Consider the following 131,923-nt stretch of genomic DNA (forward strand, 5'->3'; position numbering starts at 1 on the left):
TTGTACTACATTATAATTTTATGGTGATAACAATTAGAAAATCAGTCAACTTCACAACGTACTTTCTCTTTGTGTCGTCAGCATAATTATCTTTATATGTCTCACACTGTGTCTACCCTTGCTCCTTTCAGACACTAATAACTTTCTAATACTTTTCCTGACACATCTATATTTCATTAAATTTGCTAGACAGTGTTTCGATTCTGTTAAATCTAACACATGATTAACCTCAATGTCATTCGTTTCTGGTGACACCATAACCCTACAGGTGTATTGTTATTTTTGTTTCTTAAATACTATAGTATACGTGAGCATCTTCGCAAACGATCTAATGGTGTATCTTTCGTTACTCTACTTCAACCCCATTAAACACATGCATCATTCCATTGTTCTTTCAACTTTTTATTCAACTTTACAAGAGCATTTTCGTATTTCAAATACATGTATCGTCTTTTTGCTACTTAACATATGAAAAGGTTTCAGTTTTAGGACATGGCCAGGATTTGGAGTTGGCGTTGCGCGCAATTAATCGGTTTGAATTTCTCAGCAGTGTTGTTGCCGCTGAAGTTTCCAAGGCGTTATCCCGCTGTGTCCTTCATTTGTTTGTTCTGTCTCTATTGTCTCTTTATTTACTTCGTCAGTGCATTCTTGTTTATTATCGGTTACTGATACATATAAACACCGCCGTTGGATTTAGGATGGTCTGCATCTTTTACATATCCATACATACTCCCCTGTGGGGTTTAGGGAAGGCTGTATTGTCAGATAACTTATTTCTATTACATATAGTTTATGTAAATATAAAATTAACACGTTTATGTGTATTAAATGTGGCTATTCTTTACACAATAGCCACCGTTATTGGGAAAAAATAGAAAAAAGTGGAAATTTCACAGGTCGCTCAACACGACAAAAACGAAAATGTTGCAGGCTCGGTTTGATTGAGCCTGTTCATGGACGGAAGTGGAAATGCATGCTACCGTCCACGCCCTCTAGCCCCGGGTTGAGCAGAACTCAACATTTACACATGCTAAAAGTACAAAAAGAAATTTAGAGACATCCCCAGATAAAATAATGGGTTTGCCCCAAACGAGAAAACAATGGGCAGAACTAAGCAAACTGGAATTTAGGAAGGGGATCTGAGGTTATGGAGTTTTGAGTAATTTGATTTGCAAGGGCGCGCGACATAGTGTGACGTAAATGTAGCATTCTTTCAAATCGTGATTTAAAGGAGGAAACACATAAAAATATTGAACAGAAATTCAACTGCTAATATTTTCAAAGTGCGTGGAAATATCGACAGGTATGAAGTTATTTGATAATTTGCAACACATTAGACCAAACTTTAAAGCGATATTTGCTGGATGGCTTATTATTGTCTAGATTTAGATGGATTTATTTGGAACCTCTGTTGAGCCGTGTCGGGCGCTGGAAAAAAAATACAGCAAAAATTTAGAGCATGAATTTGAGTTTCATAAATTCCTGCTAGATATCTAGCTCCATTTCATATGTCTTTTTATGTCGGCAGATAGGCTGAAACTATAAATCTGGAAGAAGAAAAAGAATCTGGGTGGGCGCCGTATGTGGCCCCATCCTCCGTCCCCTGTCCGTATAGCCAAGCGATGACATTACTATGCATTATATTTAAGAAACACACTGTATATACGTGTGGCTAAAATCAGTATTTAGAAATGCACTATCACTACTAAAAACTGGAAGTTTTTTTAACAACTGATCTGTTGCTACATGAAATATGTATGCCATTATGAATGATAAAGAAACGCTTGAACATTTTTACTAGAGTGCCCAGCACTGGCAGACAGAAGAGACCAGATAATCAGTGACTTTGACTATGAACTCTCAAATTTAAGTTATCCACAGGTAGTTAATTTTTCCTCAGTGGAAAAACTGAAGCTGATCTTAGATCCTACCCACATTCTGTCGTGGAATAACAAGAAAACAACATGTGTTAAGTCGCTTGTAGATCTTGAATTCCTTAGTTCTCTTGCATTCTGATAGATATAAACAGCTTCACAAAGTAAGGCCTGGGTGTCTAACGAGTAATATATTTGTTCAGAGAGTTTGTTTATAGATTTGATTAGTCATTGCTACATAAATAGTGTACATATATTCCGATTCAATTCTACTGTGGAGTGGATTATAAACTGGCGCAGAATCAGCAGTTCTCAAGTTCTGGAGGGAAGGATTTACAGAATACAGATAGCTAAGCTAAGCTAAGCTACAGTACGACGGTGAAAATCAGTTGTACTCTCGCGCTGCGTCATCGCACAGTCGACCTTTACCATCATAATGTCATCTTCGTACTTCGTACTGTCGCGCTTCACCATCGCACCTTCACCTTTTAACGTCATCATGTCAAGCAAACGCAAACAATTCACTAACTCAGCATGGCGGCAGACGATGGTAAGTGTTTTTGATTTTGATTTATTTATCAATAAGCTTGTTTATTAAGTGTTAAATATGTAACTCTTCACCATAGAAGAGTCAAGCTTCACTATTCTGCATTTGTGTTATCGTCATCGTACCTCACTCTTTGCATTCAAATTCGACATCATTGCAAATCTAAGTCGTCTTAATGTTCCGTTTCGATTAAGGTTATCTTACTCGATGTGCTCCTAATATTGTTCTAGTTAAAGAAACACAAAAGCTTTCTTTCATCTATTTGGTTTTAATCGACTTTTTATACAATATTGATATCTTTGTTGTTATTTGTACTTGTATATATTGTGACTGTCACAGGCTGAGAAAAATGTGCAGCCAGGCCGGGAAGCGAACCCGGGGCTTCAGAATACCTTTCCGATACTCTACCGACGGAGCTACCCGGCCGCATACAAACTTTCTCCCATTTTTTTTTATTTTTCAAGTTCTATACCGTGACATATTTCCACACCAGTTTGAAATTCGTCCTCGAATTTCAGCGGGTACTTTGTATATAAGCAATTACAGGCGTCGAAGACCAACCAGTGTAATGCCGTCACGGTAACATGTTGAGCGCCACATATCACAAGGTGAAAAAAATGTGCAGCCAGACCGGGGCTCAAACCCGGAGCCTCAGAATGCCGTTCCGATGCTCTACCGACTGAGCTACCCGGCCGCCTACACACTTTCCCCGTTTTAATATTCAAGTTCTATATCGTGACATGATTGTACTTGATCTTCTAAACGAAGATCTGAGAATGGCCCATTCTCGTTCATCTGTCTGCATATTTGGATTTCAGATATTGCTTTTTTATTCTCGCAAATCTATTTTTATTTGAACCAAACAGACGACTCATTTCAACAAGCATTTGGCTGAACCATCAGAATGGAGTCGATGAGGTATTATAGTGATCCGTTTCCTATCTTGTCACCGGGATAAGCACCGTTCAGTAGGCATGCACAGGGAGACAGGTCTAAATTTTTAAAATATCTACACTTCTGTGATATTAATCTATTAATTTCAATTCGATATATACCTAAATAAACAGGTGATAGACAAAAGAGCTCTGGTGAAGTAACAAGAAAAATGTCATAGCCATAAAAGCACTCATGATAGACATTAGTACCCCCTTGATACTTATAGTAATTATAACCCTACTGATAGTCTTTAGGCATTACCAAGGTGGTGGCAGTAAAACCCTAATGATTGCCAGGTATAAGAAAACGGTGACAGCACTAAGAACCCCGGTAATAGGGATTAGAACCCCGTTGATAGCACTAAGAACCCCGATGATAGGCATTAGAATCAACCACGGTGATAGCAGTAAGAACCTGTGTGATAGCAGTAAGAACCCTTGTGATAAGCAACAGAAGCCCTGTGAAAGCAATAAAAAATCCGTTGACAGCAGTAAGAACCCCGGTGATAGGCATTAGAACCCCATTGACAGCAGTAAGAATCCTGGTGATAGACACTAGAAGCCTAGTGAAAGCAATATGAACCCCGGTGATAGCAGGAGGAACCCCGGTAATAGCAGTAAGAACACCAGTGATAGGCATTAGAACCCGGGTGATATTCATTGGTCTCCCGGTAATTGACATTACAACCCCTGTAATAGCAGAAAGAACCCGCCTTGACAGAAATTAGAAGTAAGAACCGCGGCGATAGGCATTAAAACTCCAGTGATAGCAGTTTGAACCCATGTGATAGGCATAAGAAACCCGGTGATAGTCATTACACACCCAGTGATAGATATTACAACCGATGTAATAGCGAAAGAATCCCCTTTGATAGATATTCGAACCATGGTGGTAGTATAAAGAGCTTTTAAGAAGCCCGATAGATATTTCAAACCCGATGACAAGCAACAAAACCCCGTAGATAGCAGTAGGAACCACGGTGATAGGCATTAGAACTTCGGTGATAGCAAAAAGGACCTCGGTGATAGGCATTAGAACCCCGGTGATAGCAAAAAGGACCTCGGTGATAGGCATTAGAACGCCGGTGATAGCAAAAAGGACCCCGGTGATAGGCATTAGAACCCCGGTGATAGCAAAAAGGACCCCGGTGATAGGCATTAGAACCCCGGTGATAGCAAAAAGGACCCGGTGATAGGCATTAGAACCCCGGTGATAGCAAAAAGGACCTCGGTGATAGGCATTAGAACCCCGGTGATAGCAAAAAGGACCCCGGTGATAGGCATTAGAACCCCGGTGATAGCAAAAAGGACCCCGGTGATAGGCATTAGAACCCCGGTGATAGCAAAAAGGACCCCGGTGATTGGCATTAGAACCCCGGTGATAGCAAAATGGACCCCGGTGATAGGCATAGAACCCCGGTGATAGCAAAAAGGACCTCGGTGATAGGCATTAGAACCCCGGTGATAGCAAAAAGGACCCCGCTGATAGGCATTAGAACCCTGGTGATAGACATTAGATCCCTGGCGATAGACATTAGAACCCCGCTGATTGATATTTAATTCCCGTTGATAGGCATTACAACCGCGGTGATAGCAGTAAGAATCGAAGTGATATGCTTACAACCCCGGTGATAGGCACAACATTGGTGATAGATATAAGAGCCTAGCTGGTCCCGATTTTACAAAGATACTTAAGTTTGTTAATTGACTTAAGTACGTTAATTTGCTTAAGAAAAGTAAAAACGTAAGCAAATTAACATACTTAAGTCAATTAGCAAACTTAAGTATTTTCATGAAATTTGGGCCTAGTGATAGTAGTAAGAAACCCTGGTGATAGGCATTATAACCCCAGTGATAGTTGAAGGAACCCTGGTGATAGACATTAGACAGACCATACATATTTTTTTTAAATATCACTAGGGTTGTAACCGGGGTTCTAATGTCCATAATTACCGGTGTTCTTGCTGCTATCACCGGGGTTCTTACTGCTATTATCAGAGGTTTTTCAACTACCACCGAGGTTCTAACGACTATTAACGGGGTTCTTATGTTTATGTGACTGCTGCTACATACGACCCCAACGTAATTCATATTTATGTTAATTATCTCAAAGAAATAGAGTTTTACCTTTAAGAAAACTTAATTTTATCATTAGTCCCCTACTGGTTGAAAACCAGTATCGGGGACTATAGGAACGCGCTTTTCCGTCATTCCGTCCGTCTGTCCGTCCGTCCGTCCGTCCGTCCGCAATTTCGTGTCCGGTCCATAACTCTGTCATCCATGAAGGGATTTTAATATTACTTGGCACAAATGTTCCCTATGATGAGACGACGTGTCATGCGCAAAACAATGACCCCTAGCTCAAAGGTCAAGGTCACAATTCGAGGTCAAAGGGATTTAATATTACTTGGCACGAATGTACCTCATAATAAGACGATGTGTCAAGCACAACTTTCAGACCCGTAGCTCAAAGGTCATGGTCACACTTAGCAGTCAGATGTTAACATGGCATGAACAGTAACTCTCACCTTTATCTGTATTATTATGTGGATTCTCGCCTTTGTGCTTTTTATGCTTTTGCTTTTTGTTTGTGTATGTATAGTGTTTTGTTTTGAATTCCATGAAAATGTATGATAAAATGCTAGGAAAGTCTCCCCGCGCATGCGAACTGAACGGTGACTAGATACAGAAACTCATTAATATGATACCTCTTAAACATGATGTGGTTGTTATAAGAATTATAAACATGAAAAACCCAGGCTAAATATAGATTTTTTAAACTTCTGCTTTCACTTTCAAAATGTTTAAAGCAAGGCTCTGATTGGCCAGCGGAGGAGTCGTCAGAACGAGTCTATTAACGGCACAGCGTAGCGTTAACTGGAGATGTACTTTAGTCGGATTGGTGTTTCCGTTACTGTTATTTATGACAAATGTACTTGTATATATTGTGACTATAATAATGTGTTACCGTTACTGTTATTTATGACAAATGAATATATTGTGACTATAATAATGCGTTACCATTACTGTTATTTATGACAAATGTACTTGTTTATTTTGTGTCTTTAATGTGTGTTCTTTTCCCGTTCTCTTATACATTTATGTTATTTATCATGTAAATGCTCTTCAGGGATGGAGGAAATAAAGATAATAATAATAATAATAAATTCTTTTTATCCATCTTTTTATAGGGGCCTCCGCCGCCGAGTAGTTATAGTTGCTTAGTGACTTAGAAACACTTGCCCCTCATCCATATGGGTTCGAGCCTCACTCGGGGCGTTGAATTCTTCATATGAGGAAGCCATCCAACTGGCTTATGGAAGGTCAGTGGTTCTACCCAGGTTCCCGCTCGTGATGAAATAATGCACGGAGGGGCACCTGAGGTCTTCCTCCACCATCAAAAAACCACCTAAAAAGTTCATAGTTTTGCATTTACTGCAAGCGAACGGCCAGACCCGATGATGGTCCTTTCTTTAACACGACTTCCCTATTTTTGCGATGAAGATACATGAATGTATTTTGTTATCATTCTTGTTTTAATATAAATTTATATACTAAAACTAAACAAAGTAAATTACGTTTCATTACTTGATTCTCCGTCTGAAATTGACTCGTTCGTGACACTGGTCATTGTGGATCGAAAGACAATACCACTTCGTAAGCCTCTTTCTATCATATTTTGCTGTTTTTGCATAGCCTGCAATTGTGTATATCCAAATAGAACTGATCATGAGCGAGAGAAACACAACTTTGATACCCCGTGCATATATATGTTGGGAAAATCTTTCACACTGCGTTCATATCTATAGTTGCTGTACAATATTAAATTAGCTTAAAGACTCCCTTTCAATATGAGACATTTCCTACAGAAGTAAAATATCCTTTTATATGTCTCTTATGAATTAATCTATTTCTTTAAGAGGAAATAATCAGACATAATGGCGCAGATATCTGATTTCATTAAAATCTGCTTTCACCGATGGCAACAATGTTTACGACCATTTGCGCATATTAGCGCATATTATTTTGCATATACTCATATGCAAAATGATAAAATTTTGGAACGCAAAAAATCTGCCATATACGTCTCAACTAATTCCATACATCTTATAATGAGAGACATGACTTTAATGCTTTTACGGAGCTTTGGGTAATGCTGGTACAAAATAATCAGTAGTTATATCTAACAAGCTTCCGAAAGATATAAAACATATGATTATATTAGATCAGACTTGGCTAGACATCGAAAGATGTAATAATAGGACTCTTAATTTGCCAGAATGTATAACGGAAGAAAAATATATTTTTAGCAGATGAATATCCTTTTAAACGCTGTCTATATATTTATGTAATAGAAAGAGAATTGAAACTCGAGGGTAAACGAGGGGGCATAGCCCCCGAGTATAAATCGTTTATCCGAGAGTTTTAATGTTCTTTCTGTTTTGTATCATAGCCATCCATATATGGTAGTTCAGTAGGCGTTCCGCATTGCCATATACAGCAGTTCAGTGAGTACATAAAATCCTTGCTTTACAAATGTGTAAAGCTCAGGTAAAATAAACCAATGCGAGCGCAGAAAATTGATAAAATACACGTCGCTGTCTGCTGTTAGAGACACGCCCATACACGCTGGCATACTTTCCTATCCAACAGTGCGGTAACTAGCGTGCGGGTATTTAATACCTGCACACTTTTAGCTATCACACCCTACGCTCAGTGTATACGATTTACCTGCACCAAATTTGTAAAGAAAAAACACCGAGCTATGATACAATTTTATTTATTGGATGCTTTCAGTGAAATACTAGAATATATCAATGAAATATCACAGTTATTATCACTGTTTCAAAGCAATGAAAATATCAATTTTATTTTTCACTGGTACGGAACTACACTCAAAAGAATATGAATTATGAATAATCGGAAATTCTTTGCAAAATGTATTTAAATAAAATACAGATAAACCTACACGAATATAAAGAGCGACGCTCCATCGTAATAAGATGTCAATCTAGAAACTTCATAGAACTATTTAGATAAACGTAATTTGGTTACTCTAGATACTTTTTATTTGCAAAAAAAATACCATTGCCAAAGGATTAGAGTTGAATATGCATTGAAACGGTCAATGTAATATCATCTATGTATTGAACAACAAGCACACGATTTATTGCTCAGTAGTACAGAAAAAAGCACAAATTTTCGAAAAATCGAACATGGCCTTCAGTAATTACTTTATGTTTTTACTGCCAACGAAATTCACAACCTGCGTTGAATATAAATTTTGATAAATGTCGCTCGTTGATTTGCTAAAAGTGAAAAACTGTCAATAAATTTTCACCTCTTGTGAATAACGAAACGTTTGATTCGCTACACTACTAGCATATTGAATGCTTGTTGTAAAAGGAATGTTTATTGTTCATGCATTGGTTCTACTTTTGTCCTAAGTAGTTGTTTTATTGTCAAGGGCAAAAAGTCAGCAGGAATAAAACAGTCCAAATAAAACAAAAGCCTCTAGCTGGATAAATGTATGTCTAAATGATTGACATTACAAACATGCATAGACAAAAGGACGCTGCAAAGAAATAAAAGATCGCACTAGGGTACATCACTGGAAAAGTCAGAGGTAAAATCACCACTAGAGTTTCTACCGGTTAGTGGTGAGCTCTAAACCCCGCTCTAAATCCCGACCGTGTTACGAAGTTACGATTACAACCAATGTGTATGGTTCAAAAACAGGGTTTCATTTCGAGCACACTGATTTTTCCATTTTGGATTTTAAAAGCTGTCCAACATTCTTAAAAGCCAGTATGAGTATTAATTTCCACTCTCACTCTCTCTCCCTCCCCCCCCCCCCCCCCCCCTCTCTCTCTCTCTCTCTCTCTCTCCCTCTCTCTACAATAGTTACATAGTATATCAAAAAAGAAAAAGTGGAAAACCACAGGTCGCCGAACATAAAAATGTTTCAGGCTCGGTTTGATTGAGCCTGTTCATGGCTACCGTCCACGGCCTATAGCCCTGGGTTGAGCAGAACCTAACATTAATATAACATTAACACATGTTATAAGTACCAGAATATGATTTAGAGCCGTTAACGGTATCTGATGTTAGAGCTACATCGTCAGCAACAAGAAAACATGTTTTACTGACAAAAAACAGGAAACAAAACAGAAAAAGCTATGGTTGTACTTCTGTTACAATGCCGCCGACATGACCGACCGATCCATCTCTAACCTCCGATGCACAACCCTGCTGTAGAAATAAATACTAATGTATTCTTTAAACAAGAAGCGCTATATACTTGTTAATAGAATCAGCCTGTGTTTTAATGTATATGCGTACGTTATTAAATATTTTTTCATTTTGTGCGTCAGTCAAATTATCCGTACCCAGTTCGGGTGTACTTAATAGACGAAACTTTGAAATAGTTGTAGTCTTGCATTCATTTCCGAGTGAGGGATCGGGGTCTGGGATCCTTCCACACACACACACACACACACTGGTATAGCGTTACGGTGTGAGGGGTCTGCGATCCTTACACTCACACAAACTGGTAAAGCGTTACGGTGTGAGGGCTCTCTGATCCTCACACACAAATCTACCCTCGTTTTATTTCCTTTTTTTATTGTAACAAAAATATAGTACAAGCATTTTATCATCAAAATATAATAAACAAGTTTTATATCCAGGAAATATACACTATAATTTCGATTCTGAAGCATAGAGATATTTAAATGTCTGTTTGATGCGCTAAGAAGCATTATAGCTTTAAAGGAATTGCAAGTTTATAATTACACGTGTAATTACCGTTTCTTTGAAGCTTTTTCACTAGACTTCCTCATACACTGGAGCTAGATGCTAATTAAGTTGAATAAAAAACATGTAATAACTTCGTTACGTCGACATCTTTTTTACTTCTTTATAACGAGCCGTGATAAGACAGACATACGTTGAGACATGCTCTTCTTATGAATTTACTAAAATATCAGCTTTTTGACTCCTAAAAAGCGTTTAGAAACCTCTAATTGCCACAAGTAATATGAGAGACAAGATTGCTAAGGTACCATGTACTGAATATGGCATGCAATTATTTACGTAATAACGCCCGTACCAAATGCTGTAATGTTAGCGTAATGATATTTACTCCACATTTTCGAAATCTTTCGCCGTAGAGTTAAGGGATATGTACAGATTGTTATATCAGAAAGAATATGACACGTACATGTAAAAAAAAACAACAATGATTTCATTTGTGGCGAGCCTACTGTGCGATGCATGTCTCTGTTGTGTTAAATGTGCTACTGTGTTACCGATTACAAAATGCTTTAAGGTATCCGATCCATAAATAGCGCATATCACTTCGGCAGATATCGGACGATGTCGGTATTTTCCGGAATTTTCATTCAGGAACTTAGTTTTATTTTATTTTTTACATTTTTGAATATCATTTAATAAAACCATTAATAAAAAGACAAATACATAAAGAATTTTTACCAATAGTTTTCTATTATCAAAAAATTACGGAGTTCTCGTCTACTCTCTTACAACGAGATCCAATGGCGGCGCCCATGAAAAAACATTGCGAATGCCGATTTAAAAAAATAAACAATGATAAACGTTTCACATTAGAATTAACAGTCTATCGAGTGATCATATGGTACGATGGGCGCCAAAAAATTATCATCTATTGTGCTAACAAGACCTGTCGGCTCTGAATATGCTGTGAATAGCCCAAAACATCCGGGTTGACGTCATTTCGACATGTACAATGATCAGATGATATAGAAAAAGTAGGCATCGAAAACAACGATTGTCCACAAAACGCTTGATTTAGGTAGGTGTTTTAATATGAACTTAGGTACTACCTAGAAGGCAGAGCTACCTTGAAAAATCACCAGTGCCCCTTGAAAATCAAAGGAGTGCTGCTGGAATTATCTGGAATTATGGATCCGTTTTAGGAAGTTTATGTTCTTTAAGATCTATTAAAAATTTTATGAATTAATGATAATTCATGATTTCTGAATGAATGTCTTAGAATGCGTTAAGATTAAATCTTGACATGCGAAAACTCTACAAATATGCTATATACGAACTAAAGAAAGTTACGGTTCTTTTTAGAAGGAAGAATGTGTCCAACTTTAAGGCCAAAATACTGTAGACCTCTGGTATGGGAGAATGAAAATCATTTATATGTAGGCCTACAAAGCTTGTTTAAAAACCAAAAGACTAGCCATCTTTAAAAGTTATGGATGAGAATTTTACCCAGAGAAAATCACTTTTTTGCCGGAATTCTCGAAAACTCCTGTTTTATTTACTGAACTGCTAAGTTAACAGTCTATGACATTTTTATGGTTAATCTTTTAGCACTACTGGTATAGAATAGGAATGGTAATAGGATCCTTTTTTGATGTTTATTGATAATTCATAGCAAATAGTTTTTTTCCTAGTAATAAACTCTGGTCAGTGATTTTTATGATTGTGGATGAAATATATGTGAACGGGGAGAAGAGCATTTTGTGCTTTTCACAGTTCAATGCATGTAAATTTTGATCCAAAAACCTTTTTTTTTTTTTTTTTTTAAGTTTTATCTACTGACTACTGTACAGACAGTACTACATTGGAACCTGACATCACTAACAAAACACTTGTTGAATTTCACATGAATTACTTTATTTTTTACAATACTTTCAAAACCCATAATAAATAAAAAAAGAAAAAAAAACTGAAATAAAAAAGAAATTAAAAAAGCGCTTCTGGTGAGGTTCGAACTCCCGACCTTTGGACTTCAACGCAACCTCGCTAACCACTGCACCTATGTGGAAGTATGACGTCATTAACATAAATATAAGTATATATAATGACTTTCAGTTATGGCAGCGTGACGAAAATCGTTTTGCATCGAAAATATTGTATTTTACCTTTCTTTCTTCGTAGAAAATGTATTTAGCACTAAATTCTTATTATCAGGCGCTCATTTACATTTTTATTCAACGTTCAAAGCAGTAAGCGAAACGCTTTTGTCAACCATAAACAGCAAGCGTCTATTGACGTCTTACTGATTAATTACTATGAGCATTGCGTACTGGAAGAAATCCGAACAACACCGATTCAAAAAACTTACCACGAATTTTCAACTCGATAGTAATTCTATACACAGTTTTATTCATTTTCTTTTTTCACACGTCTAACCGTAATGCGACGCTGTCGGCGCCGCTTCGCGGCGCCGGTAGCTCTGCTATTATTGGCTTGTAAAAAGTCAATGGAAGAAATTTTTATGAGATTATTTATAAATTCATAAACATTTCTACAGGTATATAATCGAAGTGCATGTCAAATGATACAGTACCACAAAACAGGCAATGTTCCCAAAGGCAGTTGCTAGGGGTCCGGTAACCGGACTTCTAGACCTGGAATCTAGAGGTCCGGTAATCAATATGAATGCTGAGAATGGTATTTACAAAGAGGATTTCAGAAGTTTGCTCTCGTCGCCAATGTTGTATTTTGGTGAGAAAATCATCTACCCAGTGTAGGACTCGAACCTACGACCCCCTGCTTGCAAGTCAGGTGCTCTACCAACTGAGCTAACCGGGCTCCTGATTAACCAGAAGCCTCGAATCACTACACTCCTCCTCACTTTTTAATTTTTGAAGGCTTAAACCAAAGAGCTATAAAATAAATAGATTGGCAGCTTGAAAGGCATATAGAGCAAATCTCGCCAACCTCCCGTGACAAAAAAACGAGATCTCGTTACCGGAAGTGGCGCTTTCTCCACGCGCCATTTTGTATGCGAAAGCAATTATTCATCGGTAAAATAATTATCACCGTATGACCACGCTTCTTTCGATGGCAAAAAAAAAAAACCTGTACTTCGTGTCTTAAGACCATTTCTCATTAAACTAATTTTGTTTTAGAAGCTAACATGTATTTTAAATGTAGTTTTAAAGGTACAAATTGTAACTGCATGCTCGCCGATGTTTGTTTTTAGTAAGGTAACGCCGAATCACGCTCTGACACGAGCTCACGCGAGATTACAGCCAGTTGCCATTCTGTGTATTTTATACTTCTTTGCTTAAACCTTATCGTGAAACCATAGAGCGAGGCATCAACTGTTCAGCTTCCAACAGAGTATAGCTTCTGCAAATACCGCATGCTCTATATAACTGGCCACGTAGCCTTCCTTTACAGTGGAATTGCAGAGCGGGACATCAACTGTTCAGTTTCCAACAGAGTATAGCCCCTGCAAACCGCATGCTCTATATAACTGGCCACGTAGCCCGCACTTTCCAGTCCCATCCTCGTTGCCAATGTTGTATTTTGGTGAGAAGCTCATCTACCTAGTGTAGGACTCGAACCTACGACCCCCTGCTTGCAAGTCAGGTGCTCTACCAACTGAGCTAACCGGGCTCCTGGTTTACCAGAAGCCTCGAATCACTACACTTACTTGTCATTCTAAATGCTTTGTAAGTGACAGGAAACAGAAGTATTTATAATTCTTTAGTCCTTGAAAAAATGGATCGCAAGTTCGATAAATTATAAATAGGAATTTGTACCCTGTACATAATTGAAGGCATTTATCAGATTAATATATTCTCCTTATAAACAGTTCTCAGTATTCATACTAATTGGGACAAATTGGGGGAAAACATGCTTTTTTGCTTTGGAACTGCTTCCTTTTAACGCAGGTAGATTTATACAGGAAACAGCCCTGACACTGATAATACAGCATTAAATAGTACATGTATATTGAATACTGGACCTTTAGACTCCAGGTCTTGAGGTCCGTTTACCGGATCCCTAGCCACTTCCTTTCCCCAAAGGCCAAACCAAAAATTTCAGATGCACTGCAGCACGAAGTCGTAAGCATATTATTTTGATGAAAAAAGATCTTAAAATAGGATTTGATAAAATATATGAATTGTGTTGAATATAGTACAGGCCTTTTTTTATGCTGATTTTAGGGCCGGAATTCGGCCCCATTCCCCAATCTAAAAAGTATACTTTTTTCCCCACCTTGGCCAAAAATTCCCCATGCAAAAAAAATGAAATTAGTTTTGATTTTCAGTCCTGATTTTAACAACTTTTCAGCAAATATATTACTCCAAACAATGATTTCGCGACGTAAATTTCCCCTCCAAAAGGGACCTGGTACCCTTCCCCAAATTTACAAAAAAAGGGCTGTAGTAATTGATAATTCTTCAAATTTGAATGTAATTTAAACTACTAGCTGGGACTGTTACAAGTACTGTTTATGTATTGATATTGAAAATTAATACAAGCTACATGTTATATGTACAAAGCTGTTACTGCATTGGTTATAGCCCTTTGGCATCTGTGCGCCATTTGTAAGCATCCATGTTAAATAAATAAGTTGTATTTGCGAAAAGAGTTATTTTAGACCTCAAAAGGTTTGTTATTGGTTTAATTTGATAGATTGAGGTACATTTTATCTATGCTATGATATGTCTGCGTTTATATTATAGTGTTTCCTGCAGGCCTTTTTAACATGGCGCAGCGACATGCCCTGTTTGAAGTGCCGCCAAGGTGCCCTTCAAGCTGCCCGTTTGCGCCATGTGCCCTTTTATTTTATCAGGCTTTTGTATTTATCTTGAAAAGTGCCCTTTCAAAACCAGTCTGGATAGCCAATGTCCGCGGGACATGTTCCGTGTATTGTACCGTCAATTAGCGGCTTTGATCAACAGGTCGGCACGTGGGTGCATCAACCGTGAATGACCCTGATTAAGAACTGATAGGATTATGCAATCAATTACTGTTTTATGACACTTTAATTTGGAACAGTAGATGAAAATTTGTTGGTTTTAGAATGTCGACTGTGAAGCTACATGTAGTCTTTTTTACGGAAGACATGATTGAAAACGGTCAATTAAACAATAATTATTTTAAAAGGTTGTAATCATTTAAAATGTAGATTGATTGTCGTACATTTTCGATGCGCTCATTAGGCCTTTAAAAATAAAATATTGAATGTTTGCCCTTTGCCCGATCGCCGACCAACCCATGAAAATTGACCAGACTCAAATATTTTATATCGATTTTATCTACAAGATTTATTTTATTCCTTTACGGATATTATTTATAAAAATAATAAGATGAACGTTTAAGCTTTAGAATGATAACAAATTCATTAAAATTGACCGATGTCTTGATTTATAATTACGAAGTCGTACTTTCCAAAGCACATTCATAACGCGCCGATGCAGAAGTCGCCGCCATCTTGAAATTTTGAAAACGTACATCGGTATGAAAATAACCGATAACTTAGCGATTAAGTTATAAAAACTGATCGAGATTTAAATGAATAACTAAAAATGCAAGGCCCTAGTTTTGTTTTCGTTAATAATTTGTCAAAATGATTTTATAATGCCGAAATTTAAGTTGAAAGTGCACGACCGCATGCGTCAAGCAAGCCGAAATTTTGACTTATTACTAGCAATGAACCATAGGTTTTCACATTTATATTATTGAATACTGTATGATTAGATGGAAAATAATTCATAGTCAGTCGTTGTATGTATCGCAGAAACTTCCGAGCAACGAGGGAGTGATAAAAATAGTGGCAGACGATCTAATCTAGCAAATTTCACAGCATGTACTTTTTACGTCACATTTTACTTTCGTTTTCGCATGCTCAAAACACTAGAAAAATATAACTTTCCATGTCGATTTGTCGTCTAAATCTTACTGACAACGAAGAACAATGGGTTTAATCAGCGATATAGGTACACAGTCATTGATTACATGTAGATTTGACGAACTGCCTATGCTCTTAACGTAAATAAATGGTGAAATGATATGACGATATGTGATGATTGACAAAATAAAGTTGCGCATTGATAGTTGTTCAATAAAACTTGTCGCTTATTAATTATCACCTGATATCTGTCTCTGAAAATGCAAGCCAACACTTCATTAGGATAACAGAATTAGAATGTTTGAAAGTATGAATCATCAGTGTCATCTTTGAATAAAAGAAAGAAAAGCTCTTTCACAACATGGTAGGCATTACCTAAAGAATAACACAAAATATCTGTCCCATATCTGAGATATGAAAGATTCTCAAATGCAATGTGAAAATAGTATGTAAAATGGCGCCTGTAAAATGACGCCGGCAAGACTTAGTGTTCTTGGACGAATGCCCTTTCAATGCCAAACCGCGCGTTAAAAGTGCCCTTTTTGAAGGGAAGCACCATGCCCCTTTAAGAGTCTGCAGGAAACACTATATTAATGTTTGTTATGTTTTGAAAAAGATTGAATGCTTCTGTAATATGTTTTCGCTACTCAATGAAAATTTATGATGTCAATAAATTTATAATAATTTATATCTGAACAAGTTTTCTTGAACCGAGGATTTGTTAAGTTCGTTTCAGTTTTGACACAGAAGTGTGAATTACATACAGTCTTAGTATATTCTCTAGTATAACATGTATAACATTTGCATTGACTTTCATATTTTTTGTGCTACTGTTACAACCTTGATGATTCTTATTAGGCTATTATTAAAAATCATTTGTTTGTGGTAACATGACCTACCTGTGAAAATCGCTGTTACCCAACTTTTTTTCCTGGACATTCGGATGAAATGTTTTTCCCTATATGATTATATACAAAAAAAAATCCCTACCAACCGACTCGCACAAAAAACTTTGGATTGTGTTACGCGAGTCTGATGTTTTCTTTAGTGCTGGTAAACTCTTGTCTTACACCCTGGATGTAAGATGACAGTTGTCCTGTCATATCTCATATGTATAACGAACTATGTCTAGATATAATGTACATATTTTAAAAACATTCCTAATTTTTTTTGCAGCAATGGTCTGTGTTGATGTTATTTTCTCTGAAAGCAAACTGTCTGTAATCTGCAGCCATTCAGCTACTGTTCCAGAAACTTGAAGGCGTAAAAAGGTAGCTTTTATTTCTCATTTTGCCTTTATTAGGTTCATACAGAAGAGAGAAATTTGCTAAGTTTAAAATTAACTTTAGATAAATTGTGAAGAGCCGGAGTTGTGACTTTAATTCATAGTGATTTATATTTGAGCCGCGCCATGAGAAAACCAACATAGTGGGTTTGCGACCAGCATGGATCCAGACCAGCCTGCCTGTTTGCTTTCAAAGCCTATTGCAAATAGAGAAACTGTTAGCGAACAGCACGGATCCTGACCAGACTGCGCGGATGCGCAGGCTGGTCTAGATCCATGCTGGTCGCAAACCCACACCATGTTCATTGTCGGTTTTCTCATAGCGCGGCTCATTTTGTTATTTGTGGTGTGATATGCCAAAGACATATATGACTTCAGTCTTCATTTTATGATCATGTATATGAGGAAGTTTTCTTTCACATAAAATGTGCTGTTATCATTTTGCACATGTCCAGCTGATATATACATTTAAGTCATATACCTTCAAGCTGTGTATTGTTGAAAATGTGATTAAAACTTCTGTCTCACCCAACAGTTTAGTGTATTGTTGTTAAAAAAACATGTTTAGACTTGGCGTGATCCTACATTGCATGTCATACATCTTGATGAGGTCACTTTTATTTATGTACACCCCATTGTCATTGGTCAATGAGGTATATAGTGTCAACACTGTTTGAACTGTCTGCCCATCAGTCCCACATTCTGGTGTACATTCTGATGTACCATTTTCATCCAATTAAAATGAATCATGTATACTTCATCAACATGAAATGAACATTAGCATATTATCAGAACAGATAATTATTTTTTTAATTATTCCCCATTTGACTTGACAATATTACATAGATCTGTACAACAGCTTCCATATTCAAATGAAAATTGGTATAATATATCATGAAGCAAACATAATCATAGTGTCAGATTATTATTTTTCGAGTTATGCCCCTTTTTATTATATCACATCTGTACATTGTGTCCTCTGCTTCTACTAGTACTACATATTCATGTAATTCAAATGAAACTTGGAATACATCATCAGTATGAAGTGGACATGTGCTTATTGTCTGACCCTATTTTTAGTTAAGTCCCTTTTTGGGACTTAACATTATTACAGCTATATCAGTTCATAACTTTCAGTTTTCATTAAATTCAGAGTTATGCCCTTTTGAACTTTTTTAATTCATTTTATAAGCACTCTGAAGGGGCATAAGTCATACAATATGACATCATTCCTGCTTTTAGTATTTAAAATTAACTCAATTTTATAATATTCCTACTTGATCTTAATGTTGATAATTTTTCTCATTTCAGTGAGCTGCCATTACCACAGTACCTCAGATATGTAGGAACCATGACATTCGGGCATTTCTGTTCTGTTGAAATAATACTTGAGCTGGAACCATGACATGAAAGAAGACCTTAGGAAATATATGCAAGTGGAGATTGAGACATTAAATTTGAAAAATGAAAAGACTTATGAAGCAAATAGCAAGTTCTGAATGCTTCAAACTAACTGTTAGTAGACTTTGGATGACTTACTGCAAACGTAGTGCAAAAAAGACTCAGATACAAATGTATCATAACAATGCTTACATGCCAAACTTCCAGGGCATCTATACAGGAGAATTCAGTTGAAAGTCCAGGAGATTTCAGAATTTACATTGTACCTAGTTTAATAGTATAATTAAAAAGATAGTTCTGAATTCTTTTTGGTAAATCTGATTCATTTTTAAATCTACAAGGTATTGTCATCATTTTTTGATCTTTGTCAGCTTTGGTCTTGGTTAACATTTTTGCTTATGTTCCTCTTTTCTTGGAAACTATAAGAAATATAGCTTTGAAACTTAGTTCACCTGTTTATCATCATTAGATAGCCAAGAGTCATAATTCCCACTTCTGTCACTTTTTGGCAGAATTATGACCCCTTGTGTACCTAGAAAATTGGAATTTCTTGGTTAAATATTTGGTTAAATTAAATGTTTCATACTTTAAGAGCTATAGCTTGAAACTTTAAATGCTTGTTTATCATCATTAGTTGACTAAATAGGTCATGAACCATAACTATTGCTTGTATTCTGTCAGAATATGGGCTTTTTAAATTTGTATTTCTTGGTCAATTTTTTGTTTAGCTCGACTGTTTGAAGAATAGATAGAGCTATCCTACTCATCACGGCGTCAGCGTCGGCGTCACACCTTGGTTGATTTTTTCGTACCATTTCACATATTGACAAAACTTTTTGAGGTAATGCTTTAAAACTTTCAACACTTGTGTACCATCACCGTGTCAAGTTCTAGGCAAGAATACTTAACTCCATCAAGGATTTTGGCTGAATTATGGTCCCTTTTAACTTACAAATCTGGGTTAAGTTTTCATACCAGTTCATATATTGTGCAGACTGTTTGATATGTGGCTTTGGAACGTTTATACCACTTGTTTATTTTATCTGTAGGCCTGGCAAGAGTACATAACTCTGTCAAGTATTTTGGCTGATTTATGGTCTTTTTGGACTTGAAAATTGGTTCAGTTTTTGTACAAGTCCATGTTTTGTCAAAACTTATGACATGTGGCTTTGAAACTTTGAACACTTGCTTATTATCATAATTTCCATCTGTAGGCAAGAGAACATAACTCTGTCAACTATTTTGGCTGAATTATGGCCTTTTTTGGACTTGGAAATGGTGAAGTTTTCGTACAAGTCAACGTTGTGTCAAAATTGTTTGACATGTGGCTTTGAAACTTTGAGCACTTGCTTATCATCATGATCTCCATTTGCAGACAAGAGTACATAACTCTGTCAACTATTCTGCCAGAATTATGACCCTTTTTGGACTTGAAAATCAGTTAAATTTTTCATACCAGTCTACATTTTGCCTAACCTGTTTGTGAAATGGCTTTGAAACTTTTACCACTTGTTTACCATCATAATATATGTATGTAGGCAAGACTACATATGGTAACTAGGACAAGGACTTTAGCTCAGTTATGGCCTTTTTGTGAGAAAGAAATTTGTTAAGTTTCGCATGCGATTCCATATTTTGTCTAAACTGTTTGATATATGGCTTTGAAACATTGAACAGTCTTGCTTACCATCATGATCACATATTGCCATATATTGCAAGACTTATCCAAATCCACAAAAACAGGTACATTGTTTGTCTAATTTATTTTTCATCTTTTGTCTGCAAATCTCTGGTAATATTTTGACCCCATACTTCCATCAATTCTTCGAATAGTCAAGTGCGCTGTCAACAGACAGCTCTTGTTTGTGAATACTATAAGATCTATTTGCTTTAAAACTTTGTACATTTCTTTACTATCAGTAAGTGAGTAAGAAGGTCAAGAACCATTTATAACACTTTCTATTGCATATTGTTAAACGTCAATCAATTACAGGCAAGGGTAGACACCCGCAGGCGTTTCTGTGGTTCATACCAATTTTGACATATTTTAATGAATGTCTGGGGTAATTTTGACTAAAAGAAGTTGCTTAAGTGTTATGATAGCATGGTTTTTGATAACTTTAGATTCTGACATTTGAAAGCAGTATGGGTAAAAAAAGAACATGTCAGTAATGTAAATGCTATAATCTAAGGTCATTTCATTTGTAACATTTATTGTAAACTACACTACTTTCAAGTCATAATTTGTAATGAATCACAAAATTTTGAAGTAACAAATTTATATTCAATTCCTTTTGATTTTGCATTATTTTTGCTGGTGGGTGGGGTAAGTCTATTTATATAGTGGTTTTTTTCTCTAAAATACAGAATTGTATGTTGTTTTTCTAATGGCTTTTACTTGCAAATATTTTATACTATCATATTTATAATCTTGAAACATGTAACTGATGGAACATACTGTTTTCAACTTAACAATATGTTATGTTGTTTTATGTACCAGCAAATATTTAGTTATTCGTGAAGCGAAGTTGACAGCTAAAGTTATTGCATTTTATATTTAAAAAAGGTATATTAATACTATGTATTGCATCAAACATCTGATAAGATGTTGTTTTGTCTGTTGAAGTAAGCAGTTGTATTACTTAAATGTTTAAATAGAAAAACAGCCAAAAATATGCAACATATTAGATTAATTTTGGTGCTAACTTCAGCTTTATTAGACATTTTTGATATTGGTTACCTTGATATAGTCTGTCTCGTAAAATTTTAAAATGCATGGTGACCTATACTTTTTAATATTTATTTCATTTATATATACAGCTATCTTAATTTTTGAAAAGTTTCAGGAAAGTAAAGAATGTAGAAAGGTCTGTAACTCTTCTTCAAATAATCTGGATTCATAATGGTTTCAGTGATTTATGTATAGATTTTACGAGACAAGATTTAGATTTTTGTCATTTATCTGCAGATAACTTCGATTGAAATTCAAATGTTTGTATTATTTTTCAATAATATAGTGTTTTGTAGGTCATATAACTATTTGGAATGGAAATCACTTGTAATATTAGCAAAATAAAATTTTGAAATATAAACTTTGGCTATTTTTAATTTATTTATGTCACATTTTCATGTAAAGGAAAGAATTGTAAGAGTTATCTCCCCAGTTGAGTTATGCTCCTTAATATTTGCATTTTTCAAACTGCCAAATGGTAAACTTTCATAAAACAGCCAAAAAGGATAACGTTACCAGGCATATAATTTAAGCCATTTATGGATCGGATACCTTAATTGCTTAAGTCAAACTGCTTTTGTATCTTTCTGTGGCATGTGTTTTTGAAAAAAGCATATAGATCTATGCCAGTAAGTTTTTATCAAAGGCTTTCAGTTGATCTTTTTGACTCTTTTGACTTTAAATATTTAAGTCAACAATTTTAATCACAAAAAGTTCTCTACTTTCCGGTTAATGTTACGAAAGTTTCTACCGTCGTTTATATGACTGAAAAAATGTTGAAAAAGACGTTAACCCGAACACACACACACACGCACACACACGCGCGCGCACACACACACACGAAAGTTTCTAAGCAAACGATTAAAAATCAAAACGACTGCCACTTTGATTCTGACGTATTTGTTTTCCTTAATGGAAGTTACTTATTGAAATCTGTAAAAACGAAAGGTTGTAATTTGTAAGCCTGTACGTACACGTAGGATTTCATTATTTGTTTCAGTAAGGTTAAATATACAGTGTTCATGCATTTTATTCGTACATAAATTAAACAATTAGATTAAAATGAGGCAAATTGATAGACCAGTTTTATCTGACATAATTTAACAGATGATTTTCATCTTAAATGTACGTACTATTTTCAAATGAAGTTTCGATGTGTTGAGTTTTGATATCTCTGACACCTGTAGTATACAATACACGTACACATATGAAATCTCAACCTTCCTATGGTCATTTGAATAAAACAAGAATCTAGTTGTTCTCGATCAACCTGATGCATTTCTCAAGACGAACTCCGTAAGACTGTTTGTACTGTACATTGTAAGATCTTTTAGACGTAAAAATTGGAAAGAAAATTGAGAAAATAAATTTTCTTGGCAATAATGGAGTCATTTTGATGCAATATAATAAGTTGACACTGTTTATTGTACTTGCATGAGATCGTATAGAATTTTATTTTCAATTTCAATTTAAATACGTGTCAAAATTCATAACTTTTGAATGTTAAAAGAATTTATGTCTACATTTTAAAACACTTGAAAAATTCTTCTTATTATTTTTATGTGAACCAATACCTTTCTAAGAAAACAATTTACTCATTTCAAAATCTCAGACATTATAATGTCTCCTCAGCCTTCTGAGTAAATCGCTGAGAACTATTTAAATCCTCCAACACAAATATAGTTGTGCGTGCCTTTACGTTAAAAACTTCACTGATCATGTAAGTGGTAGTCAAGATATGATTTTAAGACTTTTTCTGAAAGACAGTTGATGTATATTCTATTTTAAGAAATATGTCAAACACCAATTTTCCAAAACTTCAAAGACGGTGTATTTGACATGATACATGATCTCATCTGTTCTAATTTTAAGCATACATGAATATTAACATAACGCTAGTGGTTTCATTCTTAAAAAGGAAATACTTGTATTCAGGATAATCCGTAAAAAGATTTTTATTCAATAAAAAGGCATACTGACCGAATAAAATTTACAAAACAAAGAAACCTATTGTGTTCAACTTGTCAAACTGAATTGTGCACTGCTTTTTTCAAATAAAGTTTGTCCGTGTTTCCCGTAGTCGAAGTCAGATAAATCAACTCTTTGATTCATCCCTGCAAATATTTTCTAGTTTCACTCAATATCTATTTCGCTTAGACGTTAATATCTATTTCGCTTAGACGTTAATATCTATTTCGCTTGACGTGAATGGCCCAGTTGTTCAAAACTTTCGTTAAATATTTTTCGATGATATTTTTGTTAAATAGCTGAAGGATCGTTATTTATTTTGTTAAAATATGCTGTTAAACTGTTCGGTTGTTAAATTAGCGAAGCTACATTGAATATTTCGTTAATTGTTTTCGTTAAAAAAAAACTGTTGTTGGTGAAATGTTAGTACAATAATTCTGTTAAACTATGCAGTTTAACAATAAATTTATCGCAAATTTTAATTTACATAAGGAGGTACTTTAAAATGTTTGTTAAGACTTAACGAAGAAATTTAAGGTGGCTACCATGTCAAGGTATTTCCCAGTTATTTTCAAAACTTGTGTATTTCACAACATTTATTTGAAACACAGGCCTGAAACTTTTTTTGAGAAATTTTATCAAAAGTTCTGTTTATTTCAAGTCATTTCATTTTAGTTTTGAAGGACTGACAACATCACACTCTTCAGGGTCAAGCATGCTATGTACACTACAGTATAGTATGTAAAATAAAACTGATATAAGACAGGATTACAGGGAGAAATTTTACTATAGTATTTATAAAACAATAACAAATATTTCATCGTTATACTTCCTGACCTTCTCGCTGAATATGGTTGAAATGCCAAATAGTTTACTGGAAAAGCCAGTAATGCAGAATAAGAGAAAAGCAGGGGATACCCTTTCTCATTACTTCAGAAATACATGTTGATCTCCACTTCCTTTGTATTTATTTGCAATAGTAAATATAACCTCTAAAAATAACAACACATTTTGAAGTTGCTTACAACAATGAAAATATGACAAAGGAAAATCGATAGGCAAATACACAGTGCCTAACAATCAACTGTCCTAATTTATTCATAGAAATCTCTATAAAGTTCAAGTGTATACTTTTCTTTATTTACTAAATTATTTCATTTTTTTCTGCTTACAACATATCAAAATAAAAGTTTTTGAAGTGAATGAGGCCCTGACACGAGTAACGCAAATACTTGATCCTGTGCAATGGCCCACCATCTAAAATGTTCTTTACTCTGCATGAAACTAACCCAGATGTGGACTGTGTACCTTATTTCTCTTGCATAAACTGTTCATACTAATGAAAAGCATATATTTAAGTATGAAACATGCTGTTTTTATAAAGGGAGGTAATAAAAATGTTACTTATTGCAGTTAAATACCAACATTTAGAAGTATTAAAATATTTATAGTGCCAATAAGTTTGGTTTAATAAATATTTTGAACATTTACCTATAGTTTGTATTTAAATCTATATTAAAAACTCTTTGAGTTGCCAATATAGATACAATATATGAACAAAATTGGACGGGTAAACCTTTACAAGAGGTCTATACTCTACCCGTAATTACTATGCCTCATTGTGTCTGAATGGGCGGATGGACCGTTATTAAACTTAAACACTGACTGACTACACCTTTACAACACTGAGATATGATTAACATTTATGATACTGATGCAAAACAAATAAATCTATAACTATTGTTAGTAGCATAATTATGATCAACTACAAGATGAGTTTGACCAAAAGCTTATTTTATCATCTGATACAACCCCTCAAGTTAAATACTGAGTGTCAAGCAAGGGAGTTACCAGTACTTTTCCCACATCTTCGGTATAACACAACAAAGAGCCAAATTCAGACACACAAACTAAGGTGTTCCATTAGGGCCAGCGCTTACTCCCTGTGAGCACGAAGCGAGAAGGCACGACGGAACGATAGCGAAGCGTGACGTGACAGTACATTGGCAAAGCGCAACCGTAGGATGATGATAATAAAACAGTATGCTTGCGAAGCGCAACAGTATGATGGCAAAGTCCAACAGTACGATGATAATCGTACTGTCACACTTCATCATCAGTGCCATGCTTCGCCACCGCACTGTCGCGCTTCACCACTGTAGTGTCACCATCGTACTGTCGCGCTTCGCCATTGCATTGTCGTGCTTCACCATCTTATTGTTGCGCTTTGCCATCGTACTGTCACACTTCACCATCTTTTCCCTGTTTACATAAGGACCAACTCTGTATTGTATATTATTGTCAATTCTGTCCACTGATCAAATAATTGGAATGCTTTTAGTCACGGGTACTATTGCCAGACCTGATGTTATTTATTATTATAATAAATGAATATCACCCGGCAGCTTTTATTCAAACGAATATGACACCTGGGTGTTGTTCAAATGAAAATCCCTCAGCAGAGTGTCACTCAAATGAATATCATCAGTGGCATGATGATATTAAAAAATATCATACCTTGATATTGTTTGAAATGTACTATTCAAAAATAGTCTCCGTCAATATGGCTATACATTGTTTACTTGAGGGACAATAAAAATGAATATCACCCGAGTGAGCTTTATTTATGAAAAAAATATCATTGTATTCAAAATTAACCTCTCTAAGGATAAATAAATAATAATGTAATTTACATGTAATTAATTGTTTTGTGAGAAAATGTTATATTTCAATAAAATCTGAAAAGTAGATCCCTCGGAAGCACCGAGAACAAGGCTAACAGTGAAAATTGCAGACTCGGTTTGATTGAGTCTCAAGCCATGAAATGTTAAAAGTATATATTGTCAGCTTAAAATAATAAAAATACACTTTTGTTTAAATTTTGCTTAAAAAGCTTTTGGGTAAATTTATACAAAAGTGTTTTTATGTCTATAATACCGTTTGTTTCCGCTTACCCAAAATACCCTGTCTTTTTACCGACTGCAAAGTTTTAACTAAAGAAACATATTAGAAGAAAATATAGATCTGTGTTAAACAAGATTATTAATAATTAATCCAAAGCACATCCCTCCGTCTGATGTCATGCAGACTAAGTGAATTCTTTTGGGCATGCCTGACAGGAAGGCAACAGTACGATGGTGAAGGTGCGATGGCGAATCGCAACAGTACGATTGTGAAGGACGAGAGTACGACGGTGAAGCGCGATAGTACGATGGAGGAGCGCAACAGTACGATGGTGAAGCGCGACAGTGCGATGGCGAAATGCAACACTACGATGGTGAAGCGCGACAGACTGTCACCATTGTACTGTCGCACTTCGCCATCATAATGTCGCGCTTCGCCATCATACTGTCACACTTAACAATCGTACTGTCACGCTTCACCATCATACTGTCGTGCTTCGCCATTGTACCATTTGACCTTCGCGCTCACGGGGAGCAGGCGCTGACCCTAACAGAATACCTTACATAACCATTGAGCCATTGAGGCAGTATATCTCCTGTAACTGTTTATCTATTATTCTTTATTTTGGTGCCTATTTGGAAGTATTAAGTTGTTGTTTAAAGCAGGTGACTGCTTCAGACAAGTTGAAAAAAGTAGACTAGCCACTAGACTGATAATAAAGAATTTGTCACAAACTTTCAGATATTTGTGAATTTCTTTTGTTTTCCTTAATAGTGATTAAATTAGTGCCAGTCTATTTGACAGAATCTGATATTGTCTCAGAAAAGTGATGGAAATATTGGACCTAGGATAATATAGAAAGGCTATATTCACAACTTTAAAAACAAAAATTAAAAGAAAAATATCATAGTCTAGGAGCTAGTCAGTGTTAGATGTTGCAGGAATTTTTGAGAGAGGACCATGTGCATGACCTTAAGATGTTAATAAAATAGTTACTGTATTATTTATTAACTCAAATGCTGCCTCCAGAAATACTGCAAAAGCATTGATAACTATGGTTATTATTACATATTACATTTTAAACACCAACCCCTCACAACTGCAAATCAAAGCTTGTGTTTTTTAAGTCATGATGTAAAATTAAAATTGTTGTTATATGTCTGCTTAAAGATATATATAAAATAGTACTTCTTAATTAATGTCTGCCATGTGAATTAAATTACGGTATCACACCTAATATCATTCTAACAAATGGTTACTTTTTTCAGTCTAAACGTCTGATGATTTAGATTTACCCAGACATCTCTGTTACAGCTATAAGCTTAACTTGGAAATGAATCTAGGTTGCTATAAATATACATGCATAATCTAACATACAGAATTTAAGTAGTTTACAAACTTTGTGCAGTCCAGGGCCTTTTACATATAAATCATTGTTATTTGATAAATCATAACAAGAGGGCCAAGAAACATACCATAACAGCGTAAACATGTTTGACCTAGTGATTTCATGGAAACAAATATTCTGACCAATTTTCATTAAGATTGGACCAAAAATATGATATCTTAAGTGTAAACAAGTATTTTCTTCTGTGTGAGCTAGTGACCTAGTTTTTGAGCCAAGATGACCTATATTCGAACTTGACCTAGATTTGATCAAGGCAATCATTCTGACCAAATTTCATGAACTTCAATTGAAAAATACAGCCTCTATCACATACAAAACATTTTCTTTGATTTGTCATAGCGACCTAGCTTTTGACCCCAGATAACCCATATTCAAATTTGACCTTAATTTCATCAAGGCTATCATTCTGACCAAATTTCATGAAAATCCATTGAAAAATACAGTCTCTATGGCACACACAAGGTTTTTCTTTGATGTGACCTAGTGACCTAGTTTTAAGTGTAGTATGGAACAAACTTTATTTATAATTTATTTTTTTGCATTAATGTTTAGCCTCAATTTATCATGATCAAACCCCTGGTAACACTTAGGGGGTCAAGTCTCATGTAAGATCTAAAGTGTTCATGCAGGACAAATTTGATATGAATATAATTCTAAGCATTCTTATTTTTATTCAGCATAAAACTCTGTCTGAAAATGAGATAGAGTGTCACATGTAAATCCTAGGCACCTATCTCAACGGTCAGTGCTACATTTTCAGGTCATGCACATTTTATCAGTTGTATCATAGAGCTATAAAAATAAATTTATACTTCTTTGATTGTATCTAATGACATTTATTAAGTAATTCTGGTTTAAATTGCTTGTATATTTTTCTAAAATGAGTGATTATCAAAGATGATAATTAATATTCAAACAGGAACTAATATGTGCAGAGTTAGAAATAAAAAATAAGAGCCAAATTTCTATGTACAAATTGTACAGTGTACGTTTTATTTTTTTACATCTTTTTGTGATTATGGCATCTGTTTAAACTTGATTTTTAAAGCTGTATATTTCTACTGATTTCAATAAAAATCCTTGCTTCACAGTGACCAGTGACTTTTTAAAACATTTTTTATCATTTCAACAATCTGAACCATTTCATGATCAACAAAAGGGAGATAATTATATATTTAGGTACTTAAATTGCTGCTTTACATTTTAAAAGCAAATCTGTGTCATTGTTGAAATAATTGTTTTTATATTCCTAAATAATATTTGAGAAGTACAAGTGGTCAGTGATAACAGCATCCACACGACACAAATCAAATTGACTGTCTTAAAGAAAATAACAAAAATGAATGAGGATGTATTGCAAAAAACTAGAAAATATTGGGTTATGAAATGGATATGGAGAATAACAAAACTGAAGGTAGCGAAAACGTGTGACAAAAACATGAAACTTGAAAGATTACTGGCACTTTACATGGTGTTGACTTGTTGTTTTGTATTTTGAACTAGAACAACAATCAACTAAATGTGCTGTTGTCAGTAAAATCTACAAAAGCATGTGACATTGCTGGTTAAAAGAAAGAGGGACTGCATACAAATTATATGCAAGTAAAACCGGAATATGAACAACATTATGAAAAGCTTCACAAAAAAGGTAACACAATTTTTGGTATTGAAGCATTTTTTCAATGCTATTAGAGGAAGTGTAAAAGGTGGTGTATTATGGGATATGATGTCCTTGTTAAATTTTTAACGATTCGTTAAAATTTTTAACGCTTCGTTAAATGATTTAACGCTTCGTTAGCTAACGAAAACTTTAACGGCACTTTCAACAACTGAAAATTTAACAATTCGTTAGCTAACGTAATAATCAAAATATAACGACCGTTAACTTAACGATTCGTTAAATTTAACGAACGTTTTGAACAACTGGGCCAGTATCTATTTCGCTTAGACGTTAATATCTATTTCGCTTAGACGTTTTATATCTATTTCGCTTGACGTTAATATCTATTTCGCTTAGACGAACCAATTCAAGATATATCATATTTCTAATTCAATGTTCCTGTTAAACGTTCGTGTATAATTTTGAAGACTGTTTTTCAAAGGACGAAATTTCGTTCCATTTTTGTACTAATTACGTCAGATCATGTGTGCATACTCGTGGAAAAGGCCACCCTTGATATTATTGCTCTACTGTATGGACTTGTTAGAGCTGAAACTGTCGTAAATTGTGTTTACACTTTTCTTGTTTCTTTCACTTTCTTCCTTTCTGCTTTTTTAAATGGTCTAGTGACTGTTATCTTTTATTAACAATCTCTTTCCCAACACACTCGCCTACGAAAGTTGACCACTGGAACATAGGGCCCGAACGCGGCATCACAATGCGCGACTGCAAAAGGTCAGTACAGAATTCTTTTATTAAACGTCTTGGATTTAACAATAAGCCACATAAGGTAAGTACATTTACAGCTCAATACTTAACTGAAAACAAAATATAAACGTTCCTTTCAGGTATGACTATTTGAAAGGAATTTTAGAAAACTCTACAATATCCTGTAGTATAGCGGTAACGTCATTGGAATAAAATGCTTTTGCTTTAATCCATTAGCTGACAGCATCCATCACTACTGACAAGGAAGTAATCTAGAACTCTGCCATGGTCACAATTTATAGATAAAAAAATCCCTGTATCGTGGACGGAATAAGGAATGAGTCTTTATTTTCGAAGAACTACCGTTATATACTTTCCACTGTCATATTGAATTTAAGTGTGTGTGTGTGTGTGTGTGTGTGTGTGTGTAGGGGGTGGGGGATGTCTACAGTTATCATTTGGTTAAGGCTGACCATACCGTTGTTCCTAAACTGTATAATTGCCATATAAATTTGGTCGATCTAAAAGAATGAATACGACTCTGAAGTGACAAGTCAAGCATTTGACGATTCTGGTTCAATAACGTCAAAAATGTCATATGGACTGGCATAGATATAAATTGTTTGAATGTGAAGTTATGTGTAAATCATCATACTTGTAGTAAATTCGGGATGGGAAGAGCTGTTACTTTTTGCAGGGTGATGAAGTGTTTTCTCACAGAAGCACACTAGAGTAACAGTGGAATATTGTGTTACCAAGGTGCGTGCTTTTTTACTCTCGGTATTTTGATTTAAAGATGATATAAATCCCGCATGATAACTCAAACGATAACATGTTTGATAATTATGGGGGTTTTTTCATTAAAATGTTTCAATACAGAAAATATTTCTGTTTTTGTATAACATTACAGTATGCACTTAACTTGTATCATTGACAAACTTTTTGAGTTCCACGATGCATGAGAACCATAACAATCAAACAATAATATAAACATGCTGTCGCGGGAGCACTAGGTGATTGCATAATGAAGAATGGTTAGATCCATCGCATCGCAATCTCGTTGTCTCCTTTCAAACGTAAACCTGCGTGTTAAAGATATAAACCGTCTGTTATTATCAAGGACAGGGTATTTGATGGATGACCTTCGACTTATTCTTTCATATTGTTTGAAATATTTCTAATTACAAATATTATTTTGCAATTGTTTATTTGATGACAGGTATGACTTGGGTATATTTGCGTCACAATGTCAAGACGACAAATAAGCGCACCGATACCACTGTATTTGTCGTATTGGCGCGGTTATTTGTCGTTCGGCGAGTTTGCGTGCTGGTGCATTTCAAACGTGCCAACATGCCAGAACGAAATGGCGTAAATCAAGCACCATATTGTAATCCATATTGCTCGTAAATTATATCATAAAATTAACCAGTTTTGTTGAAAATTCTTATTTAGAAATATTAATATGTCTACATTTTCTCGACTCATCTTGCACCTTAATTTGTTTACATGCTGCCCTAATAAACTAAACTAAAGTTAAAATGGAACTGATGACGACGCCTTAATTTCCTAGCAAGAGTTTTGATAAAATGGGAAAAAAACTGTTCATTTTCTTTCCACTACTGTAGAACAGTTTGGCCTTTTTAACTTTAAAGAGGAAATTCAGCAAAACAGGAATAATAATTTATAATTCTAGGATCACTATTGAAATACTTGTCAATCGCATAAAAGATATTGATAAAATTCATTTGCTTGGGTAAGTCTTACGGCAAATAAAGTTGCACTTCTCATGTCGCGCAGTTTTTCCGCCACAGATCCTGTGCTTATTTCTCTGTTCGAATCTGAAATGGTAAACAAATAAATATACATCCTATTCTGTATAATTGTATCACATGTCCAAACGAGAGAACCACTCTGCGGAGCAACATATGCCCACAACAATGTGCCTTACTGCTTATCTAGTTTAGGTGTAAAAAGTCTATGCATTCTGAAGTAACAGGAAATATCTCATCACCTCTGACAATTCTTCTGGAAAGTTTGAGGTTCGTACAAAATATTTAAAGGAAGCGGCGTTTGTACTAACAGTCACTGTAACTCTGACGTTTGCACATATGACCTAAAAACTAGCGAGGTCATCTACCGCACATAAGCAAAATACCTTCCAAGTTAGAGTATCATAGGTTTTGGGGCTTATAAGATATTGAGCGGAAAATGTTTATGTACTATCAGTTACCGTGGCTTTGACCTTTATCACACTTTTTTCCATATGCATAAGGATCATGCGCTATCCCTGGGTCATATGTCAGCTAATCTTTGTGAGTATAGGTTAAGGTATTCTCAAGATATTAAGCAGAAACAGTTTTTTTACCGAAAATCACTTTGATCTTAACGTTTAAACATCTTTCTTTTAAATCAGTGAGTGATCATCCACTGCCCATGAGCAATATGTTAATCTAGTTAAAAGGATCAAAACGTTTATAAGTTTTTGAGTAGAAACGTAAGTACATTCCTTCACACGTAGTGTATCTGGTTTTGATGTGTATGGGATTGCTATAAACCAGAAGATACTATGTGACATTTTTAGAGCTACCTTATTGTAACGGTCAAGCCTCGGTGACAATACGCCCTATTATTTGATAAACGGTCATTAAATATCATTCACTTTACTGTGAGGGAATGATATTTAATGACCGTTTATCAAATAATAGGGTCATTCCCTTTACTGTGAGGGGGCCTCCGTGGCCGAGTGGTTAAGGTCGCTGACTTCAAGTCACTTGCCTCTCATCGATGTGAGTTCGAGCCTTACTCGGGGCGTTGAATATTCTTCATGTGAGGAAGCCATCCAGCTGGCTTACGGAAGGTCGGTGGTTCTACCCAGGTACCCGCTCGTGATGAAATAATGCACGGAGGGGCACCTGGGGTCTTCCTCCACCATCAAAGCTGGAAAGTCGTCATATGACCTATAATTGTGTCGGTGCGACGTTAAACCCAACCAAAAAAAAAATTACTGTGAGATGTGGCAGGCACAGGGAAAAATCAAAGGGTGTTGTCAGATAACTTGTCAATTGTAATTTTATGACACTACTTTCAGTTTTACGAGTTGATTGTTTATCATTAAAAATTAATGGTAGATTGAACAGGGTTAATCTTCCTCCTTGCGTGGAATTTTGGTATTTTATTTCTTTGGTGTACAGTTACATTTTGTATATCATATATTAAAAGCTAAATTTGTGTGCTTGTCCAAAATATTGTACAATACGGAGAAATAGAGGTGTCCAAAATAGACCAATAATCAAATATAAGATCCCAGCAAGCTAATGACAATGGCTATGACAATGGCGCATCTACTTCCCAACCACTGTATTTCAAAACATAAATACGGATTCCAGAATCTAGAATACTCAAACATCTTTTCATGTTTTTGCAAACGTGTCTGATATAAAAGAACTTTGTACAAAATGTCAGGGTTGTTAAATATGTAAGTAGTAAGAGTAAACAGAAAAGCTAAAACATTTGTATTTCAAAAGTTTATGTAATATAGAACATCAGTCTGACTAAAGTACATCTCCAATTACGCTACGCTTAGGATATGAAGACGTGCTATTGATAGCCTCGTTCTGACTACCTTTCCGCTAGCCAATCAAAGCCTTGCTGTCAACATTTTTTAAGTGAAAGTAGAAGTTTAAAAAATCTATATTTAGCCTGGGTTTTCCATATTTACAATTCTTTGACGACCACTTCGCGACTACGCCCTCGTGTTTTGAGACGGTACGAACTTGGTCACGTAAGGTATCAGACAGCCGGTTAGCTCAGTCGGTAGAGCACTCGCCCTGTAAGCGAGAGGTCTCGGATTCGAGCCCCGGACTGACTGCACGTTTTTCTCACCCTTTGACATTCAACGCTATTTTGATGGTTCAGCCAAATGCTTCTTGAAACGAGTTGTCTGACTGGTTCAAATAAAAATAGCAATTTCGGAAATCCAAATATACAGAAAGATTAATATGAGTGGGTCATCCTCAGATCTTCGTTTAGAAGATGATGTACTTTAGTCAGATTGTATAGAACATGTACATACATTTTTGTAATTCAAATGCAACTTCTGGAAACAAAACCGATGATACAAACTTAAACTTTTAAATTATTTTGTCATTTCTTTAATGTAATCAGTATATAATAATTAAGATATCATTTCTGTGTTGTTTCAACAATGTTTTCACATTTGACATTTTCGCATTGCCGACGTATCGCTCCTTGAAAATGGTATTAGTGTGAAATGCAATTCATAATGTTACAAGCTTATATCACTGAGGACACAATTGACATTGTGAATTGCAGACACTATTCCTATAAATAACGCTAAATGTTGTTGTCGTTTCTACTTTTGTGTATTCTGTTTCGGCGTCAAAAACACATTACCAATAATGTTTGAAATATTGCATCAAATGGAATACAGTTATTCGTTACAAACGTGATATTTCACTTGAATTAATATTGAACTGAGTAGACAAGACATACAACCGATTTAATTGACTTTTCTTCGTACTCACAATGCAATGCTCTAAAAGGCTATAAAAGTGCATTTAATTCTAGAATGTTATAATAAGTAAAGTGGTTTTGACTATTTTAGCGTCATTGACAGACATACATACATACATACATACATACAAGAATTTATCATACAACTACCATGCAAAGTGCCTGATATCACTTGCCCGATATTATTTTTGATATCAGGTCAAGGTCAATGACCTGATATCAAAATGAAGCTCCCACATATTGACGGACTAGTTTTTACATCAGCTTCCTTTCAGATTGAATTTTATTAGTCCAGTTTTTGCTTTGCATGGCTTTTTTCTAGACAGATTATTTAATCTCAACTAGGTATTTGAACCTCGACCTAATAACACTGATACCAAGAGACAGTAGCCTGTTATTCTCTATTTAAGAAATATGAAATAAAATACAAAGGAATTGAAGTTGTTATAGAAGTTCGGTTTTGAAAATATGTTGAAACAGCAGATCTCAACCAATTCTTACATACTGTCGTCTACGATTAGATAAAGGAAAATATAAGATTTGGGTGTCTGATGACTACTTTAGTTAATGTTTTTCATTTCCATTTACCTTCATTGTCTTCCAACAGTTTGAGCCATGCACTGGATATTAATGGGCTCATAAATCAGAAACTCAGACGCCAACCGTAAATATTACACCTGTTTAAAGGATACAATTTCGAATATAAAGAACAAATGACAAAACACGTTAGAAACAAGTACTGATACGACTATTTGTATTACAATGAATCTCTTTTTCCAACGAGGATACTTATAGTGAGCTGTATGATATCGAGCAGAAATAGGTGCTCCACCCCAACAACGCTTATTGATTAAAACAACAATTTTCAGATGATACATTCTTAATGCCTTGCCGATAAATTTCCAAATGACCGTCGTGTTCTATGAAATACATGAATTATCTAGTAATTCTCGACTAATTATCTACTTTTTTACTAAATAAAATTTACAAAGTAACACGCTTATTAAACAAAAGCAACAAGATACGCAAAAGAAACTTGCGGATATGTACTGGATACTCTTATAGATTGTATTATTGCATACAAAATCTAGTAATGTCATCGCAAAATTATATTTATGCTATACATCTGAAAAAAAAATGAACTAATACCGTTTTTTTGTGGAAATTGTTTCACAAAATATTACCATACATCTAACAATAATTTAACTTACCAAATATGACAGAACAACGACGTTTCATTTTAATCTTTATGCTCATAAAAATGAAATTCGTTCATGTGTTTTAAAATGTACCGGCTCCTATTTCTTTTGAAAATAATAAATACATATGCGGATGTACATAGTATGGCCACAAAGTTTTTAGAAAAAGGCGAGTATCGTCATAGTGTTACTCTATACACTTTATGGTTGTAATTTCATTATTTATATTTCAAAGAATTTCGTCCAGCCTACAAGTTGACACTATAGTAAAATCACATAATACACCATTAAATAATGTTGATGTTGGGATATCTTGGAGTTTATTCACTGTGCATATATAATCCCGTGTGTAAACATACATAAACATTCATACATTAATTACAATTCTCTGAACTAGGCACGTGACTATCGTCCGAGTGTCACTACGCCAAATGATATTGCTATAACTATCACGTGCAGTATGACACTAGATGGTGATGTTCTCGAAGCAATGTTACAGTAGTCTTCACTGCACAAACAAAATAAGAATGTTGTATTATGTAGTTCATGCTGAACTTCCTGACAACTGTCACTCTCGTCCTCTAGTCCTAAAGATCCTAACGGATAACACGCTCTAATAATACCAATATAATCTCCTGAAGAGAACAAAACATACTAGATGTTAGACACATACATTAATTAGCTAAAACCAGACATTCCAAGCACAGTATTAAAATAAGATATGTCATATACATAGATTTATTATGATAAAACAAACTTAATTACAGAGAATGAATCTTATACAAAAATATATGCCAAATAGGTAATTTTAATGCATTTCCACACTTTGGATTGCTAACATTATAAACAAGTTCATTTATTTGACAAAAAAAGTTTTGTAAGGGGAGACGCCGTAGAAAGATTTTACTTATTTTTCTTTTGATCCATAATAACCAGTGGATCGCACTTGGGAGGTTGACTATCAACTTACTTTTCCTAATTTAAGCTTTAATGAAACAAACAGGAGCGCATGAAAATATATAACTAAATGCATATATAAAACAGCAGAAATGGATATCTATATTACAATAAAAGCCGCCTGCGGTTTAGTCCATATACAATCGACCACTTGATCAAACAAGAAAAATTGGAAAACCACAGATCGCTCAACACAACATAAATAGAAACGTTGCAAAATCAGTTTGACTGAGCCTGTTCGTGGAGAGTAGTGGAAATGCAAGCTAACGTGCACGCCCCGTAGTCTCGGATTGAGCAGTACAGAGACAAATGCTGATTTATTCATAAGGCGGTGTGCATGAAACCTTTCATGTTACACAGAGTGCATGGCGTGTGGTTTCAAAATAGTTCAAAAACTTAAAACCAAACGAAAATACATTTGGCAGAACTGAAAAACTGGAATTTAAGAGGGGATATCTGAAGTTATGGAGCATATCACAGAAACTGCCAAAAGACTAAGGATGAGTACACAGTACCCAAATTATTTAAGCGAGAGTAGCAGAAACACCGAAGTTCAAGATAAAAATATCAACAGTAAACTGACCCAACATAAATGTCGCGCTGAACGAGAAGAGATCTACTGTCACACTTTGTCGAATAAATGTGTTTGCATGGAAATGTAAAATGTTTCTATATGAATAAAAGAGAGCTACTTCTTCTTCCAGTCTTCCGCTGACGAATGAGCGTCATAATGCTTGGGGGGCCTCCGTGGCCGAGTGGTTAAGGTCGCTGACTTCAAATCACTTGCCCCTCATCGATGTGGGTTCGAGCCTCACTCGGGGCGTTGAATTCTTCATGTGAGGAAGCCATCCAGCTGGCTTACGGAAGGTCGGTGGTTCTACCCGGGTGCCCGCTCGTGATGAAATAATGCACGGAGGGGCACCTGGGGTCTTCCTCCACCATTAAAAAAGCTGGAAAGTCGCCATATGACCTATCATGTGCCGGTGCGACGTTAAATCCAACCAACCAACCAACCATCATAATGCTTGGCTCCAACTTTATATCATCTAACTTATTAAATGAATATTGAATATTTTGTCAAGAAAATATACATACAAATAATATTCTTCGAGCATCTTACTAATTGCACTACAATGAATATGCACACTGTACATTGTTGTGTTCAATTGTATGCATTTACCTGTAAAGATATTCATACTGGTTTTCATCAACATGAAAAAGAGCAAACCTTCAGGGTGTTGCCTTTGGAGGTCAATTTTGTCTTGAGATCCCGGGCTATTTTCTGGCGGAAACTGATCTATGGGATGCCACACTTGTATTAAGATCCCGGATTATTTACTTTAGGTGTGTTGCCTTTGAAAGTCACAATTGTATTGGAATCCTTGGCAATAATTTGACGGATGGGACTTTTGGGATACTGAACATTGGTATGTTGCCTTTTAAGGCCACACTTTTATTGAAATCGCAGACAATTTTCGGGTGGATAGATTTGCCGATGAATATTGATGCTTTACGGTGTTGCCTTTAAAGGCCACACTTATATTGAGATCCCGGTCAATTTTCTGCTGGAACTAACTGACTTTTGGCATGATAACTTTGAAGGCTATTCCTACATTGAGATCTTAAAAATTTCACCCTGACTCTGACCATTTCCGATGTTGCCTTTGTAAGGCTCATTTGTATTGAGATCACGAGCAGTTTTCTGGTGAACAGTGACCTCTTCGATGTTGTCTGTAAAGACAAAACCTGTGTTGGGATCCCGGACAATTTTCTGGAGGATAGTGACCTTTTGGAACTTTTCCTCTGAATGGCACCTTTGCGTTGGGACCCCGATCTATATTCTGTCGGAAATTGACCTTTGCATGGAGCTTTAAAGGCCATATCTGTATTGAGATCCGACAATTTGTTTGGCTGATAGTGACCTTTACGATGTTGCCTTTGAAAGTCACACTTATATTGAGATCTTGGATAATTTTCCGGCGGAAACTGACCTTTTATGACGTTGCTTTGGAAGGCCATTTTTGAGCTTCAAGATGTTACCTTTGAATACCACTTCTGTTTTGCGATCCCGGTCAATTGTCTGCCGGAAACTGTTCTTTGGCATGATAACTTTGAAGACCATAACTGCATTGAGATTCTGGACAATATTCTAGAGGATACTGACCTTTTGGGTGTTGACTGTGAAGACCAACCTTGTACTGAGATAACGGACGATTTTCGGGTGGATACTGACCTTCTTAAATGCCATCTTTGTATTGAGATCTCGGTCTATATTCTGGCGGAAACTGACCTTTGCCTTACGTCTTTTAAGGCCATACCTGTATTGAGATCCTGGACAATTTTCTGGCGGAAACTGACCTACAATTTTCTGGCGGAAACTGACCTTTTACGATGTTACCTTTGGAGGTCACACTTGTATTGAGATCACAGGCAATTTTCTGGCGGATAGTGCCCTTTAGGACGTTGACTGTGAAGGCCACACTTGTATTAAGATCCCGGAAAATTCTCTGGCAAATACTGACCTTTCGGATGTTCCCCGTGGAGAATACACACGTAATGAGATCCCAGACAATTGTCTGACAGATACTGACCTTTCGGATGCTGCCTTTGAAGGCCACACTTGTACTGAGATCCCGGGCAGTCTTCTGGCGGATACTGGTATGATTTAAAGTTGACACCACACGCCGGATTCATGAAATTGTCACACTGAAAACACTTTAGACACTCGCCTGAAAGTAAAATATACATCCAAATATAACATAGGATGCTTTGTGCTTTTTCATATTTTAGGTTTGACGTACAGAAGAATTAAATGTATGCTAAAATCAAGGACTAAGAACGTATAATTAATGTGTATATGTTATGCAAACAAGTGAATGAAGTATTGCCATGCAATACAAAGTCCCCTACTGGAAGGCACCTAATTTTCTCTACTGCAGTATAACATAATGAACTGATTTCTGTCAATAATGTATAAACAATATTGTACTATATACAATATGTTATAAACAAAACACTTGAATTAAAATTTGTATATATAAAATCCTATAGTTGTTTTCATATTTTTTTGGCCGATTATCAAAAAGGTATCATATAAGTTATTTATAGTAAAAAAAAATTCTATACAAGTCCACACAAAACTCTTTACCAGGTAGAGATAGGTCAAAATACACCTACAAATTGGATGTAACATGCATCAACGGTTGTACCACAGAAAACTGGTCTCGATTTTTTCCCTACGGCCTGTAATAAGTAAGTTACAATATAAGCTATTTTTAGTAAAACAAAGGGACATAATTCTAAAAAAACAATAGTGCCTCATCGTGGTGAACATTAGTGCGAAGTTAAATTCAAAATCCCTCCATGCATAGAGAAGAAATGCTCCGGACAAAGTCATTCTTGAATTTGGCATTTGACCTCTAAGTGTGATTTTGACCTTAGACCTAGGGACCTAGTTCTTGCGCACAGCAATCCGTCTCATGGTAGTGAACATTTATGCCAAGTTACATCAAAATCCCTCTATGCATGAAGAAGAAGTGTTCCAGACAAAGTCATTCTTGTATCTGACCTTTGGCGTCTATGTGTGACCTTGACCTTCCACCTAGGGATCAGGTTCTTGCGCGCGTGATGCTCCGTCTCATGGTGGTGAACATTTGTGCCAGGTAATATTCAAATCCTGTTTTGCATGACAAAATTATACACCGGGAAGGAAAAATGTCCCATTGACCTTTGATCTCCAAGTGTGACCTTGATCTTTAAGCTAGGGTTCTGGGTTTTGCGCATGACACGTCGTCTTATCAGGGGGAACACTTATGCAAAGTAATATTAAAATCCCTTGATGGATGACAGAGTTCTGGACCAGACAGGAAAAAAAACATATTGACCTTTGACCTACAACTGTGACCTTGACCTTTGAACTTCGGATCCGGGTTTTGCGCATGACACGTCGTCTCATCATGGGAAATATTTGTGCCAAGTAATATTAAAATACCTTCATGGATGGCAGAGTTATGGACCGGACACGAAACAGACCCTGTTCATGCCATGTTAACATTTGACTGCCAAGTGTGACCTTGACCTTTGAGCTAGGGGTCTGCAAGACACATCGCCTTATTATGAGGTATATTTGTGCCAAGTAATATTAAAATCCCTTCATGGATGGCAGAGTTATGGACCGGACAGGAAAAAAGCCCTGTTGACCTTTGACCTCAAATAAGCTAGGTGTCCGGGTTTTGCGCACGACATGTCGTCTCATCATGGGGATCATTTGTGCCAAGTACTATTAAAATCCCTTCATGGATGACAGAGTTATGGACCGAACACGAAATTGCGGACGGACGGAAGGACGGACGGACGGAATGACGGACGGACGGAAAAGCGCATTCCTATAGTCCACGAAACTGGTTTTCAACCAGTAGGGGACTAATTACATAAACATGTAAAGACAAAGTAAACAATAACTAGGACAAATCAAAACATAAAGGAACACAATTGAGTACCGCATTAGAACGGTCAGCATTACTAAACAGTAAAACATCTGAATACTGGACCTTCCAAAAACAGAAAAACGGACAATTTTCTCGGTCCGGAAAAACCGGAACTTCTGAATCCCGAACACCGGACGATATTTTCGAAAGAACCTGACTCATATCGATACAATTTTATTTCCAAAACCCGCATGACACGAACAAGTGATATTTGTTTGAATGCAAATTTGTGCCTTTCGGGAAATTTCATCTACGAGTCTATAGTTTACCAATTATTTTGACACGCATTAGAATCATAATCTGTCTATCAAACTTATGATCTTTCATTAAGAAATGATTACAGAATTCAATTTGGTTTATATCAAACATATTCATGCATGCGGTATCATTAAAATTTGCATTTAGTTAAGAAATTAATTAGTAGCGTGAAAATTTAACTCGGTTAATGGTTTGATTTTGTAGTTGGCTGGATGCAGGTAAGAAAATATGTAAACCCTTAAAAATAACTACCGTTTACGACGACTCCATCATTTTTTATTATTAAATGACTGATAGGCCGTCGAAACGTCGTAAAACTAAACAGTCCGCCGGACGAAACTGAACACTATTTGCGAACCTGAACTTGCTCCAATTTAGGAAAAAAAACCCGGCTTTTATTATGCAGTTGGACTTATCCAGATCATATATTATACACTATGTGCAGCAACGAGTTACCACATGTAACTGTATATAGCTAAATAGTTTTACTCTATCCGCTGCAAGTAAATATACACAGCGATCTGACCTGGTGGACGAGTGAAAGCCCCCTGAACAGAAATAGAGAAAGACATCCATTAGATACAGGCCTGTCTGGTCTGGTTATTTAACGTGCCCGTTGTGTAGTACCGATACACACGAAGCCATTATACTTGGGAAGAACCAGTACTGGCCTCTCATAGGGAAATACTCGAGAGCAATTCGGAAATTTCCAGTTCTTGGACCAAGATTCGAACCCCGAACTTCTTGACCGACAGTCATGCTTGTTACCACCAAACCACCGGGCCACCACTATGAATGCGAAACTAAGCTATATACATTATAAAAGAGGCTCATAGAAAAAAAAACATATGGGCTAAAATTGATTATGGTACAGCTACAATACCCATTACCCAAAGTAATATAGACAAAACCCCCGAGTCGTAAATGTATGCGCGTCAGTTTTCAGCACTTTCTTACGATTTGAAAATACCTGGGATTTAGCACAAGATGTCAGCACTTCATCTACGAAATAAAAAATTCCATTCGGAAAAAACACAAATCCCACAGTGGTCTGTAACGGAGGCAAGGGTATATGGATATTTATGAAACTTCGTCAAATCGTTCAATATGTCATTTTTGATGTTGTCAGTATATGCCTTGGATGTCGGATATTTCCGTATTTGAGAGCTGCAGACCTAGACATTTCAGAAATATTTTCAAAATGAATCTCGTGTAACAAATGTTGGTTCTACGGAAGCGTGAAAGAGCCGTCAGATGCTAATACGTTTTAGTATGCTACGGCTACGGAAAGGATATCTTAATATTTATGGAGTGGGAAAGAAACTATTTCAGCTTTTAAAAGGGAAACTCGTTTTATCCTGGCTGTATATTTAATGTTATTACTGGAATATGCATCTTAGCACTTATCAGAATTTGAGTTTTTTTTTTATAAATGTTATGAAATCAGTAACTTTACAATGAACGACATTTCTGTAAGAATTTTCAGAAATGTCATAATGTACTGACTGAAAGCTTCAATAGGATTCCGTTGCAAATGCATCATTCACTGTCATTATATTTGACACGAATTTCTAAAGTAAAATTAGGTTTTATTACATTTGATTTATAAAATGCCAAACACTTGAATAGCTCTTTAAAAATTCCATCTACAATATAAATTGGCAATAAAGTAAACACAAAGTCGCGTGAATATTTTCGAAAATATAAAAAGGCGTGCTGTATGCAATAAGATTAATTATGAAAAATGCGTTATTGTTTTGTTTACCGTCAATTAACTGAACATTTACAGCTTGCTATAACTTTGGTTGAAACTGTGTCAATATGTTCTATAAAGGTTTCCAGTACACAAAGTTAAAGTGCACGGTACGAAAAATTGACAAATATAACTTTAACAGCAGACCTTCTATAGTTATGAAATACACAATTTAGATAATAAGCTGAAATATTTCAGCCTATCAATTTGAGATAAGGTTCAAATATTCTACATGGAAATCAATGGTTGTAGCGAAACACGCTTATGAGAAAGGAGTCAAGTTCGGAATAGACTGTTTTATTACAGAAGAGATTGGTTATTATATGAGCTATTTCTGAGTCACTGACGTCAAACATTATAAAATTATGCATTTCATTTAAATGTAATCTGAAACGATCTTTACATTATCTTGGTCTGCCAAAAAGCACAATACCGATCTTAACTCGATTTCACTTGGAAAAATAAGTAAGTCATGTTACTACTGTTATCTAAAAACTAAGTGTTGCTGTTGTTGTTGTTGTTGTTGTTGTTGTAAACTTTCAAAATAATTACAAAGATTTTCGGACTTTAGTATAGAATTATTATTATGATTATCATTATACCAGATTTATATAGCGCCCTTTACATGACAAACACGTTCAAAGGCGCTTTAAATGTAGCAAACGCAGCCACATAGGGCGCGAAATTTATCCTCTACTAGTACAGACACAGAGAAATCTGACCAGAGGGACAGAACGAGACAAAGCCCCCAGAACTGATAGAGAGAAACCTTTTATAGATACAGACCTGTCCGGCTAACTTAGCCTTTAGCCTAGCTCTTTGCAAATAGACAGTCTGGTTTTTTAACATGCCTGGTGTATAGCACCAATACACGCGAAGCCGTTTTTCCTGGGAAAAAAACAATGCTGGCCTCTTAGTTAGATGGGAGACACTCAAGAGCATCTCAGACATTTGCAGGCTAACAGATACGAGATTGATGTTTGATCACCTGTTAACGTATAAAGGAAATGAAATTTAGTGATGAAACGTCATCATATCAGAGTTTTACATTATATCACAAATGAACAAAGACTATGAATGCTGAATTTTCGACACCAAAATATGTGCCTTTTTCTATTTTTAACAAAAATGCGACTATGCAGAAGAGTTTGACAATATGTTTCAATTTGGAAATAACAGACATTTTCCGTTTTACAGCTTTGAAAGCATTCGTGTGTCATTTCAATATGATAAATTTTACGGCAAGTTGATTTTTCAGTAATACTTTGACTGAAATTGTACAATAACGTGAACAGATCAACTGACATAACAATAAACATTATCCAAACCAATCACAGACTTTGTCATGTCTAAATGATTTGGAAAAATCTAATGAAACTTCAATTTCTCAACAGCTAGAAAAATAATATACTCCCAACTGATCCTAGCACTGTAAGTACTTGCATTCAGTTCTATTAAATATACGCGCACAAAATAATTTCCAAAACACACACTATGGGACAATAAAGCACGACCAAGAGCAATTAAATGGAATACTTGAATAAAAGCCATTACTACGTTATTTATCACCCGTACTTCTTCAATTGATTTCTTTTCAAACACAACTTAGCCCGTTACACAAAGGTAGATAGAATCACCCTGTACAGCAACAGTTATTAAAATAAAATAACATATAAATACTTTGCTACATTGTGTTAAAATGATATTTTTCTATATTTGCAGTAAAGAGATCATAGGAAAACGTATTCTTTAATTTATTTTTTCCTGACAATCAGAAAATACTTTGATTAGAAGCCAACGTAGTTTAATGGACCTTTGCTGCATTTTATATATAAATGTGATAAAAACTTTTTCGGTAGTGAAGCGAAAGAAACCTAATAAAAACATTAAATGTGCTTCATAACACATTCATACAGTAGCAGCGTACATATCGGCTAATGCTCTTTTTTTTTGTATTTTATAAATGCCTTTGCTGGTTAAAATTCTTATGCCCCAAGTAGTAACATATAAAGAATCACATAGTCCGTCTGTCCTTGGTTCGTCCGTCCGTCCGTCCGAGACTTCGTGTTCGAACCATGCAAATAACTCAAGGCATAAACGTTCATCGCGACATTATAATGTTCTTCCTTAGGTGTAAGGTCATTGTCGCACTTGGACTTCAAAAGTTTATAGGATCCCTTATAACTCTTGAAATCTATTAAGGATTTCAAAATGACATAAATACTTAACATTACACGACAACTTGCAAGGCAAGATTAGTTATGCCTACATCCTTGGACAAGGTCACATATAGGGTATATTCCTTTCTCGGTCTTCTATCTAAGGAATATGAAATGTTGTCACAAAAACAAAATGCCACTTCTTGCATGTTATGCCCGTATTACTAGCTTTAAGATCATGTGAAACTTGTTTATGCCTTTCAATCTGACAAAAACGCTTCTTACACAACAAATGACAACAGCATCAACAGACCTCAACATAGAAATAACCATATCATGCCCCCCTCCACCCCCCGCCCATATATGTTAGTCAAAGGTCTAAATTATACAGGCTGCTATGCAGCTTCAGGGAGAAGGTCACTTCTTCCCTAGTCCTTTCAACTATAACATATAAAACTAGAGTTATCACTGAAGATGATGAATGTACCCCCGCACACACTGACACAGTAGGCGCACACAAGATTGCATGATTATGTGGACTGTATGTATATAGTAACCAAAAAGAAAGAATACCCATAACTCTGCAGAATATTTTTTCCGAAAGAACCTAACATGCACCATGCACAAGTAAGGTTGGTACTGATCACTTGTGTGAAGTTTCATTCAATTGTGTGCAATGGTTCGGGAGATTAGGCACGCACAAGATTGCATATGCAGACTTTATGTATATAGCATAGCAACAAAAAATCAAGTCCCATAACTCTGCAATATATTTATCTAAAAGAACGTAACATACACCATGCACATATAGGGTTGGTACTGATCACTTGTGTGAAGTTTAATTAAATTGTGTGCAATGGTTCGGGAGACTAGGTGCGCACAAGATTGCATATGCTGACTATATGTATATAGTATAGTAACAAAAAAGCAAAGTCCCGTAACTCTGCAAATTTGTTTTCTATGAAAGAACCAAATATGCACCATGCACAACTACTGTTGTTGATGATAACTTTTGTGAAGTTTCATTAAATTGTGTCAAGGGGATGAGGAGAGTTGGTGCGCACAAAATTGTGTCTACGGATGGACAGACAAACGGACAGACAGACAACCTAAAACCAGTATACACTCCACCCCCCTTACAACTTCGTTGTGCGTGGGGTACAAATATTGTGGTCTTGTCCAACGGCACGACGTAGATGAACTTGTAGTTATAGTGTAGGATTAATTCGGTGCTTTAACATGCAAACAGGTCAAAGATAAAACTTCGGTGACACAGATCCGAGGGTTGAATATGCAAATGATATACTAAGTGCACTAGAGCGAAATAATACACCACAAAATTATGCCAAATATCATGACACAGAAGTTTCAATGATATTGTCCTGACAAAAAAAGTATTACATAGACGCGAAAATGTACATTTTTACGTTTGAAATTTGATCATGACCTGACTCAATTTAACAGGAAGGTAAAAGGCATGAAAAGCCTTGATTAAGTGGTTAAAATCGCATACTTCCAAACGAAACAATGGGGTGAAAATATGGGAAACGTTATATCAAACTGATTTTAATTATGATGATTGGATACGAACAAAAGCCTATAATGCTTCAACTTTAGCCATGACATTATATTTAAGTACGTCCTGCGTAGGGGCCTCTGGACCGAGTGGTTGAGGTCGCTGATTTTGAACCACTTGCCCTTGTTGGTTCGAGCCTCGTTTTGGGCGTTTGGCGAATTTACTTGGTCTATGTAATAGAAAGAGCATTGAAACTCGAGGGTAAACGATTTGTACGAGGGGGCGTAGCCCCCGAGTATAAATCGTTTACCCAAGAGTTTTAATGTTCTTTCTGTTTTGTATCATAGCCATCCATATATGGTAGTTGCAGGCGTTCCACATTGCCATATACAGCAGTTCAGTGAGTACTTAAAATCCTTGCTTTACAAATGTGTAAAGCCCAGGTAAAATAAACCAATGCGAGAGCAGAAAATCAATAAGATACACTTCGCTGTGTACTGTTCCAGACATGCTGGCATACTTTCCTACCCAGCAGTGCGGTAACTAGCGTGCGGGTATTAAATACCTGCACACTTTTAGTTACCGCACACTGTACTCGGTGTATACGATTTACCTGCACCAAATTTGTTAAGAAAAAACACCGAGCTATGATACAATGTAGGTAAAGAGAGAAGACAGTTTGATGAGCAGTGAGGCAGGGTAAGGTATCATGCAATGTGTCTACGTCACGATATTCCAGTGAGGCAGGGTAAGGTGTCATGCAATGTGTCTACGTCACGATATTCCAGTGAGGCAGGGTAAGGTCTCGTGCAATGTGTCTACGTCACGATATTCCAGTGAGGCAGTGCTATAAGTAGACACCGTCGTCTTATGACAGAAAAATTTTTGAAAAAGACACTATATCCGAACACTCACACGCGCACACACACTATGGTTTTTCTAGTGAATTTTGCCATAATACAACTATTAAAGGTTTGTGGACACTAGTCTACATGTATGTTTACCTTTTAGCTAATGTGCTTGTATCACGTGCATGTTTAGTCACATTAAATATTATTCCGAAGGTGTTTAGAGATTTACTTTAATTGGCACTGTTTCGAGATTATCAAACTAGAATGTAAACTTATTACGCAAACATGACCCTGCTACAGGCTCTACTGATAATACTATCAATTCCTTCGACTACCCACGCTAGGTAAAAAAGTTTTGCCTTTAAATGTCTAAAGTTCTCTTTGCAAATATTGATGTAATGCAATAAAATAATACAAACTTCTATCGTCGTAAGTCTTGTGATTCAAGACAAATTGTAGAAATTATGGTCATACAAAATAATGCCTAAAAACAGAAGAACAATAAAAACAAATAAATGCTCTAAAACGCCATTATTTACTGAAACTCCACTTCTATTTTATGAATCATTTTGTCCATAGCTTTTCAATAGTGCTCTATCTGCATAAATAAGACGTGATATGTCTGCTGCGCTTAAAAGAAAGACATTTTAGAAAGGACAAAAGTCCAGTCGACCACGTTCCAAACCAGTATGCAAATATACATAGGCAACCTAAAATATGACAAAATATAGAGAAACAGAGTGGTGTACAGCGCTAAAATGTTTCAAAGGAACATACAGAAAAGGCTTAAAGAAAAAGATCTGAACTATCCTGGAATTTGATAAGCAATAAGTTTAACTTACTGTTATAGTTATGACCATAAACGTTATCTAACTCCTTTAATGTAAAACTATTTGCAGCAGCATGGGACCAGTGATTATAAATTATCTATGTTTGTTCTAAAATGGTAATGATCATACACTTGTTTGAGCAAGCAGTCAATCAGTAGTTTTAAATTGTTACCTTGATAAAACAGTTTAAATAATTAATATTCCAATACTAAACCTAACTTTGTAAAAAAACGTTCTGTACAAGCGTTTCATCACTAAGAAAAAAATAAAATAATCTGTAAAATGAAATACAATATTTGACAACCTTCCCTGCCATTTTGCCATAGTTGGATTGTCTCATTGTTTTCAATAAAAACACTGAATATCAAAAAAAAATTCTTCTTTAAAGATAAAAAGATTTCAAACTCCGACAGAAACATTGATTTCCTACGTCTCATTATATTCAACAATTAATTACAACAGCTGAGGCGAATAACTGCCTGATTTAGGAGTTCTTTGAAGAATTGTTGACTAGAATTTAATGGACGCCATGCAGATATCTATTTTCTTGATCTTTTACGGTCGTGTGTAACATGCAGTAAATGTAAGTCCGCACGCTAATGAAAACAGTTATAGAATTTCAGGTTAGAATTTTGTATTCATTTTTTTTAGAATTGTTCGTAACAAGCAAACAGCAAGAGACTTTTTGAAAATATGAAGCGAGGTTTTACATCAACCTGCATTCTCGACACGAAACACGCCAAGTAATATAGGTCTTGAAAACAAACGAGAAAAGTTTGCTTGACCATTTGATTGGTAAACATTTTGATTCTGAACTCGTCTCTTTGCTCAGCTTTAGTGGCAATGGACAATCTGTTGTTTTCCGAATACAATGGCTAAATGTAAGACATTTATTTCTTTTTGGTTACAGATGATCAATAATTTGAAGAGAACTGTGTTTCATACTAAAATTCAAGATGAATGGCAATATTGTATTTGTAAATAGACGATGGAGTAGACTTTTACAAGAGATATTCACATTTCATATACATATGTACTTGAGAACACTTAAACTAAACTTGTCTTGCTGGTAATTCTTCATTCATTTGCAAGATATGTTGTCTGATGAACAGTTTCGTTTCATCGTTTTGAACTTTTTTGATCAAGTATGGTAAAAAATATGTGTATAATAGATTTCGGCTCAAGCTGGTACTAAATGTGCGTGCATGCGTGCGTGTGTTTAATACTCCATGACCCGTCGTTAACAGACGCAGTCAGAGTCCTCTATCGTCTTGTCTTGTTCCTTTGTTTTTGTTGTAACATGTATCATTTTATTTTAGTATTTATGAGTGTGTCGGGTTTCTTTTTGAAAAGCATTATCAAAGAGGGAACATCATTTAATCATTACATCAATGTAGTAAATTACGATATGATAGCGTTATTTCAAAGTGTAATGCAATTTTAGTACCGATGCAAATTTATCTTTTCCTTTTTATGACGACATCTTAAAGTGTTTTCCAATTGAACTGGAAATTTATGACAGCAGATTTACAATCTGAAGAGCTTTCGCCTCATTAAGAGCATTATACGTGTAATTATGGTCAATTTAACCGAATTAAATATTTTACCTGTCGTATTTCATTTCATTTTCGTTAATACCATAAATGTCTCGCAGATAATGAATGTCTCGCAGATTATGAGTATTGTGAATGTCTCGCAGATAATGAATGTCTGTTATTTTGATGCATATTTTAAACTTTAGAAGTAAAAGACAGGTGCATGATACTTGCAATTAAAGACAAAACAGAGATTTTTGATCCGTAACTATAATGGCAATTTGGAGAACATTAATTTTGTGTATACATAAAAATCTTAACACGTATCAAAGTCTGTCTTCTGTTCTGTTTTGTAGAGCCATAACAATATGTCAGGAATTCACCTAGTTCATCTATTTGTCGTGTGACAATGGAACATAGTTCTGGTTTAAAACAACTTTAAGAGCTTTGTTTTAAACCGTAGGAAATTCGACAGTTATAACCAAGCCCTTCACGACCTAATTTGATTATCTATCAAAGCCAGGATCAGATTTAAATTGCTTCCTTTCATGTACAGCTGCTATATTGGAAATGCACCAGTAAGTCTATCTTAGCTTTCGTCTCAATATTGTTCGAACAGAACAGGCATGAGGTCTTCGGATTCTACAGATGACTGATATTTGGTTCTATTTAATAAAAGACAGAAGGTTTAGTCCCGTATATCCGAGACTTTGGAATGATATACCTTTGAGTACAGGGCAATCTAAATCCGAACAATCACCTGAAAGCATTTTATTCTAGAAATTTGTATTCATTGTTTTAGGAAACAACAATTAGCTATGGCGGTTTACGAAGCCATGTCAGTTCTGTTCTGTCCGTTAATTCTAATTTAGATTAATCTACTCTGCTTACGTAATACGGATATCGGTATTTTGTGATTATCAAGATGTATCCTGATAATATTTCATGTATTAAAACTTAGAACTATTAGATTAGAACACAAAATGATTTTATACCGGCCAATCACAGTGACCAAGGTTCTGTAATTACTGATCAGGACGACATGCATACCCTGTAAACGGATAATCGTTCCTGAGCCACTCTAGTTTCAAGGTCAAGGTCACAGAGATTATTTTTGCGCATTTGAACACATGTTTTCACACCAAAACAACTGTTTCCATTTCATGATACAGTGTATCATACATACATTCAAGACCAAATAGTTAACTTCAGGTGTCATTATTGAGTTTTGGTTGTAAGTATGGTTGTCTATTAGACTGAAAGTTTATGTATTTTGTTTGGTATATTTTAAACATTTCAAGATTGGTGTGGCACAAAGCATAGCCCATGTTGCCATTGTTCTCTATGGATGAACATCTTTAAAGCAAATATAAGAATAGTAAGACAGTTACCGAAACCTTGAAACAGCATGATTATCCACGTCAAGGTCCACCTTGCCATCTTCTGAATTCTTCAGTCATATCTTTGTTCTTTTACATAAAATGTAACCGATTCCTGCAATTGGGAAATAAATAGAATGTAACAATATATATGAACTGTTCCATGATAAAACCTGTATGTGACCTAAACTCAAGTTAAGATAGTAATATATATATGAAGAACAATGCTTTAACTTACAAATTTGAAAATTGAAGTAAAGAGTAACAACACTTTAAAGGAAATGATGGAACGCATGACATCAAAAGTATCATGAAAGTGGTATGACATCGTCGTGGATGGTGTGTCTATTGCATACCATGCACGCGACAAATTGTTTATACTTTAGGACATAAGAGCGTAACAGAAACTGAAGATGAAAAATCTCAAGTGCCTGAGGCAGGATTCGAACCCGGGTCGCACGGGTGGAAGGCCAATGCTCATTTATGATGATGTGTATGCCATTTTGGCATAGAAAGTGCCATTTTAGGCACTAGATAAAGTCCATATCCTATACGAGAATATAATTTTATGATGAAAAATTCCAAGTGTATGTCGCACGGGTGGAAGGTCAATGCTCTAACCATTGTGCCGAAGAGTCGACTTCTTGACGCAGTTGCCAGAGATTGGTTTTAAACTTACAAGCTATGAGTAAGTGACCGTAACAATATTACTATATTGTTATCATATGACTGAATGTTATTGAAAAATAACGAAATCGTGTATGTTTGGTCTTCTCACTAGCCTTTAATTACAAGTCTCAGAATTTTCATTGTACAGGGGATGTTTTTGAATTTCGGTTGTCGTTATAACACAAATAAAAATTATTTGTAAAAGATGATAGAATTTGCTTTGTCTTGGATAACTAAATTACAATAAGCTTCTATCTACCGTCTGCATAAACGCAACAGTTTGTCCTGTAATTTAAGCTATTATAATGCAAACGTTACGTCCTCATACTAGTTCTCTCATGGACTGTTACAGATTTCATATAAAACAACTATGAGTAAATCTTTCTCTGAAACGTACCTTTCTCAACTGAAAGAGTATTTTTAAGTTTTTTATACTTTCAGTTGAACCTATTTAAAGCCCCGATTTTTCAGTTTCATAGAATTAACTCAGTTTATGTCCAAAATCTGCTTCATCATTAAATCCACAAATAACACACTATGTACTTTTATATTAAATGAATGCTGCACACTTTATACTGTCCCCTATAATGGGCAATTTCGTCACGAAACAGTCATACATATATCACACTCACTTTATATACAAAATGACAACAATTAAGATATTTTCCAACGATAAAAACTGGAGAGCACGCGACAGAAAATTAAACCAATCAGTGACATCTACTAAAAGATCAATGGCTGTAAACTGCTGGCACTGTCATTCAAATCTGTCTCATTTACATATCAATAAGGCATGATTTTAAGTGCGAATCGGAGATATATTACAGTTTTAAAAAAAAAAATCCAGATAGTTTAGTATATTTAATATCTTGTTCTCCTCTTATTATTCTATACCATGTATCATTGATGACTATGTTAGAATAGATTATTTATATATAATATTGCTCATGTATTTGTATAAGTGTACAAACTGAGTGTTATCAATAAAATCTTGAAATCTTGAGAAGTTTCATTACACTCTATACATTGTGAAAAAAAATTCTCTTCGCAAAAATGTCATCAAAACTGTGAATTTTCGATATACTCCTTTTATGAAAACTCGCATGAGCTCTAATTTGTTTCAAGTCTGTATAGTAAAATATAAAGCATACGTACATGTCTTTTCATTTTATGTATTTTCTTAATATACTCTGAAATTGTGAAAATTTACTGTTTAAAAAATCTACATTGTAGATAAATCAATTGATCCAAACACATAACAAACCGATATTGCTTCTTTTCATGTATTGCATAAGATATTGCTTAATGCATTTAAAGTGTAAAGAACTCATTTTCCTGAACATTGACATTTCTCTTAATGATTAATAGGTTTTACACAAGCTTTGATTCAGACCACAAAAGACGGTGCATTCCGCTAATTTACCATAATATTTTCTACTTTATTCTTCCCTAAATGCCAATTTCAGTTAGAGTTCATGTCAACTTGGGATAATATATCAGATTGTAATGTTAAGAAGCATTCTAGCAGAGCCCGATTTATTTTCCTATGAAACAAGTAAAACTGAAACGGTGAGTTATTTAAGAAAAGTTAAAACCGGTCAAAATAGCTACTCTAACATAAACATATTCGCGCTACAATAGTAAAATGTAAAGAAATCTGGAAACTTCATAGAATTATTTGACAATTTTCAAGACAGAAATCGTGACGCAACATGTGACGTTTAAATGTAAAATATGTATAATTTGGTTAAAACCATTGGAAATCATAAATTCTAACATGGCTCGATTTGTCTGTCAGTTAAACAATGAAGAAGTTCAAGCTGGCACTTATGAATATTCCGTATGTTTCCGTAAATTAATTTTCGGAGTCCGAACCTAAGTAACGATATAACTATTGAAAATCCAATAAAAACATCATGTCGTATGTGCAGATATAGCTGTGCGGACAAAGCGTTCAGTTACCAATCTCAGGGTTGTGGATTCGAGTTCTCTGTCTGATCATATATATCTTTTTTATTTCTTCTGTAAACTTAACACATATTTATCATGATTTATTGTTCATTCATTGAAAGAAATTCTCTACTATTCAACATACTTCTACGTACATGTCAGTAAACCGTTCTAAAAATGGCGACCAAAATCTCCATGACAGGCAAGTGTCCGCTCATTCAAAGAACAATTCAAGGAAATGGCGTCAATACACCAAAATATGATAGGAATCGTAAAATAAAGTAAGAACAAAAGTAATATCGACACAATTACATTAGGCCACACCAAATTGAAAAGTTGTTCATCGGATTTTTTTCTGAAAAAAATTGAGGCGGCGAGCGAAAAAATAATTTAAATATTTGTTTTTGTTTTTGAGAATATCAGGAGCGAGCGAAGAGCGAAGAAATATATTTGTCTTCTTTTGGCGCTCGATTAACTAATAAAAACCTTAAAATATAATGTACAGCCCTTTTACATTAGAAATAATTCACCAGGGATTGAGAAAACATGGGTACATTTTGGTTTGAGTACATTTTGACAGGCAGAAGCACAACAAAGCGAACTCGTGGAAAAAGGTAATAATATTGGAATACACTATATTGTAATCAAATAATGTATGCGTTTGAAAATGCTGTTAGAAAATATGTAATATACAACAATGCATAACCTTAAACCATAATCATAAAATAGATATGTGACTTGAATATTTACTGCTATGAAAATGTAGCATTTTTAGCTCTACTTGTCCGAATCCGATTTTCGAAGTTTTTGATAAAGTCAAGTATCTCTGTTACCATCAAAGCCTTTTACTTGAAACTTAAAATAGTTATTTACTATCAAAGTCTACACCAGGAGAAACAGTGTCTATAACTTTGATTTGAATTTCGACAGAATTATGCCGCTTTTTAACTTAGAATTTTTTGGTTGAAGTTTTATATAACATCCAATATCTCTATCACTTTCAAAGCTATTGACTATTATGCCCCTTTTACTGGCAAAGCTCTAATTCAGAATCAAGCACTGAGAAAAGTCGAACATGCTGTCTTACGGACAGCTCTTGTTCTAACTTTAAACCTTCTTTACGGATTAAATTTGTTGAAACAAAGTCTCAATTAAGGTCTGAAATGGAGATTAACTTAAATTTACATTATTCTACTCGAGGATTGAAAAATTTGAAGATCTAAATTGGTCTGAACACAACTCATAATGTAAATTCCTTACCCCACCCACTTTCGTATGAAATGCTGATCATTTTGACGGCAAAAAACAGAAAACAGAAAAGTGATATGCATCAATATGTATTTACCCTTACCAAAATAATGTAGATTGATGTAATCAAATAAATTAGTGTGTGTTTTCATCCAATTTTCAATGAAATAGGTCCAATTTTTGTAGCAACTCAATTTGGTAAACATTGGAAGAAAATTGCGTAACTGTATAAGGGGAAATAACTTTAATGCAACTAAATATAAGTGTCCTGATATATTATAGACGAAATGTATTTATTGTGATTAAAGTCCATTTTAGAACATTCTGGAACTGGAATTATAAGCATTTGTACACTGTTACGTCCGTAAAAAGTAGCGCACCAAAAAATTTTGCCTTGAATTTTTTCAATGGGGCGAGCGCAAGCCAAAAACAAACAAACATTTTTTTTTGTGTTTCTGAAAATATACGAGCGGCAAATCCGATGAACAACTTTTTAATTTGGTGTGGCCTTATATTGAAATTTTAAAAAGATGGTCTGAACTGTATTCGAACCCATGGTAACTTGCGTAGAAATCGGAGTGCCAGATCAGTACTTGCGGACAATACCTGTACACTACCGTGATCAATACACTGACTGACTGAGTGATAATATTCTAATAATTTCTGCATGTGACAGGTCATTTTCTCCTACTTGTGATATAATAATTTCTTTCTACTTTCCCTTTTTGTCTCACAATTTACTCGAAAATGTATATATAAAAAGTGTCTGTCTTATTAGTTTCTTGGAAATCTCTGGTCCAGACAAGAAATCAAACTTCTACTGCGATTCCTTTTGTTGTCTACCATGTTTATGGAGAATCCGATATCTTTCTTGACCATCTGTCACATAAATTGGGCCCAAAATTGGATAAAGCATAAATCAAGTACGTTTCCACTTGATTTTTTATTAAGATGATAGAATTCTTAATATGACAGTAAATATAAATGAATATCCTGTACAAATCCTGCAAAATAAATACCTCTACTCTTTCCTACATACAGAACTGCAGAAATCAAAAATTAACTGTGTTTGATTACGTTTTTTCGCTGGGTGATATTGATATGAAATGACATTAGAGGAAAGTTTCACAGCTATTTTTAAATAAATGTTATTATTAAACTTTGTTCAGGAATATGAGCATTGATGTAGTTAAACGGGTCAATGCGGACTCTAAATCTATCTTAAGTCAACGTTTTTCTCAGTCGACCCATTGATCCTGGACTTATTTTCAGACACTATCGTGAAAACAAAAAAAAACCGCGAGATTCTACTAAAAATCGTCGTGTTATTTTACCACCGAAGTTTGTGAAAAAAAGTGCGCGAAACAAAAAGTTGAATCTCGCATATTTTTTTTTTAATTTTCGAATAGAAATTTCGTAGTATGACCATTTTTTTTTTAAATGCGAAAATGTAACGAGCAAATCTCCAGTTGCTTTTCTCTTTTTTTTTTGCTAGTACATCTGGGGCGAGAACGCAATGTCTTAACAGGATTCCGTATTGTTGTTACTTTACAAACACGTATTCACAGAAAGCAGATGGTTACGTTAAATGTCGTGTGAATAAATCAGGCGCTAACATTTTCAGATATTTGTACATATCAAATCAAAGCATGAAGAGAAGTAATTGATATTTCTCAACATGTTTGTTCTTATAACACGCCTAAGAAAATAACCCTGTCACATGCAGACAGATTTATACTTCGTACCTACATAATTGTTTGATGAAAGATTTCGAGACGATATCCGAACTGCATTGGTTCTATGTAACGTTTTGTTGATTCATTAAATTATTTTGACATCGTTGCATTGTATAACCTTTATTATCACATGATTGACGTCGTGGGAGTGCAATAAAGCCATTACATAAATTTGATAATACAGTAAATACACTAGTGTAATAAAGATTTGACGTTGACGTCATTTAATTATAGGAGACGTTGGTTGAGTTTACTTGGTATATAATAGGTAAAGAAAGAAGGAATTTTGATGTTTCAGCAGAAAAAGCCTACATGTGATAAAAAGAATATTGCATTTGTGTCTTTCCACTTTGAATTTATTAAACTCGTCAAATAAAAATGACTGAGCCTCGCATTTTATTATTTTATTCAACTCGTTTAATAAATTCAATATGAAAAGACACTCATCTAATACCCTCTGTTTATATTATGCTTGTCTCTGTTAAAACACTCTTACGCTAGAATGACGTCACGTTAACGTGCGGTGACGTCAAAGTTTTGTTGCGACCAAGAAAGAACGCTTCTGTATTTTATCTACTGTTTTAGATTAAGGGCATATTAGAATCGAAATAATTTATAGCAAAACCGTGTTTTAACACTATTTATACACTCGGTCGGTAATAGGCTACGTCGTACAAATAATTTATTACGCCCGACGTATGACCGCCCACCGTGCGTAAATAGTGTTAAAACACTCTTTTGCTATAGATTATTACTTAATTATTGAATGCTCTTCACACATAATGTCGGGACTTGTAAAGATTAAGTATTTAGAAACCCATACATATGCTGATTCTGACCCAGTCCCAATCCGTGACTCTAGATACCTCCCCTGACTGTCAGTCCACAGAGTCAATAGAAACGGCGTAGTTGAGGAACATTTGTCTGTCAGACATGATAACTAGCACAATGATGTTTAATGGCGAATAAAATTTTTTTCTAAATAACAAATGTTTTCATGTGCTTGCTTTTTACGCAAATGTCATGGGCACTTCGCAGTTCCCGAAGAAAGTCTCCCAAATGACGATGATTTTCGTTAAGCACGATTTTAGCTACTTTATTCCTCATTAAGGAACGGATAGCTCAGTGGTTTGCACACTGGCATTCCAATCCTGAGGTCGGGGGTTCGATCCCCGGCAGCTACTCGGCAATTTTCAGAAACGCTTTTCAGTGTTTCCCACCCAACTAGAGGTGTACTGCGTCGGGAACCCAGCAATCCTTGGTGTTCAGTGCTGATACATGGCCCTTAAAACGGCTGTCTATTCAAACGAGCTAGGCTAAGTTAGCCGGACAAGCCTGTATCTGATTTCTGATCTCTCTGTCATGGGTGCTTTGTCTCACTCTGTCCCTCTGTTCAGATCTCTCTGTGTCTGTACTAGTAGAGGATGAATTATGCGCCCTGTGTGGCTGCATTTGAACTATGTAAAGCGCCTTTGAACGTGAAATTGATCATGAAAAGGGCGCTATATAAATCTGGTATAATAATAATAATAATAATAATGATTAAAATGCTAGTAAGAATTAGAATTTTATTACATGTGGGATTTATATATTCGTCTTTTCTTAATTTCTAGAGACAATCGCGGTATCATTACAGACATATTACAGACATACGCTGTAAAGACAATGTAACTGTAACTGTAACTGGCATGAAGTTATACAGCTTATACCATAAATAAATGATTTAACAATTCAGCTTACGAGCTAAACAACTAACTAAACAAATACGAGCAAAAATTCTTCATAGTTTTAAATTAATGAAATATTATAGCTGTTGTTACTTGTTTAAGTTTATTCTTTATGGAAATGCATGATTTCTTGAATAAATCGCGGGTCCATAGTTTGTCATATTGGCCAGTCTATACTTCAACACTAACTGTTGCCAGGCTAAACTTAATAAATTATTTCTGATGTTATGTAATGAAACACTTACTAAATGGTAGCTAACATGACAATAGTCAGAACTATCGCCCTTGTTTTGAAATCGTTTGTTAGATGAGACATACATTTTGTTATTAATTCACTTTAAAATCATGGCTTGTTGAAAAGAGCGCCAGGGTTAGAAATCGACACAGATATATAAAGGATAATTTTCTACCATTCAGAGAACGAATTGTAAGAGGCAATTGTATGTCTGCAGGCTGATCTATAAAAATAACTTCATTTTCAAAGTAACACTATTTTCAAAAGACAGAGTCTGTACTTCATTACAAAGGATCTATTAATTAGAAACTATTCCATTCAGAAAATACAATTGACGTAAACATACGGGCAAATCTTCGTTTGTATTCATCAAGAATTTCTGTCTGAAAGTAATAATAGCAAGTATTCAAAATACCGTTACTCTATTCAAAACAAATCTATACATATTGTCTCTACCCATAGAATGAACATTCATGTAGAGAATGACAAAGAAAATTGAAAATTTAGCAATGTAAAAACAGGAATGTAGGAAATGCAGAAACTCCGGCCGCCAAACATGAACTAAAATGAAAATGTAGACAGTTTAGACAATGCATGTCAGTCCACGTCTTCCGGCCCCGTGTGAAGCAGAATTCAACATTTGCACATTTTACAAGTATAGACAGACGCAGTTTCCCGTTGCATGCGATTGTTGCTCTTTACAGACCTCCTTAAGACTTCTTCTGGCGTTTATCCAACGCCATGCTTGATAGTATAAACGTGTATAAATGCAGTAACTATACAATTTTATTCAGCCATGGTTTATTACACCAGCATAATATTTAGTTTAAATGTACATGTACCATTTATACATTCTGTAGATAAACATTTATTTTGAAAGTAATTGCAGCTGTTGAGACCACCTGGATTTTTACTTTATACAACCCGTAAAACTTATGAAATTAGTATTCATGAGTTTCAATGCATAAAATATTCAGAAAAGAAAACAAAACTTTAGAAAGATTTTATTTTCCTTCCTCACAAAATTCCTTATTTGGAGCAATCACCACACCTACAACGATAACATGAATTCAAATTTTAAACATATAAGCGGTTTCACGAAAAATATATGAAACTCTTTAGTTATGTTTCATTCTTTGCTAAACAGTTTGTTATCACTTTAGAAAAATGCACATACATATATATGACGCATTATTTAACCTGAAAACATCTAGTACAATGTACATCTCCTTGACAGACTGATTCAATTTAAGAGAAGTTATGAAAATACCATAGAATGTTATAGGTTATAGCAATATAATCTATTTCACCTGCCAATAAACTCGTACAGATGCGTCATGACTGCAGGAGCTGTAGGGTATAGCGGATTTTAGGGTATAGAGGATAGTTTGATAAATCTTGTATTTAGACCTGAATTATTGTATAAATTTTCATATCATTCTATTACTGGCATGCAGACAGACATTCTGACATATATTTTAAGTGTTTGCTTGTGTTATTTTTCATATGTCATCAAATGAAAATCGAGGCTATCCTCTACTGACTGAATAAGTGTGTATGTAAAAAACTTCAGTGAATGCAAACTATTTGATAGAAATTTAAAAAGCTGCAACATTATTATTCTGATTTACAGTAAAAGCATCTTGGGAAGTTTGTTTAGATGTGGATAATAATGGAAAAAATGACCAAAGCTATCCTGTACATGCACCCTAAATCAGCGCATATGTAAACAATGGCATGGAGAGAAAAAACACATGAATTTCTATTAAAAGCTGAATGTTTTGAAAAGAACAGCTGTTTTCTGTCCGATATACAGAAAAAACTTTTAAATTTTATTTCTTTAAATTGGAATGCAGGAAAAATTAGTTAGCTATCCGCTATACCCTAAAGCACTGAAGTAATGATTTGAATAATATTTTTGTTTTGTATTGTTTTACATGTTTTGCAATTTCAAAACGCACGGCAGTTGTGAGAAACAAATCATTTTGATTATCATGCTACATGAATACGTAATTTGTTACTTCTGTCCATACATTATTAGAGCAAACATTTTTAGATATACCTATATAACTACATGAAGAACCTTTTTGCAATTTACGAATATGTACAAAAATATTGAAACGCCACATTTAATTCTCTTTTTTTTTTAAATTAAGCTAGCATTATACAATTTTACTTTAAGTTTTTATGCTGAAATGATGGCATTTTACGGATGACATAGAGTATAATTGTTTAATTTGAGTGAATTTGGAATATATCTCACTGAGAAGTGAGAAAATTTAAAATATTTTCATGAGCGCGTAGCGCGAGTGAAAATATGAAAATTTTCTCACTTTGAGGTGAGATATAATCTATATTCAAGAAAAACAAACAGATTTTCTTTTTCTTTTATGCTTAATTACGTTGAGATATGCATTTTGCAACAAAATTTAATCTCAGCGCGGGAAACAGACGCGCGTAAACGAACATGACGCCAGACGTGTTGTGACGTTAGAAAGACGCACACGACATAAAGTTCCATTTTATTTTATTTCTTGTTGCATAACGTTATGAAATTCTCATTAAGTAAAATAATTTGAATCGAGAAATATACTATAAAGAACAAAAAGCGACTACAATTTTCATCCTGTTCTTAGCAAATAATTTTAGATTTATACACAATGTACAAGTAGATCGGCATTTAGAGTGAGTGATATGCAGTGAGTGATATTGATTTTATCTGACTGATAAAACACAGTACTTCATCAGTTAGCATAAAAAAATAAGAAATAATATATCTCCTTTAGCTGAATAAATCATTGTTTGGAGTTCAGATGCGAAGGAATTATATCAGAGGCGCAGTGAACGACAAACATGTTTTCAGCAATCACTAATGATATATTATTCGATAACATACCAAGACTTCATAAATATTTGCCGTTTTCAATCGTCTTTCCACGCGCTATCCGTTGACGCTATGACGTAATAATTGTGATGTCAGAACAGTGAACTGTTGTATAATAATTCACTGTTTTCAGCCTTCTTTGTTTAATAGGAAAATGAATCGGATCTTGTTAGAATATTTGAATTTATCGCACTGTATTCCGACAGTATAAAAGCAATTAATTTTAGAAAAATGAGTAGAAGTAATTAGCCTAACGTTGTTAAATCTAACAAAAATTATATGCGTAAATGGTACATATTCTCTGTAGGAAAAAAACTGTTGAGCATTGCACGAAGCTACATGAAGATTGAAAGAAAAATAAATGCACTCACCTCTGATTTTAATGAATCAAATTTGTTGCAGTGTCTCAGTGCTATTCTAAACGAACTGTCAGTTTTCTGCTTTATATTGTTGTTGTTGTTTTGTTGTTGTTGTTGTTGTTTTTTCAAACTTTGTCAGCTGGAATTGTTTTTCAGTAGATTCTATTAAAATATTCTTTTTGAAGTACTGTGTATTATATATTTGTCACGATTTCAATCAACGATATCAAAAGTCATTAAGTTGTTTTCTCGTGAAATCTATTGATATCTACTACTATTAATTATATTCCAAATAATCCATATTTTTCCGTTGTGAAAAGACGTTTTATAAGTATTAGAAAAACAACAACATATCTGTAATGTCGTCTTGATAAAATGTTTATGTTTCCTTTGATAAAACAATTGTATTAGATACCTCTGTAATCTGTATGAAATCTCTTGTAAATAGATGTTCACCATATCAGTGTACTCTACGTTCAAGCAGGCATCACTCTATTGAGGATAAACACAACAGAAACTTGTTGGAGACGTATTTCAATAAATAAGACAAAGTCCACGATATATGGAAATATATTAAAACTATTATCTTCACATATTGTAGTCACGTACGAAAATAAGTGGTTGTTTGCATTGTGAAAGGTTAAATAACAACATAAGAAGACAAGTTATATAAAAAAAGCTAGCTCTGATATTTCAATACCACATCCAATGTACAGGCAATATTGGCTACAAGCGAGTCAACTGGATGTTTTGCAGGAAGCAATAGCGACGCTGTTTGCCATAGTAATTGGTGTCGCATATCTAACCATTCTATCAGTGAATCGATACAAACCATCACAATATAAATCACCCCAAAATGCTCTTCTAGATTATGTTTTTCCTCCTTCTGGAACAAAAGATGTAGTGATATTCAAAATTACATTTTTTACATCGAGACAAGCAATCTGCAGACTGGTCTGTAACATTTATTTACACTAAGTTTTTTACTTCAAGTTTTAAAACAGTGCTTATCCTTGAAGTAATTCATAATGTATTATTTAGAATTCTTTTTATGACTTCGATAGAATTAGAAAGCGCTCCTAATGCCGTGCTGGTCATCGCATTCTGATATGGGAAAAACACGTTTTCATTAAAACATGGCACGTCAACATATAATTCGGGGCCATAAAGGCGCTGACAAAGATTGCTCCGGACTTTTTAAATGCCGTGTAGAAAAATTCATTCGGGCTACGCCCACGTGAAGTTATTCCGCAGATATATTAATGCTTTGTTGTATCTAAATATTAAAATCGTGTTATACTTAAGAAATAATTTATAGCAAAACAGTGATTTAACACTATTTATGCACGATGGGTGGTTATACGTCGGGCGTAATAACTTCACGAGGGCGCATTATTTGTATGACGTATTACCGCCCGAGTGTGTAAATAGTGTTAAACACGGTTTTGCTATGAATTATTTCTATCTAATATGCCCTTAATCTAAAAAGTAGATAAAATATAGTAGCGTTCTTTCTTGCACATCGGACTGGCGTTTCCGGTGATTTTACCCATGCCGGCAAAACCCATCTGGCACCCTCCATGCCATATGACTCTCGTGCTGTTAATGACAACTAGTGGTTCATGTACTGATAATATATTGTTTATGTAAAATACGAAAAAAGCAGGTAACGTGATAGTTTTTCTCCGTTCCTTATAGTATATTTCTCGATTCAAAATACATTAGTTTACCGTAAGAACATAACGTTACGCTACAAACGATAAAACTAAAGTGGAACTTTGTTATTGTGCGTAACGCAAAACATCATGACGTCACTTCTGCTTACGGACGTTAATTTCCCGCGCTTTGTGTTCATTCTCTACTATAAGAAAGAGTGCTATAAAGAAAGTATTTCTACCTGTTATTTGTAAAATACGGTATGCAAGAAAAATAATGTGCCAGAATAAAATGCTAGCATGTATACGATATGCAAGAAAAATATCAGTCATGTGTTTACGAATCGGATGGAAATATCCGTCCCTTGGCCACCTGCGCATGGGCGGTAGTTCTGCAAGCCTCATTACCGCCCAATCCGATTCGTAAACACATGGCAGATATTATTATTCTTGGTCGCAACAAAAACATTGACGTCACCGCACGTTAACGTGACGTCATTCTAGCGTAAGAGTGTTTTAACAGAGAAAAGCATATTAGAATATGTATTATCGTAATTATGACGTCAACTGATTTATCGCTTATGCCCGATAAAAACTTCATCTTAAAGAAATGAACATAATATAAAATGGCATTTTTACACCATAATGTATTATAAACAATGGCAATTAAAATCAATAAGAAGAGTCTTTCGAAGCATAGTATGTGACCAAACAAAGAAATAGCACACTCGGTTTGATTGAATCTGTTCATGAAAGGTAATGAAATGTTTAAAACCTCTCACTCCGCAGCATCCCCCCACCCACCCCGCCACCCTAAGCACGGTTTAGAGGGAATTCTGTTAAATAGGTATTGAATGAACTTCATGACCTCCAAGAAAATATTACAACACTGAATGAAAGTATGCGCCACCACACGGCACTTAAACATTGATGTTGTGATAGTTAATAAAATCTATAGGAAGATCCTTTTGAAGCATAGAATGCTAAGCCAAAACAATCTTATTTAATATACATGCGACATAATGTTTACAAACTAGATATCGCTTAGAAAATAGTTCGTAATGTGTCTTAATGACAAATCCAGAAAACACGTGAAATAATAAAGATTTTACCAATCGTATCGACAAATCTGTCAACAAATATGTCAATGACAGAAACATGCATACTTGATATGCTATACTAATTTGGAGAGTTTCACTGAAAGGAAATGATACAGTCTTTAAATAACATCTGAAAATGGAAGCATAAGGCATACGTTCACGAAGTGTTACAAATAAACATTTTAATAAAAACATCTTATCGGTAGATGCAGTTTTAAATCTTTCTTTCAAATGTATCTAAGATGTAAGCATAAGTATTATTTATTTCCTGCCTTTCTCCAGTATATCAGTATATATCTATCAGATTCGTTAAAGAATGTAAATTATCGAAAAAAGTCCCAAAAGCTGAAATTGTCAAAGAAATGAAACTAGCGTGCATGGATGTCACCAAAAGTTTAAAATTTCCATAAAAACACAGACCTACAATGATAGGTTCAGCAATAAAGACCACAGTACTGAACGAGCAAGTAATATACCAGAGCCAACACCGCATACACAACAAGAGCCAACATCACACACACAACCAGAGCCACACACCATATACAACCAGAGCAAACATCACATACAAAACCAGAGCCACACACCATACACAACCAGAGCCAACACCACATACACAACCAGAGCCACACACCATATACAACCAGAGCAAACATCACATACACAACCAGAGCTAACACCACATACATAACAAGAGCCAACATCACATACACAACCAGAGCCACACACCATACACAACCAGAGCAAACATCACATACACAACCAGAGCCACACACCATATACAACCAGAGAAAACATCACATACACAACCAGAGCCACACACAATACAAAACCAGAGCCAACACCACACACACAACCAGAGCGACACACCATACACAAACAGAGCCAACACCACATACACAACCAGAGCCACACGCAATACAAAACCAGAGCCAACACCACATACACAACCAGAGCCACACACAATACAAAACCGGAGCCAACACCACATACACAACCAGAGCCACACACCATATACAAAACCAGAGCCACACACCATATACAACCAGAGCCACACACCACATACACAACCAGAGCCACACACCATATACACAACAAGAGTCACACACCACATATACAACCAGGGCCAACAGTTCATACACAACCAGAGCCACACACCATATACACAACTAGAGCCGCACACCATATGCACAACCAGAGCCACACACTATATGCACAACCACAGCCACACACTATATACACAACCAGAGCCACACACCATATACACAACCAGAGCCACACACCATATACACAACCAGACGCCACACACCACCACACTATATACAACAAACCAAGAGCCACACACCATATACACAACCAGGGCCACACACTACATACACAACCAGAGCCACACACCATATACACAATCAAAGCTAACACCACATACCAACCAAAGCCAACACTACATAAACAACCAGAGCCATACACCACATACTCGACCAGAGCCACACACCATATACACAATCAGATCCACCACCACACACCAACCAGGGCCAATTCCACATAAACAACCAGAGCCACACACCATATACAAAACCAGAGCCACACACCATATACAACCAGAGCCACACACCACATACACAACCAGAACCACACACCCTATATACAACCAGAGTCACACACCACATATTCAACCAGGGCCAACAGTTCATACACAACCAGAGCCGCCACACACCATATACACAACATAAGCCACACACTATATACACAACCAGAGCCACACACCATATGCACAACCAGAGCCACACACTATATACACAACCAGAGCCACACACCATATGCACAACCAGAGCAACACACTATATACACAACCAGAGCCACACACTATATACACAACCAGAGCCACACACCATATACACAACGACAGCCACACACTATATACACAACCAGAGCCACACACCATATACACAACCAGAGCCACACACCATATACACAACCAGAGCCACACACCATAACCACAACCAGAGCCACACACCATATACACAACCAGAGCCACACACCATATACACAACCAGAGCCACACACTACATACACAACTAGAGCCACACACCATATACACAATCAGAGCTAACACCACATACCAACCAAAGCCAACACTACATAAAGAACCAGAGCCATACACCACATACTCGACCAGATCCACACACCATATACACAAACAGATCCATCACCACACACTAACCAGGGCCAATTCCACATAAACAACCAGAGCCATACAACACATACTCGACCAGAGCCAAACACCATATACACAACCAGAGCCACACACTACATACACAACCAGAGCCACCACAACATACACAACCAGGGCCACACACCACATGCTTAGCCAGAGCCGTACACCACATACTCGACCAGTGTCACACACCATAAACATAACAAGAGCCACACACCACATACACAACCAGAGCCACACACAATATACACAACCAGAGCCACACACCATATGCACGACGACAGCCACACACCATAAACACAACAAGAGCCACACACCACATACACAACCAGAGCCACACACTATATACACAACCAGAGCCACACACTATATACACAACCAGAGCCACATACCATATACACAACCAAAGCCACACACTACATACACAACCAGAGCCACACATCATATACACAACCAGAGCTAACACCACATACCAACCAAAGCCAACACTACATAAACAACCAGAGCCATACACCACATACTCGACCAGAGCCACACACCATATACACAATCAGATTCACCACCACACACCAACCAGGGCCAATTCCACATAAACAACAAGAGCCATACACCACATACTCGACCAGAGCCAAACACCATATACACAACCAGAGCCACACACTACACATACACAACCAGAGCCACTACCACATACACAACCAGGGCCACACACCACATACTTAGCCAGAGCCGTACACCACATACTCGACCAGTGCCACACACCATAAATATAACAAGAGCCACACACCACATACACAATCAGAGCCACACACCATACACATAACCAGAGCCACACACCATATGCACGACGACAGCCACGCACCATAAACACAACAACCACACACCACATACACGACCAGAGCCACACACCACATATACTACCAGAGCCACGCACCACATATACGACCAGAGCCACACACCATATACACAACAAGAGCCAAACACCACATTCACGACGACAGCCACACACCACAAACACAACAAGAGTCACACACCACATACACGACCAGAGCCATACACCACATACACGACCAGAGCCACTCACCATATACACAACCAGAGCCACACACCATATGCACGACAAGAGTCACACGCCACATACACAACCAGAACCACACACCACATACACGACCAGAGCCAAACACCACATACACGACCTGAGCCACACACCATATACACAACAAGAGCCACACATTATATACACGACCAGAGCCACACACCATAAACACAACAAGAGCCACACATCATATACACAAACAGAGCTACACACTATATACACGACCAGAGCCACACACAATATACACAACAAGATATTCTGTCCGAAGTTGATAATACTTTCAATATTTTGTTCTTCATTTGATGTATGTAATGTATATTCATGTTAATACTGTACTATACTATGTATAAGTCGGAAATATTTATCTGTTCTGTTCTATTCTGCTAAATCCTATCATAGAAATGAGGTAAAATTTGAATGACCAGTGTCAAAACTCATTTTATTATACCAGGAAAGGAAGGCAGATAAAAAACCTTTCACAAAACAATATAGAGGTGCATCCATAGACTTAAATACATCAAGCTGAATCCGTAGGCCCTATCGTGGTTTTCACTTTCTGACAGATGCAGCAGACACAGTACTTATACTGCTAAAACAGAATATAGATTGACATCACGAATAATCACCAAACATTCCATATACCTTTACTCACTTACTCATTTACAAGCTTCACTCACTGGATTTAAAGAAAAAGAAAACTTAATTTGCCGCTGATGCATATCACAATCACCTTAACAAGATACTCTGTATACGTGAAGACATAATGTTATTATTTCTTATGAAGTTGATATTCTCATTGTTGAAATGTGTATTCCATTCTCTTCCCGGTTTTATGCCCATTTTTTACAGCCTCGTGATAATTGATCCATATTGACACAAATATCAGAAATAAAATATATATTTTTAAGAATGAGAATAAAGTATTGTTGCATTCTACACTAAGCCAATACGTTCTAAGGGAGACAACAGTTTCCTAAATTTCAAATTTGGTTCACAGAGTGGAGCACAGATTGCGACGTGCGTATATAGTAACTAAATTAAAACACAACCTATTCATTTAGTTGTAAGACACAAAATCTGTATCATTTCAGCCTCGAATAGCTATTGTACAAGTCACTATTGTACAGGTCGCTTTTGTACAGGTCACTATTGTACAGGTCGCTATTGTACAGGTCACTATTGTACAGGTCACTATTCAGGGGAAAATTACAGCAGTTGCATGCAAGAGTGTTTTAAAACTATTTATTCCACAAACAGAATAACAAAACAAAAAATATGTACATATATGTATTATTATAGGTCTCTAAACACAAAACGATCCTCTCTTTTCTCTCTACATAAAGGGCGAGTTCACATGGGAAAACTGAGAGTCATGTTAAATATCAAAGCGCTGAAAGCACTGGACAACAGCGAAGCCAGGATTTTATTTGCAAGTGTGTGCATTATAGGCCTGTAGATAAAACATAATCTAGCACTCAGTTCATAGAGGTGAAGTTGCATTTATTTTGATTCAGTCTTTGTAACAATTTGGATACATTTGTCATAACAATAATATTACTTGAATTGTTCACATTTCGTACAAATATTACGGATTCCAAAGCAAAGCATTACCTTGCACTGTATGTTACCAGCAGAGCATGACTGTAAACTTGACCTGCTTTGTTTGCTTACTAACACTAACTAGATGAAATTCAAGTAGAATTACATGACACAGCTCTGCTGTGCCAAGACAGCAGATGAAATACTAGTATACTGTTATAAATGTTGAAATGTTCAAACAGTATAAAAAATTAAATGTGCAAAGTAGTAAAATTTGTTTGTACTATTATGATGTGAGGGGCTTTGAAACGTTTTTTCAATTGTGAAGTTAAGTACCTGGACAAGATCCGAAACCGAAAATGTTATGACAATATGATCAAAAGGTAACTGTTAAAGTCTGAAAGATCGAATGCTCGAATGATATTTAGTACTTGTGCTGCTGTCAACTCAACTGAACGTCATTTAGTTTCTAGGACTTTGACCTTGTTGTACAATAAGTGCCGTACAACATTTGTATTCCGATTTGTAATTTGACTACCTATGAACGAAACCGGGCCAATGTCCAGATGGAAAAATAGCACGGCCTTATTATTCAGTTATAAATTTGACCAATTGACTAATAGTTGAGAATTGGTCAAATTTATAACTGAACGATGTATCATGTAGGTAAAGCAAGTCATCACTGTTTAAGGGAGGAAGTGTCACACGAAGGATGGAGTCCTCCTGATAACCTGTCATTTTTTCTGCTGTTAACTGTTACGGAGTTCCAGTTTCTGGAAAACGTTACAGAGTTCTTTTGATATTTGTATGACAAAACAAGGAATCGGTCGACAAAATGGTAAATATTTATCTTTAAAAAGAGAGAATGGGGTGTGAAACTAAAGTTTGATGATTAAGGTTGTCTAATGTTTTGTGCTATGCGTCAGAAAAAAAAACTCTTTAGTCTAATAATCAGCGAAAGCGTTTGCTTATTCATACATATTGATCTACTCATTCACGTTCTTCATCCTCACCACACGCAATAGCCTAATTTTAAATGTTACGGAGTTCAGGTGATAACTCTGAAGATGTCACAGAGTTCTTATGATAACCTTTGTCTGGCAGTAGCAGCAGTGAACTGCTCATTCTGCTGCTACTGCTGTACTGCCAACTTCACGCCGATATATAATTGGGAAGTTGTTTTTCAAATTACTTACCGGTAAAACATCAAATATAAACAAGAAAACTAAATGCGCATGAGACTTGATTTGCGAGTTTCAAGATAAAAACGGATTGATAACATTTCAATGATCTACAGACGGGAAGCGTAGGTTTTACGGCCTACATTTTTACATACAGTATGAATTTGACATTGTCAAATAGCATAGGCCTTAATAATTTTGGACATTGAAAATCTTGTCTAATTTAGTTGTGATAATGTAAGTGAATACAGTACTGGATAACGTTTCAAACTCGTTAGCTGCTCCAGAGAGCTTTTGTAGGACAATTGAAATGAACACAATCATACCCACCATTATTATAACTCCTGGTACAAGTGTTCAAAAATGTTCGGCTTACATTAGTTTCCAAAATACTTTAGTTTTGTATGACACAACCAGGCATTGAATTCCATTGCTTAAAGCCTGGCCACATACACGTCTAAATATTTAGCTCAAAAATGATTTCCAAGCCAAATAGGCAGTTTGCGACAAAAATTGTACAATGTTGAAAATACGGAAAACGCAGCCCTACATGAAATTCTAAGAGATCGCTTACATTGTAAGGAATTAGAACAATTTAAAAGAAATACTAAAAAATCAATAAGAGGCCCTTTCATAGATACACATAAACAGTGGATTCAAATGTGAGTGTTACCTTGATTTGACCGAGTTCACTTCCTGTTGAGCAGGCTGTTACATGACTGCATCACTCGCCGTTTGGTTTCTGGATCCTGTCACCTTCTATAGTTAAATACATCTTATAACCAGTTTTAAAATGTGACCAAGACGTCATTTTCACAGCTGACTATAACTCTTACTGAACGTTATAATTTACGTATTACGTCACTTGTGACGTCAACTCCGCTGCACGTACGTATTTATACTGGAGTAAACAAAGAAATGGAAGAAAGCTTTGACAAAGTTTTACTTGAAGATACCTCATGCTTACATACGGATGAGACAGGTAAAATATTTGACGATGTGAAGATTAATTACCTTTACCTCGATATAAGCCGAAACGAGCTGCACTCACTGGCGTTTTTAAAATCATGCAAAACTTAATTTGCCGCTAATGCATATCAAAATCATCTAAACAAGATACTCTGTATACGTGAATACAAAATGGTATTATAATTTCAGTTAATTTCCTTATGTTATTCTGCGTCTCAGGTTATTATTTCTTATGAAGTTGATTCCCGTTGTCGAAATACGTATTCCATTTTCTTTCTTTTATGTCCATTTTTTACGTCTTCGTTATAACTGACCCATATTGAATACACATATTTGAGAATGAAAATAATCACAAGATGAAGAGTGTACATTTGTGTTCTGTAGCCAATACGTTCCAAGGGAGACAACAGTATTTTGTTAAGAGAGTGGTGCACAGATTGCAACGTCCGTATATAGCAACGAAATTAAAACGCAACCTATTCTTTTAGTTATAAGGTACAAAATCTGGATCATTTCAGACACGAATAGCTATTGCATAGGCCACTGTTTGTTTGAGAAATTACAGCAGTTGTGTGCAAGAGTGTTAGACCTGAAATCCCTACAGCATTAAGCGGAATATTATATGTTTTATTAAGTACCTCATTTCATTTCAATTTTACTTGATTTCAGAAATGCTTCAACAGTGGGTGAATAACATGTTTTACAAAATAAAAACGAGTGCGGTGACATGTGCCTTTTCTGCCCTTTTTGTCTTAGACACTAATGTTCTTCAAGCTCTCAGAGTCTCAGAGTACGAAAGAAAAACTAAAATGTAAAAACAATCGATCCTACATCCTTCATTCTAAACACACCCATAATATCTTACCTATGAACATAACCAATATATAATACTTCTAAACACATCCGTAATATTGTAACTTTGTACACACGCATAATATTAGTAACTGTGAACAATTGTCAATTACATTGTAAATCTGAACAACTGCCCGTTATAAATTATGCGTCGTCCCTATTTCTTCCGGCATCCAGTTTGTTCCCCAGGGTCCGACACTTGTATCTGTGGTCCTTGTAAAACTCATATCTACTCTGAAATGAAAATCGAGAATTTAAAAAGAATTTGTGAACCTGAACGTATGTATGGCTAGAATATTTCTAAAATGTAGAAAAATGGTAAAAAGGTATATCTTACTTTTATGTTGTTTCAAATTGGCAAATAAAGAAAATTGTTAAGCAACGTAGTACTACCTATGTTCCTCTATGAAAACGGATATACGAAGTTAAATGTTCAAGTTGTTTTTTTTAAACTCATAATTAGTAGGCGGAGTGTGTAGATTAATGATTGTCGTGCCCTTAGAGGTGGCCAGTCACATCTGAGTGAGTTTGAGCAACATTTTCGGACATTTTCTCTTTTCGTATATTTTGTCAAAGATAATATTTTATAACATGTTTGACGTCACGGGAATGCTATATAGCCATTGAATCAAAATGATAACAGACAAGTGTAATAAAGCTTTGACGTCGACGTCGTTTGTAGTATAGGAGACGTTGGTCAAACTGACTTGTTTATATAAAAGAAGGTAGAATTTTTGATGTTTCGACAGGAAAGGCTTACATGTGATAAAAAGAATAATACATTTGTTACTTTCCACATTGAATTTATTAAACTCGTTGAGTAAAATTTATAAAATGCTCGGCAGAGCCTCGCATTTTATTATTTTATTCAACTCGTTTAATAAAGTCAATATGAATAGACACTTATTTAATATCTTCCATATATCAAAGAAGCGAAAATACCCATTAAATTGAGCTATATTCCTATGTATATTTTACTGACTATCAAATATATTTAGTAATTAACCACAGTAATCTGAACCTTGTCCCAAACAATACCAAGGTTCAGCACTATAGCCTTAAACCATCAGCTTTTAATGCCATCCGGACCAACAGAATAAAAAAAGATATCAATAGGACCCAGCAAGCATAAACCGAATCCGGAAACATGAGGGAGCCTCGCCTAAATTATCAACACCAAAGTCCCGGTAATAATTATGGCTTTATTATTATTTTTCTGCAAATTCTCCTCGATCTTTGCTCTTGAAATTCTGCCGACGATCTGACCAAACTAGGTGCGCGGCCGTATGACGTCACTTGTATACGAAAATACCTCACACTTTTACACTGACCACTGTATACCAATATTTTCCAACACAATTTTATGGGTTAATACTTAAACTTGGGCCTTGAAATGTACACCGAGGTAATGCTATCAATTACTTTATATTTCAATGATAAACATCTTCTATTTTACAGTTTTAAACGTGACAAAGCCTTCGACATTTTGTAAATAAATCAGACGAATATTTCCGGTTTGAGTAAAAGGCATGTAAAGCGAAAAAATGGACCACTGTCACGCCACAAGAATGCCTCTGCCTAGGTTGGAAAATCAGGATAAAATTTCAAGAATACTTTTAATAAAAATGTAAGTTGTATCAAGTGATATATCCTTAGGACGGCCAGCACATATTTATGCAATCTCGCCAGGCATATGTATGTTTTTGACAACACAGAAAATGACATCACTCGACCTTCAGCTATTTCCAGAAGTAAATAAAAGGAAAGTAGAAATGCTAAACTTGAAAACGAAAGCCACATTTTGATTCGTAGATAGTCAGGGATCACGCGCAGGGGTCACCCCGTCTAAATGTATGCGCGTGGCCTTTTTTTTTTTTTTTTTTTTTTTTTTTTTTTTTGCTATTGGGGAGCCAATTTTCAGCACTTTATTACGAATTGAAATTACCTGGGCTTTAGTACAGCATGTCAACTTTTAATCTATGAAAAAATATTTGAGCTCTGGATAAACAGAAATCTAAAGGGGTCCGTAACGGACCAAGGGTACATTGATAATTTTGGAACTTCATCAAATCGCTCAAAATGTCATTTTTGATGTTGTCTGAGAGTGTCAGTATATGCCTCAGATGTAAGATATAACCGTATTTGAGAGCTGCAGACCTAGACATTTCAGAAATATTTCAAAATAAGTTTCGTGTAATAAATGTTGTTTTTACGGAAGCGTGAAAGGGTCATCAGACGTTAATACGTTTTAGTACGTTAAGGTTGCGGAAAGGATATGCACAAAGACACAAAATAAGGTTACTGAGGAGGAGTTGTTAACTTTAAAAAAAAAACTACATTACTTGGCAAAATTCTGATGGGCTACCTTTAACCCTTATGCTCTGTATTCTAAAAATCACAATGAAAAAATGAGATCACTTGTGCGATGATATCTTATGTCAACAATCTGTTGGTGTTTCTTTGTACACATCCGGGTAAACTGTGAGTTTTGTTGGTGCTCAGCAGATTGACATTTTATTTAGATTAACAAGTCATTAACTTGTTTGAGCGCCCACTTGCCTTCAGGTTTTAACGACTTACTGCCCTAATATTGTTAACGCTGTGGATGTTTTTATGTGGAATTTGGTTCTCCTTGCACCTTTTATTATTCATTCTGCGACTAACTATTGTTCAGAAGTGGCTCGATTTTGTTGGTCAGTTGAACGAAGGTGGAGATAAAATGTCGTATATTCTGAAATAAACGACTAACACACGAACCGGTAAGAGAATATTATTACGTCAAAATGACGCCAATTTGCCGCATGGCGTCCAGACGGTTCATTTTGACTCGAATAGTGAAGTCCAGTTTACTTTTAATCGAATTTTTTCATTTACATGTTAGAATAACTAAAAAGGCCCTCTTGAAGTTTATCGTCTGATATACTATGGCTCATTGTTTAGACTGTTGAATATCTAACCACTCAGTCTAACGCCTTTGTGGTTCAACTTTTGTGCATCTAAACTCTTGATAAGTGTCTTGATAAATGAAATATATGTAATATCCCTTGAGATTTTAGCGTTTATAAATACCTTGATGTAATTCTCAAGCAGAGTTGTTTCTGTTCTCGTCAGTGTTTGGTCGAACCATGATCTCACGCGTTTGATCTCTTTCTCATACATGTTCAGGGTTGTTCTTAAAGTCATCTACTGAGTGTAAAAAATAATACATTGTAACTAGTCATAAATGCTCGTAGAATGTATCTATAGTAAAATGGTTTTACATATTTAGTAGAACGGCTAGCGAGCGACTAATGAATTTTCATAAGCCCTGTAAACTATGAATGCATACTGGATTTTGATCACTATCACTAAGCATTTAATCACATATTTAAACCATAAAAAATGAAAGTGCCAGGATTTTTGACATTTTAACTAGAAACTAATTCATGAAAAGATACGTCACTATTTCTGCTGAAGCATTTCTTGCGGGTGAGGAAAGCTCTCTGCAACTGACTTTGTCCGTTAATTCTTCGACCTGAAAAAAATGCAAACATATTGCTATACTCTAAATCGGTTTACAAAATCAGCAAAAGACGCACGACACTTTTTCTTTCATTATCTTTAAGGTATATTAGATCAAAATTTCATAATATAGTTCATGCAAACGTAAAAATATAAAAATAACAAATTTATGTTTATTAACAGTACTATGCATTAGGCTGAAAAATGTGCACACTGTATACATGTATAGACAAACACAGTATAAATGTGCACTCCCACTGAACAAAACTTGCTGTTTTTTATCAGTCAACTGTTCATTATGAATATAGTTCTATATGCAGACTTAATTCATATACTTAGTAAAGTTTGATATAGTTGCTTGGGATTTTATACATTTGAAGTAAATATCTAAAGATAAGCTATTTAAGTAAAAGATGGTCACTGGATATTTTTACGGAAGATTTGTCAAATGTTAGATAACAGTGAGATGGATTATTATTATTTATTATACCAGATTTAAATAGCGCCCTTTTCAAACACGTTCAAAGGCGCTTTAAACATATAGCACACGCAGCCACACAGGGCGCGAAGTTATAATTGGTGATCAACATAACGTCATAACAAACAAAGGAATGTTACACAGCCAGTTTAACATGTACACTTTTCTAAATATCATATAAATCACCTTTTGTATTGATGCTTCTATTATCCATTTCATATCTTTGAATTTATCATCAACCTCAATTAAGTCATCTACAATGCCTCTATCAACACCACATGTATACCACAGCAAGTCCGACTGCTGTTGCTGGCTGATATATGTTTTGCAGTCAAGACATACATAAAGCAACAGTGAAATGTCCGGCTCATGTGAAGGTGCCTACAATAAAATATGTTGTTCTTTTTTTTAAGACGTAAACCATTATTGCGTTTCTGTGTTTAGAACAATTTACGATGATAGTCAAACCTTGATAACCCGAACACTGATCGACTGCTCTAAATGCTGAAGACTATTTTATTAACTCACATTAGGGCACGATATCGTGCTTATTCATAAAAATGATTGAACGTGTAATTGTTATGCGAGTTATGCAGTGGAGATATTGAACAACTTTAAGAACGTGTATTATTCCACGAAAGAACGAGTGCATAGTTCTTGATAAAAAGCTAATAAATCTATAGACGCCCACTCTGTTATTACCTACACGTCTACTTTTGTTAATATGGAATATATACTATAGATTTGTTTGTAATGCGACAACACGGATTAAATTGCCGTCACAGATGATGATGTCATTACCTCAATATGAGCTTTGCACGTCAATATTTAAAGGTTTTTAGTTTCTCCTTCTTTATCGAAAAATATGCACGTGTTCTGCGCGAGGATATGCACAACTTAAGGAGCGTAATGTGATTCCTCGAAAGGAAACAATGAGTGTATAATTTCTTTATTGCAGAACCAATAATCTTTTTTACACACACACATACACTCACTCTTATTTAAATCATATAACTGATACGTTGATTGTAGAATGAATAAAACTGTTCATGAACATTTTAATGCAATGACACATACTAAGATAACAGAAATGACGTAACGCACCAGAAATGAAATTTAAACCATTGTAAGTAATACCCCAGTCACACATACGGCGCGAAAAGCTACGTCTAGCCACGGATAAAAACGTAGTAATCCGTATCGACCCGTACTGAAACGTACCTGAGACGTACCTTAATGTAGTAAGCCGTATCAATTCGTACCAATTCGTACGGCTCAGGTACGGATCGATACGGGTTACTACGTTTCTATCCGTAGCTCGACGTAGCTATTTGCGCCGTATGTGTGACTGTGGTATAAATATAGTTTGAAAGTACGTGTGTTCCCTGGAATCCAGCGAATGCAGACACTCTACACACTATTTCAAATTATCAAATGCATATTAGCAGAGAATATAATTATTTTAGACTTAGCAGTGTGGTAGACAATGATTTATCATTTACAATGATAGACGACTGAAAAAATATACCGACACAAAAAGTATACAAAGATTTTTCATAAAGTATTTGTTATTCTTTTTTCACTTACACCTGGAACATGTATAATGGCCAGTCTGGCTTCAGCGGTTATATCTCCATTTTCAAAGAACAACAGCAACTCCTTATGGGAACATTTTCTACATAAAGCTAGACCACACACTCGACAGTTCCCAGAACTTTTTCTTAGTCCAACATCTCCTTTACATGAACGACATTTTGTAGCCTGAATCTCAATCTGTCAATATACATAACTAAATAACACTGTTACCAGAAAATATCATATACCTATTAAACATAAAAAATATAAAATTATAGACTAACATTGCTCTACAGGTTTTTTTAACTTAATGCACCTGTTGCAGTCACACGTATGCGGTAAGTGTAGTCTGACACTGTGGACTAAGGTACAAACACATGGCCTAAGTCTAGTCTGACTCTGTGGACTAAGGTACAAACACATGGCCTAAGTCTAGTCTGACACTGTGGACTAAGGTTAAACAAATGACCTAAGTCTAGTCTGACCCTGTGGACTAAGGTACAAACACATGGCCTAAGTCTAGTCTGACACTGTGGACTAAGGTACAAACACATGGCCTAAGTCTAGTCTGACACTGTGTACTAAGGTACAAACACATGGCCTGAGTCTAGTCTGACACTGTCGACTAAGGTACGAACACATGGCCTAAGTCTAGTCTGACACTGTGGACTAAGGTACAAACACATGGCCTAAGTGTAGTCTGACAGTGTGGACTAAGGTACAAACACATGGCCTAAGTGTATTCTGACACTGTGGACTAAGGTACAAACACATGGCCTAAGTGTAGTCTGACAGTGTGGACTAAGGTACAAACACATGACCTAAGTCTAGTCTGACACTGTGGACTAAGGTTAAACACATGGCCTAAGTCTAGTCTGACATTGTGGACGAAGGTACAAACACATGACGTTAGGCTAGTCTGACACTGTGGACTAAGGTACAAACACATGGCCTAAGTCTAGTCTGAAAGTGTGGACTAAGGTACGAACACATGTCCTAAGTCTAATCTGACACTGTGGACTAAGGTACAAACACATGGTCTAAGTGTAGTCTGACAGTGTGGACTAAGGTACAAACACATGACCTAAGTCTAGTCTGACACTGTGGACTAAGGTTAAACACATGGCCTAAGTCTGACATTGTGGACGAAGGTACAAACACATGACGTTAGGCTAGTCTGACACTGTGGACTAAGGTACAAACACATGGCCTAAGTGTAGTCTGACAGTGTGGACTAAGGTACAAACACATGACGTTACGCTAGTCTGACACTGTGGACTAAGGTACAAGCACATGACGTTAGGCTAGTCTGAAAGTGTGGACTAAGGTACAAATACATGGCCTAGGTGTAGTCTGACACTGTGGACTAAGGTACAAACACATGACGTTAGGCTAGTCTGACACTGTGGACTAAGGTACAAACACATGACGTTAGGCTAGTCTGACACTGTGGACTAAGGTACAAACACATGGCCTAAGTCTAGTCTGAAAGTGTGGACTAAGGTACGAACACATGTCCTAAGTCTAGTCTGACACTGTGGACTACAGTACATATACATGGCCTAAGTGTAGTCTGACACTGTGGACTAAGGTACAAACACTTGGCCAAGGTCTAGTCTGACACTATGGACTAAGGTTAAACACATGGCCTAAGTCTAGTCTGAAAGTGAGGACTAAGGTACAAACACATGGTCTAGGTCTAGTCTGACACGGTGGACTAAGGTTAAACGCATGTCCTAGGTCTAGTCTGACACTGTGGACTAAGGAACAAACACATGGCCTAAGTCTAGTTTGACACTGTCGACTAAGGTACGAATACATGGCCTAAGTCTAATCTGAAAGTGAGGACTAAGGTACAAACACATGGTCTAGGTCTAGTCTGACACGGTGGACTAAGGTTAAACGCATGGCCTAGGTCTAGTCTGACACTGTGGACTAAGGTACAAACACATGGCCTAAGTCTAGTCTGACACTGTCGACTAAGGTACGAACACATGGCCTAAGTCTAGTCTGACACTGTGGACTACAGTACAAACATATGGCCTAAGTGTAGTCTGACACTGTGGGCTAAGGTACAAACACATTGCCTAGGTCTAGTCTGACACTGTGGACTAAGGTTAAACACATGGCCTAAGTCTAGTCTGACAGTCTGGACTAAGGTACTAACACATGGCCTAAGTGTAGTCTGAAAGTGAGGACTAAGGTACAAACACATCGCCTAGGTCTAGTCTGACACGGTGGACTAAGGTTAAACACATGGCCTAAGTCTAGTCTGACAGTCTGGACTAAGGTACAAACACCTGGCCTAAGTCAAGTCTGAAAGTGTGGACTAAGGTACAAACACATGGCCTAGGTCTAGTCTAACACTGTGGACTAAGGTACAAACACATGCCGTTAGGCTAGTCTGACACTGTGGACTAAGGTACAAACACATGACGTTAGGCTAGTCTGATACTGTGGACTAAGGTACAAACACATGGCCTAAGTCTAGTCTGACACTGTGGACTAAGGTACAAACACATGGCCTAAGTCTAATCTGACACTGTCGACTAAGGTACGAACACATGGCCTAAGTCTAGTCTGACACTGTGGACTACAGTACAAACACATGGCCTAAGTGTAGTCTGACACTGTGGACTAAGGTACGAACACATGGCCTAGGTCTAGTATGACACTGTGGACTAAGGTTAAACACATGGCCTTAGTCTAGTCTGACAGTCTGGACTAAGGTACAAACACATGGCCTAAGTCTAGTCTGAAAGTGAGGACTAAGGTACAAACACATGGCCTAGGTCTAGTCTGACACTGGACTAAGGTTAAACACATGGCCTAAGTCTAGTCTGACAGTCTGGACTAAGGAACAAACACATGGCCTAAGTCTAGTCTGAAAGTGTGGACTAAGGTACAAACACATGGCCTAGGTCTGGTCTGAAACTGTGGACTAAGGTTAAACACATGGCCTAAGTCTAGTCTGACAATGTGGACTAAGGTTAAACACATGGCCTGTGTCTAGTCTGACAGTGTGGACTAAGGTACAAACATATGGCCTTGTTCTAGTCTGACACTGTGGAGTAAGGTACAAACACATGGCCTTGTTCCAGTCTAACACTGTGGACTAAGGTACAAACACATGGCCTAAGTCTAGTCTGACAGTGTAGACTAAGGTACAAATACATGGCTTATGTCTAGTCGGACAGTCTGGATTATAGTACAAACACATGGCCTAAGTCTAGTCTGACAGTGTGGATTATGGTACAAACACATGGCCTAAGTCTTACTGACACTGTCGACTAAGGTGCAAACACATAGCCTAAGTCTAGTCTGACAGTGTGGACTAAGGTACAAACACATGGCCTAAGTCTAGTCTGACACTGTGGATAAAGGTACAAACACATGGCCTAAGTCATACATACGACATGTAGCCTGAGACTGTAGACTAAGGTACAAACACATGGCAATATTCTAGTCTTTTACTGAGAAATAAGATGAGAACAAATGGCATGAGTCTAGTCCAATACTGCGGACAAAGGTAAAACACGTGGCATTAGTCTAGTTTGATACTGTGGACTAAGGTGCAAAATAGTCTAATCTGGTGCTGTGAACTAAGGTTTAAATCACATAGCGTTAGGCTGGTCTTATACTGTAGACTAAGGTATAAACACATGTCATTAGTTTAGTCTGATAATATGGACTAAGGTACAAACAAGTGGTATTAGACTAGAATGATACTGTGGACTAAGGTATTAACACTTGGCATTAGTTTAGTCTGAAAATATGGACTAAGGTACAAACACGTGGTATTAGACTAGAATGATACTGTGGACTAAGGTACAAATACATAGCATTAGTGTTGTCTGATACTGTGTTGTGGATAAAAATGCAAACACATAGCAGTAGTCATGTATGATACTGTGGACTAAGGTACAAACACATTGCATAAGTCTATTCCGATACTGTAGACTAAGTTACAAAGACATGACGTAAGTCTAGCCCGATGCACTGAAATAAGTTGCTAACACGTTAGTGTAGTCAAATACTTTGGAATAAGGTATAAACACATGATATAAGTCTTTGTCGGATACTGTAGACGAAGGTTCAAACATAATGTTTTACTCGAGTCTCATACTGTGGGCTACGGTACAAACACAGGGCATTAGTCTGGTCTGATACTACGGTTTGATACTGTAGACTAAGGTACAAACACATGCCAGAAGACTAATGTTATACTGTTGTCGAAGGTACACACACACGTAGCATAAGTGTAGTCTGATGCTGTGGACAAAGGTACCACAGAATGTGTTAGTCTAGTTTGTTACTGGAGACTTAGGTATAACACATGGCGTAAGTCTTCGAGTCTGATACTGGAGACTAAGTTACAAACACATTGCGTGTGTTAGTCGAGTGTGATAGTATGTAATAAGGTACAGCCACATAGTGTTAGTCAGGCTTGAGACTGTAGATTAAATGACAAAAACATGACGTTAGGCTAGTCTGATACTTTGGCCTAAGATTGATACTGTGTCTGATAATATGGACTAAGGTACAAACACATGACATTATTCTTAGCTGGTACTGTGACTAAGGTACAATCAGCTGGAGTTAGTCTAGTCTAATACTTTGGTGTAAGGTAACAAAAGGCTGCTAGAATTAACGTTCAAGCTTACACAATACATAATGAATTTGTCAAACAATATTGTCTTATCGTACGTACATACCATTAGACGAAATAATTTAGGGGCACATTTTAGGAGTTACACAAAATATTATACATATATATCTTAAAAATATTAGAATATTGAAAATCTCCTTACGTCCCAGTACTTAGATTTCTGCCATGCCGGTGTTTTCAGTTTCACTTTCAATGGTTGTAAGGCGTTTACAGATCCTAGATGTTTGGCTTCCTGTTGAAAACCCGTTAGTAGCCTTATGCATTCTGCCTGTCTGTCAATTCTGCAGAGTAGATTCAAGATATTTTTACTTTTACAGGCATATAAGCCAAGTTTTTACATGGCATCTTATATAAACCACGATATGTCCGGTATAAATTTGATTGCCGGTCGATAGTTTCCTAAGTTTCATATAGGTTGTCTTTCTTTGCGGGTATTCCTTAGATGTCAAGGAAACAACAGAGCCGGCGCTTTTCCTACATTCTTAGGCCAGCAGTTTAGACTATTGACCAACAAACCATACAGATATTCTATAAGTTTATTATATTTTTGATGAGTGTTGTTATTACGCTGAAAATAATGTGGTAATCTAGTACTGTCACTGAGTAATCTATTACTGTCACTGAGTAATCTAGTACGGTCACTGAGTAATCTAGCACTAGCACTGTCACAGAGTAATCTAGCACTGTCACTGAGTAATCTAGTACTGTCACCGAGTAATCTAGCACTAGTGAGTAATCTAGTACTGTCACTGAGTAATCTAGCACTGTCACTGAGTAATCTAGCACTGTCACTGAGTAATCTAGTACTGTCACTGAGTAATCTAGTACTGTCAGTAATCTGACTGAGTAATCTAGCACTGTCACTGAGTAATCTATTACTGTCACTGAGTAATCTACTACTGTCACTGAGTAATCTAGCACTGTCACTGAGTAATCTAGCACTGTCGCTGAGTAATCTAGCAGCCGCTAAATAATCTAGTACTGTCACTGAGTAATCTAGCGCTGTCAAATTGAGTAATCTAGCACTGTCACTGAGTAATATTCTAGTATACCTGTCAATGAGTAATCTAGCACTGTCACTGAGTAATCTAGTCTGACTGTTCTAGCATGTTATTAGTAACTGTGTCACTGAGTTAATCTAGCACTGTCACTGAGTAATCTAGTACTGTCACTGAGTAATCTAGTACTGTCACTGAGTAATCTAGTACTGTCACTGAGTAATCTAGTACTGTCACGGAGTAATCTAGTAATGTCACCGAGTAAAATGAGTAAAAACAATATTATTACTTTCATATCACAATTCTATACAGGATAAACGCTTCCCACATTTCAAAAGGGAACGAATGGACAAAGTAGCCATGCAATACAAAGTCCCCAGTTGGAGGGCAACTAATTTTCTCTACTGCTGTTTACCATTATGATCTGATCTCTATCAATGATGTAACAATATTGTACTATATATACAAATGTTCTAACACTATGTTTGGATTAAAATTTGCATATATAAAACTCTACAGTTGTTGAATGCTTATAACTTCTATAAATAAAAAAAGTATTTAATTTGAATTTGATAACATTTCATTTTGAAACTGTGGGAAAATATGAGAAAAAATGTAAGATATTCATTTAAACGGAAGTAATTATGAAGAAAATACAATAACAATTTAATGGTGTCCATATGACAAAAAAGCTTACATTAAAAGCTTTAACAGACCGGTCAGGAAAAGATCTATTTTGACTTTTGACCTTCAAGTGTGACCTTGACCTTTGAGTATGTGTTCTAGGTACTGCGCATATCACATTGTCTCATTATGAGGAATATTCAATGTCAAGTGATATTAAAATCCCTAAATGGATTAGTTTTGGACCAGACAGGAGGAAGAAAAACCCGTGTGACCATGGACCTCCAACTTTACCTTAGTGTCAAGGCTATGGGTGTTGCGCATGGCACATAGTCTCAATATGTGGAACATTTGTGCCAAGTAGAACTGAAATCCCTTTATGGATTGTTGGATTACAGCCCAGACAAGAAAAAGCCTATCGACCTCCAAGTTTGATCTTGGCCTTTGAGCTAGTGGTTTTGGTGTTAAGCATGGCACCTCCTCTCAATATGGGGAACATTTTAACCAAGTAAAACTGAAATCCCTTAATGGAAAGTTGAGTTACAGCCCGGACAAGAAAAAGCCCATTTGACGTTCGACCTCCCAGTATGATCTTGACCATTGAGCTAGGGGTTTTGGTGTTAAGCATGACATGTCGTCTTATTATCGTGTATATAGTGCAAATTAATATTATAATCCCATTACAGATTGTCAAGTTACAGACCGGACAGGAAAAAACCCTGTTTACCTCTGTCCTCCAAGTTTGACCTTGACATTTGAGCTAAGTGTCCGGGTGTTGCGCCTGACACGTGATCAAAACCTTGGGATTTTTTTCCAACTAATAATAAAATCCTGTTTTGCATGATAAAGTTATGGACTAGACAGGAAAAAAAACTTTTGACCTTTGATCTCCAAGCACGACCTTGATCTTTGCACACGACACGTTGTCTAATTATGGGGAACATTTTTGCCAAGTAATATTGTAATCCTTGGGTGGATGATAGAGCTCGGGACCGGACACAAAACAGATCCTTTAATTTTCATGTCATGTTAACATTTGACTGCTAAGTGTGGCCTTAACCTTTGAGCAAAGGATCTGAAAGTTGTGCATGGCACATCGTCTTATTATGGAGTACATTTGCTGTCAGGTAATATTATAATCCCTTCATTGGTTCATGAGTTACAGACCAGACGGGAAAAAGAAATTGTTGACCTTTGACCTCCAAGACAGGTCGTCTCGTCATTGGGAAAATTTGAGCCAAGTAAAAGTAAAATCCCATGATGAATGACAGAGTAATGGACCGGAGACAGAATGACGGATGGACGGAAAAGCTCAATCCTATAGTCCTCGAAACTGATTTTCAACCAGTAGGGGACTAATTAACTAGTGTAAACAAATAAAAGTTCGAGTGTCTGATGGTAAACTAATTTTAAGCAGTTGGTGTGAACAGATATGAGACAATACTAGAGTAGTCCGTTTCTGGACAAATTAAACAAGAGCTGTCGGATGACAGCGCGCTTGACTATTCGAAGAATTGATTGAAGAATGGGGTCAAAATATTTCCATAGATTTTCAGACAAAACAAAAAAATGGATTAAACAAACAAGAGGGCCATAATGGCCCTATATCGCTCACCTGTTATCACTGCACTTAAGGACAAGAAGGTAAAAAAAACCATCAAGATCAATCAAAAGAATCATGAGAAAATATAGCTGAAATTTTCTTAAAGATATGTCACAAAAGGGTCATGATGGCCCCGCATCTCTCACCTGAGTAATATGAGCTATATGTTTCAAATGTCAAACTGATGATTTTTAGAAATTTTTTGGAAGATTTTCCGATGTACAATCAAGTAACCCCTGGGACTGGATCAATTGGACCCTGGGGGGTCAAGATTTGAACAAATTTTGTAGAGGTCCAATAGGCAATGCTACATGTTAAATATCTAAGCTCTAGGCCTTCTGGTTTATTTTTAGAAAATTTTGAAGATTTTTCTATGTACAATCAAGTAACCCCATTGGGCGGGGTCAATTTGAACCCGGAGGTCATGATTTGAACAAATTTTGTAGAAGTCTACTAGGCAATGCTACATGTCAAATATCTAAGATCTAGGCCTTCTGGTTTATTTTTAGAAAATTTTTAAAGAATTTCCTATGTAAAATCAAGTGACCCCTAGGGCAGGGTCTATTTTGACCCTGGGGGACATGATTTGAACAAATTTTATATAGGTCTACTAGGCAATGTTACCAGTGAATTATCTAAGCTCTAGGCCTTCCGGTTTATTTTTAGAAATTTTGAAGATTTTCTTACGAAAAATCAAGTGACCCATGGGGCAGGGTCAATTTTGATCCCCGGGGTTCATGATTTGAACAAATTTTGTAGAGGTCCAATAGGCAATGCTACATGTCAAATATCTAAGCTCTAGGCCTTCTGGTTTATTTTTAGAAAAATTTTGAAGATTTTCCTATGTAAAATCAATTGACCCCTGGGTCGGGGTCAATTTTGACCCCGGGGGTCATGATTTGAACAACTTTAGTAGAGGTCTACTAGGCAATGCTACATGTCAAATATCTAAGATCTAGGCCTTCTGGTTTATTTTTAGAAAATTTTTAAAGAATTTCCTATGTAAAATCAAGTGACCCCTAGGGCAGGGTCTATTTTGACCCTGGGGGACATGATTTGAACAAATTTTATATAGGTCTACTAGGCAATGTTACAAGTGAATTATCTAAGCTCTAGGCCTTCCGGTTTATTTTTAGAAATTTTTTGAAGATTTTCTTACGAAAAATCAAGTGACCCCTGGGGCAGGGTCAATTTTGATCCCCGGGGTTCATGATTTGAAAAAATGTTGTAGAGGTCCACTAGGCAATGCTACATGTCAAATATCTAAGCTCTAGGCCTTCTGGTTTATTTTTAGAAAAATTTTGAAGATTTTCCTATGTAAAATCAATTGACCCCTGGGGCGGGGTCAATTTTGACCCCGGGGGTCATGATTTGAACCGTTTTAGTAGAGGTCCACTAGGCAATGATACATGTCAAATATCTAAGCTCTAGGGCTTCTGCTTTTTGAGAAGAAGATTTTTGAAGATTTTCCTATGTAAAATCAAGTGACTCCTGTGGTAGAGATCCACTAGGTAATGCTACACACCAAATATCTAAGCTCTAGGGCTTCTGGTTTTTGAGAAGAAGATTTTTAAAGTTTTTCCTTTTGGTTGCCATGGCAACCAGAGTTCTGCATGGACTTCAATTCTTTGAACACATTTGAAAGGGGGCTACCCAAGAATCATTCCTGTGAAGTTTGGTGTAATTCTGCCCGGTGGTTTTCAAGAAGAAGATTTTTTTACAAATTGTTGACGCACGACGGACGAAGCACGACTGACGACGGACATCAAGCGGTCACAATAGCTCACCTTGTCACTTCGTGACAGGTGAGCTAAAAATGTTCCTGTATTTGTGGATTTCGATTAGTCTTGCACTAAATGGCAATGTGTGACCATGATGGCAAATATGTTAAGTTATATGTTAGGCAAAATATGGACTTGTATGAAAAATTTAAGTAATTTCCAAGTCCAAAAAGGGCCATAATTCAGCCAAAATATTTGTCAGAGTTATGTACTCTTGCCTGCAGATGGAAATCATAATGATAAACAAGTGTTTAAAGTTTTGAAGCCATATGTCAAATAGTCTTGACAAAACATGGACATATACAAAACAGAACCAATTTCCAAGTTCAAAAAGGGCCATAATTCAGCCAAAAAAGATGACAGAGTTATGTACTCTTGCCTATTGATCGAGACTACTGAACAAGTTATAAAAGCTTCAAAGCCATACGTCAAACACTTTACACAAAATATAAACTGGTACGAAAAATTTAACCAAGAGTTCTAAGTCAAAAGGGGGCATAATTCAGCCAAAATGCTTGATGGAGTTATGTACTCTTGCCTTCAACTGAACATTGTGATGGTAAACAAGTGTTGAAAGTTTCAAAGCTTTATCTCAAAAGACTTTGTCAAAATGTAGACTGGTACGAAAAACTTAACCAAAATTTCTGAGTCAAAAAGGAGCCATAATTCAGCCAAAATGCTTGATGGAGTTATGTACTCTTGCTTACAACTGGACATGGTGATGGTAAACAAGTGTTGAAAGTTTCAAAGCTTTATCTCAAAAGACTTTGTCAAAATATGAACTGGTACGAAAAACTTAACCAGGGTGTGACGCCGACGCCGAAGCCGTGGTGAGTAGGATAGCTCTACTTATTCTTCGAGTAGTCGAGCTAAAAATGTGTCTGCTAAAATGAGAATAATTGACTTACTTGATTTACATCTAACCCATTTTTATTAGCAAATTATTATCCACACAGTTTGAACTTTAACATAGAAATTTCTTCGTTCAAACAAAATATTCTAGCATTTTGTCCTTTTGCTTATCTGGAAATAAATGAATTTGACTGCTTCCTGCAATTTTAAGATTTTACTGAAGGTTTAGGGATTGTTGAAAAATCAGTATGTCTATCAAATGCATTTGTAAAACTAGAACACATGTTGAAAGTAAAAGAAGTAGACTCTTTTAAGATACTTTCCTATTTAATTGAATAATTATACCATTTCGTAAAATACTATAAAACAAAATAAAAATTTAGAAATAAGAAACTAGCAATGAAAAACTACAATATAAGTATACGTTATAGTTAGTCGAAATAAAGATGTGGCGTCATTCTGCGATAAATCGCTGTTTAAACGTCACAATATGTAAACCTTCACACTCACAAAACAGGTCGGTGAATGATATAATTAGTTATTTTTCATGTTGTGTTAGAATCACAATAATATATCTCAACAAAGATATTATTATTGAATGAAACCATTGTTGTAGTTCAGGTTCATGTTAATATACATCTCGGGCTGCGGCCACGTGGTATGGTTTAAAGAAACCCTTCGTGTCTGAACTCTAAAAACTGACTTATTCAATTGTTTTGTTTTCTTTCTTAATTAGATTTTTATCAAGAATAAACCGAAACGATAAATGCACTGCACAACGCAGAACATTGTGTACAGTTACTTGTTTTTCTAGAGGAAAATATGTTGTCTTACTCATCAGGCCAGAAAGTTGTTGTCAAAGAATTAACTCTTTGGTCGATCACTCTCGCACATTTCGCAAGTGACCTTTCTTTGGAAAATTCGTCTGTCAAACTGTTTGTGCGACCTAAAATGAGCGATTCACCCTCAAAACACTCTTTGCACACCTTAAAAATGAAAGCAAAATAAAAGTCTTATCGTCGTATTTGAAATATATGATCATGAACTGTTAAACATATTCTTTTTCTGGTATTGCGCATATTTCTTTACAGTTATTAAAGCATCTTAGTATTCAAAGGCACGATAGCATAGAAATTATACAGATATAAATTACTGTCTATATGACCTTGTGTTTTAAACAATCCCTGGATTTAATAGGGATAAAATTAGCAAAGGTCACGATTAAAGATATTTCCTAATATTTCTTTTTGTGTCTACTTCAGTTTATACTCTATCAATTTCTTTGATCATTAGGATATGACCCTATGCTCATTTTTAAAAATGGCCAATCTAAAATTTGTATTCAAATATGTGAACTAAGAACTGAACGCGGCAAACTACCAATACATAACATGACCAAATGATTTCATTTAATATATTTTTTTATTTCAGGATATAGCATTATACATTATTGACAAATAATTAAATAAATTCCAAAATTCAAATTGAAAAATGTCCTTTTTTAACTTTTTTTTTTGTCTGAGAAAATTCTTGGATTTATTAAAAATAACCTAGTTGGAAATTTTTTTGTTTTCATTTTAACTGAACAACCTGTTTTTCTTTTATATCTATACAAGTAGCTTAATATGTCAAAATTATAAACATCGAAATTATCCGTGCTTTTTTGTGAGATAGTTAGAGAAATTAGTCTTTTTAAGTCTGCTTTACCTTTCTTATCTTGCCCTCGGGGTCTGGATTAGCCAAAATGTTCAGTTTTCTTCTGTATTTTACACATTTCAAACAGAACACCTCCCCGCATCTGAAAACATCCAAAGTATCTTCTCATGTATTGATATAAGTTTGATATATAACATATAAAGTCTTCAGTGTTTTACTTATGATTCTTTTATGGCAGTTTTTAAATATGGATTAGTCTGTAAATAGTTAGACTTAATATACAAATGTACATGTAAGTTTCATTCATGTATTTAAATGATATATTCAATGTTCTTAATGGTCAGAATTCATGTACTATTGACTGAAATATTAATCTCATACAGCTCAAAATTTGAGCGGTTATATACATGTGATATCTGTGAATGTGTTATAATGATGTATATGATGTATGTATATAAGTGAGAATAAAACAGAAGGATATCGAGGATTTACAGTACTTCACATGTTAGGTAGCATGGTGAAGTTAAGCCAGACTGCTGATACGGAAACAGCGTTGATTATAGAACTATAAAATAGAATGCGAATTTATACAAATTATCAAAAGCAGAAAATAAGTCAAAAGTACAAATATGTTACAAAGAACAGCCTAAAGGATAGTCTGTTACACTGATCTGTCTTATCGAATACAGATAATATGTAGTATTTAACGCGTGGAAGAGTCTACCTTAAGGAAAGCTTAAAGGAAAAGGAAAAAAAAAACAAGTTAAACATGATTTTGTTTCGACGTGTTCAAGGTTTAAACCCGACAAAAGAATCTGATCCTTGTGCTAGAAAGTTAACTATTGATAAAAGTTAATACAATATGTGCTACTGAATGACTACATGGTGTTAAAACTACAATCGAACCATCTAGCACCGGCGATGTTTTATGAACACTTGCCAAATATCTCACACATGTAGACAAATACGTTTTTAAAAATTGTATGTTTTCAAAATTTCAACAAAATACAATTGTGTAAGGACATTATTTCATTCATTTGAAGATCACTACCCATTTCAAGGTCACAAAATCTCGCTCTTTTACTAAGATACAGATGTGTGGGTTGAAATTGATTTTTCACTGATATATGGTCAAATATCCATGCAAATTTAGATTTATTCCAAACATTGGGAAAGATAAAGAAATTGTTTTGTTTTTGACAAATGTTTGTTGCTTTATGCTGAAATTCGCTGGTTTGTAAAGATGTTTTTTGTCTTTTGTTTTTTGTTGTTGTTTTTTATTTAAAGATAGGGCTGCGACCGTAGAATAAACAAGAGCTCCACACAGAGGGGAAATATAAACCCATAGTTCTAGTCAGAGGAGGAATTAAAATCTAAAGAAAAAGATTCTTGCATGAGTGTTGGGGAGTGGGAAGTAACGTTCCTGATCAAAACGGGGCCGAACGTGGGTGGGGATATAGTTTGAATAAGTTGTGATCCAGACACACACACAAAAGATTTTAAATCAGTCTGTGACCTTGACCTTTGGCCTACCGACCAAGTTTATTTTCTTGAATACTAAGGCCCAAAGATATACCAGTGTAAAAGTGATTTTGGTAGGCGTGGGCGGAGAAGGTGGGCAGTAATGTGGACTGCTGCACGCCTCAAAACACCGCATCACTACCGAACTGTATTCCAAATTTAAGTCGATACCTTGAATAGATATGAACATGTGATATGAACACAGATACAAAGGAAAGATTTCAACACAATTTGTTACCTTGACTTTTGGCTTACAGACCTGGTTCATGTGTTCTGCACATAGTCTCACTGCCACCTACCTTATACACAGATTGAATTCAATATCTTAACTGTTTATTCATTTTGGCACCGGACACGAAATATGAATGATAAATTTGACCTTTAAGCTTCATTAGTGACCTTGATATTTGACTTAAGTGCTCCACACATTGTCTTATCACATACTACCTGTATGTTCAAAGTCAGTCCTAGAATACTGATTCAGTTATATCCCGAACAAGAATGTGAGGGTCAAAGTTGACATTTGAGTTCCTTTTGTGACCTTAACCTTCCATCGGGCATGCAATAAAATGAAAGAATAGCATAATTTGATTTTGTTGAAATTATGACCTACACATGTGAGAAATTTAAAAAATACAGTCAGTAATATGAAAGACATTGGGGTGTGTGTGGGGGTGGGGGAGGGGCGGGGTTAGTAGTTGCTTTAAATGGAAAAATAATAGTACGTAGTACTTATACATTTGGCCAAAGCATCAGTGAGAGAATTTGTTCGGGTATGAACACTGACAAACTAGAACGACATGCTGGTAATTAACTGATAAATGAAATGTCTGGACGAATTCTTAATAAAGGAAATGTCAAAATTAAAATACCTATATTTCTAAATCAAACACTGTCGTCATAAATCTCCCACACTTTAAACAGAAATCCGTTGCAAACAAAAACGGTTCATCCTGAACTTTGTGACATGTTAAAAAAAATGACATTAGCTTTATTTTGCTGTCTACATAATCTTCAATGATAGTCACTTACGTGAGACATGAGAATTCTATCGTGTTAAACGTCAATTCACTATTAAACAGGCATATCATTTTTGTGACATTCGATGATGATGATGATGATGATGATGATTCAGTTATGATGATTATGATGATGATCATAATCAATATGAAATTTTTTGAACAAGAAAACACCATAAGCAAGAACCGCTTGCTTTGATATACATCCATCAATATAACAACAATGAAGAAAGAAAGAAAGAAATACGACAAACCTTCTACAGTGTTTAGGTTTTCTTTTCAGTTTGAACTGTTTCTGGCATCCAGTACAAGTTCTCTTCATGCTTTTATCAACATAATGTCCTTTTACCATTCCTGAAATTATAATTTAATTGAATTTTGCTTATACGGAACCAGCTTAGTTGGTGCATTACAGAAATCAACTTATCTCATCAGGCATTCTTGATTGTTCAACAGTAGCGCATTTAAGTAGACACACGAGACTGGGCTATTTTGAAATCTGTCTTCTCGTCTGTTTCGTCGGGCCTTTAATGGTGTTTCCATTGTTACACTGTCATCTGCAAAGGCATTGAGTATACCAATGCGCGTATTACGGATTCGACCGGTGAGGATAACTTTTTTAATGCCGCCTTTCGAAGAAGCGGAGAAATATTGATTTGCGTATGTGTAGGTCGATCGGACGGTCTGCACGGTGAACGGTTTTCGCCTAATATCTTGAGAACCACTTGACAAAGGTTACGGTCACAGGAACGAGAACCTTGGAAAGAGTTTCCACTCAATAACTTAAGAACTACTTGGCCCAGGACTTTAAAACTTTGTACCCTGATTGGGCTTATTTATAAAGTAGATAATCGCTATTGTTTTCGAGGTCAGTGAGGCCCTTCAACCTTGTGTGTTTGTTGTGTGCGCGCCTGTGTGCTGAAAGTTGTAGTATGTGGAGACGACGTGTTTGAAACGTGGGATTGAATGTATATATTATCTAATAACTTTAAACCCGAATTGCCTGTCCCATCGTCCGTCCCCAACCGTCGCCTCAGAAACCTCGGTCAGATGGCTTCTGGAGGGGAACTGGTACCCCACTGTTTGGACTGTCTCGGGCTTGGACTGTCTCGTGTGCGACTGCCGCCCGTGTGGGCCCGGGACCGAACTTGGGTCGTCCGGCCCCGTTTTGATCAGGAACGGTGCTGGAGCCTGGCGGCCGGGCGAGCATGAGCACTCTCTTGCGGGGACGTCGTCGGCGTGAATCGCCCTAGGGACGCCCCGACTTTCAATTGCCAAAGCGTTTCGGTAGTTTATATGTTGGTCTTTTTTTTACCCTAAAATAACAAGAATAAACAAGATCTATTTCAGAAAGGATGAGAACTCACATGAGAAAAATATCTTCACAATTTCAGTCTCACTTGCAAAAAATATGAAAAAAGACAGTACGTATTTGAAATAGGGAGCTTCTGTATCACTATCTGAAAAAACAGTTCCGCTATTTATGTATTACTCTGACGAAGCCTTTCGGCGAAACGTCGGTATATGAAAATTTAAATAGTCTTTCGTGTTTGGTGGTATTTTTCTACTATAAGATATCACTACCTGAAAGATATGAAAATATACCTTTCCGTTGTAGATCAGCTTCTGCAGTAATGTCAAATTCTTTCAAGTTATCTGGTATATTTAAAGGAATAGCGAATCTTCTGCAGGTTTGGCTGTCGTCTGTAAGTTCCATATTTACCTTGTTTCTTGCAGATTGCAAATGCTGCTTATATTCAGGTGTATTGCCTAATGTTTTGTCAGCCGTTTCAGTGGTAAGTTTTACATCTTGACCTTGACATTTTGTCATTTGGTTTAATTGGTCACCGTCTTGTTGCGGATTCCAGTGATTGTTGAGATCAAAGTGTGCATCAAAAAAGCAAATTTCTACATTATCTTGCTCGGCTACATTATCTTGCTCGGCTTTGCTGTAGCGTATTTCTGGTGCAGAACTGTTTCTCTTACCGGTATTTCCCTTTACCGAAACCATCTGTAGTGAAGATGTCCGCTTATACATTTTGTTGATACAATTCTCGAGAGCAGTACTTAAAAAATTACAAGTTACATATACACTTCCACGTGGTAAGTAAAATAAATGTAATTAGTCCTTGAAAAATATTTCCTTTAAGCCTGATAGTTGCAGCTCTCTGGTGAGGATTGTAAAGTTAATTTCTAACACAACCATGTCCATACAACAGTATTTGGACACAAAATGTCACTATCTTATAAATATTTCATTTCATAAATTTTAATGATCATTTTAATGAATTTATGATCATGATTCGACGGAAATTAAATTCGGATATAGCCGATAAGATGATCAGTATGATATGATAACTTTAATAATATTCTTTTCACATAAATAGTGTCGTGCTAGAAGAAAACTGTAAAGATGTTTAGGAATTATATAAAACGCACTGGCTTAATACTTCCTGATCTGCCATTTTGATTTCACCTAAAAGCCTGTCCATATCCGGCTGAAAGAAACCTTTTCATCCAAACAAAATCAATTACTTGGAGTGGAGACTGTATTTTATATTGTCATACACTTGTGGTTGGTAAGGCTGTTTAGGTACGTGCTTGAGTTTGCCTACTGGACGTTTAGTGGGTTAGAAAGCAGGAGTTCAAGCACCAAAATATTGGAATATTGAATTTCATTGTTTACCTGCACATTCTGTGTTGGACTGCAATAACCTAAATTTCTTAAACATAATATTTTTATTGTGTAAATACTTATTTCAAAATGAAATCTTTAAGCTCGCAAGACGATTAGATCGTGTGCGACAACTGGTCATTTGAATTTCAGAAACCCGACCGGATAATACCGAACAGACATCGGATGTTTCCGTTAAAGATTTACAGAGAAAATGAGGACTATATATAATGTAATAGATAAGCGAAGGCTTCGTTGTATTTCTTAGATATATGTTAATTAAAAAAAAGAATCAAATAATTGATATAATCTATGATGAATATAAAAACTGCTTCCTATCCAGGTGCCCGCTCGTGATGAAAAAATGCACGGAGGGGCACCTGGGGTCTTCCTCCACCATTAAAGCTGGAAAGTCGCTATATGACCTATCATGTGTCGGTGCGACTTTAAATCCAGAAAAAAAGAACTGCTGTAGATCTGAATTGCTTATTTTAATCTTGTCGATGCAATAAAGAATAATATAATTATCTTAAAGTTTAAGAAAACGCTTCCTTTTATTTATAAATGTGACAACATTCGCATAATTGTGAAAGAATGCCAAAATATTTATTTACCTCAACAGAATAGTAAAATTCAAGTTAAACAGTACCAAAAATAGATTATCTGGAGCATGCAACATGCAATCGGTTTCACGCACTGGTACAATTGAAAATATAATTTTAGTTTGGATCATGTAATTGGTAGCCTTTTAAAGTCATTTTCCTACAACATCTATTACTAGTAAAAACAGCGGAGCTTCCATTGTACGACAATAAACAGTTAGAAATATGTTGACTTACCTTAATCATTTAATACATTAGAGAATTCTACTTACCGTCATGTCATATTTTTATGACGACACTGAGCACCTAGAACTAAATAACTCGCTATAATTAATTGAAATATATAATTATATACGTTGTAGTATGTCCAAAAATGTTGTATTTATGTATAACAATTGATTAGATAAACTAGCAGAATCTGTATAATACTATCAACAAGGTAATTTATAGCTGTGTTAACTCGCTGTAATGAATTAACATATATCTTTTGTCAAAATCCGTATAGTACTATCAACAAATTAATTGACAGCTGTGACAAACTTGCTTTAATGAATTAACATACATATATTGCAGTATGAAAGATTATTATCAATGAATACTAAAAGTCTTGTATTTATATAATATTTTATGACAACTGACTAGCTAAGCCAATACCACTAAAAAGGGGGAAAAAAGATTTGATGTAGTACCATCAACAAGTTAATTGACAGCTTTAATAAATTTACATCTGACTATTTGACTTTGAAATAACATATGACACATTCAATCATGAATGGTAACCACTATGATGTCTTCATACTTTGTACTTGATAAAGCATACAATATTTCTCTTGGAAAATTTCTTACGCTTCATACTTTGTACTAGAATTGGTTATCGACTATGAATTGAATGTACAATTTTAAGTTGAATAAACTATATGTTATATGTTATGTTATGTTTAGTATTACAAGAGGGCTTCTAAGTAGTGTTCCTAAGTCACTCACCTGACCTTGACTGTTTGAATTTGAATGTATTTATGACACGCCGAACCATGTGTTTAGTATAAGCTAGTTGCCTCAGTGCCATTATTTGAACAAATTTGGGAGAGGATCATACTTCGAAGAAAGTATATCTTCCATGTCCCTTCTGTGCCGCCAAACGAAAATGAAGTAAAGCACTAAAATTTGTGTTTAGTTTATGCGATGGTAGAATAGTAGGATGGCAAGCTGGTAGGGTAATAAAATGATAAGATGATATGACAGCAGGATATCGATATTAGGATGGCATGACAGCGATGGTATGATAGCAGGATATCGATATTAGGATGGCATGACAACGATAGTATGATAGCAAGATATCGATATTAGGATGGCATGACAGCGATGGTATGATAGCAGGATATCGATATTAGTACGGCATGACAGCCGATATTATGATAGCAGGATATCGATATTAGGATGGCATGACAGCGATGGTATGATAGCAGGATATCGATATTTGGATGGCATGACAACGATAGTATGATAGCAGGATATCGATATTAGGATGGCATGACAGCGATGGTATGATAGCAGGATATCGATATTAGGATGGTATGACAATGATAGTATGATAGCAGGATATCGATATTAGGATGGCATGACAGCGATGGTATGATAGCAGGATATCGATATTGGGATGGCATGACAGCCGATAGTATGATAGCAGGATATCGATATTAGGATGGCATGACAGCGATGGTATGATAGCAGGATATCGATATTAGGATGGCATGACAACGATAGCAGGATATCGATATTCGGATGGTAGAAAAGCGATGGTATGATGATAGGAATTACTAGCTCTATCCTACAATTCTACCATCGATATATATAAGTGAGATATTAAAGAAAAATATAAAGAAAATATATATATCGCTATCCTACAATCCTACCATCGATATCCTACCATTTTACTATACTATCATCATTATCACACTATTATACCATCGCTATCTTATCATCCTACCATACCTGCTGTCCTGCTATCCTACCATTTTACCACGCGCTTTGATAATTAAGCGATCATGCGATGGGCGATGGTAGGATATGAAATAAACAGTATTCCGTAAGAATCAACAGAGTGAAACTGTAAATCTAAATAAATATAATTCTACTTTTTGAGTTTATTGGTATTTAAATGTTTATTTATGTTGTGGGCACTAAGCTTTATTAACATATGCAACGATGTTAGGATAGTACGATGGTAGGATTGTAGGATGGTAGGATAGTAGGATGATAGAATAGCAATAGTATACTAGTAGGATACCATCGCTACCCTGCCATCGCTATTCTACTATCCTACTATCGCTATCCTACCATCCTTCTATTGCTATCCTACCTTCCTACTATCCTACTATCGCTATCCTACCATCCTACTATCGCTATTCTACTATCCTACCATCCAACCTTTCCTACTATTTTACCATCCTACCCTCGAGCTTTGACAGTTTGGCGATGGGCGGTGGTAGAATGTAAAATAAACAATATTCCGTAAGAATTAACCTTCGCCGTCCTACCATCCTACCATCGCCATTCTACTACTCTATCATCCCAATCTTACTATCCTACTATCCATCTTGTCATCCCATTATTCTACTTCTGCGATTTGATAATTAGGCGATGGGCGATGGCAGAATATGAACAAAACAGTATTCCGTAGATTACCACGATTAATACCCTAAATGTATGCGTTTACACGTTCTCGGAGCTGTGTAACGGGTTTTAAAAATCCCAGCAACTACATTTAAATAATTGTACAATGCGCCCGGTTAAAATTTTGTGTAAACTGTATATATTTTATTGTCTAAATCATGAAAACACCATTCCTGTCTTAAGAACACGAAAACGAATTTTCCGTCTGGAAAAATGCGGAAATTACAACTTTGCCCTTAAAATACATCCGCAAAAAAATGAAAAAAAATAACAGATACAAAATACTTCACTGGAATCTATAAATATATTCATAAATTCAACTTCGGAATAAAAATATCGTCCGTTGGTTTTATACAAAATGAAAGCTGTGTTCATGCAATTTGCCGTTGAAAACGAAACAACGACAACAAAAGAAAAGAAAAAAAACAACAAAAAACAAAAACTAAAAAATCACACATTCTTTCTTATGCTTACGGAATCCTTTACAGTTCATGTCGTGTCCCGTCCGACGCTGCATGGCATGACACACGACAGTATAATGCGATACGCGACACCTCAACCTAGAAGAGTAGATAGTCGACACACAACAAGACGAAATATATAATTTAATAACCGCCCTGTTAGCGTGGTAGGGGAAGTAAAAGACGGTGAGCACATGACTTTTATTCATGGGTTCGCGGCAAATAATCAACTGTGAATTCGTGAAAAGGAATAAACTGTAACAGCAATAGAATGACGTCAGAGATAGTCGTTTTGCGAGTTACTTGTCCACAAGACTATCCTAAATCCATCTGAATAATTTATGCATATTCTAAAATTATCTTTCGATTTGAACGTTCATGTGTTTTCAGGTCAGAGTTTATTTGTTTTATGAAAAAAAAATATGTATAATTGGTTTATGTTTTGTATGTTTCCAAAATGCCGCGTTTCATGTGATTGAAAGGGTGAATTCAAGAAAAGCCGTCATAGGAATGTGGATGAAATCAGGATAATTTCTAAAGCTTGCAACCCTGAATGAGACATAAAACGTAAGAAAGCTTGGGACAGGAGTTACGTACTTGAAGCAAATAAATACAAGAGGGTCATGATGACCCTAGATTGCTCACCTGAATAATATGAACTACATGTTTCAAATGTAAAACTGATGCTAAAATATTAAGAAAGTAGGTCAGTAGATCACATTCATGGTAAATGAAAGTCAGTTTCAAGATCCGTGGGCAGAACTGTATATGTCATTCAAATTTCAAGGCTGTATTATTATGAAACAAGAAAGTAGGTCAGTAGGTCAAGGTCACAGTCAAATGACCCCTAATTACTTGGGTTCATCAGGTAATTATAATTAAACAGTCTAGGAAATATAATCAGATAATTTGTTTAAGTATTTTTTTTCCTATACAACTCATATAAAAATTAAGTGACTCTCGGGGCGGGGCCTCTTTTCATCCCAGGGGCATAATTTGAACAATCTTGTTAGAGGGCCATTAGGCAATACTACATACTGAATATCAAAAGCATAAGCCTTGAACTTTCAGTCAAGATTATTAGAAGTTTTTTCCTATGTAAGTCTATGTAAAACTTGGGACCCCCAGGGCGGGGCCCCTTTTTACCTCAGGGGCATAATTTGAACAATCTTGGTAGAGGACCACTAGGCAATGCAACATACCAAATATCAAAAGCCTAGGCCTTGCAGTTTCAGACAAGAAGATTTTAAAAATATTTTCCTATACAAGTATATATGTAAAACTTGGGACCCTCGGGGCGGGGTGTCTTTTCACCCCAGGGGCATAATTTAAACAATCTTGGTAGAAGACCAAAAGTCAATGCCATATACCAAACATCATAGGCCTAGGTCTTGTAGTTTCAGACAAGAAGATTTTAAAGCTTTTTCCTACATAAGTTTATGTAAAACATGGGACCCCCGGGGCATGGCCTCTTTTCACCCCAGGGGTATAATTTGAACAATTTTGGTAGAGGACCTCAAGGCAATGTTGCATATCAAATATTAAAGGCCATGGCCTCTTTTCAACAACTCTTTTCTTTTGAACAATCTGTAAGGAGGATCATTAGATGATAACACATGCCAAGTATTGAGGCTCTACGCCTTGTGGTTTCGGACAAGAAGATTTTCAAAATTTTCCCTATGTAAGTATATGTAAACCATGTGACCCCCAGGGCGGAGCCATATTTGACCCTAGGGAGATAATTTGAACAATCTTGGTAGAGGACCACTAGATCATACTACATACCAAATATAAAAGTCCTATGACCTGTGGTTTTGGACAAGAAGATTTTTAAAGTTTTTCCTTTCGGTTGCCACGGCAACCAGAGTTCTGCATGGAATTCAATTCTTTGAATAGTTTTGAAAAGGGGGCACCCAAGGATCAATCCTGTGAAGTTTGATTTAATTCTGCCTAGTGGTTTTCAAGAAGATCTTTTTATAAAGTGTTGACGGACGCACGACGGACGACGCACGACGGACATTGAGTGGTCACAAAAGCTCACCATGAACCTTTGGCTCAGGTGAGCTAAAGGTATACAGAAAAAAGAAACATCTTTAGGAAGAAGTAGTAGTAGATGAGGCGTTCTCAGTGAGGAAAAACTCTAGTAGTGAAAGCGGGCCATCTTGAAAAAAACGTTATTTGTCTATTGAGTAAAAAGGTAAGGACAACTTTTGCATTCCCCCCCCCCCCCCCCACCCCCCCTCCACCTCTACTCCCCCTTTATTTTGAGTAAGTTTTCGTGGCTCCCCTATGTTTTGGCTGCCGGAATCTGAAGACGGTGCAGGATTGTTTGTTTTTTTCCTACTTGTGTGGTGCCCTACTGTTTTCTTATGTGTTGCTTGTTCGTTTTTCTATGTTATTTAGTTATGTGTGGTTGTGTGTTTATCTTCGGTACATGAGTGTCTGCGCTATTGTGATTTACGTTGTAGTGGGACTGTTATTAAGGAACGTGGCATTCCCTTGTATATTCGTCCTTGTCCAACTTTCCCCTTCGAGTTCCTAGACCCCTCCACCCACCCCGGCCCCATTTTTACCCTTACCCATTCTTTCCCCTCTATCTATATTTAGCATAAATTGATATGTACTTATTGGATGTTTGAAGTAACCCGTCTGAAATATTTTTCCATTACAGCTTCTTTATGTTGTGGGCCTACTATGCAAATGTGTGGCTCTTGGGCTGTGTTTTTAGTGTTCTGTGCGTCCGAGAAATCTTCCCTTACCTATTATCTATTGTTCACTTAATTATTTGGTGGCAATGTTATTGTTAAAACAGATGCAATTCTGACGCACTACGCTTAGTTAGAGAGGAATTCTTTGGACCGCTTATCACTTAACAAATTATAGATAACATATATGACATACAAGTAAAATTTCACACAAAAAATAAAAGTGGATATATTTATATCCACACATACGCAGTCTTTAGGAAACATGCTGATTCGATTTGAAGAAAGCACTTATATTAGCTAGAGGAAATATATATTTGAGCATTTGTCAATGTTGCTGATGATAAAATAGATAGTTTGTAGCACAGTTAAGAGTATAAACGAACTTGATTCACTCAAACTATACAAGGAACAGTACAAATACCTTGTCAAAAAAAAAAATATGAATAGAAAATAAAAGTACGCAATGTTAGTTATTAGGTATTTCGTTTATAGTTTCATATAAATTATTTTAAATGTTTAGAAGTTCATTTATAATTTTCATATAATGACTTCGTTTACAAGTTGAAATTATGATAACAATGATATTAAAATGTATGAACCAGCTTATATACGAGATGTGGCATTTTTGGTTGTACCGAAGAGCCGAACAGTAAAGTATGGTGACAGAAGTTTCAAACATGCAGCTCCAAAGCAAGCATCAGAGATTCAAGCTCACTGTCCGCAATTAAAAAAATCTTTGAAAACGCATCTCTTTCACACATGTTATATAAAATAACAAAATCTGAAATACTGTTGAAAATGGCGTTAAACCAAAAAAAAAGCATGACAGGTTTGTTTCGTGTTGAGAAAGGGATTGCTCTCGTAATGTAATTTAACGTTGGACATAATTTATGGATGATCTTGTTTTAATTAATATTCCTTCTATTCTTTCACCAGTATATTTACATGTATGTATATGTATGTATGTGTTCTTTATGTTTTTTGTAACGCACTTTTGAACGTACATATTTTGTATGAAAAGAGTGCTATATAAGTTGGGTATAATAATAATAATTAAACAGAAAAACAGTCATTACGTGCAATGTATCTAGGTACTAATAGTAGTAGGTAGTTTAACAAATTTTAGAGTTTACTTAATTAAACAAGGCAGTCTTTTAAATACACATTATAACATGACCCACGGTGCAGGAGTGTAGTAAACTCATTAATTATTTTGCATATTAAACGGGTAAGTAATACACTAGTGTAATAAATATGCAAATGAGCCGAATCACTATCACTACGCGCTGTCAAAAAAAGTAAACAAACATGGCGTCGAATGACATTTCTGTCAATGATCAGGTTCGAATTGACGGCCACGGCCTTTGGATCGTCAGTGAGGTTGTCTTCCGCGGATATACAACATGCTACATGGTCAGGCTAGTTGATAGTAACTTTGAAGTTGAGCTTGAACGGGAGAGATTGACGATCGTGTCTACCGAGGAGATGAACGCTATGTCCGAACAGACTCCACGGCCAAGGTCCAGATTTAATATCGTATCTGACTCTGATGTTGACGCATTTAACCACCAACAAACTAATAGAAACACTCTCATAAAAACTGTAAATGATTTAAAAAAATTGAAAGCTTTCTTTGAAGAACCAGAGATTAACGAAATTCGTGAAATTCATGAAATTCCTGACCATGAACTGTCTCCATTACTTTGTCGTTTCCTAGTCAGCGTTAGAAAGCAAGATGGCGAGGACTATGAGCCTTCTGTCCTTCGTGGAATTATTGACCGTCAGTTACGTCGTAAAGGCTATGGACAAACAATTTCTTTGGGCCCTGGATTTGCCAAAGTACGAGAAACCCTGGCTATGAAACAACGCCAACTGAAAAAAAATGGGAGGAGTAACCTGCCTAAAAAGTGAACCGCTGTCTGATAATGACATAGACCAATTGTGCAACACTCATCAACTTGGTACAAGTACACCGGACACTGTACTTCAAACACTTTGGTTGTTTAATACCATTCATTTTGGGCTTCGGAGCTGTCAAGGGCACCGCGATATGTATTGAGGTGACATAACTCTGATGGCCGATGAAAACGTGCATGAATACTTGCAATTTACTGAGAGACAAACCAAAACTCACTCAGGTGAAAATCCGAGAGATGTCAGAGTAATAAAACCGAAAATGTGGGCATTTAGTAAATCCGGATCGATGCCCGAATAAAGTCTACAAAGTCTATGCTGAAAAACGACCTGCGAATTATTCAGAACCCGACCATCCATTTTATATTGCAACAACAATTGTGCACTTACCTTCACCCCGTGATACTTGGTTCAAACGGAATCCAGTCGGAATCAACAAGCTAGGATCTATGATGAAAAGAATGGTCCAGCATTCAGGTCTCAATACAAGTAAACGCCTCTCCAATCACAGTGCACGGAAATATCTTGTCCAGAAATTGAACGACAGTAACATTCCGCCTAACCAAATTATGCAAATATCAGGCCATAAGAATATACCTTCCATCAACAATTATAGTCACATTAATCAGAATCAGCAAATTTCCGATATCCTTCATTCAAATGCAAAAGAAAACCGTCCGGAGAATGTTCCGTATCCGTGTTCAACTTCAACACCATGGTCTAACCACAACACAGTACATGTCAGCAACGATTCAAGATCCAATCTTCAAGTATCTGGTGGCTTTCAGAGTATTTTCAGCGCTCCCATACATGGTGGAACTTTTCATGTGCATGTCCATCAAGCTGAATTCACAGCAAAACAATCTTCTGGCTACAAACGCGTACGATGCATTGACAGTGACAGTGACTAAATTCATTTTCATATGCAAGGAGCCCGCTACAAAACTTTACACATACTTTACGACTCGAACCAGTATGCGCAGTGACGCCATGAGATACTTGTTGATACTTTGATATTTGCACTAACGATTATGCTAAGGTCTTTTTATTGTCTTTGCAACATATTACACATTTGGCTGAATAAAGCCAATAGTAATTTTCAGTGATCACGTATATTTTCCTTTGAATTAAATGAAATTAAACTGGTACTACTTTTTTAGCTCATGTGTTTCAGAAACCGTTTCACCACTTCGACCCAGTTCTCCTTATATAGAGAATAGGCAAGGTCATTTAGTTTTTAGTTTGTAAGTAGGTAATTTACTGGTCATGTTATAAATACAATCTTAAATTCGTGTTCGTGTTGTTTGAATTTATTAAACTCGTCATCTAAAAACGATAAATTGTTTTTAGATGACTCGTTTAATAAATTCAATACAACATGAACACTCATTCAAGATCCTCTATTTACATCAATAGGCTCTCAAGTTTCATAAATGTATACAGTTTTAATTTGAATTGTAAAGCGATACTAAAATTTCACTGGAATTTCGTATAGATCATAGAAATAATCGTATTGACAAATAAGACTACAACGTAGAGGAAAGAATAACTGGGTATCACTAAATCGTGCATATGCAATTTTGTAAAACAATTCTATTACACGCAAAAGTGAAGTACTACTAAGAAAAAATGAAATAAAACAACTAAATCTTCATGAAAATATGAAGCAATTGATCAGTTTAGTGTAAATACGGTACGCTTACTACTCTCACCTCTGGATATTTCCCTTTTGGTTTGTATGCGCTAAAAATAACACCACGCGCTAAAATAGCAAGGTAAATTAAATATGCAAACACGATGGATTGCATCATTGTGTGTATGTCAATATATCATATGTAAAATTTGCTTAGCTATATTAAAGTAATGAAAGAACATCCATATAGTACATACATTTGGTTTAAAAGCAGACTTTAATGTGTAATTATACTAGTAACGAGTTGCAACCATTGTAAGTAAATGCAACTTGTAAAATTAAAATTCTCACAAAATTCGAAACGTAATAAAATATGCATAGCCTTAAATTCATTCATTCTTGATTAATTTTTTTTCTAAATAGTCTACATTGGTACAAAGCTGATGTTAATTTACATATCTACACGTAAAACTTTAAAATGTGAACATACCAGTTCCCAGTTTGGTGTTTACAGCAAAGCGAGACATGCCTCGACGTTCAGCTGTCTGGTGGTATGTCTTTCCATAGGCAGCACGATTTATGTATTCACAATCAGGATTTTCGCACTTTACATATAAATACCCTCCAAGTCCTTTCTGAAGTTCCCCTTGAATTGTGTTTATTGTCAGTGGCACAGGCCCAAGTTTACACTTTTTACAATATTTAAGATTATCGAGAAGCACGTCCCACTCTACCAATCTTCTTCCCACTTTCCATGATTCATCTGATCCATTATTTTCAATGCTTGTGGTTGCTAATTCATTTCCACAACACGAATGATCATTATTCACCAATTTCTTGCGTCGAATTATTAGTTTTCTCATCGACATTGTACCCTTCTTGTTTCCTGTCATATTCGCTTTCGGAAAACGCTGGTCGTGAAATCAAATTACTTCCGGTCTAAATAAGTTTAAATTTTTGAATATATGTAAACAACACTAACTAAAATATTAATTAAACACCAAGTTTTGACAGTTATGACCAATCAAAATAAAAAGAATATTGCGTAAATACATATTTTATGATGAAATCAGAATTTTACCGTAGTTTACCGGCGACGAACGGAGCGTTGCGATATTAGCCTATCTTTTAATTTTGGCGGAAGTTTAATTTAGAGTTGTCCTGCCTTAAACAGTTTTCAAAAACTATAAGCCGAGCGAATTCCATAAGTTGATAGACCAGTTCATAAAAATCCCAAAACCTGTATTACAATAGTTCATCTTCCCTTTTTAGTAGGCAGTTTTTATGGTAGAGAAAGTTGTATTTACGTTAAGGGTGATAGTCGAAGTCAGTTGTCAGCGGTCCGAAGGACCGGCAAGTCATTAAATAGTATTCTTTCAGGCTACCACACAGCTGAAATAAATATCACTTTTTTACCCAAGTTTTGACTTTAGCGCAGCAAACCAGTGTTGAACTTTAAAATTGTAATATGTTACCTTAACGGAACGCATATATAGTTTCTAATTCCTATTGAAAAAAAGTTTGATAAAGCAAATGCGAACATTCAGGTTGTTGGCATAATCAGTTAACCATGTTTTACTTTTTAAGCTACACTGTGAATTTTTTCATGCTGTCTCAATATTGTATCAGGACCACATTGGCTTCGTATTAGCTTACTGTTTAAATACAGTTATATTTATATCACTTTTTTCTACGTAGTCTCCTTGAAATGGACATAACTGTAAACGGAAAAATAATGATATAAAAGAAAGCCGATACCAGAAGTTATATACAGGAATAAAATGATTACGTTGAAAGCATTTTAAAGCATTATAAATATTACACTTACTGTTTTGATTAAACAAATGGTCCTGTTACTAATTTCGTCTGCAAGTGAGATATCTACTGAATCCTGTTGGGGCCATTTATAATGTCGCCGTCGCGTTTGTGGGGTCGACACACGACAACGCGAAGTGACATAGCGACATTACGAAGTGACACCCAACAATCGCAACGACGGCGACAATCCCAATCGACAATGCCGCGATATCCACTTTGAAATGTCTCCTTTCAAAAGCACGGTATATGGCGATGTCACTTCGCGTAGTCGAGCGTCATATCGCATTGTCGCTATGTCACTTCGTAATGTCGCGATGTCACTTCGCGTTGTCGTGTGTCGACCCTACAAACGCGACGGCGACATTATCAAACGGTATGCGATAATTACAAACGACGCTCGACAACACGAAGTGACATTTTCCAAATGTCGTATCGTATGTCGCGTGTCGCGGGTTTGGGTGAGGGTCGACGCGCGACAATTCCAAACGATACACGACACGCGAAGTGACACTCGACAATACGAAGCGACATTTTCATAATGTCGTATCGCATGTCGCCCGTCTAGCCGTTAAAGGGTAAGATAAAAAGCTGTATTTCCGTACTTTTCCGTACGTACAATGTCCATGTTTTTCATTAACTTCAAATAATTGTAGAATGTTCCAAACACAAGATATTTTAATGAAATAACTTTTATAAATTAAATTCAAACATTGTCTAAACGGAAATATAATTGTATAATTTTACCGCTGACGGTTTCGCCGGAGGACAGTCTCAAAATGTATCACTGTTCGTAAAAATATGCATACTTCTTCATATATTAAATAGCGGGATGGTCCTTGTCTGAGGAGCCATATCTTCATAACCTGATGTCCGACTTTAATAAATGATACCTTGTTGCAAAGGGCAAGCCAGTACCTAGAGAAAAGAGGCCACGTCAGGTTCGAACCCGGTCGGCTAGGGTTCAAGGTCAAATTCCGTTAATATTTTCAAAATATGAACTTGTCAGAGCAATCAAGACAGTCCTGAAAACCCAAGCACTACCTTCAATGAGTCCAATAACACCATTGGAGCAATTCTCATGGCTCCCCGTTTGGGTCAGCTTAGTCTTGGCGATCGGACGATCATATATCTGTTGCGTCAGTATTTCACTTTATTAATTTGTGTTCATGTTCTTTGTAGATGTGCAGAATGTCTTTGGGAACTAAATATTCAAAGACTTTTTGAGTATAGTAAATTAGAAATTTTCATTACGCTTATTCAATACTAAGTCTTGTTTATTTATCGATCTGGGGCCAGTTGTTCGAAACCTTAACCGGCTGTTAAACTAACCACTGGTTAAATTTTGCTTCAAAACACTAGTCTTGGTTGGAAACAATATTATGATGTTTTGATTTTATTATAAAGAAGTTTCAAATTTCATAATTCTTAACTCATACATTTGTTTTTCTAAGTCTTCTAACATGCCGAAAGCTAACCCTAAAAGTTAATCAACTGTTAGCTTAACTCCTGTTAAAGTTTCAAACAACAGGGCCCAGTGCTATTTTTAAAAGAAACGACAAAAATAAATGCTCTTCTTTAGGAATTAAAATCAACATTTTCAAATTTCTTGGCCAATATGGTGCAGTCACAGACCTGGATGAGATTGTGAATTCATTCAATAGTAATTTCGTTGACCTTACTTGTTGAAAAACACGCTCCCGTGAAAACAAAAACCATTGTTCTAGGACCCACATGTCCTTGGTTCAGTGAGGAACTACATTATGCCAAACATTTAAAATGCAAATTGGAGCGTAATTGGCGAAGTACCAATCTTTGACCTAAAACCAAGCTGTGCTTCAGTGTGAACTCCAAATTGTTCAGCCCATGTAAAACAAAGGGTTATTTGAAACTCTAATAAATAGTTTTCCATGTGAACTAAGTTATGTAATTCCCCTACAGTTGTTCACATCATTTATTCTTCCTTTTTATGTAAGAGAACAACAAACCCTTCCGACCAACTGTCTGGAAAGTATCCATTTTCATAAAATGGTAAATAACATCATCAGGTGCGAAGAATTTGTTGACTGGATTATTCACCGATTTTAAAATATTGTTCAAGTACATTTAAAGATGTATTTGACTTCGTAAGTCCTACACCCTGCACTTTCCTTCAACATTTTCCAGTATAATTTAGCATTCTGCAATCGAGCTTCAATCAATTTATCAGTTTTTTATCAAAATCATATCTGGCCTTACGTAAGCAACACAGAATAAATTGATAACATTGCGTTTAAACAAAGGCGAGGCTACACCCTCGAGTATACTCCTAAATACTGACATTTGCTTTAAAATCATCTAGTTTATTTTTAGTACAATTTTGTCCTAGCATATCTTTATATATGTGTGTCTTAGCTCTGTTCAACGAGTATTTGATGTTTACATTTTCGTAACACTTACCGTTTTTCACAATATCTGGTTTACAAAAATAGGATTATTAAAGCAAAAGGTGAAATCAATCATACAGTGATCAGACAGAATATTTGGATCGTCAACATTAAAATATTTACCAAAATCAAACCAGCTGGGTGTGCTTATGACAAAAATCACAACAGAAAAAACTTGTGGATCCAACAAATGTAGATTTTCCAATGTTTTCGTCATTTTGCAGGCGTCCGTTCATAATTCTTAGCCCAGTTGTTTGCACAATCTAACAACAGTAAACCATTTCCATTCAAATGACCTTTATCTTGCGAAACACCTTTTCAAGTATTTATCTGAACAATAATCGCCTGGCAATTCCTCGACATTTGATGCAGTATCATCTACAACGAAATCTGCACTTTCAGATACACATGAGTTTAGATCTTCACAAAGAAGAAAATTTATACCATTCTCATAGATGAGTCTAGCTCTAAACCAAGATTTTCTTTACTATTTTTTATACATAATATATCATCGTAACTTGTAAAAAACATTGTATCTGAAGAGACACATGAGTTTCTGATAATTATACACTATCACACCACCAGATGACCTTTTGGCAGTAGATAGATTTATTTTCAGTTCTATGTACAGCAAAATGCTCGAAATTTTCAACATCAAAATTTGTGAAATCATTTCCCGAAGATTCAGTCAATAAAACTATATCATGTGTATCAAAAATACGTTTAAGTTCTAAAGATGATAGTTTGTTCGTCCGTTTTGTCACTAGTCCCTGTACGTTCTGTATTGCACATCTCAGCGGTACCCTCTGATTAGCGGTGGCCTATTGTTCCGCATTGTCCTCCGTAAGTGGTAATCTGCTCGTTTACCTGCCCGTCACGCTTTGAGTGACAAACAGGTAAAGACTGTTTATTTTGAGTACTGGGTAAAACCCGATATTTGTCGCTTGTATTACTATCACTTTCCTGTCTTATAACGTTTATCAGACCGTATCGTCTTCCGTCTAAGAACGCCCTCGCACTGGAGATACACGTGTAACTGTTTTACACGAGGTTTCACTGTTGTCATCAGTAGATTTTACAAATGTTTCTTCAGAACTAGCAGCTTTCATACACATAGCACGCTCAGTATCTGTTACATTATGGGGGAATGTAAGGAAGTACTGACAATTTACTCGGTTTTATAATATTTGCACTTGTCTGATATGCTACTCTGCGTTTGACTAGGGAAAGGAATGACAGGCAGGGTCAGGATCAGATTCAGATTTTGCTGAGGGGGCGGACTGGTGTGGGACTAAACATGTGGGGCTTAGAATAACTGGGATAGACTGCATTTACATTCTGTGCCAAACTTGCGAACGCTGCCATCTGTTGTGTGGCAGGAATGACTTTTTCTAGCCTTATCTTACACATATATCCTAATATATACTGTTTAAAACAACAATTTGCAGGCGGTATTCTGAACCTTGTAATAGTCTTAATATTACTGAAACACTGTTAAGTTAAATAAGCTTGTGCACTTTCAAATGTAATTTTGCTTATAATTTTATTACAGATATTAGTGCAATTTGCTAATTACAGTATTCGTTCTACTTAAATTTCTACAACCTTATTTTGGGTAATATGTTTACACTATCATGTACTTGCTATATTTATGATATTGAAATCACTCAGTTGTAAATTTAGCATACAGTCATGTAAGGGTTGATACAAATGTTTACATAAGCTTGACCATTCTTTATGTATTGTTAATGCTACAGGTAATAATTTCACATCTATAAATTTATTGAACACTCCATATGTACTGTAATTTTTCTGCATGGGTTTTTCATGCGTTTTATCAATGCTAGGGTATATAAGCCCTGATTTTGGCAGTCTCTGGGCTAGTGTTCACAGACTCTCGACAGGTAACTTCTACCTTTAGTCAGAGCCTAGCCTTTATCCCACTTACTGTCTTTGGGTATATTTTCCTTTTGGACCGGGATCTAAATTTAAAGACAAAATTATTTAAAATTATGTTAGCTTTGTTAGGTATAGGACTTTAATTTCTGTAGGTTGTAATTATGGCTTAGTTGCTTTGAACATTGTGAACTGAAAATGTATAAACTGTTACTGATGTATTTTGTCTATGATGTAAAACGAGCCATGTGATAATAATAAAATACATCTTGAACCCGGTAAACCGCTTTTGTGTTCCTTGCAGTTTAGTGAATTTCAAAAATCTAACAGAATAACCTGGGCATAGTAGTAAATACTGCTACATTTTGGGGGCTCGTCCTCTCTGTCTGATTAAAACTCAAATATTAAAAAGTTTAGTATGGCTACACCACGAAGGTCACATAAGTGGTGGATACCTGTTGAAAGTAAAAAGAAAACTGTTTCTTTTCAACGTGAAAATACACCTGATGACTCTTTCATGCAATTGCCAAATAAATTAGCCAGCAAAGGTCAATATATGGTGTCTACAGCTAATTATCCATTGAAGGCTGACAGTGGAATTCATAATTTTAGTACACCTCTACACTCAACAATAAGTGAGGCAGACAACACAAAGCCACATGTACACAGTTCCCCAATGCATTCAAGCATAGGTCATGATGACACGTACACATTTGATAATACACACTCTATTGAAAGGGCACGGTATTTATCTCCAAAGAGAACACATACCCCACAAGAAAGTAAAGAAGCATCACAAACTTCATTAATACAAGGCAGTCAAAGCTCTACTTCTCAGTTAGGAAATAACCCGGATACTGGCGCCGCGTATAATAACCGGGGTTCAGTTATGCAAAGTGAGGTGTACTCACAAAACACTTATAATGCCCAATACCAGGGTCAAAATTTAATTGACTTATGTTTTGAGGAGTTCAAAGGTTCACTGACAGGGCCTACAGTGTTACAGAAACCACTTGATAATAGGGAGACAGGGTACCAGGGGCCTACTAAAAGTTACTATAATACAGGAAAGGCCGCACAAACGGGCCTACAAGTAAATAGGCAGGGACCAACTCAAGACGGTTTGAAATTAGAGAGTCAGGGATTAAACCAGTCTAATCTACAAGTAAATAGTCAGTGACAATCTCAAAATGGTTTAAGTTTAAACAATAAGGGGCCATCTCAAAACAATTATGATTCTTATCAAATACCAGCCCAACACACTTTAAGCAATTATGCTTCAACATATGACGAGTCATTGACTAAGCAGAGGTCATCTCAAACGCCACACGCTTTTGACATGGGTACACGACCAAAATATTTTGACAACACAGTTTTAACTGGTCAAAACAATTTTACACATGGGCAAAATTCAAGCTTTGCAAATACAATGAACCAGTCAACTTTACATAACCATACAAACTCAGGTGCAGTTCATATGCAAGAGGGGTCGTTTCAAAATAATTCTTCAGAAAACGCACATAAACAAAGGATGCTTTATCCTAGTTCAAGTGTTCATTTCAATCAAACTTACACAGCATCTAATCAAAATAAAAAACCCGTTGATCCATACACACAGGGGCCATCTCAAAATGCCATGTATATAAGGCAGGGGTCGTTTCAAAATAGTTCTTCAGAAAACGCACATAACCAAAGGATGCTTTATCTTAGTTCAAGTGATGATTTCAATCAAACTTACACAGCATATAATCAAAACAAAAACCCCGTCGATCCATACACACAGGGGCCATCTCAAAATGACATGTGTATAAGATCATCCGACCAACACAATCCTAATCCAGCTTACAGCCATGAAGTACCTTACCATGGATATACTTACACTTACAATGAGGGACCGTCTCAAACGTTAAGGCACTCTGATGAAACCTATACCCACATTACCAACAGCCATAACGTAAACAAACAAATACATAGCCAAATGCCTTCCGGTGTACAACAGGACACCATACATTCCTCTCACTCGGACAAAAGGCAGCATTATTTGCCTGTTCCTGACACAAATATAAGCAGACCTTACTCTATGAGCAATCAAAATGTTCCTTCATCTTCACAATACGGAGACAACATGCCGCATTCCTTTCAATATCAACGACAAGGCTGGCCTGTCACATCTACATATCAAAACAAACACAAGGCTAAAGAACCAGATAAATTTGATGGTCAAACCACTGAATGGAATGATTATATCATACACTTTGAAAATGTTGCAAATTGGAATAACTGGAGTGACCACGAAAAAGCACAACAACTTATGATGAGCCTACGGGGGTCAGCTCAAAAGTTACTTAGTGATTTGAACCCAACTCAAATGAATAACTACAGTTATCTGTTGACTGTCCTACGTCGTAGGTTTAGCCCTGTTGAGCGCGAAACCGCTTATCGCTGTGAGTTTAGGAATAGGAAACAGTACAAATCTGAAAGTGCTGCTGAATTCGGTTATTCTTTGCAAAAACTATGTCTCAAAGCTTACCCTTCTGTTCAATCAGAGGCAAGAGAAATTTACATTATTGATCAATTCATTAATGGCCTCATTAAACCAGAAGTAAGGAGTCATGTACAATACAGACACCCAAACACAATAGACGCAGCAATCGCCCTTGCAGTAGAATTTGAAGCTTTTGAAAGTTCACAAAGCATCCTTAGGAAGCCTAGATTTGAAGTAGAACAAACTAACGTTTGCAATACTATCTCAAGCAAAGGTAAAGAATCTGTTACCTTAGATGATATTGCTTCTCTTCTAAAATCTTTAAATGAGAAACTGACAGTAGGAAATAGAAGTAGGTCAAATAGCAGGGAACGAACAACTAGCATAGAATGTTACAAATGTCACGCAAAAGGTCACATAACCTCCAAATGTCCAACAAACCATTCGGAAAACTAACTGAGGCTGGCCTTGCGCCCAGAAGTTCAGCCTGTGATATAACCAAAGAAATAGGGCAACATAACATTATCTTGAACAGTATAACTAAACGAACTTGTCTCTATACTAAAATCATTTTCAATGACTTTTGTTCCAAAGCCTTGATTGATTCTGGCTCAGCTGCAAGTATACTCTCAAGTAAACTAGCCAAGAAAATTGGAATCCAAAATGAGCACTTACAAAAGGTATCACATACCTTAACCGCAGCAAATGGGGGTGATCTTAAGGTATTTGGGAAAATAAATTTGAGCTTTGATTTAGACAATGAGGTGTTCTCCTATGACTTCCTTGTGGCTGAACTTGAAGATGACCTTCCAGCTTTGTTAGGTGGTGACTTCCTTGAAGATTTTGATGTTAACTTGAAGTTTGGCAAAGCTTGTATGATCATAGGCAAACACAAGATTAATCTCTATAGACAAGAAAGCAACAAACTAGCACGAATTCGGCTTGAAAATACAATAAAAATTCCAGCAGAATCTGAAATTACAGTAAATGCTAAAATAGATGTTACATTTTTTGACTCACAAGGTGTGGTTGAGCCATACAAAGTGATGCTAAGAAAGGGCTTACTAATGGCAAAAACTCGTGTTTCGGCTGATCAAACAAACATACCAGTATCATTAATAAACCTGACAGATCAAAATGTTAAGGTTTACAAACACTTGACAATAGGTAGCATTCAGTCCGTTAGCTCTGTTAACGAAATTTATGATAAGCACATAGCAAACAGCCAAACTTGCCAACTTCCAAGTCACTTGCAACCTTTGCTTGATGAAGCTTCAGATAACTTAAACGATGATCAATTAGAACAGTTGAAAAGCACTCTTTATGAGTTCAGAGATATTTTTACGGATGACAGTGGTCATATTACACAAACTGATATAGTAGAACATCATATTGATGTAGGTGATACTAAACCAATAAAAATACCACCAAGGCGAGTGCCTTTATCTCAGAAACAAGTAATTGAAGAAGAAGTACAGAAAATGTTAGACCAGGATATAATTGAACCTAGTTCAAGTGCCTGTGCAGCACCCGTTGTACTCATTAAGAAACGTGACAATTCTATTCGCTTCTGTCTAGATTATAGGAAATTAAATTCTGTCACAAAGAAGGATGCTTATCCTCTTCCAAAAATCAATGATGCTCTTGATTCACTCTCAGGATCCAAATATTTTTGCACACTAGATTTAGCCTCTGGTTACTGGCAAATCAAAATGGACTCTGCCAGTAAACCTTTAACAGCATTTAGTACACATGTCGGTCATTTTCATTTCAAGGTCATGCCTTTTGGTTTATCAAACTCCCCCGCTACCTTTGAACGGTTGATCGAATTAGTGCTTAGAGGTATGCAATGGAAACAATGTCTATGTTACTTAGATGACATAATTTGTTTTGGTCCAGATTTTGAAACAACACTCGAAAATTTAAGACAAGTTTTCATACGTTTTCGGACAGCAAATCTGAAGCTGAAACCCAAGAAATGTCATCTTTTCAAGAAACAAGTACAATATCTCGGCCACATTGTGTCTGAAGAAGGCATAGCTTGTAATCCAGACAAAATAAAAGACATCAAAAATTGGCCACCACCCAGTAACAAATCTGAACTCAAAAGTTTTCTAGGCCTTGCCTCTTATTATAGGAAATTTATTCCTGGGTATTCTCAGTTAACTTTCCCTTTCAATGAACTTACTCAGAAAAAGAGAAAATTCAAATGGACAGAAAGTTGCCAAGCAAATTTTGAGAAATTAAAAGAAAAGTTAACAGAACCGCCAGTACTAAGTTTTCCAAAGGAAAATGACTTGTTTATTTTGGATACTGATGGTTGCAATACAGGCATTGGCTGCGTCTTATCACAACAACAGAATGGTGAAGAAAAAGTAATTTCATATGCTAGCAAATCTCTGAGTAAATCTCAGCAGAAATACTGTACAACCTTTATTGAGCTGTTGGCAGTAGTTACATTTGTTAAACACTTTAGACACTACCTCTGGGGCAGAAAGTTCTTAGTAAGGACTGACCACGCTTCACTCTTATGGCTTAAGAATTTCAAAGAGCCCGAAGGTATGCTGGCCCGTTGGCTTTCAGTCTTAGACACGTATGACTATACTGTGCAGTATCGTAAAGGTAGCTTACACCTAAATGCAGATGCCCTATCTAGGATCCCTAGTAAAAGGAAATGCTGCAAAAGGTCAGACTGCCCAGACTGTGGCATCACATTCACCAGTGATACTCATTGGTCTTACAATAGTTCACAACAACATGGTCCAGATTTAGTTTGTGCACTAAGTACACAAGAAACAGGCAATGCTTTGTCTCATTCTGAGACTCACACCATCAAGCAAGAACATGACATGTATAATGAAAATTCAATCCAGCTTAACATGGTGGACATTGAACAGCAAGATATACACACAAATCAAATGCCTGTGCTGAATTCAAATTGGCTTAATACTTACTCAGCAGAGGAACTCCTTAATATGCAATCAAATGATCCAAGCATAGGACCAATTATAAAATTCAAACAGGATTCTGGTACAAAACCACATAAAACAGAAATCAATCAGTATAACAATAATGTTAGGACTTATGGAGTCTTTGGAGTCCCTTGTTGTCAAGAATGGTCTGTTTATGGCGGGAACACGAAAACCAAAGTTTGCGCTTTATTCTGCCTGAAAAATTAAGGTCTGAAATATTTCAACAGCTACACAGTAACAGAACTGCTGGTCATTTAGGTCGTGACAGGACAATGGCTTCAATAAAGAAAAGGTTTTATTGGCCTGGTTTCACAAACGACATAAAAAAGATGGGTTCAGTCATGTGAAACCTGTGCAAGAAGGAAACCTGGTCCAGGCTGTGGCAAATCTGACCTACAACAAGACATTTCTTACCAACCCCTTGACCGTATAGCCCTTGATATCTTAGGTCCTTTACCTTGTACTTCAGATGGAAACCTTTATATTTTAGTAGTCAGTGATTACTTTACCAAATTCACAGAGGCTTATGCACTAAAGGACCACACGGCCCTCACTGTTGCAGATAAGCTTGTTACCGAATTCATCTGTAGATATGGCATACCCTCCATTATACACAGCGATCAAGGCCCAGAATTTGAGTCTATTCTATTTAAAGAAATGTGCCGACTTTGGGTATTGAAAAAACAAGAACAGTTCCGTATAATCCTAGATCTGATGGCCTTTCCGAAAGAAATATAAGAACTATTCAAATGATGCTAGCAATGTTTGTTAATGAAAATAGAAATGATTGGGATGACCATCTTCCTTTCATAACAATGGCCTACAGATCAAGCGTCCATGATAGTACAAAATGTTCGCCCAATTTGCTTATGTTCGGCAGAGAAAATACAATGCCGGTAGACATAATGTATGGAAATCCTCCGAACAGTCCAATATTCCTTGTCCGTCTCAGTATGTACAATGGTTGAGAAAATCCATGTGCATTACACACCAAAAGGTTGCAGAGCACCTTAATACTGCTGCTTCACGACAGAAACGTTCATACACCAAAGGCCTAAAACCAAGGTCTTTTGATCAAGGCAGTTTAGTATGGAGATGGTATCCTCCAACAGCCAACGCTAAGTTAGGTCTGGGTTGGGTAGGTCCTTATAAAGTGCTGAGAAAGGTTACCTCAGTAACCTATCAGATTGAACACCAAGTCTCTCATAAAATACTGATAGTACACGTCGACCACTTAAAACTGTATTGTGGCTGTGAATTTAGGGAAGAGACAAGCTCTCAACTGCAAGACGTTACTACTGAATTGCCTTCACAGTCTGTTCCCAGTCCTTTAATTGATGAAGGGGAAGGGAATTGTGAGAATGATAGTTCTAACTATGAAATACCCACTACCCCCTATCACACCAGGGTGGGGCGTAAAGTCAAACCTAAAGTGATATTTTCACCGAGTTAATACTTTCATTAACCTAGACATTATGTAGTTGATTAATGATTGTTACAATTAAGGTTCGCTATCAGTTGTAAATAATTATTAAAACTCAAACAGTGAGTTTGTTGTTCGGTAAAATAACTTAGACCTAGCATAGTAAGTTATTCTTACTGATTCTTTGTAATGCTGTAAATAGTCTTGTGTGAAATATATTATAATAATGTATAATGTGTCTGTTAAACAAACAGAATATTATATTAATCAAAGTTATATGCGTACAATGTTTGTGTGTATAAAAATTTTGGATAAGACAATTACATGTATATCTATAATTAAATACAAAATTATATACAAGTTCAAAGGAATAATTGCCATGCTTTATTGAAACTTTAAATAAATGATAAAAATATAAATATCTTGTAAATAATCTGAATGCAATTTTGTCCTTAAGATCGTACATTGAAAGGAGATTGTTTCTCCTGTTCAACTTACTAGTATAATATTGTTTAAAGGGAGACCATATATGGTGTAAAGGGAGACCATATATGGTGTATGTCTTTCTTGGACAATGGAAAAATAAATATATTGATATGTATTTCAAAATAGATTATTACAAAAGTATTGTAACTGTGTTTTGTCGAACAATGTTTAAAAATTATTAAGCATTTGACTCATTAATGTTTTGTAATATATAAATATATATATTCACATAAAAACGTTCCGAGTCTAATGAACATTATTTTGATTTGTAAAATAAATGAATATTAAATTTGCACACGAAAAGGGTTCAAGATGTAGTTAAACATCTAAAATTACTTTATCTGGTCATAAAAAGTCATTCTAGACCTATTGTATTATGCTTTGTGCATATTTATTTTAGAAATATTTGTCCATATTTAAGTTGGTGGAAATGGCTAGCTGAACTTTATTTATTTTAAAACTTTGCATAAACCCTCTTATTTAATTTTGTTTCAACAGTTTATTGCATTAAGCAATTACTTCCAGTAGCAACTGTTAAATAATTTTACAAGGATGTTTATATCGTTGAATTTCGTTCTTTATAAGTAAACTTTACAAGGACAATATTATTGATAACATTTATACAGTGCTTACACAAAGGAACAGACGTGTTCCTACGGTTTCGCACTTGTGATGTTTATTTCAAGTCCTAGAAATTCTATTTCTGTGATGGGGTTTATCCTGGAAAATTTGTATTGTCCGGGCCAGGATGTATTGTTTGGTTATAACTGAACTGTTTTCTTGATATGGGCCATTCTTTTATTAATTTTGTTTAACCTTATTTACTGTGAAGACACATTTTTATTCTTGGTGTCATTGTAAAATACGGACAATTTTTAAAATAATGAAAGTAGTGTTGAAAAAGGACTAACTGTACTTATCAGCATGCTATTCATTTAACTTTTCCTGTTCATAAGCGATGGGGGTTATCCTGGAAACTAAAATTGTCCAGGCTAGGATATTTGACAATGACAGTTTGAATTAATGTTTTATCCATCTATCAATCATTCAATCAATCAAGCAGTCAATCAATCAATCAACCAACCAATCAATCAATCAATCAATCTCTCTGTTAAACCGCTGTAAATCATTTAACAACTTACTATCAGTCAAGTAAAACATGCATGTCCATTTTCCATACATTACGGGTCGGTCGTTCTTAGCCATTATAGCAACACTACTTTAATGTTGCCTTTATATTATTTCAGTATGGCTGAATTACAGGAGCTTTTGGGTGATAACCAGGAAATAGAAGATTTTGTAAAACAAGAAAGGCCTATTTGGCCTAATAATCCTACTTCATGTCCTGTAGAAGCATGTGGTGCACACAAATATGCAAGTTTCCAATGCTTCTTCCGGCACTGGAATCAAGTACATCTTCCAACGAAAACATCGTACACTTGCCATGTTTGCGCACGCAAACTTTGGCGTAAGGATTATGCCGCAAGGCATCTAAGTAAGAAACATAATTTTGGCCCCCCACATCACTTTCAAACTGAGGAAGAATCAAACCAGAATTACATCAACCCTAATGGAGTTCTTCCGTACCGGGTTGACCACCGAGAGAGACTGGCAACAAAGCGCCGCCAAACATCCACACCCGGAGAGGCACTTGTGACCCCGAAGGCTGACTGCCGAGACGAAGTTATACAATTCGACAATTATGGGAAGACTATTGGAAAGAAATATAAAACAAAATGAACATTTGAAATTAATACAGAATAATGTGATTTAACTAGGTTTTAGGTTGTTATAGATGTTCTAAAAGTTTAATTATGTTTTAAAGATGACATTTCGTAGCAAATTATTCTCATAGAGGACATGTTTTCAAGTTAACAAAATATAGTTAAAAATTTTGCTGTCAATCTAAAGTTTTATGTTTCAATGAGTAATTATGTCTAAATATATCCAATTTGTCTGGAAGTTTATTCAAAATTTTAAAACTTAGTACTCGGTGAAATTTCTGTTAAAATTCATATGCCTAAGCTGAGGTTTAATGAGTATTGTTTTGGTAATAACAGCTCGTGTTCTTAACTTTAAAATTTTGGTTTGTTTATTCTGTATCTAATAAAGGCTATCTCACTTACGGTGTCGAATAATCTTCATGCAGTTCTGTAGTACAATGTTGTATTTCCATTTCATGATAAAGTTTTGTTGTTGTTTTCTTTTTAAGAAAAAGCAAGTCTACTGTTTTGATTACTGTGCAAATTATGTTAAAACTGTAGATCTTACTTTATACGATTTCCATGAACTGATTAAGTTATGCGCGTGTGGACTGGCCGTACCGCTAACGAAATCAGTTTCTGCCTTTTGTTGTTAGATGTAGCATTATTTTGATACTGTATAAAAAAAAATACATATAAAATTTTCTAACAAGCTCTATGTGTAACTTCAATTACTGAATCAATATTTTATTATATTGTCAACCATACTTTTGTTTCTTTAGAAAATATTAGCTACTAATGTTCAACATTTAATATTGTTTAACTAAAATTTTGCAGTTTCGAGTAAAAAAATTACATCTAATTTGTTTACATTCCTGCCTTTTGTAACATTTATCGCAAAATCTGTGATTTTGTTCTTTTAGGGAAGGTGGAGTGTGGCAGGAATGACTTTTTCTAGCCTTATCTTACACATATATCCTAATATATACTGTTTAAAACAACAATTTGCAGGCGGTATTCTGAACCTTGTAATAGTCTTAATATTACTGAAACACTGTTAAGTTGAATAAGCTTGTGCACTTTCAAATGTAATTTTGCTTATAATTTTATTACAGATATTAGTGCAATTTGCTAATTACAGTATTCGTTCTACTTAAATTTCTACAACCTTATTTTGGGTAATATGTTTACACTATCATGTACTTGCTATATTTATGATATTGAAATCACTCAGGTGTAACTTTAGCATACAGTCATGTAAGGGTTGATACAAATGTTTACATAAGCTTGACCATTCTTTATGTATTGTTAATGCTACAGGTAATAATTTCACATCTATGAATTTATTGAACACTCCATATGTACTGTAATTTTTCTGCATGGGTTTTTCATGCGTTTTATCAATGCTAGGGTATATAAGCCCTGATTTTGGCAGTCTCTGGGCTAGTGTTCACAGACTCTCGACAGGTAACTTCTACCTTTAGTCAGAGCCTAGCCATTTCCCCACTTACTGTCTTTGGGTATATTTTCCTTTTGGACCGGGATCTAAATTTAAAGACAAAATTATTTAAAATTATGTTAGCTTTGTTAGGTATAGGACTTTAATTTCTGTAGGCTGTAATTATGGCTTAGTTGCTTTGAACATTGTGAACTGAAAATGTATAAACTGTTACTGATGTATTTTGTCTATGATGTAAAACGAGCCATGTGATAATAATAAAATACATCTTGAACCCAGTAAACCGCTTTTGTGTTCCTTGCAGTTTAGTGAATTTCAAAAATCTAACAGAATAACCTGGGCATAGTAGTAAATACTGCTACAGTTGTTGCAAAAGTTCATTGTTCATTATTGGGATGATAGTGTTCGGAGGTACGAAAGGATTAAACATTGGCACATTTTGTGGGACATTTGTAGAGGATCCAGGGGAACATTTTGAGGGGGACTCTGTGTTTCATACTGTGGGGCCTCCAATGGTTAACGATATCACCGAAATTTCCAATAATGCTGTACACATCTGTCACAATGTATTACCAATACAAAACTTTCCGAAATATAAATAAATAATTACAAATAAATTTAAAAGTTATAAAAAAAACTTTAAAAATTGATAAAATGCTGTATACTTTTATTTATTCGATTCAGGTAGAAGAAGGTTGTAGTGACGGCTTAATATCTATTTCGAGGCTATATCGGAAATGGGCGAATGATCACGAGGCATGTGTCGTAAAGTTTCGGTTATTTCCGTCAGTAAGATTAACGTCCCCTTGAAGCTCTCCTGTGACTGTGTCGACAACGTTTTGACAGTAAAAAACACACAAAAAACACAGAAGTTCAATCCAGGATATTTTGTATTGAAATTATTCTTTACTGAAAATAATATTAAATATTGATTTATTAGGCAGTATCCTATTATTGTGTAAAGCAATTTCCACAAGACACTTTCACTATTTAAATAGTTTCAACGTTTCTTATGTATTGTAGTGTACCCCACCCACAATTTTTAGACTGTTGATGTTTCAGCAAAACGTATCTTTGACTTTTATGATCCCCAAATATTCTGAGGGTATTTAAAGTTCTAATCAATTGGTATACTGTTCAATACTTATCAGGCCAGAGGTCTTGATGAATTCTTTGTGACATATCACAATACTGTCGGTGGGGAAGTAGTAAATGCGTACTAGTCCAAATAATACGACGTTTTTGGACCGCGTGATAACTTTTGATTGCCACTGTCCAATCACGTCTAAATTTATCATGCATATTTTTGTTAGAAAATCATCAATGAAATCCGTTGGAAAAGTTTTCTGGTACATGTACAATGTATTTGTAATTAATTTTAGTTGATATTAAAGCATAAAATTGACTTGCAGACATTTTAAGCTTGTCTATACTAAGTATGGAGAGCTGTCCTACTCGACCGGGCATCGGCGTCGGCATTTTTCCACGTCCTCACCTTGGTTAAAGTCTTGATGCACTTTCTCTTTATCTCTGTAATTACTTGATGGATTTATTTCAAACTTGAAATAGTTATTCCTCATCATCACACCCACATCATACGGATTAAAGGCCATACCTCTCACACCAATATTTAATGTATTATTCCCCCATTTTAATTAGAATTACAGGTTAAAGTTTTAATGCACTTCCACGCTTTCTCAGTTATTACTAAATAGATTTGATTCAAAAAGAAAATAGTTGTCCCACCTTATCACCCACATCATTATGACACATTAGGTCTATAACTTTAGCATTAGTTTTTCATTAATTATGTCCCTTACTTAGATTTTATGGTTAATTTTGGTGCATTTTCACTATATCTCTGTTATTACAGAGAGGATTTGATTCAAACTTAAAATACAAAATGTACTTGTTTCACATCATCACCAACATCATATGCCACAAGGTGCATCACTCTTGCACAAATATTTCATGAATCATGCCCTATTTTTTTTTTTTTTTTTTTTTTTTGCTTGTATTTGTTTAATGTTTTGATACACATTATCTTTTTCTGTCTTATTACTTAATACTTTGACACAAACTCACGCTATTGTTTAATATCCTTATCTAAATTGGAGTCATTAAACACTCCAGTGACAGCTCCAACTTCTCAGATGTGACCAGTTTGTGACAGGAAAGGCCGTACCGGCGACAGTAACCATCAGAACAAATCAACACCCTTTACAATATTTACAAATTTATTTACAAAAGATGATTATTAACAATGAATAGATGATATGAAAAAAAAACTGATTATAAGAAATAAAAAAAAAGAAAGTTCAGCATCTCTGGATACAAAAGTTCTTATAGTTCCATTCTAATCTGACGTGACACAGGTCTTTAATTTAATTGTGAACTTTAAGTAGCACAAACAATATCAAAACGTATCTTGAAATAGAGTCCCTCTAAACCGTGAATACGTTGATTCCGTATTGGCTCCCTATGGTGGTAGGTGATTGCATCCCTGAGCTGACTTCAAAGGATAACAAAAATCATCGTCTTTGCGGTTTACGGCACACCATGGGACAAAAGCTCTGCGCTGGGAATATCACATCCAGGCGAGTGAAGACAAGTGAACCTCGGGCATTGTACTTCCGGGTTATGACATCACCAGGAAAATCGTCTGGCGGAAGAAGCTAAAATATATAACATATGGTAAGCACCATAGCAAAACAAATAAGTCAGGGCATATAACTGCTCCTTTGGGTACACCATACCTCCGTAGGCTCCCATAAATAATACGTGCTACTTATACAAAATATATGTGCTACTAAGTTCATACGTCACGTTATTAAAATACGTCACTAATTACTTCCATTATTACAAAAATTACTTACTTAAAAGACTAAAGTTAAAGTATGAAATGATATGAAAAGTATATGAAACATTATAGTAATGGAAATGATAAACTGCAGCCATTATTTACAACTACAAATTAACAAAATTCAATGTAAATCAAACGTTATATGATAGTTGGCATCCATATAATATCTAATGCCAAACAACAAAACGGACATTGATTAGATGTGCTATAGACTGGCACACAATTACAAATTATAATAATATATTACATACATGGTGCTAGACTTGCCATATAGATTTATACATAACAATACAATGCAGTAATGGCGTTCCATAATTAACAAAATGTTTGACATAAGTTTTTGAAACAGTGCTTTACAATTATCACGATACAAATTTCAGTATAAATCTAACATCTTATATAAACGAAACGTTTAGACTCCTCCTTCTAAATAATTTACAAAAGTCTGAAAACTTTAATAAATTATCCTGACCAGCCAAAACCATGTGCCGAAAAGTAAATGTTACAGAATTCTGTAGAATGAACAAAAATTTACCAAATAAAAATCGTAATGCAAAAATCATACAAAATCTAACAAATAAATTTCTTACCTCGATCGAGCATAAATTTCTAGCAAGAAAATAATTCAGACATAGATTCGTCTATTATGTCGGGAGGTGGTGTGCGCAAGGCATATCTAGTCCAGTCTATTTAAAGGGTAATATCCCGCCAAATTCTAAATTTCATGGGATTCACGGCTAAGCCGTGAGCTATGACTATTGTCATTTTCACGGGATTCACGATATAGCCGGGAAATCTGACTATTTTGGCGCGAATTGAAATTGACAATTTGAGGCCCATTATAGTGGTTTTGGGGATAAAAACATAAATTACTGAAGTTTATAAAATATCAATTTTCTTATTACTGAACCGAATTTAATGAAATTTACATGGAAATTTAAGTTATGAAATACAGAAAAACATGAGAGGTACTTTATGCGTGAAATCTGACATTTACCTCAATAACTCAAAAATTTACAAAAAGATGATGCAATACCTGCATTTACACTACAGATAAAATAAGGCCCGTATGTCAATTTGTGACACAGTTTCACTATCCAGCATCGAAATAGTCCAACGCTGTCTCCTATGACAGCTCTTGTATTGTATAATGATTCTGAATTTTCTTGCCATCAGCAGTCTGCTGTGTATTTAGTCCATATAATACGACGTTTAAGGACAGCATGATAACTCTTTCACTGTTGCTGTCCCATCGTTTGAATGATGACAACTATAAATTATCAGATCATAAAATAAATCATTCTGAAAAGCCAAATCAGTAAGGCTACCTATATATTATCAGGTAGCAATATCATGATATCATTGAATTGTTTTTTTTTTATTATTATTATTCTAGGTCATTTAATCACAGAAAACAGAATGAAATTGATAGCGAGCAGTGTGTGAAGAAACAGAAAATTGGAAAGGTTTGGTCTTATAGGATAATATCAAGCAATAAATATGCAGTAACAGTTATTTCCCTTAGATGATTTTAATTCCTGATACAACCCTTTAAATACTGACGGATAAGCAACTGTCAACTGTTGTAAAATTTTATGCATTTTGTGACAAATCAAGTTCCAAATGAAAACAATTAAAAATAAAACACGCATTTTTGCATTAAAAACAAAATATACACAACTTTAACAAGACAGTGTCTGGCTGTTTTAGAGAGTGCGGTCTTTTAATGTGAAACCTTTGATAGCTCACTGACTGCAGTTTTAAAAAAAATCTTTGTGGTAATATGGTTAATTTAATCGTTGTAGTAAATAAATATTGGTAAAAGGACTTTGTTAATAACAACTTATTTTGATAAGAGGCGTTGTAGTAAATAAATATTGGAAAAAGGACTTTGTTAATAACAAGTTATTTTTATTAGAGGTTAGGTACCACCTAAGGGTCTCAGAATTATGAGAAAAAGGAATGGTAGTTTTTACTTTTAACAGTATATATATACATATATAAATTAACTGTAATCAAATAATTAAATTATTATAAACCAGCAGTTTAACAATAACATCACTGGAAATAATATGAAATAATTTTTCTGATAAGTTAATACTAATTTATTTCCTAAAATTCAATACATACATTATATGATCTGTCTCAGTCACAATTTGATGTCCATAGATGCCAGTCTCATTCTTAGTTCATCAAGTTATATGATTTTGTTTAAGGTTTATGGACTTTTAATTCATTTAAAATTAATTTTTGCTGTATACTTTTATTTATTCGATTCAGGTAGAAGAATTTTGTGTTATATCCACAGTTTTAATTAATTAATCTTCCCCTATCTAATACAAAAAGTTATCAAAATTTCAAACAATGTCAACAGACACAACATTCGTTTTCAAATTAACTATTGGAAGAATAGGTGTAGCTATTGCACTCGCTTGTGCATCCGCAGCTCGATTGTCTGTAAACTGGCATTTTAAAAGCCACTTACAACTGTATATTAAATTGAGGCTTCATACACTTATTCACTGTGAAAAAGTTACTTATACTGCACATGTTCCATAAATTTTCTGACTGTTATCTTTTTACAAATTATGCCCCCTTTTTGACTTAGCAATACTTAGCTGGTATCTCAGCACCAACTAATGGAAATGGATTGAAACTGCACACACTTACGGTGTTTTTTGTAATTATCAGACATGCAGTGTATAGGTTCCATGACTCTACTTAACATTTATAAAAATAATGCCCACTTTTCAACTTTATTATTCGTTCAATTGACACAATTGATAAGGCTGTTGAATAGTCAAGTGTTGCTGATCTCCTTATTTTTTTAATATTTTGAATATAAATTTAATCTCGTATAAATAAAATAATTTGATATGCATCACTAATCAATATAATAAGTAAGTATCAAATGTGTATTAAAACATATTGCTTAATCTATTTAGAATGATGGAGTTTGCAGCAACGCCTCAGCATTAGCACCCTCTGATACTGAAACAATTTCGCCATCAGATGATGGCATAGATATTTGTTTGAATAGGCTTTTTTTCAGTTTGCGACCAAGATGTGAATAGAAATACTTTAAGAACTTCTGTTAACAAAGTAGTTAAACAATACAGAGACATTAATAAATCAAAGGCAAGGGCAATTTATGAAAAAAAAGTTCTAGACTCATTTTTGGATGAAAATTTTCAGTTTTCAAACGCTGTACTATTTAAGAAAAGGAAATCTGGGACAGAAAAAGAGGTGCAAAATATATCTATCATTGAACAGGCCAAAAGTGTTGTTATTAAATTATCTGCAGATATGGCAAAATGTTCAGAGAAAAATAGCTATACAACTTAAAACTGAAAATGATTGTTTGAAAAAATAAATTGAAGAAACGTCTGTGTCTATAAAAAACAAGACTGCATAATAAAGTTGAAGAGAAGAATAATCTTGTAAAACAAGTAAAACATTTGAAATATATGGTTGAGGAAATAAATAAGAAGTTAAAGCAACTGAGAGCTTCAAAGAAATACATATCTAACAAACAAAATAGTATGGAAATTTCAAATTTTAAATATATTAAAGAAAATGAAATGTTTAAAAGTAAGATATAAAAATAGAAAAGAAAACTTTATGAAGTCAAATCTGAGAATGAATATCTATCTCTTCTCGTCATCAGAAATGAATTAGAAATGTTTGATGAAGAAAGCAAGGTTTTTACCACAGACACACAGGAATGTGTTTACGCTTTACTTAGCCATAATGTTGCAACAAGTCATGTATCCCAGTGATTGTGAGTGTTTTGAAGTTGGTCTCGTAAACTCTCTTTAAAGCCAAATAGACTCCCTTCCCTTTCTACTGTTAACAACATGAACGTGCAACGATTACTATTGTCTCAAAAACAAATAGCAGAAGTGTTACCAAGTAAAAAAAATGTATACTGAGCGAGGAAACCTCAAAATTTGTCGGCGTGGGGGGGGGGGGGGGGGGGGATGGAAGGCTTCCATGTCTGTAATGAAGAAGGTCGCTGCTATGTTCTTGGTCTGCGCGTTATTGTGACAAAATCTGTACATGGCTCATTATGCACTTTACAATCTATTCTTTCTGACATTTATTTTGTTAGCAGGGCATCACAAAATGAATCCAGTAAGGACATTCTTTTAAATATTGTGTCAACAATGTCCGACAGAGCTGCAACACAACAGAATTTACTACAGAGAAAATAGTTTAATTGAACACATTGGTGATCAGTGGTACGCTCTGTCACATGACGAGCAGTTAGCACTGAATGCATTGAATCTTTTTTTTTCTGTGGTCTCCATACATTAGTGCATGTTGCTGGAAGTGCAAATTCCTCACTAAAATTTGTTGAGGAAGGGTTATTTGAAAATGGTCCACCCATATATGATTCTTCTGTTAAAAGTACAAAAGAATGTGATACATCCAGACTTTTGAGAACTGCCAGTAAGGCATTTGCATGTGGAGGGGATGAGAAGTGTGGAGTGTATGGGTCTTTTAAAGTGCATGTGAAAGATTTTTTAAAGTAGATAATATGAAAAGTGTACCAATCAAAAGGTTTCATGGAAACAGATTTAACATTTTGTTTGAAAATGCAGCGCAAGTGTGTTTTTTTCTGCATAGTTAGATAAAAGAGTTTTTAGATATGGAAGACTCCAACATACTCCTAAAGTCTGTAAAGCATGATATTAAAATTCCAGAGCATGTGGCTGGCAGGAAAGCACTAGGACTTGTTTCTTTTATGATTACAACGCCCCTTTGGTGTTTTATTGAAAGGAAAAACATACACATTCTTGAAAGCTGTCAGTTTTATAGCTTACTCATAAGTTACTTGATAGTGCTATTGTTAATCTAGATGAATTCATAGGTAAAATGTTACTTGATACTGTCAGTGAAGAACAGCTGAATGCAGATGTTGTGTATCAGTACACAATAAACATATGGAAATATGACAGTAAAGTTGAGGTGCTATCAACAGTCCTTCCAGCAATAAGAGAGACATTCTAGAAATTATTTAAGGATTTTATTGACAATGGGCAATGGACAAATTGTTCAGAGACACTACAATGTAACACTAAATCTGTGCCAAAACATAATAAGTTTTCCGAAAGTCTTTTTGGGCATGTCGATAGGCTACTCATAGAAAAACCTAATATTACTACAATATCGGAAGAAGCCTATTTGATGTTTTGCCATAACAGAACTTTGCAATGGATTAATGAAAAAGATCCGAAAAGTAGGGATTTACTGATGGCTGAGGGCAGAAAAGATGTACGGAAAACCAGAATGTTGTTAGAAATAAGAAGGGAAGAAATTGAGGAAAAAAGGAAACACCTGTTACGAGAAAAAATTAAAGCACTAGAAGAGAAAGAACACAGGAGAATAGAAAAACTGGAAAACCATACTAAAAGAATTATTGGATCGGGGCTTGGCAAATTGAAAAATAAGTTGACTAGCATTTGTCTATGCATAAAACCAACATTGAAAAAAATAGTGCACTGAAGTCACCGCTGAATTTTCCTAAGGATGTGTTGCATCAGTAACCAAAAGACTCATGTTTGAAAGATGTATATAAGTTGAGTTAACTGAGAATTGTTGATGGGAAACGAATACTCTTATCAGTCACTGAGGTAATTGACAATGTTGAAAAATTAGTGAAACATGCCCTTACCATCCCAGTATAGAAAGATGACCACTTGCCTATTATTGTTGGAATGGACATGGAAATGAGGTTTGAATAGGAAAATGAAACACAGTGGTTTAGAGGACATGTGATTTCCAAGGTATCAGCCTTGTTCGAGAACCACAAAGTTTCACAGAATACACTTTGTTATAGCTTATAAATACTCATTACTTGTTGAAGTGAAATGAGAAAATGTGTAACTTGTTAAAAAATCACTGGAAAATGTACAAGAAAAGAGACTTTTGCATGAGTTGAAACAAACGCAATTAAAAATGCTTAGTTGATCTGAAATATTACTGGTGGAAGTAAACCAACAGGCCTAATACTAAATCAGTAACAAATATGTGGTGACAGGTGTTTTTTTTTTCCTATAAGTATTTGTTTTCATTTTATATTGTCAGTTGTAAGTAAAGTTTGATTTTATTACTTATTTTGTCAGTATGTTTCAAAGGTTAACTAGATCAATGTAATATCAAAGTTTTCATGTACTATTACAATGGATAAAGAAAAGCAGGTACAGCTGAAGTAACAGAAAATATATAGTTTTTTAAGTCATTAAATATTCTGTTTCTACAAAAGTACATTTTCTTTGTAATTATCAACATGAATTTGACATGTTCAATAACCTTTTTCGGCGACGCCGTCTAAATTCGTTTTCGTCACCCATGCCACGTGACTTCAGTTTGCAAATCAAACTACTTGTTAACGCATTATAGATAATTTATCAAAATGGAAGATTTATGCAACACTCTGCCTGATTGGACGAGAGTGTCAATTTCTTTCACTCTGTTGATTGTGCTACGCTGAGTGAAATGTAGACAA

The 131,923-nt window shown here is 35.6% G+C and overlaps 2 protein-coding genes, 1 long non-coding RNA gene and 1 other non-coding gene across 5 annotated transcripts; 1 reads left to right on the forward strand and 3 right to left on the reverse strand.

Annotated features, from left to right (window-relative positions):
• Nucleotides 1–10,699: 10,699 nt before the first annotated feature.
• Nucleotides 10,700–21,783, forward strand: LOC123537850 (uncharacterized). Its single transcript, XR_008368139.1, has 3 exons — nucleotides 10,700–11,190; nucleotides 17,182–17,276; nucleotides 18,602–21,783. It is a non-coding gene; the product is annotated as an uncharacterized LOC123537850 (long non-coding RNA).
• Trnaa-ugc (transfer RNA alanine (anticodon UGC)) lies at nucleotides 12,875–12,947 on the reverse strand. The gene has a single exon. It is a non-coding gene; the product is annotated as a tRNA-Ala (tRNA).
• A 12,425-nt stretch (nucleotides 21,784–34,208) lies between the features above and the next one.
• Nucleotides 34,209–71,915, reverse strand: LOC123537340 (uncharacterized). The gene is made up of 5 exons (XM_045321022.2): nucleotides 71,795–71,915; nucleotides 62,351–63,224; nucleotides 51,543–51,645; nucleotides 39,354–39,491; nucleotides 34,209–36,440 (listed from the first exon to the last, which is right to left on the reverse strand). Exons 3-5 carry the CDS (start codon nucleotides 51,589–51,591, stop codon nucleotides 36,211–36,213), a joined length of 417 nt encoding a protein of 138 aa, XP_045176957.1. The 5' UTR covers nucleotides 51,592–51,645; nucleotides 62,351–63,224; nucleotides 71,795–71,915; the 3' UTR covers nucleotides 34,209–36,210.
• A 776-nt stretch (nucleotides 71,916–72,691) lies between these two features.
• LOC123536767 (uncharacterized) lies at nucleotides 72,692–106,994 on the reverse strand. Of its 2 annotated transcripts, none has more exons than XM_045320174.2 (10): nucleotides 106,375–106,994; nucleotides 93,474–93,573; nucleotides 90,731–90,821; nucleotides 89,858–90,009; nucleotides 83,308–83,446; nucleotides 78,509–78,694; nucleotides 77,108–77,302; nucleotides 76,385–76,456; nucleotides 76,012–76,125; nucleotides 72,692–73,176 (listed from the first exon to the last, which is right to left on the reverse strand). In XM_045320174.2, the coding sequence occupies exons 1-10, from the start codon at nucleotides 106,775–106,777 to the stop codon at nucleotides 73,087–73,089; spliced, it is 1,542 nt and encodes a 513-aa protein (XP_045176109.2). In that variant the 5' UTR covers nucleotides 106,778–106,994; the 3' UTR covers nucleotides 72,692–73,086. The 2 variants fall into 2 exon arrangements, with proteins under 2 accessions (XP_045176109.2, XP_045176108.2); XM_045320173.2 differs by lacking the exon at nucleotides 106,375–106,994 and adding an exon at nucleotides 94,825–95,445.
• Nucleotides 106,995–131,923: the final 24,929 nt, after the last annotated feature.

The sequence above is a fragment of the Mercenaria mercenaria genome, chromosome 17 (genome assembly GCF_021730395.1).
Source record: "Mercenaria mercenaria strain notata chromosome 17, MADL_Memer_1, whole genome shotgun sequence".
NCBI classification, from domain to species: Eukaryota; Metazoa; Mollusca; class Bivalvia; order Venerida; family Veneridae; genus Mercenaria; species Mercenaria mercenaria.

Excerpts from the sequence above, each read along its gene's own strand:
- LOC123537340 (XM_045321022.2), bottom strand. The coding sequence starts at position 51,591 with ATGGCAAGGTGGACCTTGACGTGGATAATCATGCTGTTTCAAGGTTTC. Across the intron at positions 39,492-51,542 it reads CATGCTGTTTCAAGGTTTCG|GCGAGTGTCTAAAGTGTTTT; the intron begins GTAACTGTCTTA and ends TTTTACTTTCAG. Across the intron at positions 36,441-39,353 it reads TCAAAGGCAGCATCCGAAAG|GAGATTATATTGGTATTATT; the intron begins GTCAGTATCTGT and ends TGTTCTCTTCAG.
- LOC123536767 (XM_045320173.2), bottom strand. The coding sequence starts at position 95,257 with ATGTATAAGCGGACATCTTCACTACAGATGGTTTCGGTAAAGGGAAAT. Across the intron at positions 90,822-93,473 it reads AAACCTAAACACTGTAGAAG|ATGCGGGGAGGTGTTCTGTT; the intron begins GTTTGTCGTATT and ends GGATGTTTTCAG. Across the intron at positions 77,303-78,508 it reads CCATTATACATGTTCCAGGT|GCACCTTCACATGAGCCGGA; the intron begins GTAAGTGAAAAA and ends ATTTTATTGTAG.